Below are 121,377 nucleotides of genomic sequence, written 5' to 3'. Positions count from 1 at the left end.
AGGCCCAGCCGGGCTGCCGCTCAGGAATCCTCCAGCCGCCCTGCTCCAGCCACCAGCCCAGCCACCACCAGCCTCTCCTCCCGGCACATTCTGTCCCGAGCAGGCAGTACTGGGGGCGGGCGGGCAAGGGGGCATGTTCCTGCCCGGCTCCAGTTACAGGACAGCCCGTCCTGGTGGCCCTGCTCACCACCAGCGCTGCCCCCTAACGCCTCCCCTCCTTGCTCTGGGCTTAGATCTTCTTGAATGGGGTCCCCCTCCAGCTAGTCCCCGCCTCAGGAACTCTGCACCTGCCAAGGCTTCCATCTGGAGCTCCCTCTCCCCAGATGGCCCCAGGACCTTCTCCCTTGTAGACCTTCCAGTCCCTTGGCCAGAGCACCTCCTTAGTTGCCTTACCCCTGCTCTGATGCATTTGCTTTCCGATCTTTGCCCTTCCCAGAGTTATATATTTTTATGTTTAGGGTTTTTGTTTTTTGGCTTTGCCACATGGCATGTGGGATCTTAATTCCCTGATCAGGGATCAAACCCGCACCCTCTTCATTGAAAGCACGGACTCTTAACCACGGGACCACCAGGGAAGTCCCATATCTGTTGATTTACATGTCTGTTACCCCAGGACCCCACTATATCCACAGTGCCAGGCACATAAATTAGTGCTTGGTGACTATTTTAGAGTTGATGTCGTCAGCCTGAATTCTGGCTCATACACATGACTCCTCATCTCCTCAGCCTGCTTGACCCACCCCGGCCCCTGCCTCCTCCTGCCCCTGCTGTTTCCCACCCCACCCCTCACACACCAGGAATCTCCCAATTCTCCGGCTGTTGCCCAGGGAATTCCCGTACCGCCAGAGACAACTTTTTCCAACGAGGGGGTGGGTCTGTCTGTCCTTCAGGCCCACTGGGCTTTGCACACGGGGGCAGCCACGAGGCGCACACACACACACAAGCAGAGACACACAAACGGGCCCGCGAACTCGAGCACACGCAACTGGGAGGCCACTAACACGGACCCTCCAACACGCGCCCGCTAACACCTGTGCAAACAGGCCTGCCAGCAGTGACCACACTCACCCCAGCGCTGGGTACCCACGGTCCTGGTTGAGGGTGTGTGGGGTGTTCACGTGTGGAGTCCCTCAACCCTGAGAAGGCTATGGCTTCTTTGCAGGGGGGGACAGGATGTGGGATTTGAGTCCACGCCAGGGTACACTCCATCTTGTCCACACACACCTCTGCCCTTGCCTCCCTGGCCCAGGAGTCACCCCCCCCCCACCACCTTGTTTTGATGTTCGTGGAAGGCCAGGAAAGTCCCCAGAAAGCATCGGGCTGGGCAAGGGGCCCAGGAGGAAGTGGTGACTCAGCTAGTGGCCATCAGTGCCCGCCGCGCTGTGCTGCCCCATCTCAAGGGAATCAGAGAACAAGAAAGGATGGGGGCAGGGGGCGCATGGTAAACAGGGCCTCTAAACAGTGTGTGCGGTGGGAGGGCAGTGCCTGGATGGCCCCTCGGCGCTCCTGCATCTCAGCCGTGCTGAGTGCAATTCACAGGTAGAAAAACTGAGGAAAAGAGAGCAGGTGACTTGGCCCAAGGCTCCCCAGCCAGGATGCAGCAGGCATCCTGGGACTCAGGGGACCCCTGAGTCCTTGGCAAAATGGTCCTGAGGGCATCTACTCTCCCTGCACACATTTTGGTGGGCAGAAGGAGCCAGGTCCACTTCCTGCTTCCAGACGCAGACAGGTGACCAGGTCTGGCCAATTAGAGGTTTTTGTCACCACGGACTCAGGGATTGGTTCAGGGATGGGCGTGTGAATGTGGCTGGGCCAGTCACTGTGGGGCTTTGGAGTCTCCCCCTGGAGGTGACGACAGGGGCCCTCTTTACCAATCATGACAAGGACAGCAGAACAGTCTGGAGGACCACAAACTCCCTCCCACCCTGTGAAGTCAGAGTGGGGCCAGATGGGAAGGATAAGGGCTGGAGCGTCTTGGGAGGGCTAGAAGCAGGGGAGGACATTGGAGTTGGGGCTTTGATGGGTGAAGAGGAGTTTGCCAGGGCACTCGAGAAGAACATCCCAGGCAGAGGGCACAGCCTGTGAGCCCTAGCAGACAAGAGAGAGCCAAGCGTGTCCTTAGCCGTCCTGGTGGCTCGGGGACAGCTGTAGTTGTGTTTGTTTATTTGCTCCTGGGCTGGGTCTTTCCCCAACCCCCAGAAGGTGAGACCAGGTCTGCTTTATCAGCTGCTGAAGCCTCATTAATGTTTGTGACGGGGAGGGCACTCCTTGGGGATGGGATGGGGAGAGTGAGTGGTGAATGGGAGGATTGGATTCATGGGGCAGGAGAGCCTGGGGCTGTTGCCTGGGGGTGGCCCTAGAAGCCAGGAGGCTCCAGGCAGGAAAGGGCAATTCCCCGTCTGTGAATCCTGGACCTCCAGGGATGGCGCTCTAGTGGGCGGCAGGTTAGAGCTCCGGGTCTGGGCTGCAGGCACTCTTCCTTCCTGTGTGACCCTGGGCTGGTGACAGCACCTCTCTGAACCTGTTTCCTCACCTGGCGTCTGATCTCACTGGAGGTCAGGGTCAGTACTGGGGTACAGAGCGGGTGCAGAATCGGCAGGGCTGGATGGGGGAGGGTTGCTGAAGCAGTGGGGGAGGGGCCAGAACATTCCAGCAGCAGTTCCCAGCCACTTTGAAAACAGGAAGCCAGCTCTCAAGGGAGCCCCCAGCAGTGTCTCCTGAGCCTCCTAGTGACGCAGGCTGGGGGTGTGCACACGCACATGTGTGTACACAGGCGGCGGGGAGAGAGGTGGAGCCACCAGCGTGTGCACACGTGCGTGTGCTTGTGTGCCTGTCTCGTCTGTGGCATCGCTCGGAGGCGTGTCCCACACGTGTGCCAAGCTGTGTGTACTCGAATGCGATCTGCACCTCAGTCAATGTGGGAAGCAGATGTGGGCTGATGGGTGCATTTGTGAGTCTGGGTCCAGGTGTTAGGCGTGGGTGTCTATCAGCAGTGGGTACTGGTGTGCCCTGGCAAGCGCTAATTTGTACTGGAGGGTATTGGCTTGTGCAGGCTTGTGTCAATATAGGCAGGCAGATAGGAGCCTATTTAGTGACCTCCCTCCCAGGCCTCTGAGTCCCCAGGTAAGTCCTGATTCAGCTGTCAGTGGTCTCTCTGGACACCATCTCTTCCCTGCTCCAAACTCAAGGCCCTGCATAGCCCGTGTGATGCCTTCACCCTCCTTTCCTTCTATCTCCCACTCACACATCAGCTCCTGGCCTACCTGCCTCCTTGCTGTTCCTATAGGCTACCAAATATGTTGCTGCCTCAGGGCCTTTGCACGTGCTAATGCCAGCTACTTCCTTCCCCCGTCCCCTTCCTTCCAATCTCAGGACACTGGCCTTGGGCAAGACACCCCCTCTCCTGATTCTCAACTATCCCCCTCTCCTCCCCCAAGTCCCCACTTTGACCACTTCCCTCTGCATCCTAGGATGAGTGGCCTCCCTCTATAAACCTCAGTTTATTCTCCTGTAGCTTGGGGCCAGTCTTGGTGTGGCCTCACTCACTCATTGAGAAAGTGAAGAAGCCTGGACTCAAATTTGGACTGGCCAGATCCCAGAGGCTTTGTCCTTGCCCATATTAAGTGAGAAAAACAGCTGAGGGTTGGGGACAGTCTAGGTCACTCACTCACAGGGGCCAAGTGGGGCCAAACTGGGGCCTTCCGTGGGTCATGTTCCTGGGATATCTTTTTCTTGCTCACAAACTTCTACTCATCCTTTAAAGCCCCATCTCCAATATCCCTTGGCTCTGACCTGGTTTTGACCTCATGGACTAAGGGCATTTGTATCTGACCATGTCTATCCCCCCAGACAGGTCAGGGCTGAGGCCTCTCAGGAGCTGAGCATCACCCAGACAGGTATGCAGGACCATGCTTCTCACATGCTGACTTCCTGGAGCTGGCTCAGGTCCCCCAGCCATGCCTGATTCCCCTGCCTCCTGCTGGCTTATCACCCTCAGGACCTGCCAAACTCAATAGTTTAGAAGAGCGGGCAAAACTTTTCCATTCCACCAAGAGGTCTCTGTGTTCTGGAAATTCCCCTTCCAGAAGATGCCTGGAAGAGGCCTCCAGCCCCTCTGGCCTTGGTTCACATCCGCTCCATGCCAGGCTGATTCATCTGAGAAATGAACCCAAGACAGTCCAAGACACAGGCAATGTGGTGGGGGTTTCTCATTGGTGTCCCCAGGGCAGCCTTGGGAGCTAAGAAGCAAGGCTCAGATAGCATGCCCTATGCACCTTCCCCAAAGCCCCTGAGGTCCAGGGTGGCCCTGCCCCCACAGCCTCCATCACAGCAGACTTAGTTAGTCCCCACCTCAGGGCCTTTGCACTTGCTGTTCCTCCCGCCTGGATAGCCCTTCCCTCACTCCTCACAAGACCTTCCCTTTCTCCTTGAGGTCTAAGTTCAAACATCCCTTCTGCAGAAGCCCTGGCCTCCCCGATCAAACCTGCCCTGCCTCATTCTCTCTGTTAGCCCTTCTTTTGCACTCCTGACAATTCACAATTACAGCGTATTTGAGGGTTCATGGTTGTCCTCCACCTCCCTCTGTACTGGGACCTCTGAGAGGGCAGGGCTGTATTATGCGGCAAGTGTCCAGTGAACATGCGGCAACAAAGGAGAATGCAAGGACCCAGAGGATGTCTCCTTAAGGGAGAGTCCCCGGCCTCCCCCCTGGCCTCCACATCCCTGCTGCCTCGCTCTCCCAGAGCTTGCTTGGTGTTTGGGGGGGAGGGGAGGTGGGGAGAACAGACACACTGGCCTCTCATAAAACCCTCCCCATTATGATCCAGAGCCCCCTTTCCTTCCAGACTCCAGGCCCAGAAAGGTCCATATTTTGGCTTCCTCAGCTCATAGCATGAGTAGGAAATCCAAGGTCAGCAGAGGTCCTGCATCCAGGCTGAGAAGGCCCCTCCTCTCCTCACTCACACTCTAGCCATAGCTCCCCATCACCCTCCAGAGGAATCCAGCTCTTCAGCTCAGGGTTCAAGGTCCTGCCTGAGTGTGCCAAGATCCTTTGTTTTTCCTCTGCCTAATTCTCAGTCACCCTTTAGATCTCCTCTTGGTTGCATTTCCCAGTGTTTTCTTTTTAATTTTTCTTTATCTATTTTTGGCTGCACTGGGTCTTCATTGCTCTGCACAAGATTTCTCTAGCTGCAATGAGAGGAGGCTGCTCTCTAGTTGTGGCATGTGGGTTTCTCGTTGCAGTGACTTCTCTTGCTGCAGAGCACCGTCTCTAGAATGTGGGGGCTTCGGTAGTTGTGGTGCATGGACTTAGTTGCCAAGAGGCATGTGAAATCTTCCCAGATCAGGGATGGTTGGTAGGCAGATTCTTACACACTGGACCACCAGAGAAGTCCCACGTGTCAGTACTGACTGTTCACAGTCTCGGGATACACTGACTAATGTCAGAGACCAAATATTCACTGCACCCAGCATGTCAGCACATCAGGCTGAATGCTACTCATACTCACAATGGTATTTGAACATTACAGACCACTGCACTTGTTTTTTGCACAGTATATGAACATCAGAAACTGTTGAGCTCATTGTTGGCCCAGTATATGAACGTCATATACTGCTGACCACTAACAGGATAGTATAGGGAACAGCAACTGCTTGGGAGCTTAGATCAAAAGTTGACAAGCTTTTTCTATTAATGGCCAGATTATAAATTTTCTCAGTTCTGCCAGCCATACAGCATCTCTTGCAACTAGTCAATTCAGCTCTCTTGAAATCAGCCACAAACAACACTCAAATGAGTGAATGTGATTGTAAAACTTTATTTATGCAAATTAAAATTTGAATTCCATGTAGTTTTTTTGCTTGGTTGGTTTTTTATTTGGCTGCACTGAGTCTTAGCTGTGGCCCATGTGGGATGCAGTCGCCTGACCAGGGATTGAACCCAGGCCGCCTGCATTGGGAGCTCAGAGTCTTAGCCACTGGACAGCCAGAGAAGTCCCCTCATGTAGTTTTCATGGGTCACATGTCTTCTTTTGGTATGTTTTCAATCATGGAAAAGTGTTGAAGCCCTTTCTAGATCTGGCCAGTGCTGCAGTTTGCCAGCCCCTGGATGAGGCACAGGAGAGGTGTCCCTAGATGGGTAACGAAGTATCAAAATTCATTGTTTACAGAGTATCAGAGCTCTGTTTAAAGTGCTTCCAGGTCTCCAGCTAAGAAACATTAGGGCAGGCTGATGACTAACAGTGTCTGATCATTGAGGAGTAACAGGTATCAGGACTTCATGTTTACAAAGTATCAGTACAAAATGAGCAGGGATGGCTAATGAGGCGTCAGGATCTGCCTTTAAGTTGGACCCAGCCACCAGCCCTGGTACTGATGAGTGCTGGCCAGATGGAGCGCTGCTGCCCATTCTCAGAATACTGTTTACCAAATATCCAGTGACAGGGGCTGGCCGCAGGGTATCGAGTCACGGGGCAACCACACTGAGACCCAGGCACTGTGACAACAATGCTAGACACCAGCTGTTTACAGTGACATGAGACCGGCTGTTTACAGGAGACCAGCCGCCCTGCTTCCGGATGCAGGAATCCAGATGGTGGGAGAGGCTCCTCCTGTTTTCAGAGAGTCCTGGTCTAGGGACACTGCTCCTGTGCCAGGAGCCAGAGTGAGAAAAGTGCCTCCAACCCAGACAAGGTGGGGCTTTGGCTCATTCAAACACCCTCTCCCCACCTCCTCCCCCACTCCCGCCCCTGTCCTCAGGCTAGGCTCTTTGGAGGGAAGAATTGAGTGAGTGCTAAGGCACTGGTCTCATTGTCCCACTTGAATTCTCCTTCTGCCCATCCTTGGCTGTGACATCAATTAACCTCTCTGGACCTCCATTTACTTATCTGTAAAATGGGCACAATGATGGATCAGGGTTCCATCAAGGTACAAGATACCCAGTTAACTTTAAATTTCAGATAAATTTTTTTTTTTTTAATTTTAGTATTGTTGTTGTTCAGTCTCCAAGTCTTGTCTGAATCTTTGCAACGCCAGACTGCAACACGCTGGCCTCCCTGTCCCTCACCATATCCTGGAGTTTGCCCAAGTTCATGTCATTGAATCAGTGATACCATCCAACAATCTCACCCTCTGTCGTCCCCTTCTCCTCCTGCCTTCAATCTTTCCCAGCATCAGGGTATTTTCCAATGAGTCAGCTGTTTGCATCAGGTAGCCAAAGTATTGGAGCTTCAGCTTCATTATCAGTCCTTCCAATGAGTATTCAGGGTTGATTTTCTTTCAGATTGACTGATTTGATCTCCTTGGTGTCCAAGGGGCTCTCAAGAGTCTTCTCTAGCACCAGAGCTCAAAAACATCAATTTTTATATAAATATAGACAATGCAGTATTTGGGGTTATACTTTAAAAAAAAAGTGTCAGTTGTTTATCTGAAATTTGAAGTTAACTGAGTCCCTAGATGTTTATTTGCTAAACCTGACCCCTCATTCCCTTTTTCAGCCTTGCCATGTGACTGGTGGGATCTTAGTTCCCCAACCAGGGACTGAACCAGGGACCCATCGGTGAAAGTCCCAAGTCCTAACTGCTGGGCTCCCTGACCTCCCTTTGATGAAGCCTAAACCACTGGAGTTTGTGAACATCCTGAGGGGATCCCAGGCCAGAAACAGGGAAAGTGGTACCACTGATGGTTCACCATCCTTGTCTCCCCTAGGCGCTCGGGGAATGGATCTGTTTTGATGATTGACTCATAAATACATCATCTGTCTCTGAGGACCAGAGCCTGGGTGACAAGAATAGCTCCATTATTCAAGAGTTTCACTAGAATTATCTGCAAGAGGCTCTGGACCACGGGTGTCCACAGGAGGGTTGGGGGTCCAAGTTGTGTCCGAATCTTTGTGGCTGCATGAACCGCAGCATGCCAGACCTCCCTGTCCCTCACCATCCCCCAGAGTCCAAATTTCTTCATTCACCATGTCCCCTAGAAGCCAGAGTCTGGCCTGGTGCCCTGCCGGGCTCAGGAAAGAGTTACTGAATGAATGGAAGATGGGATTCAATAAGTAGTTATCAAATTCAATGATTGATCCCATCACTCTTTATTGAATACTTACTATTTGCCAAGTACCCCAATCCTTGCCTGCCCAGGACTCCTCATAAACAAAGGAGATGGATAAGTGCAAAATTACAACTTGGACAGGAGCTGCTAAGGGAATACACCCCCCACACACAAGTGCTAGGACCACCAGCACGGACTCCAGAAGGGCTTCCTGGAGGACCTGACAGAGACCTGGAAAGGGAGATATATAGGCATAAACAGAGGGAAAAGAGTTGGAGGCAGAGCGCACAGCATGTGCAAAGGTCCCGGAGTGGGCGGGAATGTGATGATTTCAAGGGCTCTTTTCATGCCACCAGCTATTCCTTTTGACAATTTGCAGACTCCCACAGACAGTCAGTAAGGCTAGGTTTAGGATCACCAAGGTTGAGAGGCAAGTTGGGCAGGACATTGTGTCCTGAATTGCCCACATGGAAAAGGGTGAAAGCCCCAGAACAAACTCAGCCCTGGCGAGGCCAAGACCAACAGCACCCTGCGTTGCCTCTGCCCTGGGATTTCCAGAGTCGTCTGCCTTCCGGGCATACCCTGCTCTCCCGTGATGTCCTGGCCACCTCAGAAGATGCAGGAGGAATGGGATGGGGACACAGGCTGCTAAGTGGGGTCAGGAGGGAGAGAGAAGAGCTTCAGGGTGTCCAGCTGGGAGGTCTCAGAGACAAGAACCAGGGCTGGGGGGCAACAATAGCAACCCCTATAATAGTAACAGTAGCTGTTGACACCTGTGAGTGCCAATAGCCACCCCCCAAACCATCAGGAATAGGAAAATAAATTGGTGTGGCCACTATAGAGAACAGCATGAAGCTTCCTTAAAAACAAACAAACAAAAAAACCCCCCAAATCACAGAGCTACCATATGGCCCGGGCTTCCCAGGTGGTGCTAGTGGTAAAGAACCCGCCTGCCAATGCAGGAGATGTAAGAGATGCGGATTTGATCCCTGGGTTGAGAAGATCTCCTGGAGGGGGCGTGGAAACCCACTCCAGTGTTCTTGCCTGGTGGGGTACAGTCCATAGAGTCTGAATCAGACATGACTGAAACGACTTAGCAAGCACGCTCACACACCATATGACCCAGTAACCCCACTCCTGAGTATGTATCTGGAAAAGATGAAAGCTAACTTGAAAACACACATGCACCCTAATGTTCTCAGCAGCGCTGTTAACAACAGCCAAGACATGGAAACATCCCAAGTGACTGTCCAGAGACGACTGGTGTAAGAAGACATATACACAGTGGACTATTACTCAACCATAAAAAAGAATGAAATATTGCCATTTGCAGCAACAAGGATGGGCCTGGACAATATTGTGCTCAGTGAAGTAAGTCAGACAAAGAAAGGCAAATATTATATGGTATCACTTATATGCAGAATATAAAAAATAATACAAATGAATCTATATACAAATCAGAAACATACTCACAGACATAGAAAACAAATTTATGGTTACCAAAAGGGAAAGGGAGGGTGGGAGTGATATATGAGAAGTATAGGGCTTTATGATATAAATAGATAAGCTATGATAGGTAAGCAATAAGGATTTACTGTATAGCATAAGAAACTATAGGGCTTCCCAGGTGGAGCTAGTAGAAAAAATCCACCTGCCAATGCAGGAGATGTGGGTTCTATCCCTGGGTTGGGAAGATCCCCTGGAGGAGGAAATGGCAAACTGATCCAGTATTCTTGCCAGGAAAATTCCATGGACAGAGGAGCCTTGTGGGCTACAGTCCATGGGGCCACAGAGTCTGCAAATAACTTGAGCATGCACACACAAGGAAGTATATTCAATGTCTTCTAATAACATATAGTGGAAAACAGTCTGAAATATACATATATAACTGCATCACTTTGTGGTACACCTGAAACTAACACAATATGGTGAATCAACTATACCTTTTAAAAAAGCCCCATCAGCTGGAAACAAGATCCAGAGGAAGAAACAGCTGGCTGAGGACTTGTAGTTGACCCCAGGATGCAGCAGATTTTAGTTTGGGTTGCTATGACAAAAATACCAAAGGTTGGGGAGCTTAAACAATAGACATTTATTTCTCAGTCTGGGAGGCTGGGGAATCCAAGATCGAGGTACCAGCAGATCTGGAGTCTGGTGAAAACCCACTGCCTTCTTGTTGCATCCTGACATGGCAGAAAGCCCAGACAAAACAGGCTCGCTCAAGCCTTAGAAGGGCACTAATCCCATCAATGGGGGTTGCACCCTCATGGTCTGATTACCTCCCAAAGGCTCATCTCCTTATAGCAACACTCTGGGGATCAGGATTTCAGTTTATGGATTTTGGGGGCATATACCCCTGGTGGCTCAGACAGTCAAGAATCTGCCTGCAATGTGGGAGACCTGCATTCAATCCCTGGGTTGGAAAGATCCCCTGGAGAAGAGAAAGACAACCCACTCCAATATTCTTGCCTGGAGAATTCCATGGACAGAGGAACTTGGTGGGCTCCAGTTCATGGGGTCGCAAAGAGTCAGACATGACTGAGTGACTAACACATGTGTAAGTGGGATATAAACATTCAGTGTATAGCAACACTGACTTTTCCTTTTTTAAAAATTCTTTTAAAATTTATTTTAATGAATTTATTTGGCTGCACCAGGTCTTAGTAGCAGCACTGGGGTCTTAGTCCCGTGACCCGGGATGGAACCCAGGCCCCCTGCATTGGGAGCCTGGAGTCTTAGCCACTGGGCCAGCAGAGAAGTCCCTCCACCTTTCCCTTTAATCATCTTTTTTTCCTTTTGGTCACATCACACAGCATGCAAGATCTTAGTTCCCTGTCCAGGGATCAAGCCTGTAACTCCTTCAATGGAAGCAAGGCGTCTTAACCCCTGGACCACGAAGGAAGTCTCTTAATTTTCACTTGTGAGAAGAGGAGATGAAAACCCAACATCCAGGGCCAGAACTGAGGCCACAGGACCCACTGAGGCATTTGTCTCTAGCCTCAGTAGTACTGGCTGTAAAATGGGACTTTGGCCAACTGCGGCTGTCTACGGGCAGACCCCTCACCTCAGGCCCTGGGCTCACTCTGGGCTCAGCCAAGGGGGATTGTGGCGTGAGAAGTCCCCATCTCCCTCCAGTTGAATCTTTATCTCTGACTCTCTGTATCCAGTGGGAAAAGATGAATGAGCTCACTCAGGACTCATCACTTATTGTATACCTGCAGTCAGGGAGGAGTTGGTTATAAAAGGGGCCCATTGGAACTTTTGGGGTTGTGGAAATATATCCAGATTGACAGTTCCAAGACTATGCATTTGTCAAAACTCATCTAACTGTACTCTCCAATATGTGAATTATAACCTAACGAAGCAGACCTTAAAAATAGGCATATGATGGGCTTCCCTGGTAGCTCAGTGGTAAAGAATCCGCCTGCCAAGGCAGGAGACACAGGTCTGATCCCTGATCTGAGAAGATCCCACATGCCGCAGAGCAGCTAAGCCCTGCACCATGACATCTAGCCTGTGCGCTAGAGCCGGGAGCCACAAGAGAGGCATTGCAACAAAGAAGAGCCCCTGCTTGCCACAGCTAGGAAAAAACCCCATGTGGCAACAAAGGCCCAACACGGCCAAGAATTAATAGAATTTTTAAAAATAGGTATATATTTTATTTTGAGACTTTGGGGATGGGGGACAGGGTCGGGGGGGATAAGGCAACATAAGAACAAAAATCTAAACGCATTATACAAAGTCTCCTGTTTTGGAAGTCTGTGTAAGGAAGAAAAGTGATATCTTACTATATCTCTTGTAACAGTATTTTTATTTTATTTTATTTTATTTATGGGCCACACCGAGTGGCTTGCAGGTCCCTAGTCACCTGCACCCTCAGCAGTGAAAGACTGGAGTCCCAAGTGCTGGATCACCAGGGAATTTCCTAACAATCTTTATTTTAAAGTCTCTTTTGTCTGATATGAGTGTTGCTACTTCAACTTTCTTTTGATTTCCATTTGCGTGGAATACCTTTCCCATTCTCTCACTTTCAGTCTGTATGTGTCTCTAGATCTGAAGAGGCTCTCTAGCAGACAGCATAGGTATGGGTCTCATTTTTGTATCTCTTCTCACAGTCTGTGTCTTTTGATTGGCACATTTAATCTGCTGTACATTTAAGGTAATCATTGATGTGTATGTTGTTATTGTTATTTTGTTAATCATTTTGGATTTGTTTTTGTAGGTCTTTTTTCTTCCTTTCCTCTTTTGTTCTTTTCTCTTGTGATTTGATGACTACCTTTCATGTTGTGCTTGGATTCCTCTTTCTTTTCTGTGTGTATATCTATTCTAGGTTTTTTCATTTGTGGTTACCACGAGGTTTTGATACAGCAGTCTCTATGTTTCCATGATTGTTTTAAACTTCTGGTCTCTTTATTTCAAATGTGTTTCCAGTATCCTGAATTTGTACTCCATTTCTTACTATAGTAAGAATCACATGCAAGCAAATATTCTCTTTCTCCCTTCAAAATAAAAGACATTTGGGACTTCCCTGGTGGCCCAGTGGCTACACGTTCCCAATGCAAGGGGTCTGAGTTTGATTCCTGACCAGGGAACTAGATCCCACATGCCACAACGAAAGATCCCACAGGCCACAACTAAGACCTAGTGTAGCCAAATAAATAAATGTTTTTTTAAAAAATCTGTATTTTAAACTATGTCAATAAAAATGTGCTGTATATGAAGCATTTGTGAAAGACAAGTGAGCACACCATAATATAAAGACAGAAAAAAGGTTAAAAAGCAACCCATTTGGAAATAGAGACGTTATAACTGTCACAGCTGCCCTGAGACGCTGCCTCAGTTTTCTCATCTGTACTATGAGGGTAATGACCCCCATCTGCTGTGTGGGGCTGTTGTGGGGATTAGGTGGGTTGGGGGTGATGCAGTAGGTGCCATCAGGATAGGATAAATAAAGCCTGGGTTGGACTGAGTATCTTTCTGATGCATTTATTTATTTTATACTAATGAAAGTCAACTTAAAGTCTAGCTCACGTATCTCAGCAATGCCCAACTGCTCAGACTGTTAGTCTACAGGCCCTGTGAGGTCAGGGCCACCCTGATGGGGGAGCAACACTGTCCCAGCCTCAGCCCAGCGCACAGCTGCCCCTTGACCAAGGTCTAGTCCTGGGGCTGCTGCTATTCTAGAACAATCCTGGGGGTGGTGAGGAGCCCCAGGCTGGTGTCCTGGGATCCTGGAGTCTCTGGATCACCAGGAGCTGGGCTCAGGGTGACCAGAGGGGGAGCTCCTGGCCTGGCAAGGGGACCTGGGGAGGCGGCTCTGGGGACTCAGCAATGTGGCCAGCAGGATGGGGGGGGGGAGGTTTCACAGGTCAGGGCAAGGTGGCCAGGCCCAGGTTAGTTAGGCCCAGTGTGTGTAATTCTGACCGCATCAGAAAGTCCAGCCTATCAACCATTCTCTGGAGGTTCAACAAGAGCTCACCCGTCTCTCCAGCTCAGACTGGAGGTCCCAGGGGAGAGGCAAGGGTTGCAGGGAGATCAGACAGCGGACTCAATAAACCTGCAGGACAGAGAGTGAAAGACAGAGGGAGACATAGAGACAAGAGAGAGACAGGGATACAGAAAAAGAGGGAGCGCCTTCCAATCAACACAGGGGTCACGGGTTCAATCCCTGGTGGGGGAATCAAGATTCCCAAATGCCATGGTGCTTACCACAGCTAGAGAGAAACCCTAGCACCACAGTGAAGAGCCTGCCTGCCTCAACTAAGGCCCAATGCAGTCAAATAAATTAATATTAAATAAAAAAAAAACAACTCTGTAATGACCTATGTGGGAAAAGAATCTAGAAAAAGAGTCGATATATGTATACGTATTGGAAGGACTGATGCTGAAACTGAAGCTCCAATACTTTGGCCACCTGATGCAAACAGCTGACTCATTGGAAAAGACCCTGATGCTGGGAGGGATTGAAGACAGAAGGAAAAGAGGGCGACAGAGGATGAAATAGTTGGATGGCCTCACTGATTCAATGGACATGAATTTGGACAAACTCCAGGAGATGATGAGGGACAGGGAGGCCCGGTGTGTTGCAGCCCATGGGGTCGCAAAGTCAGACACAACTTGGTGACTGAACAACAATAATAATAGCTGATTCACTAACATTTTAAATCAACTCTAAATCAATAAAAAAAATTTTTAAAAGAAAGAGAGATAGGGAGAGAGAGACACAGAAAGAGTGAGACAAAGCTAGTGAGAGACAGAGACACACACAGAGATAAGATGAGAGAGACAGGAAGAGAGATATGGATGAGACACAGGGAAAGAGAGAAATGGGAGACAGAGATAAGGAGAGACAGAGAAATGGAAATAGAGAAACAGAGAGAGTGAGAGAAAAAGATGGTGGAGAGACAGGAAAAACACAGACACAGGGAAGAAGAGAGATAGGGAAACAGTAGGAAAGACAGGGGGTGGGGAGAGAGATTTGGGGGCATTGATCCCACCCTCCCGCATCTGGCCTGTGGACTCCTCCCCACCCACAACCAGGCTGGTGTCCCTTTGACATAGAGATGGGGAAACCGAGGTCCCCAGCTCATGACATAGGCTGGAACCCTCAGGATAGAGAGGTGCAGGTAGGACCCCCAAGGCTGGGGGGCAAGGAATGAAAGGTACCCTAGTTTCAGGGAGTTTCAGGGGTCAGGCTTGTCCTGTAAGAAGAATTTCACATCTTGGATGAGGGGCATGACCTTGGGATAAACAGGAACCTTACAAGGTCACTGCAGGGGTGGGTAGTGTCATGGACGTGGGGAGAGTGTAGCCTGGGTCACTGTGGCTCTGGGGATGGCCCTCGGGTCACTGTACATTCTTAACTGCAGGGCATGTTTGAAAGTTTCCATGACACAGAGCATTTTTAAATGACCTCTGGGCTGCTGACGCTGATCCCAGGCCTGATGTCCAGGATCAAGGAAAATCTCAGCTCTTCCTGGAGACTGGCCCAGAGGCACCAGAGTGGGGGATGCCGAGAAAATTCTGAGAATGACCCAGGCCTGAGATGGAGGCGCCAGACAGCCTAGAGGGGGTGGCTGGGAATTCTGTGCCTGGCATCCCCCCACCCCCGCTGTGGCCATTGCAAAAACACATGATGCACACTCCCACACCCACCAGCAGAATGACCTGAGCAGCGCACTGCCCCTCCTCACCCCTGGGAAGGCACTTGCAACAGAGTGGCTCCCCCACCTCCCATCAGCTGCCTCCCTGGGAAATGCTGGAAGAGAAGCTGGAACTAGGGAAGGAGGGGAAGGCAGAAGTGATGGCCTAAGGTTTCAGGGGACTTGGGGACTCATCTCAATCTGAGACGTGTACTGGAGCTGGCCTTGTCATTGACTGTTAGGCGCTCAGTTGTGTCCGACTCTTTGGAACCCCACTGACTGTAGCCCATGGGATTCTCCAGCTAAGAATACTGGAGTGGGTTGCCATTTCCTTCTCCAGGTGGTCTTCCCGACCCAGGGATCAAACCCAGGTCACTCGCATTGCAGATTCTTTATCATCTAAGCCACCATTACCATTGATGTTCCTGAGAAAATGGGCTAGAATCAAAAAGATCAGATTTGGAGAAACCCATCATTTCACCAGGAAAAATTTCTGAACCATGGCTTCCAATGAGAGCAAGAACAGAAGGACAGATAGGCCAGAAGCTTAAAATGAGCTTGACATGCATCTCAAACTGGGCAGGAAAATAAGCCAGCCACGTGAAAGTGGGCCCATCTGAACAGAACAAAACAAAATTCAGAAAAGAGACAGACAGAAATAAAAAATACCATGTATGAAAACAACCCTCAGAGTGAAAATAAGTATGCAGTGGTAAAACAAAATCAGATGGAGGACCCCGCTGCATCAGGAAAGAGTAATAAATGAAGCAATTGGTGTTCTCAGCCCTTCAGGGAAACAGAGACAGCTGTACTGAGATTCTAAGGAAGTGACAGGGATGGTGGGTGTACCATATTCATGGACAATGAGGTTGAGGCTCAACATGCTGATTCTCCCCATCTGAAGTTTTAACAGTCCCAGTCAAAGTCACAACAGGACTGACTCTCCCCTGGAACTTGATGAGTCAAATTTTTATCTAGAAGAACAGAGAGTTGCAAGGATGCTTCTATAGAAGAACAGGGTGGTGTTACCTGCCCTACCAGATACTGAGAACCATTACAGAACCTATAATTGAGTAAGAGGGATATTGGCACAGGAAGAGACACATTGACCAATGCACTGGAATTAAATGCCTTCATATAGCCAATGCAGGTCAGAGATTTTGTTCCAACGTGGAGAAGGTCTGTCCTAGTAGTGGGGAGGGGAGCATATCTCATAAAAGAATCTGGGAAGTGAGAGTCCAGTGAAGTTGGATCCTTACATCACACAAAACTTAGCTTCATGTGGGTGAAGGGACAATACGGGAAAAAAGAGCTTGAATAAAGCTTGAGTGTCTTGGTAGGAAATATAGGTGAAGTTCAGTAAATAAAGATTTCCCCATAAAGAGCACCAAGGCACTCTGGGTGTATGTTAGTCACTCAGCTGTTTCCGAGTCTTTTGCGACCCCAAGGACTATAGCCCACCAAGCTCCTCTGTCCATGGGATTTCCCAGGCAAGAATACTTGAGTGGGTTGCCATTCCCTTTTCCAGGGGATCTTCCTGACCCAGGGATCAAACTCAGGTCCCCTGCATTGCAGGCAGATTCTTTACCATCTGAGCCCAGGGAAGTCCAAGACATTGTATACTATACAACAAAATATTGATCAGCTTGTACATATTAAGACTCTATGTTAATCAAAGGTACTTTGAAGAAAGTAAAGAGACAATTGTAAACAAGGGCAAGATATCTGCAATACATTCAACTGACAGAGGAATAGTATCAAACATACATAGAGAACTCTGATGACTAATCATAGAAATGGTTCCCAGGTGATGCTAGTAGTAAAGAAACTGCCTGCCAATGCAGGAGACACAGGAGACATGAGTTCAATCCTTGAGTTGAGAAGATCCCCTGGAGGAGGAAATGGCAACCCACTGCAGTATTCTTGCCTCAAGAATCCCTTGGACACAGGAGTCTGGTGGGTTACAGTTTATAGGGTTACAAAGAGTCGGACACAATTGAAGTGACTTAGCATGCATGCATGCCTGACTCATCAAAATAGTAGGAAGAAGCCAAGGAGGAAACCAATGTGGTGAAATGTTCAGAATCAATAGGAGATAAGGAAGATGCAAACTGAAACTCCAGTGAGATGCTATTTGATTGACAAAAGCTACAAAAGCAACAAAACCAGTGTTTCCCAAGTCACAGATTCACAAGAAACTCAGACTTTCCAACACTTTAGGAAACCATCTGGAGTTTCTACAACCCTGAAATGCACAAAAGACATTTGGGCATGCCTCCCTACTTCTGGCCAGAATTCCCCAGGGGTAGGCACCCCTGTCTCAGGGCTGGGAGACCTGTGGGAAGACAGAGAGCAAATTATTTGGATGAGGGGAAGTGTGGGAGCTTGCTGGGGAGAATCTGTCCAAGGCCTCTCTCCTGGCCTCTGACTGGCTGGCAGCAATGCTTAGCATCCCTTGGCTTATAGCAGCATCATTCCAGGCGCTGCCTCTGTCTTCATATGGATGTCTCTTCTGTCTCCCCTCCTTCCTCTCATTTTATTGGGATACTTGTCATTAGATTTAGGACCCATCCTAATCCAGGATGAGCTCATCTCAAGATCCTTACCTTAATTATATCTGTACTCAGTTGCTCAGTTGCCTCTGACACTTTGAGACCCTATGGACTGTAGCCCACCAGGCTCCTCTGTCCATGGGATTTTCCTAGCAAGAATACTGGAATGAGTTGTTATTTCCTACTCCAGGGGATCTTTCCCACCCAGGGATCGAACCCTTGTCTCCTGAATCTCCTGTGCTGGCAGGCAGATTCTCTACCACTGAGCCACCTGGGAAGCCCTGCAAAGGCCTTACTTTCAAATAAGGTCCCATTCATCAGTTCCAGGTAGACACGTCTTCCAGAGGATAACCATTCCGAGGCTCAGGGGAGACTCTCAATCCTAAGATCACACCCTAACATGAAACAACCATCAGCCTGAGGTTCAAAAGCTCTGCCCCTAATACTGTAATTCTTGTTCCCCTCTGTGTCCCAGGACTTGGCACAGAGCAGACAGGAGGTGATTTCAGAACAGTGAAGTGAATAGATCTAGGCTCCAACTGACTGGGGCTTAAGTCCTAGTCCTTCAAATCAGCGACCTGATATCTCTGTGCCTCAGTTCTTTGACATATAGAGTTGATAATATCTGCCTGGAGAGGGTTGAATCATGGTCCCCAAAAAATATATCTACCCAGAACCTCCGAATGTGACCTTATTGGGGACAAGGGTCTTTGCAGATGTAATTAATTGAGGATCTTGAGACAAGATCAACCTGGATTAAGGACTTCCCTGGTGGTCCAGTGGTTGGGAATCTGCCTGACAATGCAGGGGACAGGGGTTCAATCCCTGTTCTGGGGAGATCCTACATGCCGCAGAGCAGCGAAGCCTGTGCACCATGACTACTGAAGCCCGTTCACCTAGAGCCGGTGCTCTGCAGCAGGAGAAGCCACTGCGATGAGAAGCCCGGGTGCTGCAACTAGAGAGTAACCCCCGCTCCCTACAACTAGAGAGAAGTCCATGCAGAGTAATGAAGGTCTGCTGTAGCCAAAAATAAATAAGTACATAATTTTTCTAAAAAGATCAACCTGGGCTAGGGTGACCCTAAATTCAATGACAGGTGTCCTCGTAAGAGAGAGAAAAGGAGAAGACAAAGAGAGACAGAGGAGAAGATGGAGACAGAGGCTGGAAGGATGCGGCTGCAAGCCAAGGAATGCCAAGGGTTACTGGCGGCCACCAGCAGCCGGGAGAGAGGCAAGGGGTAGATTCTCCATCAGAACCCCCAGAAGAAAGCATCCCCCACTCCAGCCCACACCTTGGTTTCAGACTTCTGGCCTCCTGAACTGTCAGAGAATATATCGCTATTGTATTAAGAACCAGGTTTAGAGCCACCACAGGGAACTCAAACATCACCCCAGAGGATTGTGGGATGATGGTTAAATGAGTGAATGCCTGGTACACCGGCTGGTATGCATGTAATAGATGCTCACCAGGAAAATACAATATGCTAATGCAGCAAAGCATGAAGTACGCGATAGTTGTTGATTGAATGAGTGATCGAGGCTAAATGAGGATGAGGGGTCATTGCACCCCCAGGCTCCTGACCCCTGACCACCCCCAGGCCCCGGCAGCACCCTGCCTCTCTGAGCCAGTAGGTTAGTGTCCCCTTAGCTCAGACACTCTCCTGTAGGCAGCGGTCCAGCCAAGCTACCCGGCTGCAGCAGGCAGTTGGAGCCGGCTGATATTTGCAAACTGAAACCCAGGCAGGCCTGAGGCTCTGGCCACCCACTTGTGCAACCAGCTGCTGCTGCTTCCTCCGCATGAGAAAGATCCCTGGTGAGGCTCCTTGGTGGAAGGGCAGGGAGCCTGGAGGGGGCGGACTCTGTTCCCAGGGGACAGCACCTCCGTGCCTCAGTTTCCCCATCTGCAACTGGGCTGTGGGGGGGGGGGCGGTGTAGGGGGCAGGGGAGGGGATTGCAGGCTCCAGGCAAGGGAGATTGGACCTAGGGATGCTTCTCTTCACGTCTCTGAACCTCTATTTCTCCAGCTGGGAAGGAGTGAGAAATACCCTGCCACCAGAGTGAGCGCACACGGTCACATCTTTACCTTGGAGACAAAATCAAGTCCTCTGCTCTTGCCCCTTGAGACTCTCCCAGGGTGCCTGATTGCTTTTTTTTTTTTTTTTTTTTCCGCTGCACTGTGTGGCATGCACAACCTTAGTTCCCTGACCAGGGATTGAACCTGTGTCCACTGCATTGGTAGAATGGAGTCTTAACCACTGGAGCCAGAGGAGTCCCCACCGATCGTTTCTAAGGCAAAGACCATCACCCTGGGACTCCCTGGCAGTCCAGTGGTTAAGATTCTGAGCTTCCGAGGCAGGGGGCGCGGGTTTGATCCTCGGTGGAGGAACTAAGATCCCACATGCTGTGCGTGCGGTGTGGCCAAAACAAAGGGGGAAAAAAAAGACCAGCAACCTCCCCATGGCCCTCAAGGTCCCATGAGGTCCAGCCCTGCTGCCCTTCCCCCACCATCTGACTCCACAGCCTCCTTGCCAACAAGCTCATTCCCAGGTCAGAGTCTTTGCCTCTGCCTGGAACCTTCTCACCACATTTCCTGCTCTCTCCTTTTCCTCATTCAGACCTAGACCCCAATGTCACCTCTTCCAGGAGACCCTCCGTGACTGTTCATTCTGGAAAGACCCTCCCTCTGGTCCTGTGTCCCATTTTATCTGTAGTGTTCATCTCTCTCCCTTCCTCCAGACCCTGAGTCCCACAAGAGCATGGGTGTGTCCACTGTCCCCAGCTGTGTCCCCAGCTACCAGCCCAGGGCCTGACAGTAGGCATCTGAGTTGTGAGCTCATTGGCCTGACACTGCTGTGAAGAAAACCAAGACTCCTGAAGGTAGGAGAGGAAGAAAGGGCAGGTGGGCAGGAGTTGAGCCAAGACCTGAAGGAGGTTCAGAAGACACTTGGGAGACTCCAGGAAGATGGTCCCGGGTGGAGGCGCTGCATGTGCAAAGTCCCTGAGACTTATTGGAGGGGTTTTGAGGAGGCCGAATGTGACCAGACCTTCTCTGGTGGCTCAGTGATAAAGAATCTGCTTAGACCTGTATAGGTTCGATCCCTGGGTCGGGAAGATCCCCTGGAGGAGGGCATGACAACCCACTCCAGTATCCTTGCCTGGAGAATCACACGGACAGAAGAGCCTGGTAGGTTATAGTCCTTGGGATTGCAAAGAGTGGGACACGACTGAGCGACTACACAAAGTGACTCAATCAAGGTTAAGAGGAGAAAGGAGTGGGAGCAGCAAGACCAGCAGGGCCTTGTGGTCTCAAGGAAGACTTCGGCTTTTACCTTGAGGGAGGCGGCAGTCACGGAGGTTCTGAAGAAAGGAAGGATGCGTCTGACTCGGGTCACCACAGAGGCAAGAGACTACAGTGGAAGACGGCAGGAGCGGGGAGGACTGGGATGTCTGCGCTGGTCCTGTCGGTGATGGGGCTGGAGTAGGTGGGAAGGAGGGGGCGATTCTGGAGCAACTTCGCTGGTGCACGGGGGTGGGGGGTGAAGAGTCAAGGATGCCTGCTTGGTCCCATTTCACGGACGGGGAACTGAGGAGGCTCTTGATCTGAGTAAAGGAGAGGCTGAAAGGGTCAGCAGGAAGTCAAGAGGCAACGGAGTCTGGCAGGGAGCCTTACACCCCACCCTCCTCTCCCAACCAAGGGCACCAGCTTCCTTCTGACGCAACTACTCTCTTTTGGGCTCTGATTTTATCTCTATAATTTCAAACCTTGTCAGAGGAGGAGGCGTACCATTCACAGTTGAAGACAGGCCTGACCCAGCTTCATATAGATTCACTTACTTCCCCAACAACCCTGAAACAAGGGCACCGTTCCCATTTTACAGATGGGCAAACTGAGGTTCCGAGAAGCAAAAATGGTGATCCAAGTCAATGAGTGACAGAGGCTAGATGTGAAGCCTAACTTGGGCCTGGGATCACACTCTCCCTGAGTTGGAGTGGGGGTGGGCTGCAGACGGACTCGTGTGTGCTGCCGGCTTAGTCGTGTCCGACTCTTTGTGACCCCCTGGACTGTAGCCCACCAGGCTCCTCTGTCCATGGAATTTTCCAGGCAAGAATAGCAAAGTGCATTGCCATTTCCTCCTCCAGGGGATCTTCCCAACCCAGAGATGGAACCTGTGTCCCCTGCATCTCCCGCCTTGGCAGGCAGATTCTTTACCACTGCGCCACGTGGGAGGCCCGGGGGTGCAGACACACACCATCAAATGTCCTTCCCTCCCTGGAATGTATTATTCACTTCAGGCTTCAGATGCAGGCTACAGTGGGAGCCCCTGGGGGTGGGGGGGGACGCTAAGAATTCCAGCTTCAGTGTTCAGGCCCACGTTTCTATGGTTCCGGGATGCATGTAAATCACGTGTTTGTTCACTCATTTGCTCACCGGGCCACGGTCAGGTGCCTGCCTTATGTGGGTCAGTGTTCAAGGCCCCAGCTTGAGAGAGTCCCGGCTCATCACAGATACCCCCCACAGGGGTACCTATGGTTCCACAGGGTCAAGGCCAGCCCAGAGGGACATACTCAGAGCTGGGGGGTCCCCAGGGGTTTGGGAGGCAGTGGGAGATGCTTCCAGAAGAAGGGACCCTCAGTCTGAAAAGTGGCTCCCTCCCTGCCCCACCCCCGCACACAGCATGATGAAAGCCAGCAATAGTGGGAACACTGTGGGGCCCACCTCAGACCCCGCCCTCTGGTCCCCATTTCCTGCTGGCACTAGGCAGCTGCCAGTGCCACTGGGACACAGCCTGGGCCACCGGCCAGGTCTGCCACCGGGAAACCAGCCCTGGGAGGTGGGAGTGTCGCTGCCTGGCCTGTCTGGGTGGAACCGGGGCGATTACCATTTATGGGGCAGGCCAGGGTCAGGGGTGAAGAGGGGGAGGGGGAGGGGGGACTGGGGGGCTGCCTGAGAGCCACAGACCCTGGAGGCTGGACAAAGATGACCAGTGACGGTGCTGGAGCTGGCGGCTCTGGACGAGTCTTCATGATACAGGCCTATAGTCAGTCACTTAGTCGTGTCCGAGTCTATGCAACCCCACAGATTGTAGCCCACCAGGCTCCTCTGTTATGGGATTCTCCAGGCAAGAATACTGGAGTGGGTAGCCATTCCCTTCTCCAGGGGGATTTTCTCGACCCAGGGATCTAACCCAGGTCTCCATCATTTACCATCTGAGCCACCTGGGAAGCCCTATACAGGCCTCAGTTTCCCCATCTAAACGAATCACGTGGGAGGGGGAACTGGTGTGTCTCAAGACTGTGGGTTTTGATCTGTTGTGCTTTCGGGGGTTAGAGAGAGACTCTAACACTGTTTGGGTTTTCCAGGCAGCAAGTGAGGGAGGGCCCCAAACTGCCTGGATCCTCACCCTGAGGCCACTGTGGGGCCGGGTTCAGGGAGATTTGATTGGACCTTGTCTCACGGAAATGTGGGCTTAAGACACTGGTCAGGCCTGGGCTGAGCCAGCTGATGCAGGCCTAGTCTAGGGGATCTGGAGAAGGGTTTAGGGAAAGATAGAGACCGTGAGAGATACAGAGACAGTGAGAACCAGGGAAGTGAGGTTGAGAGAAATAGACAGGGAGAAATGAGACAGACGAGAAAGGGAGGAACTTCCCTTGTGGTCCAGTGGCTAAAACTCTGGGACCCTGATGTGGGGCAGGGGGACCGGGTTGGATCCCTGGTCAGGGAACTAGATCCCACGCGGCAACTAAGAATAAAGAAGGAGGAGGAGGAGGAGGAGGGCGAGAAACCGCAGAGCTGGGGAGACAGAGACAAAAAGAGAGAGGGAGGTGGGCAGTTAGGGAGACACAGGTGCCCCTACCTGGCCCTCTGGGTGGAGCTAATCTCCATGTGCTTTTGAACAAACCATGACTTTCATATTATTGAGGATGCAGTTAGGGACAGCTTCCTAAGGTGTGCGCTTCCAGAGCCAGGCACCCTCTTCACCTCTCACAACACCCAAGGAGGGGTGTGTGTGTGTGTGAGAGAGAGAGAGAGAGTCGCTCAGTTGTGTCCGACTCTTTGTAGCCCCATGGGCTGTAGCCCACCAGGCTCCTCTGTCCCTGGGATTTCCCAGGCAAGAATACTAGAGTAGGGTAGCCATTCCTTTCTCCAGGGGATTTTCTTGACCCAGGGATGGAACGAGAGTCTCTGGCATTGCGGGCAGAATCTTTACTGTCTGAACCAGTAACTACCCCCATCCCACCGATGGGGAAACGGAGGCTGGAGAGCCCCCACCTGCATAGCTAGCTGGCGGCAGAACAGAACTCGCTCAGGACCTGTAAGACGTTTTTCCGTCTGCTGTGAGACACTCCATCCCTCCCGCCTCCCACCTGAAATCACACCCAGGCTGGTAAAGAAACCCGCCCCGCCCCTCCTCCCTGGCCCGCCGGTGCCCCCCTCCCCACCCTCCCAGCCCAGCTCGACCGCCCAGAGAGTATTTTTCTTCTCTGCTCCTGGCTGTTAAGGTTTCATCCGGACCCGCCTTGCCCGCATGCGGTTCCCGCCCGCCAGGGTCAGCGCAGGGCAGGGACCGAAGCCAGAAGCAGCTTGGGGGTGCGACCTCCGCCATCACCCCAACCCGGGGACCACGCAGGTTCCCTCCTGCTCCCTCCGTATCGTGGTTTCCCCACCTGGAAAGTTGTGGGCCCCCACGCCTGGCCATGGGGGAGCGGCGCTCGATGTGGCCAAGGGGCGGATGCCTGCGGGCAGGGTTTCCCGCGTGGCTGCCAAGGTTCCGAGCGCTCCGTTATTAAGCACTGACGGAAGCTGCCCGGTGTCTGCCAGGAGGCCTCCCAGTGCGGGGACAGGGTTGGATGGCTGCTGCCCCAACCGGAATTGATGGGGGTGGTGGTGGGGAGGTCAGCGTTGGCCAGAGGGAGAGGCTGCGAAGCGGCGAGGATGGGGAGAGACACCTGCAAGTGTGTGTGTATGTGTGTGGATCAGTTGTGTCCAACACTCTGCAACCCCATGGACTGTAGACCCCCAGGCTCCTCTGCGTATGGGATTCCCCAGGCAAGAATTCTGGTGAGGGTTGCCATTTCCTTCTCCAGGGTATCCTCCTCACCTAGGGATCCAACCTGCTTCTCCAGCTTCTCCTTCATTGGCAGGTGGATTCTTTACCACTGAGCTACCTGGGAATCCCATGCCTGCAAGAGGGGGCGTCAAAGACAAGGAGAATTCTTAGATATGAACCTAAAGCATAAGGGACCAAAGGAAAACACATAAATTGGACTCTGTGAAATTTAAGAGTTTTCTTTGACAAAGGACACTTAATGAGAGGGAAAAGCCAACCCATGGAATAGGAGAAAAGATTTGCAAACCATACACCTGACAAGAGATTAACATGCAGAATGTATGAGGAACACTCATAACTCGATAGCAAAAAGAGAACCCAGTGAAAACTGGGCAAAAGACTTGAATGGACATTTCTCCAGAGAAGATGTACAAATGGCAATATGCACATGAAAAGATGCTCAGCGTCATTACTCCTCGGGGAAATGCAAATCAAGTCCCCTGAGATACCACTTCACACTCACTAGGATGACCAGACTCAAAAGAAGAAAAACAAAAAAAAAAACTTGGAAATAATAGGTATTGATGAGAATGTGGGGAAATAAGGAGCCCTCACACACTTCTGATGGGAATGAAAAATGTGCAGGCACTTTGGAAACCAATCTGGCAGTTTCTTAATCACTTAAACATAGAATTGCAATGTGATCAAATAATTCTAGGCATTTACCAAGAGAATTGAAAACAGGTATTCACGCCAACCCTTGTACACAGTGTTCATAGCAGCATTAGTCACAATCACCAAAAGGTGGAAATAACCCAAGTGTCCATCAGTAGATGAATGGATAAACAAAATGTAGCCCATCCATACAATGGAATATTACTCAACCATAAAAAAAAATGAAGTGGGGAATTCCCTGGCAGTTGGTTCGGATTCCAAGCTCTCACTGCTGGCCTGGATTCAATCCCAGGTCTGGGAATTAAGATCTCACAAAACTTGCAGTACAGGTAAAAAAAAAAAAAAAAAAAAAAACAGGACTGAAGTTCTGATATGCACTACAACATGGATGAACCTCAAGAACACCAAGCTGAGTTTCTTTAACAAAAGAACAGACACAAAGGTCACATATTATATAATCCCATTTATGTGAAATGTCCAGGCAAATCCATAGAGACAGAAAGCAGATCAGTGGTGGCCTGGGGCTGAGGGAGGGGGAATGAGGGTGACTGGTCATGAGGATAGGGTTTTCTTTTGGGGGTGATGGGAATGCTCTGGAAATAGATAGTAATAATGTTTCCATAACATTGTGTATGCCACTGAATTTTTTACTTTTAAAGCATAAGGGGACTTCCCTGGTGGTACAGTGGATAGGAATCTGCCTGCCAATGCAGGGGACGCAGGTTCGATCCCTGGTCTGGGAAGATTCCACATGCCTCAGAGCAGCTATGCCTGTGAGCCACAACTACCAAGCCCACAGTCTGGAGCCCTCAAGCCTGAAATGTCCACCTGGCGAAGCCTGTGAGTCTAGAGCCTGCGCTCCGCTGCAGAGAAGCCACTGCAGTGAGAAGCCCGTGTAGGGGAACAGAGAGTAGCTCCCACTTGCTGCAACTAGAGAAAGCCTTCACACAGCAACAAAGACCCAGAGCAGCTAAAAAAAAAAATCAATCAATAAAAGGGTGGGAGAATCCCCCCGGGGTCCAGTGGTTAGGGCTCTGTGCTTCCACTGCAGGGGGCATGGGTTCAATCCCTGGTTGGGCAATTAAGATCTCCCATACCTCGAGGCTGAAAAATAAATTAAAAAACAAATTTTAAGAAATGAAAGGAGGTTAGACTTCCCTGGTGCTACAGTGGATAAAGAACCCGCCTGCCGATGCAGGCAGACATGGGTTCGATCTTCCTGCTCCAGGAAGATTCCACATGCCGCAGGTAACAAAATCCTATGAGCTGCAGCTACTAAAGTCCGTGTATATAGAGCCTGTGCTCTGCAATGAGGGAAGCAATTGTGATGAGAACCTGGGCGCCACGGTGAAGAGCAGCCTCTGAGCACTGCAACTCGAGAAAGCCCTTAGTGAAAGGGTGAATAGTGTGGTATGTGGGTACAGCCTTTAAAAAAAAAAAAAGATGAATGGACAAAGATGCACAGTTAGGGGAAGGGCATTTCATTTCAGGCCAAGGGCCTGGCATCTGCAGGCTGAGGGCAGGGTCACATAACAGGCCAGGCCAGGGCTGGCTGTTCTCTGTCACCTCCCGCACTCCAGAGATCCCTGATATCCCAGCCCCATCCTGGCTCAAGGGAAGAGGCAGAGACAACATCTCTTTATGATCAAACTACCCAGAGGCTGCTGGAGTGACAGAAGATACAGATTATCTGGGGAGGTAAACTGAGGCAGCCTGTCTTCCTGATGGAAATGTGCATCTTGACTCATGGGGGGATGAGTCTCTTTGTCTCTTGAGACCCTCCACCTCTCCTGCTCCAGAACCTCCCCTCCAACCCCCTACAAACTTAAAAATAAAAACTCTTAGGTCCCAGGCCGCTGGAGGCTGTGACCTCTATCCCCACCCTCACCTATTCCCCACTGACCACATCTGCCACAGGGCCTTTGCTCCTGTTGTCTGGCCTCTCTTCACCATTTGGCCCCAGCACCACCTCTTCCAGGAAGCCCTCCCTCACTTCTGTTCCTCACACTTTCACTTGTCACTCACCCAGGTTTATTGTAACTCTCTTTGTGATGATTAGATTAGCTTCTGTCCTCCCTACCCAACCAGAAGCCCCTTGTGACTGGACCAAATCTGACCTGTGCAGAACAGGAACTGGTATACAGTAGGTGCTTGATACTGATTTCCTGAGTCAAGGAAGGAAGGAAACTGTGAAACAGGGTCTACCACAGTCTCGATTCCTGGAACTGCTGGGAGCAGCTGCTGGGAGCAGCTGAGGGAGAGCCTCAGCTCTGCTAAGTAGGATTGCCCAACCCATGGAGATAGGGCCCTCAAGCCAGTGCCCTGAACCCTCTCCTATTATACAGATGGGCAAGTAGAGGCCCAGAGAGGAACTTCTTATGGGTCATTTTCTAGCAGCAGAAACAGAGCTCAAAATGCCTTTAACAAGAAAAACCAGAATTTTGGGCTTCAGGCGTGGCTGGACCCAGGAACTAGGACGCCATCTCTCTGTGTTGCTGTCCTCTCTGCAAGCTTCTCTTCCAGGCATGTTCAGCCTTCCCCCAACAGAAGCAGGTGTTCATCTTCTCCATTCCTTTCAGCAAGAATTTCCCGTGGTGCTCCACAAATACAAAACTCCTAACTTCATGGACCCAGGAGGTGAGTTTGCCAACTCCAAGGGCCACCTAAGTGGGTGCTGTGCTATTGATGGGTCCAATACTGGGTCCCGTACATGCTGGGACAGCCAGTATGGGGGCATTTAGCTCCCTGAAGGTTCCACTGTGTACATGTGTATGTTGGGGGAGGGAGAGGGGGACTCTGGACTTGAGGTGGGTGGCTCAGAGCCTCTGGGGGTCGGGTCACTCTGGTCTTTCTCGTGAGGCTGCTGACCCAGCATCCCCTCTATCCTGTCCACTTGGTCCTGCCACTATCCAGGCCTCCCCCTCAGGCTGCAGCCCGGCCCTCAGGAATAAGGAGGGCTGATCTTTAGGGGAGGGTTTATCTAGAGGAGCGCGCAGGTTGAGTACTTGGACCAAGTCCTCATCTGGATGGGGAAACAGAAGACCCCAAAGAGGAAGGCCAGGACGTCTTGATTCTCGACCCTACCGGCTGCCAGACCTTCTTCAGCCAGAGGTCTCATCTTCTTTTGCCACAAAATTCAGTGGTTCTGAGTTTTAATCTCCACCCTGTCCCCGTTTGAAACCGGAAGAGTGTGTTTTGCAAACTCTCTGGGAGGTGGGAGGGGGCTGGGCGGACTGGGCGTGGGAGACACGGCCGCTGCCGCCACCTGGTGGCCGTAGAGGGAGTCAGCACCAACTCGTTGAAGAATGAGGGAAGGTCTGGCGGGGAAGGTTGAGGAGGCCCTGCTTTCAGGGTGTGTCTGGGGAGTAAAAGGTCTGCTGCGGGTGTTCTGGTGTTCGATGTTAGGATGAGCGAAGAATCCCAGGTCTCCGCCTGAGCCCTGGACAGAGGAATGGGGTTGGGGGCAACCAAACCTCCTCCTGTTACTCATTTATGAAGCCTTAGACACCCCCGCCCCAGCAGCTTGTGAGGTCTACATGATCATCACCATTGTTTTATTTATTTTTTAATTTTTGGAGTTTAGGTAAATTTTATTCTAAACGGGATAAGACAACTGGATAGTAACAAAAGCAGTTAACTATTAAACTTAATTACTGATTCAGTAAGCTTAAAATCTTATCTTTTTGTTTTATTTTTTAAAAATCCTATCTTTTTTAAAACCACTCAATGATTTTTAATATTTAATACAATCAAACCTAGTGAAAGCTCTTTTTATCTAAACCTTTAAAATGACTGGAAAACTAAAACTTAATTCCCATTCATGACTGCATTGCACTCTCTCTAATTCAATAATCTATATCTTCCTAAAGATGTTGTGGCTTGTAGCAAGGTAGTTTCTTCCTCTCCACCCTAAGTTTACTCAGTTTTCTCCTTTGTTTTCTCCTTCATTTCATTTTCTCCTACAATAACTTCATATTTCTCTTTCATTTTTTTCCAGTTCTAGGCAAAGCAGCTCTATTTCTGGATTTTCTGAGGTAGCAGCTCCCAAGTGATGCTTTAAAAGCAATCCAAAGCACTATGAGGTTTCTTTGGTTCTTTGTGTATGTCCAGCACTCCCAACTTTTCCAAGTACCTCTGGAACTGCTCAGCAGTTTTCTAATGAGATATAGTGAACAGCAGCAGTGACCTCCCCATTTTATTATTTTTTTATTTTATGTTTTCACCCCCACTTTACCGGCGAGGCAACTGCGGCAAAGGAGGGGCCATCACCTCCCTCAGAGTATTTAGCCTTCTTTTCCCCACATCTGGATCATCCAAGCCTGGAGACCCTGCAGTGCAACAGAGAATTCTGCACCCAGATCCCACATTCAGACAGGACTCCCAGCCCAGGATCTGGGATCAGCCTGAGCCTCTTTGGGCTCCACTTCAGTCTATCCCGCACACCGCCTCAACAGGCCAACTACAGCGCCCTAATCCATGGATGCCAGGCCCTGGCCCTGGGCAGCAACTTCCGTTTCAAGGTGGTTTTTAAGGTTCCCACCATAGGATTGTGGCAGCTGCTGCTGGGCAGAGTCAGCGTCTATGGAGGACAGTGGCTCCAAAGCCTGGGGAGTGAAGATGTAGTTTGAGTCACTTGGCCTAGATTAGAGTCTTGTGTGTGCTGTGTGGCCCCAGGCCAGCCACTAGCCCTCTCTGAACCTCACTGAGGCTCACTGAAATAAGTCAATAGGACAGCCATGTCACTCAGGGTGGCCACTGGGATTCAGGGCATCGCGTGAGTGTCTGGAAAGAACAGGCTGAGTATGCAGTAAACACTTAATAACCAGCCGTCATGGTGGCAATAGTCAATCTTCTCTGTAAGAGGAGGCAGATGTTCCTGTTTCTCCCTGGGAACCGAACCTGGGGGTCTGCCTTAGGTCCCCCAGGAGCAGCATTGGGAATCTAGCCGCCTGAGCAAAGCTGTCCTCCAGACTGTCCTGCCAGCCAGGCCCCAAAGCCCCAGTTTCAGGACATCCTTGCATCTGCTTCCTGTCCTTCAAGAGCAGCTCTGTGTCCAGGGCTGGCTTAGAGGCATGCAGAGGCAGCTCCATCTTCTCCTTGAGAGGCCCAAGTGTGCCCATGTCAGCTCCCTCGGCTTTCTCCCAGGATATATTCACCATCAGGGCCTCTTGTGGAGACACCTCCTCTGGGAAGTCTGCTGGGCTGGTCCACTGCCAAACCTGGAGAGGGAGGGTAGGGTCAAGGCTGTGGGAGGGGCCTTATTTCTTATCTGCACAAGGATGGAGTGGACCAGGTCCTTTCTGGCTAAATTCTTTAAAATCTTGAAGCCAATTCAAGGATCAATAGGAAGGGGTCCCCATTTCTCTTTGGAAAACTCTTTCTTCCTCTGATGAGTAATGTGGTTGGGCAGGGCAGTAGCCCCAGGCTGGTTGTTGCCATCAGCATGTGATCCTGGCCCAGTCAATCAGAGCATTCCAGCCCCCTGGTTCCAGTGATAGGCTCACGGATGGGCATGTGACCCAAGCTGGGCCAAGCAGTGATGGTGCAGAATTTTGCTGCAGTTAATGGGAAAAAGGGATACCCTGTTTCCACAAGAGGAAGGCTGAACCTGCCTGGAAAAGAAGCCTGCAGGGAAGCTAGCACCCCAAAGAGATGGAGTCCTAGTTCCTTGATCCAGCCATGCCTGAAGCCCACAACCTTAGAATTTTTCTCCATCAGGTTATGTTGTGAAGTCACTTGAGTTCTGTTTCTGCTACTAGGAAATGATCCACATGAGGGTCACTCTGGGTTTCTATTTGCTTGTCTATAAAATAGGGTAGGGTTTTTTTTGTTTTTGTTTTTGTTTTTTTGAGTCCTTGCACCAGTGGTTTGGAAAGAATAAAATGAGTTAATGCATGGCCATTACTCTTGAGAGCCCTAATCCAGATATGGACCCAATGAAGAAGACCTGGAGTTAGAAAGAGGGGCCCTTACCTGCTTCCCCTGGCTGCCAGAGAACTTGATGGCAGTGCTGGCACCAGGTGTGGGCAGGGGTGGGCACAGGTGCCTTGCAGCCCTGGGGAGAGAGAGGGACTGGTCAGTGCTTCTGTTTGTTCTCACGTTTTAATTGTTCTGACTTATTTTTTTCATCTCCATTAGGTTACAATAAGGGGAGTGAAGATGCAGCGAAGGGGTCAGAGGAGAGGGAAACTGACAGGCCCAGGTTGAAATTCCAGCACTGTTGGATGCCCTGGGCCTGACTATCTGGGCCTCAGTTTCCTCATCTTGAAAGTGGACATAAAAACCTATTTGGAGTTAACAATTATTATTATTCATAGTATCACTATTACAGATCATCTCAGGGGAGGGAGTGCAAGTTACCTGTTCAAGCCGTGGTACCCAAAGATTCCCAGGAGAAGGATGCTCACGAAACTCCCCAAAGATGCGAGGAAGATGGACCAGTCGGACAACTCAGAAACCTGGACTTCTAGGAGCAGAAGAGCTTGGGCTGAGGGAGACACCCCTTCTGCCTCTCACTGAGGAGGGAACTGGGAGGGGCAGGCCCTCCATCAACTCACTGCTGACCCTGACACAACATGAGCCCCTCTGAGCCTCAGTTTCCTCCTCTGGGAAGCGGGGCCCTGTGACTATGGGATAAAGCCCTGGCACACATTATTAAGTGCTTAGGGCACAGTAGCTCCAATCACCTGCGGCGGGGGGGGGGGGGGGTGGCTTGTGTGGTTGCTCCCCTGGACCCAGACCTGCCCACCACACACCTAATCTGACTCACTGCTTCTCTTACAACCAGATTTCACTGCGAGGACAACAGGTAGGGACTATGGCAAGAGCAGGGGTCATTCGGTCCCCAAATCTCCCACTTCCACATGCCCCAAGACAACAGAGCCCACCGACTTCCTTATGCTTGTGATCAGAGATGTTCATTCATATTCATTCATTCGCTCAGTAAATACCCACCCCTGCTCCCTCCCTCTCCCCAGTAGCTCCAAGGTTGGGGGAGGCAGAGCCCAGAAAGACACCCCCACCTGCTCCCAAGGTGTCAGGCCAGGTAGGCGGGGCAGTCACAGCTGGAGGGGAAGGGGATGCCCCAGAAGGAAGCCTGGAAGGCTTCCTGAAGGAGTGAGCTTTTGAGCTGAGTCATGAAGGGTGAATAGGAGTTTGGCAAGAAGATCAAACATTCTAGGTAGAGGCCTGCAAGGGCAAGAACATGGGAGTGTGAGGAAAGCTTTATGGGAGGAAGATACAGCAGAGGAAGCTGGGGAAGGAGGTGGGAGCTGACTGGCTCCTGAGGGAGATTCATGGGGAGCAATGGAAATTTGGAGGGTCAGGGCAGAAATGCTTGTTGATGTGGGATGTGGGGCAATGCATGCTGGGTAAATACAGGGTCCACCCCCCACCGTCCTCCACTCAGGCTTCCCTTGTGGCTCAGATGGTAAAGAATCTGCCTGCAATGCAGGACACCCATGTCTGATCCCTGGGTCAGGAAGATCCCCTGGAGGAGGAAGTGGCAACCCCCTCCAGTATTCTTGCCTGGAGAAGCCCATGGACAGAGGAGCCCAGTGGGCTACAGTCCACGGGGTCACAAAGAGTCAGACACGCATGAGCGTCTGTCACTCACTCACCGATGGTGAAACGCAGGGGCTGGCTCCAGGCGCCCCGCCACTTGGCCGTGTCTGCGCGGACCCGCACCTGGTAAGCCGTGCCAGCCTGCAGGTCTTGGAGGGTGACCTGGGTCTCTGTGGGCTTCACGTGCAGCTCTGTGGACGGGAGGCAGCCATGAGCCCCGGACCCCCTTTATTCTGGGCTCCACCCTGGGAGTGAGGATGGGGGTGGGGGCTCACGGTCATTTTGTGGGAAACTCTTCCTTAAATGCACCCATTCACCTCAAGTTTATTTGGAAAAAACATTCTTCATCAAGATATTCAGCAAATGATGCTGTTTTTCTCAAATTCTGACCAGTTCGCCCTTCCCTCACTCCTAGCCCACTCTCTGCCAGCCGCATGTGCCTTCTCCTCAGAGCTCCCTAAAGGCATCAGGCTCCATCCTCAACCTCAGGGCCTTTGCACTGGCTGATTCCCTGGCCTGCTTTACCCTTTCCCCAGATGACTGCATGGTTTCCTCCCCCACCTCTTTCCCATCTTTCAGGTCAGGGTCAGGGTTACCTTTGTCTGAGTTGCTTCCCCTCCCCAGGGTCCCCACCACCTCAGCACACAGTAGGACCTCAACAAGTGTTTGTGGAATGGGCTGACTTAAAAAATAAAGCACCTTATAAAAATCTTTAAAATGAGAAAACAATTGGTGGTGGTTGTCCAGAAGAAAAACTTTCCTAGAACCCTAAATCCATATTCTTCGTAAATACCCAAGAGGAATATTCTTCAAAAGAAATTTCAGGGAAGTCAGTACATTTGGCCAAATGGGCAATTGGTGCATGAATCTTCAGCAATTTGGCTTTTGGCAAATTGGTTTTCAGCAAACAGGGCTTTTTCTGGCTGCGCCGGAATATGTCACCAACTCCCATTAGGCTTCATTTATCCCCTCTAAGGGGCTTCCCAGGTAGGTAAAGAATCTACCTGTTGGAGATGCAAGAGATTCAGGTTCCATCCCTGGGTCAGGAAGATCCCCTGAAGGAGGAAATGGCAACCCACTCCAGTGTTCTTGCCTGGAGAATCCCAAGGACAGAGGAGCCTGGCGGGCTATGGTCCACGGGGTCGCAAAGAGTCGGACGTGACCGAGCTACTGACAGTGCATGCATGAATGCACACACTCCCTCTAAGCATCATAGGATGACCAAACTGGTGGCAGGATGTCCATGTCTGAATCGGGAGGGCCCCCATCACCCCCATCCCCCCCATCCCCCCTCCCCTCCCCCGGGCATCATGCCTTGCCCTGTGCTGAGCTTGAGCAGAGAAGGCAGGAAGTACACCCATGGTCTTGCTGGCCTGGCCTGTGGCTGCAGGAGATGGATGGCTGAGGCTGTATCTGCAAGACTGTGTTAACCAGTGGGAGGATGAGGCTCCCAGTGCAGGAAATGACAGGAAGATCCAGCCATGGTGAGACCTGCCCTGCACATCCTCAATTCTTTCCCTCTTATGCGGCAGGAAGGGGCACCTGAGTTCAAATCCAGGCTTGCTTAACCTTTGGGCAGGTGAATCCCTCTGCAGGCCTCAGTTTCCCCATCTGTGGAATGGGGACAGTCATTCCTGCTCCACGGGAGTTGCCGTCAGGGCCAATCAAACAATGAGTCCAACTCTATCATTTTATGGATGGGGAAACCAAGGCCCAGCGAGGGACAGTGAGGTGCCAGGGTCACACAGCAAGGCAGACTCAAGCCCAGACCCCTTCCTTCGCCGAGTCAGGCCCGTGCTGCCTCACCTACCAGATACTTGGTTGCTATCCTCCTCCTGGCAGTACACAACGTACTCCTTCAGGACGCCAGGGCAGGTGCTCAGCAGAGATGGCGTCCAGTCCACAGATACCGAATCCTGGCTGAGTTTCTTCACCGACACGTGCTGTGGGCTTCCGGCCTCTGAGGCTGCGATCACACCATTGCCATGGTCATTTCCAAGGGTGCTGCCTCAGCATGTTCTGCCTGCCCAGCTGGTACCGTCCAGAGGCCCAGGGAACCGTGACCACCAAGTCAAGTGGGCCTGGGTTCAAATTCTGGCTGCACTACTCTGGTACCATCTCCTCTCCTGAGCCTCAGTTTTCTTACCTATAAAATGGGGCAGTGCCTCTTGGGGTGCCTTAGAAGTCGACTGAGTTGACTTTTTTTTTGGCCTCTCCATGAGGCATGTGGGATCTTAGTTCCCTGACCAGGGATTGAACTCGCACCCCCTGCAGTAGAAGCAGAATCTTAACCACTGAACCACCAGGGATGTCCTGACTGAGCTGACTTCCAAGTGTCTGGCTTTTAGCCAGCACCTGATAGGCAATAGGTGCCTCTAAATGGTCTTCCCCATTCCTTATACCCAGGGACCACTGCTGAATCCCCAGAGGAGAGCACCCTGCAGGTTTGGGCCACTCACCATTGCCTCCAAAATGGAAGGTGGACAAGACTGTAGACCATGAGGTTGGCTTCTCTGGGTGTGCAGAGGCAAAGATGGAGATGCGGTAACATGCCTTCTGTTCCAATGCCCCAGATTCTTGGCTCCAGCTGTGAGTTGCTGGAAGGATTAGCAAGGGCCAGGCCAGTAAATAGATTGTGTCCCCACCTTTGCACCTGTGCAATCTGCCAGGAACTTTTAGAGCACTCCTCCTCATGCCTCAAAACCCTTGCACCAATGTCCCCTCCTCCAGGACTCCTCCAGGATTCCTTCCTTTTGCTCTCTCCCGAAGGCTCCCCACCTTCTCCAGCAAAGCTCTTACTCCATGGTGCCAGGGGTGTCTGTGTCCATCCTGTCTCCCCTGGCTGGAAGCTAGACTGAGGATTTTGGGGGACCCGGCCAAGACCAGGGCAGAGAGCAAGAGGCTGCCTGGGCCATTCAGCACCCCCTCTTTTCCTCCAGAGGCCTCATTAATTTGCCACTAGCATCTTGCTAGTTGCCACCTTTCCTGGCACCAGTGAGTGTTTAACAAACACCCTGGGACGTGAGACTCATTTCCTGCCAGGGTGCAACCTGCCCAGGGCTGAGCCCTGGCAAACCAGGACTGCAGCAGGAAACTCCAGACTTCCGCGCTCGTAGGAGGGTCTGACAGGTCTTGGCCTGTCCCCACTTCTGTGTGACCTTGAGCAAGTAGCAAGACCTCTCTGGGCCTCAGATACCCCACGTGGAGGATGCCTACAGGTTTGAGTTGGCTGGGAGCTCTGATGGAGGATGCAGGGTAACCAAAACTACGGTACCCATTCCAGCGGCGTCCGGGTCCTGGGGTGCCGTCACAATGCAGGTGGCAAGGTTCTCCTCCTGGCCCTGGAGCTGCCATTCAATGCAGTACCTCATCCCCTGGGCCCGGGCTGGCCAACGTATGGTGGTCCCGTTGGCTTCAGCCGTGATATTCAGAAGCCCTGGTTCTGGAAGAAAACAACGGAGGCCCATCAGACTAGCGATCTTATGCCCCGCCCCCACCCACCCACCCAAGGCTCTGAGAGCCCCATCCCAATCTCTTGACAAACTCTAACCCCCAGGGGCCGGCAGTGTTTGTATCTGACTGTCTCCCCACGCTGGGGGCTGCCGAGTTGGGGTCTCAGCACCAAGGGGACAGCAGCGGCCATTTGAATGAATCGAGTCCTCCCCCAGCCTGACCACGGGTTCTCTGCCAAGATGCCCACCATCAGAGCTCCCTATGCTACCACTTCTACCCTGCCAGGCTGGTAAGCGACGCTCCAGCAGATGCCTGGCCGCCCACCACCCGCCTCGCCCTGCGGCCGTGGGTGGCTGTGGTGGGGGAGGGGCGTCCTCGTCGGACCAGCGCTCCGAGGACACACCCACTCAGCCCTCTTGGGCTCATCTCTGCCACTCCCTACAGCAAGCGTATCTGCACCAACCTGAGAGGTGGGTACTGCTTCCAGTTCTAGAGAGAACAGCTATCATTTGAGTTCTGACTCTATGCACCAGGCCAGGGCTGTTTTATGGTCACCATGATCAATGATATAAATCATATCAATATCATGCCACATCATATCAAATTATATCAATGATATAAAAACTGAGGCTCAAAGACAGAGAGCCACCAGCTCAAGGTCACATAGCAAGGCCATGGCCCAAACCAGACCAGGAACTGACAGACTCCCTGACGTGCCACCCTGGCAAGTGGCTGCATCTGCCTGAGCCTCAGTCGTCCCATCTCTGAAATGGGCATCATCGTAACCACCCTGCTGGGTGCTCAGTAGGATCAGGACTAAGGTGAAGCAAGCAGGGCACTTATCTCTGGCATGAAATTTAAGGAGGTGTCAAAGAATTCAGTCATCAGTATCAATGCTCTTTTAATGCAATATTTTTTTTAAAATAGAAATGAATGGAAAAATATCTACTGAGTACTATTCAGGATTGCCAAACAATGGAAACAGCTTAAATGTTCATCAGAGGAAAAACTGACAGATGAAATGTGGCCCATCCACACAGAGAAATATTAGCCATAAAAAAGGATGAAGCATGACATGTGATACAATGTGGTTGAATCCTGGAGACATCAGGCTGAGTGAAAGAAACCAGACACAAAAGATCACAAAGCGCATGATCAGTTTCTATGAAAAAGTCCAGGAAAATCCACAGAGACAGAAAGGAGATTAATGATAATCAGAGGCTGGGGGAGGGGATGGGAAGTCACTGCTAGTGGGGACAGGGTCTCCTTTTGGGGGTGATGAAATGTCCTGGAACTAGATGAGGTGATGGTTGTATAACACTGTGAATGTAATTAGTGCACCAAATTGTGCTTGTTAAAATGGTTCATTTTGATATGTGAACCTTCCCTCAATAAAATATTTGTGTATATGCATACACATAGATCTTGATTTTTTAAATTTTAGATTTATTTTTTATTGGGGTAATGTTGGTTTATAATAGTATATGTTTCATGAGCACAACATTATATTTCAACTTCTGAATAGTCTACTGTGTGCTCACCATAGAAAATTTAGTTTCCATCTATCACCATAGAGTTGATCCTCTTTACCCCTCCCCTCCTCCACCTCTTCCCCTCTGGTAACCACAACTCTTTTCTCTCTACCTACGTGTTTGTTTTGGTCTGTCCATTTATTTACTTGGTTAGTCAGTTAGTTTGTTTGGTTTGTTGGTTGGTTTTTATATTCCACAGCTGAGAGAAATGATAGCGTATCTGTCCTTCTCCATCTGACTTATTTCACTAAGGATAATATCCTCAAGGTCCATACATGTTGTCACAAATGCCAGCATTTCATTCTTTTTTATGGCTGAGCAGTTTTCCATTGTATACATGAACCACATCTTTTTGCTCCATTGATGATCATTTAGGATGTTCCCATATCTTGGCTATTGTGAATAACGCTGCCATGAACATAGGGGTGCATATATTGTTTCCAATTATGTTTTTCTTTGCTCTGGATAAATACACAGAAACAGAATTGCTGAATCATATAGCGCAAAGATGGTAAAGAATCTGCCTGCAATGTAGGAGACCTGGGTTTGATCCCTGGGTTGGGAAGATCCCCTGGAGAAGGGAATAACTACCCACTCCAGTATTTTTGTCTGGAGAATTCCATGGACAGAGGAGCCTGGCAGGTCCATGGGGTCGCAAAGAGTCAGACACGACTGAGCAACTAACACTTTCACTTTTCATGGTAGTCCTAGTCTTAATCTTTTGAGGAATCTGCCTTCTGTTTTCCCTAGTGGCTGCACCAACTTACATTCCTGCCAATAGCGTGCAAGGATTCCTTTTCATCCACATCATCACCATTGATTTTTTCATTATGTGTAAATATATGTATATATTTAATATATGTATGTGCATGCGTGCATGCTAAGTCACTTCAGTTGTGTCCAGCTCTGTGACCCTATGGACCATAGCCTGCCAGGCTCCTCTGTCCATGGGATTATCCGGGCAAGGATACTGGAGTGGGTTGCCATGCGGTCCTCCGGGGTGATCTTCCCGACCCAGGGATGGAAACTGCTTTGGCAAGCAGGTTCTTTACCACTAGCGCCACCTGGAAAGCCCTTAATATACGTATGCCTGTGTATAAAGTGAGCAAATTGCCTAGATTTTAAATGAAGACAGGATCAACCCTGTTCTTGTACAACCCAGCCTCACTTGACACCCTGATCCTGCCCCTGGTCCCAATAAAACTTTATTTACAAAAACAAATGTTTGACCTGAGCTGTAGTTTGCCCGTGAGATTATTTTTTGAACTATTACATTATAACTCTATGCCTTTTTTAAAACACTATGCATTTTTGATTACTAACTTTCGATACACTCCTAAATTAGACACCCCCTTAAATTTTTGTGCTTTGCTTGCCTCACCTAGTCTAGCTGAGGTTCAGAGTATGTGCTCAGCTCCAAGGGGCCCTCCCACCACCCAGCCAAAGGCACCTGAGTGGGTGCAGGCAGGAATGTTCCATGTCTGATTGGGGCCAAGGCCAAAGCGATTCCGGGAAACGACGGCCAGATCATAGGCACCACCCGAGAGGACGAGCTTTTTCTTCAGGCGCAGAGTCCTCTTGGCCTTGGTCTTGCATGGGCAGGACAGCATGTGCAGGTGGACGTGGTAGGTCACCTCCACGCCAGAGTCAGGCCCAAGGCAGCCTTCCGGAAGCTCCAGCTGGGCCAGCTGTGAGTGTCAGAGATGGTTTTTTGGGGACCTGAACATGCTCCTTGTCCCCATGGGTTGACATCAGGAATCAGCCCGTGAACACAGACTCATCCACAGGCCCACATGATGACTTGAGCAAAAATTTACAAACTAGTAAACCCCAGGGCTGGCAGCACTGTTGGGAAACTGACACATTCACTGATCATTGGTTTGGGGGAAGAATAATTTGGAAAAACCCACTGAAGGCCAGGGGAAAAAAGTTTCCATCTTTGAACCCAGTTACCTCAAGTCTGAAAATTTTTTCTAAGAAAAAGAATTCAAATTATAGGAAACCTAGGAAGAGAAGGAGCTTCGCTATAACTTTACTGTGACAGGTCACTGGGGATCTGGCTGAATCAATTATGGTGAAATTAGGGCTTGAAACCTATGTTTTTGTCCCTGACTCAGGCAGGAAACTTTTCCTCTGTGCCTTAGTTTCCTTCTCTGTAAAATAGGTACATTTGACTATACTTAATGAGTTGTTTGGGGGACTTCAAAGAGATTATCTCCCATCCAGACCAACAGAGTCAGCTACTTCCTGGCCTCCCAGCGTCCACCCGAGCCCCCCACAATTTATTCTGCTGATGGCCACCAGAGGGAGCCTGTGAACATCTGAGTCCAGCCATATTCCTCAGCTCACACACCTCCCATGGCTCCCCATTACCTTCAGATTTCAACCTACAGTCTTTCCGGTCTCAATCACCTTCACAGTTCATCTCCCTGAGTTTTACACACTTCCACTGTAGCCTCTTGTTTCCTTCTCTCTCTTCCCAGGCTAACCCATAGCCCAATGACAACCCTGTTACCTGCTCACTCAAGGTCACCTGCCTCCTCCCATCTGAGCGAAGAGGCTCTATTGAGAAGTTCATCGCAGCCTGTGGAGGGGTTTCTGCAATGAGACAGCAAGACGGTGACACTGGGGGTGGTTCCCTTGCTGACAACCTCCCGCAGACCCTGGATGGAGACATGGGACCTTCCCCGCCCCCCCCACCCCCCATGAAACACAGGATTCCGTGGGTTACATAGTTTTCAGAATCTGCAAACATGGAGATCCACCTCATGAGGGTGGATATACTTGATGCAATTGGCTAAAAATGGTTCAAACGGTCAATTTTATATAATGTCCTTTTTTTTTTAATACTACAGTTTTTTAAAAAAATCTGGAAGCAACTACTGGAGTTGTTTCCAAGCAGATACACTGTTGGGAGGGCAGGAGGAAGCTCCAGTTAGTTCAAAGGGTGGGGGCCAAATATTGACAGTTACCCCATCTCCCGCTTCCACCCCCCACCTTGGGCTACATCTCCCCTCTGGAACTGCCCAGGCTCCAGCGTCCTGTGTTGTTTGGGAAAATCCATCTTCACAACACAGCCACTTGCACCCATCAACTCCTTGTTCAGCTTTCCGAGGACAAAACCCACTAAACTAATTGGAAGGAGAGAAGGACCGAGAAATGTCTTCTTTTTAGATTGTGGGTTGGCTGCATTCTATAAAGTGGAACTTGCTCACTGCCCTGTCACCTGGCACCAGTTTCCCCTAATTTCTCCCGCCACCTTATTTCTCACACCCATCACCTTATTTCTAATCCCACTACCATCTTTCGGATGCCTGTCTCCCTTCCTGGGGCCCAGGGTTTTCTCACCAGGGGGGATGCACACAGGGCTGCTCCAACTGCTCCACGGACCTCCGGGGACCCCTGGCCCCGGACGCCGCCGCAGCTGGAATTCCTGGGCCATGTCCATCTCCAAGGGGCAGAGGCATGACTCTGAGGAGAAGCAGAACAAACCTCAGGCCAAGGGGCTGTCCCACAGCTAGGAGTGCCCGGAGCTTGGGATGGTCACTTAGCCATCATGTACATATTAAGCGCCAACTGTATGTGCACTTATTGAGCATCAACTGCGTCCATGCAATTATTGAGAGTTAACTGCGTGCCAGACCCTGGGGACAAGGACTGTCAGAATAGGCCAAGTCCTGTGTTCTGGGGCCTCAAGGATCACCCACGTCTTACACTGTCTGGGGTTCGAGTCTTAGCAATACCATTCCTTGGGGTGTGACCTTGGCCAATGGCTTCTCAAGCCCAAGCCTGTGTTTCCTCCCCTGTGAAATGGGAATCATCCAATATTGAACTACAAAGAGGCACATACAAGTCTACAAAGAATTCAGCCCTGGGCCTAAGACACAGTTGGGGCTTCTCCAGTGGCTCTGCAGTAAAGAATCTGCCTGCAATGCAGGAATTTCAGGAGACACAGTTTTGATCCCTGCATTGGGAAGATCCCATGGAGGAGGGCTTGGCAATCCACCCAGTATTCTTGCCTGGAGAATCCCATGGACAGAGGAGCCTGGTGGGCTACAGTCCATAGGGTCGCAGAGTCAGACACGACTGAACTGACTTAGCATAGCACACAGTGGGTGCCTAATTAATGCTAACTTGCTGCTTCTGTCACTGTTCATTATTATTCTCACCAAAGCCAGCATCATCCTGACGTCCACAGTCACCCTAAAATGAGATCATATTTATACATGATTTTACATTTGGTGTTGAAAATATTAGTTAACTCTTTTGAAATCTTCAACAATTATTTTGCTAAATGCCACGTAGAACCCTGGATTGGATCTGGGAACAGCAAGAGGACATCCTCGGAAAAGCAAATGAAGGACTTCCACGGTGATCCAGTGCTTGGGAACCCGCCTTCTAACTCAGGGGATGCAGGTTCAATCCCTGGTTTGTGCGAGCAAGGGCAGTCATAATCAGATCTTCAAATCAGAGACAGACCCCAGAGGCTAAATATGGGGCAAGAGTAGAGGCCAGGTGGAAGGGGTGATAGATGCAGACTGCAAAGCTGATGGGGGAAATGTGAAGGTGCCCTGTGCCCTGAGCAAACCGCTGATCTCGGAATAAACTCACCAGCTTCCACGGGCCGCCAGGTGTGCGGTGCCGGAACTGCACCTCGGCACCATCCTGGCGGGCTGGGGTCTCCCACTCCATACGCAGCTTCCCTGCCGACTTGGACACCTTGATGTTTCCTGGGGGTGGGTCATATTTAACTGGAAGCAGAGGTGGGGGTTGAGGAAGGGAAGCAGGGGCGTGTGTGAGTTGTTGGTCCTGAAAATCCCAGAAAACCTGCACATGATCCTCCTGGTCCAGAGAAGCCCCCAAGGCCCACCCTAGCAAGTTCCATCTCCACCTGGGATTCTATGAGTCAAAGAGTCAAGATTTATACACAGGATCCTGTTAGTAAAAATATCTTTAAAATATTAATACTCATTGCTGGCAAAGCTATGGTGAGACATACTTCTGTAAATTGCTGATGAGGGGGTAATTAACTGGTTCTATGTTTCTGGAGGACTATTGGGGAACTCCTGCTAACTTTTTAAATTCATTTCAGGGAGTGAAGTGAGCCTGACTTAAGGAGAGACATGTCACCCTTCCTGTCTTTTGGTCATATGGTGTTTGATTCTACCTGAGGGCCTTGGCACTTGCTGCCTGGACCACACTTCCCTACCTTTATTCCTGCTGGACCTTTTTCATCCTTCAAAGGCTCAGCTTGAGCCAAGGGCCTTCCTGATCTGCCAGCAGTATCTCATCATGTGTAATGGTCATGCCTTGTCCATCACCCTACTTGAATCTGGGCTCCATGAAGCAGGGATAGGGTTGGGATTAGGGTAAGGAGAGTGAGGCAGGGTGGTACAAATACAGGATCAGATCCTCTCTTTATTTAAAATCTTGATATTTTTGTTCATCATGGCTTCTTTTTTTTTTTTTTTTTTTTGCATCAATATTGGTTTTTTTAAACATTGCATCATCATACTGTTTATCTTGACTACTGAGGTTTTTGCCACCACCCCCGCCTTAAATTTTGTGGCCAAGGAGGGTGTCTCACTCACCTCTCCCTCATCCCAGCCCTGGGCTCTGACCTCCTCTGGCCTTGTCTGTGTCCTTTATGACTGAGCATGGCACACAGTGGCAGCTCAATACATCTAAACCAAGGGTGTGTTGTTGACTAACAAAAACAGATTTTAAAGACCCAGCAGGATCTTGGGAGCATTACGGTATCAAGGAGAAACCAGAGCTACCTAAATGTCCAGCGGTAGGGGATCAGTAAGGGGGCCATGAAAGACTGTGCCAAGTCACAGGGCAGTGTTGGATGGGAAAACAGCTGGCACTATCCAGCCCCTTGCCAGGGGCCCAGAATCCCCCGCCCAGGTCTTGGCCTGGGGACCAGAAGCTTCTCTGGGTGAGGAGAGGGTAGTGGGGAGGAGAACAGGGTGCTGACCTGATCTGTAGAGGTTCAGGGTAATGTTGGGGGACTTCTCTGTCCGGTTGGCGGCCCGGGATTCCACCCAGAGAGTGACATTGTGGAGCACGGATATGCCATCCTGGTCGGAGAACTGCAGCTTGGTGGCCGAGCCTGTGGCAAAGTAGCAACAGCGGCCTGACTGGAGGCTGTGGGAAGGAAGGTGTGGTGCTGAGTCTCAGCGGCCGCAGTGGATGCCGTACATCACATCCCACTGTCCTTTCCTGCCCCTTTCAGCCCTCCTCCCCAGCCTGGGGGCTTCTCGGGGATCAGCCTGGGACTAAGGGTTTTGGAGGACCCCAGACTCTCCTAACAAGGCCTGTCATGAGGGAAGGAAGAAATGAATGGGTGGATGAGTGAATAGAAGTATGAATAAGTGAGAGGGTGAGGATGAAGGACAGAGGGGTCCTAACTGCCGCCCAAACTGGGTACCCACCCGTGCTGAGCGCCCACAACAGGGAGCCCCGGCCGAGGCCCAGGAAGGGGCCCAGACCCTGAGAGCAGAGGCGGGGATCGCGGAGCAGAGGGTAGCATCCTCACCAGCATCTGAGGAAGTGGCTGACTCCAGCTGCAGGGCCCTCGTACTCCCAGGAACATTCATAACCAGCGCTGCTGAATACCCTGTAGCAGCTCAGGTCCCGGGGGCCTGAAGCTGAGCCTGGAGGTTTGAGAACAGGCTACAGTGTCAGGGAGGGGGTGTCCCCACACTGACACAACTCAGGGAGGCACCTTGTGACACTTATGCAGCCCAGCATGACCTCAGCTTAAACGCGCTGTGGCTTCCAGCGCCTTCCACCGCCCTTCGCACCTGTCTCCTGCCGTCTCCCCTGCACGTCCTGCCCCAGCCACCTCGGCCTCCTCCCTGGTGTTCAATCATATCAGACTCACTCCTACCTCGGGGCCTTTGCAAGCGCTGTGCCCTCTGCCTGAAACGCCCTTGCCCCTGATCGTCACATTCCAATTTCTCCTTCAGAGCCACCGCCTCAACACTAGGTTATTTGAAGCAGCCCCTTCCCTCTCCACCTCCCATTCTGCTCTGTTTATTTCATTATACACAGGATATGCATTAGTGTGACCGTTGTCCATCACGGCACTAGGCTGGGACCCCAGGAGGACAGCGGGGTTCGCAGCTGACTCCTTCACATCCAGGACCGTGTCTGCACATAGTAACTGTTCAGTAAATATCTCTTGAACAAAAGAACAGACGGAACGCCTGCCCAGGGGCAGATTAGTGAATTTGTTATAAGCATCAGCGTTCCAGCAATGCTTGCTTCAGGGGGGGCAAAATGGTTAACAGCTGTGTGACCCCACATGCTGACCAGTCAGGACAGACACATACAGTCCTGTGACTCTGTTATGGAGCAAAGCTTACAGAGGTGGATGACTGCGCTGAGTTTGATGAGGACAGGATGTCAGGTCAGGGCTCCCAAGACCCCAGTCTTTGGCTGAGCAGGAAGGAGTTAAGGGAGGGGCTGCTAGGGATGGCTCAGTCAGAGCCCAGCACCAGCCCTCCCTCCCACGATGGGGAACTGCCCAGACCTGAGTCTGCATCTGGGTATGGTGGGTTCTGAAAACAGCATCCGATGGTACCGCAGGCTTCAGCTGCAAAGGCAATGAAGAGATAATGACAGTCTCAGCCTTTCACTGCAGAGGGAGAGGCGCTCACCCAGGGATCATCCACACACCTGTCCGCTTTCCCATCTATGCACCCCCCATCCATCCATCCACCTTTCTATCCATCCATCCATCCTCCCATCCACTTAGTTATCTATCCAGCCATCTATCTGTCTTTCCATCTATCCGCACATCCATTCACCCATCCATCCATCCACTCATCTATCCATTTACTCACCCATCCACTCATCTGCCCATCCAGCCATCCATCCCTTCACCCATCTGCTTCTCAGACTGCTCCTCTAAAGCAACTCAGGGTCCTCTGCCCCCTCCCTTTTGCTGGTCTCTAGGCCTGCCTGACCTCCAAAAGTCCCGAAACCTTGCTGATCTCCAGTTTACAGAGAGGGAAACTGAGGCACAAGAAACTTAGCCAACTTTAAGTTTATGCAACAGCAGAGTTGGGATGACAGTCCAAACTTGGCTCTTAGAAAGGGCTGAGTCCTTTCCCATTGGATTCCACAAGATGGAGAGACAGTATGTATGTTACACACACTAGATATGATACATATCTATTATACACATACTTGCTCTTTATCCCTTCCTTAGCTACGCCTCACTAAACTCTGGGAAGTGGGAAAGATTCAGAGATTTAGCCCACTCCACCCTGGTGGCTCAGCTGATAAAGAATCTGCCTGCAATTCAGGAGACCCTGGTTCGGTTTCTGGGTCAGGAAGATCCCCTGGAGGAGGGCATGGCAACCCCCTCCAGTATTCTTGCCCGGAGAATCCCCAATGGCAGAAGAGCCTGGTGGGCCACAGTCCCTGGGGTCACAAAGGGTTGGACACAACGGAGTGACTAAGCGCAAAGTACAGAAGACAAAATCAAGACCGGGGAGGAAATGCCCAAGTCTGACATCAGAAGCCATAATCACTGACGTCCCATTTGACAGAGGGGAAGACCGAGGCACACAGGACCAACCCTGGACCCCAGTCCACAGCCCCCCACGTACACACAGCCCCACCACCTGCAGTGAGAAGAGGTGAATTGTCAGGGTAGGGACTCACCGCCCTGTCTGCGGAGCAAGAGGAGAAGGAGGGCAGCCAGCTTGAACACCCACTGCCCCATCCGGTCCTGGAAGACCTCAGCAGTCGCAGAGGAACTTCTGTGCTGCCGGTGAGGCCCCAGCCACCAGGTCCTTCCTCATCTAGGAGCACGCTGAAGCTAACAAAGAAAGACTAAGGAGATTAAAAAAAAAAAAGGTTATGAGACCTGGCCCCTCCCAGGGCAAGTCAAAGTGAAAGAGAAACCCAGGAAGTCAGCTTGGGGGTGGTGGCCTCAACTAGGCCACAAACCCCCCTGAGCCCTAGACCCTGAGCTAGACCCCCTGAGGGTCTGGGGTCTTCTCTGCTGGCTCCAGGTGAGAGTCCCGTGGGTGGCCTGGGATTCTGTGTACTTGGCTAGGTCTCCAGCCCTCTCTTGCAGAAGGCAATGGTGCCCCACTCCAGTGTTCTTGCCTGGAGAATCCCAGGGATGGGGAACCCTGGTGGGCTGCCGTCTCTGGGGTCGCACAGAGTCGGACATGACTGAAGCGGCTTGGCAGCAGCAGCCAGCCCTCTCTGGCCCACTTCTGAGATCCAGGAGCTAAGTGAGAGGCCAGGGGCCTTTGGACGTCCGAGTTCACTCTCCTGACAAATTGTTATGAAGTGCTTTCTGTAGGCTGGACACCCCCAAAGGGTCCACCTCATCGCTTCCCAAACTCAAACCTCAGGGCACCCTGGGTCCCGTGTCCGAAGAATTTCCTTTAGATTCAACTTAGTCTTTTCTCTGTGTCTGTCTCTCGGCCAGAGATGGGGAGGTTGGGGACGGGGGTGAGGGGGGATGGAGTTGTCTCAGTTTCTGATCTTCTGTCTCCACTGTCAACAAAGGTCCAAAATGTCCATGCAAAAGAGCAGATCCATGCTACAAAAAGTGGATAGCACCCCCAAAGCAACACCCTGAGTGGAAAAAGTCAGACCCAGCAGCCCACACGTTGTACGATTCTGTGTATATAAAACGTCCAGAACAGGTAAATCCACAGAGACAGAAGGTAGAATAGTGATTGCCAGGGGCTGGGGGAGGGGATGAGGAGTGACTGTCCATGGGGATGGGGTTGCCTTTGGGGATGCTGGAAATGTTTTGGAACTAAATAGAGGTGATCATTGTACAATACAGTGAATATTCTAAGTGCCACTGAATTGTATATATGAGCACAGTTCATTATATGTTGTGTGATTTTCACCTAAAAAAAAAGCTGTTCTCAGAACCCAGGTGGACAAAAAACAGGATAAGGGTCTCTCCTGGGGAAAAGCATCTGGGGAAACTGAGGCCTGGAGAGGGTGGGAGGAAGCACTTTTTCTGAGAGCAGTTCCGAGAGGCAGCTGGGCCGGCCAGGGTCAGGCGCCCAGCAGGCCATGAAGTCAGAGCCACTGGAACAAAGAGGCAGTGTTCCAGGCCTGGCACAGTGGGGACAGGGACCCTGTGATCCTACACAGAACAGCCTTCATTGGCAGCAGGGCCCAGGCCAGGCCACGGGTGGAGTAGCTCTGAGGTCTGGGGAGGGGCAGAGACAGAGAGAGAAATGAGAGACACGAAGCTAGAGAAATGTACAGATGGAAGAGACCATTGGAGATGGGGTAAATCAATAGGCCCCCTCTCAATGATCCTGAGACTCTTACCCCAGGTGCCCCATTTCACAGATGGTAAAACTGAGTCTAGAGACACTCAGCCTCCTCAGGGCCCTGGCTAGAGGTAAAGACATAGATGCAAACCCTGAGGCAGAGCCCCCCACACAGTGGGGCTGAGCTTCCATGAGCAAGGCTCATGCCCTAGGACTACCTCCTAGCCCCAAGAAAGTCAGGCCTCCCAAGCTTCAGCTTCCTCACCTGCAAATGGGCTAGAGTGAGGATAAACGGGGCTTCCCCAGGGGCTCAGCGGTAAAGAATCCACCTGCAATACAGGAGACACAAGAGATGCGGGTTCCTTCCCTGGGTCAGGAAGATGCCCTGGAGAAGGAAGTGGCTACCCACTCCAATATTCTTGCCTGGAAAATCCCACAGACAGAGGACCCTGATGGGCTGCAGTCACAAAGAGTCAGACAGGACAGCGTGACTGAGCCCAAGGATAAACAAGGGTTGTTGCCCACCAGATAGCCAGTACGATTTGTCATTCTTCGGGGGCTCTCAGTGACCTCTGCTGTTATCACACCTCTTTCCCATCCCCCCAAAGTTAGAGCAGCCACTGAAAAAACATCACGGGGGTGGAGCAGAGCTGGACACAGATGCTCCCAGCTCCTTGGGGGTTAGGGGCTGGCTGCAGGGAGGCATAGAGGTTGGGGGGCTCTGAGCGGGACCAGAGAAGGCTGCCCAGAGAAGGGAAGTCTTAAACTGGCTTTGTAGAGTTAAAGCGCATTCCCAACAGAGGTCAAAGGAGAGGCGAAAGTCTGGGGGACACACTTTGGTGAATACCAAGATGAACTGGCAGGTCTGGGACTCCATGTGGGAGATGAAGATGGTAGAGTGGACCAGAGCCTCGACTGCTGGGCTGAAGGGCTGGGCTTTTTCCCAAGGAACTATGGCAGCAGTGTGAGCAGGATTCCAGCCACGTGTGAGGTGTTGTTTCTGCCCTTATTGAGGTCACAGCTGGAGGCTCACCCTGAGGTTCACCGCAGCCCACCTTCCCCGTGTCAAATCTTTGTACACCCACCCCTCTTGGCCTGCCTGCCACCTACTTCAGGAAGCCCTCCCAGCTGCCCCAGAAGCAAAACTGAGATAGGTCCCCAGGGCCGTCCCACTTTCAGATGCCCCACAAACTGAGGAGGGGCAGGAAGGACAGGGTCATAGTCCCCCACCCCTGCCCAGGAAATGGTAACGGGAGGAACCACAGAACTTCCCCACCCCCTCAGCTTCCGTCTTCTGTGGAGAGGGTGGGTAGTGACCTTTAGCCTGAGAAGAGCTGAGCTTCCCTCCAAGCATGCGGTCAAGAGATCTGATGCCCTTGAGGGGTATCTAAGGAGGATCTTGAGGGATGAGTAGGAGTTGGCAAGGAAATGATCCATTAGCTCATTTAACAAACACATTTATTAATAAGAACATTTTTTCACCAATAAGAGCGTTTTTCATTCACTCAGCCAGGACTTTCTGATGCCTCCAGAGGATCATTTGAAGATGTTTTAAAGGATACAAAGTGGTGACCATTTTTGTAAGGTATAGAAATATTGAACTAATATATATTATATTATATATATATATTATATACTGATATAATACTGTAGGTCAACATTTATTCGATTTTTAAACAACATTTGTTTAATTTATCTGGCTGTCCTGGGTCTTAGTGGGCTTCTCCCTGGCAGACCACAGTCTATGGTGTCACAAAGAGCTATTTAGCAGAGACAGGTGGCACTAGTGGTAAAGAACCTTCCTGCTGATGCAGGAGACGCAAGGGATGCGGGTTCCATCCCTGGGTCGGGAAGATCCCCTGGGGGAGGAAATGGCAACCCACTCCAGGGTTCTTGCCTGGAGAATCCCATGGACAGAGGAGCCTGGCGGGCTGCAGTCCCTGGGGTTGCAGAGTCGGACACGACTGAGTGACTAAGCGCAGCACGTGGTCGGTCTTAGCAGTGGCGTGTGTGCACGTGCTAAGTCGCGTCAGTCGTGTCTGGCTCTTTACGACTCTATGGACTGTAGCCCACCAGGCTCCTCTGTCCATGGGATTCTCCAGGCAAGAATCCTGGAGTGGGTTGCCATTTCCTCCTCCAGGGAATCTTCCCAACCCAGGGATGGAACCCGCATCCCTTGAGTCTCCTGCATTGGCGGGCAGGTTCTTCACCACTAGTGCCACCTGGCGAAGTAGCGGCATGTGGGGTCTTTTTTCAGTTGTAGCGTGTGAACTCTAAGCTGCACGTGAGATCTAGCTCCCTGACCAAGGATCAAATCTGGCCACCCTGCATTGGGAGCATGGAGTCTCAGCCACTGGAACCACCAGGGAAGCTCCTTATTCAATTTAAAAAAAAACATACAAAGTGTGTGTGTTGGTTGCTCAGTCGTGTCTGACTCTTTGCAACCCCATGGGCTGTAGACCCCAGGCTCCTCTGTCCATGGGATTCTCCAGGCAAGAATACTGGAGTGGGTAGCCATTCCCTTCTCCAGGGGATCTTCCTGACCCAGGGATCAAATCTGGGTCTCCTGCACTGCAGGCAGATTCGTCACCATCTGAACCACCAGGGATGCCCATTTACATACATATTATTCACTCCCTGATGTCCCTCACGGAGACATTTGAGGAGGGTTTTGATGAATGTGTATAAGATTGCAAGAAAAAAAAATTATGTCCATTCAATAAATGGTCTCTGATGTTTCTCAAAGAGAATTTGAAGTGGATTTTGAAAAATAGGTGTTCACTGTGGAAAAACTGCATTCAGTCAGTGCATCAGTCTGTCAGTCAACAAATGCTCCCTGGTGCCCATTGAAGTGGTCTTTGGGGAAGGAGTTTGGGAAGGAGTTCTTCAGAGGGATCAAGGACATTAAGACCTCTCTGGTGGCTTCCCCTCTACTAGCTCCTCATCTGTCCACCCAACCACCTCTGGTACGTGAAAGTAACAGGTAGGAAGGCCAGAGGTCCCCAAGCAGCAGGAGGAAATAAACTGCAAGTGGCAGACATTTTTTTCCTTCTCTACACAAAATTAAAAGAGGCTTCTTTTAATTATGTGTTGATAACACCTGGTTCTGCCTTGACCTAACCAATGCATTTTTCTTACAGAGATGTTTTTCTTAAGCTATGTTAATGAAACTATGTATTTGTTTTGGAATCTGCCTTTCTTTATCTGCCTAAGACGAGCTCTTTTAACTCTTCTCAAATCTTGGGCTGAAAATGGCTCAACAAGCCAGTATTCTTGTCAATTGTTTTATGGTGGGGGCGGAGGGTGGGGGGAGGATGACATGTCTCCTGCCATCCTATCTTGAAAATGCATATTGTGGGAGGGGGGCCTGGTGACACTCTCTCAGCCTTGGGGTGCCTCTCGTATCTGATCAATACTTTTCTAACAGACATAAAACACCTTGCTAAAAGCTATCAAGGGCGCACTCTTTCTGTCCACTTCTGATGTCTATGTCAGAAGTTTTCCCTATCTCTATTATACTTTAATAAAACTTGGCTACACAAAAAGCTTCAAGTAGTCAAGCCTCATCTCTGACCCCGGATGGAAATCCTCTCCTCCGGAGGGCACGAAACCTGGTATAACACACAGCTCGAAGCAACCCTTCATACGGGGAACCTCTCCTCCTCCGGATTCCGGCCAAAGTCCCAGGGAAGATACTGATTGGCTGAGTTTGAGTCATATCTCCATCTTGAACCAATCACTGTGGCAGGATGCAAGATTCTAGGTCACATGTCCACCCCAGCCTGGACTACAGTAGAACTTTTAGGCAGAACTAGCCAGAGACAGAAATTTGGCTATTTTAGGACATGAGTTTACGATTACCTGGGTGTATGCAAGCTGCAACTGAAGCCCATTTAGTGTAGGGTTGTCAGATAAAATACATGACCCCCAGTTAAACTGGAATCTCAGATAAATGAAAGTGAAAGTCACGTCCAACTCTTTGGGACCCCATGGACTATACAGTTCATGGAATTCTCTAAGCCAGAATACTGGAGGGGGTAGCCTTTCTCTTCTCTAGGGTATCTTCCCAACCCAGGGATCGAACCCAGGTCTCCCATGTTGCAGGTGGATTCTTTACCAGCTGAGCCACAAGAGAAGCCCAAGCATACTGGAGTGGGTAGCCTATCCCTTCGCCAGCGGATCTTCCTGACCCAGGAATCAAACTGGGGTCTCCTGCATTGCAGGCAGACTCTTTATCAACTGAGTTATCAGGGAATCAGATAATTAATAGAGAGATTTTTGCATACTTACATCCCAATTATTGTGGAGAGTAATATACTGAAAAAGTATTCATTGTTTATCTGAAATGAAATGTAATCAGGTGTCTGTATGAGTTTGGTAGAACTGCCATAACAAAGTATCACAGTCTGAGTGATTCCAACAACAGAAATTTTCTTCCTTATAGTTCTAGAGGATAGAAGTCTATGATCAAGGTGTTGGCACGTTTGATTTCTTCCAGGGTCTCTTTCCACAGCTTGAAAATGGCATCTTTTCCTCCTGTCTTCACATTGTCTTCCCTCATAGTATTTGTATACTAATCTCCTCTTCTGTCTGAGCCCCCAGGGAAGCCCCAACCTCCTCTTTTTATAAAAATATCAGCCATATTGGATTAGGATCCACCCATATGACCTCATTTTACTTTAATTACTTCTTCAAAGGCCTTGTCTCCAAATACATTCAGAGGTACTGGGGGATGAGGATTTCAACTTACGAATTTGGGGAGAACACAGATTAACCCCTAACAGTGACTGCTTCAGAAAACAGTTTGGTAGTTTTTTTTTAATATTTAAAAGCAGGGTTTCCAAGCATGCGTGCTGAGTCCCTTTAGTTGTGCCTGACTCTTTGCGACTCTATGGACCGTAGCCCACTAGTCTCCTCTGTCCATAGGATTCTCCAGGCAAGAATACTGGAGTGGGTTGCCATGCCCTCCTCCAGGGGATCTTCCTGACCTGGGGATCAAATCTGCGTCTCTTACATCTCCTGCATTGGCAGACAGGTTCTTTACCACTAGCACCACCTTGGAAGCACAAGTGACTATAGGACCCAGGAATTCCACTCCTAGGTATATGCCCAAGAGAACTGAAAGCATATCCATGTCCACACAAAAACTGGTAACACAGGTAATACATGAGTGTTCACAGCAGCACTCTTCAGAAGAAGCAAAAAGTAGAATAACTCAAATACCCATTAATGGATAAATGAATAAACAAAGCACTATCCATGCAATGGAATATTATTCATCCCTAAAAAGGAAAGAAGTGGCATTTGCTGCAATGTGAATGAATCTTGACAACAACGTGCTGAGTGAAAGAAGTCAGACACAAGAGACCACACATTGTATGACTCTATTTAGGTGAAATGTCCGGAAAGGCAAATTCACAGAGAAAGAAAGCAGATTGGTGTTTACCAGGGGCTGAGGGGAGGGAGAGTAGGAGGTGACAGCTCACTAGTATAGGGGTTCTTTTGGGGTTGATGAAAGTGTTGTGGAGTTAGATAGTGGTGCTGATTGCACAACTCTGTGAATATGTCTAAAACCCACAGAACTGTACACTTTAAAAAGATAAATTTTAGGGTAGGCAAATTACATGCCAATTTCAACACATGTATGAGAAAAACAAATTTTGTCTTGGAGTCCTGTATTTTTTTCTTTAACAGACTTCCCTAGTGGCTCAGCGGTAAAGAATCCACCTGGCAATGCAGGAGACTTGGGTTTGATCCCTGTGTCAGGAAGATCCGCTGGAGAAGGAAACGGGAACCCACTCCTGTATTCTTGTCCGGGAAATTCCATGGACAGAGGAGCCTGGCAGACTATAGTCCATAGGGTTGCAAATTGTCGGACACAGCTTAGCTACTAAACAACAGCCTATATTTTTATGCGCTCAGTCTGGCTACCATAACTTGGTGGGATCTTACAGTACCTCACAGGCGATTAGCCAGGTCGCCTCCAACCTGAGAATGTACGGTCATGTCAGGCGGAACATTAAGGTAAAAGAAGGAACCTGCAGCTGCAGAGACGGTGGGAGTTCCAGGGAAAGAGACAATGTAGATGCCACCTTGGGACTTTAGGCTTTTTCCAGCCTCCCTTTCCCTTCTGCAAAGTCAGGCTGAACAGTTACCATCACATACCTATGAGGGGAGGTCCTCATGAAGCATTTAGTTGGGTGTTCAGTTGACACTCAGCAAAGGCAGTCATCATCAAAAAAGAAACTGATAACTACAGTGGCTGCTTATTCTTCTAAATAAAGTTTTATTGGGACAAGGGCCAGAATTGGAGTGAGGCAAGCAGTCAGGGTCATGGAAGGGCAGAGTCTGATCCTGTATTTAAAATGTTGATGTCTAGTTCATCATGCATTTTTGTGTTAGCTTTGATTCTTTACACTATTGTTTTTAAAATGTTGTGTATCTTAAGGATTTTCTTGTATGTGTGAGCCCTTGTTAAATTTTGCACAGCAGTGAATACCGCACCCGCCTCACCCTTGTTGTGTGCCCCAGGAACACGGATCCTGAGCCTCAGTTTCCTCATTTGCAAAATGGGGATAATTCTCTCTTCTAGGAAGATGTGTTGAAAAGTGTTTACTTCTAGGCTCTAGGGGCGGGGCGGGGCCTGGAAGGGCGGGGCAGGCTCTCCCGAAAGGGGCGGGCCTTTCGTAACCGGCTCCTCGAGAGGGGCGGGGTCAGGCCTCGTCAGCTGACCTGTTTGGCCAATGGCGCGGGGTGGCGGGGCCGGGCTGGCCGAGGCGGGGCCGGGAGCCGGCCGGCAGTGCGGACTAGCCCGCGATGGACGAGCCGAGCCTCCTGCGGCGCCGTGGGCTCCAGGTGAGGCCCCGTGAGAGCGGGCAGAGGTCGCTGGTGGAGTGAACCTGCCTGGGTGCGGGATCGGGGCTTGGACGGACCGGGGGGAAGCCGAGGCAGAGGGAGGGGCGCGCTCCGGGGGCTCCCGCTTCTGCACTCACATCTCCAAGCGCTTTTCGCTAGGTGAGAGGAGGGTATGCCCATTTGCCATATGGAGAAACTGAGGCTCCTTGGGGGAAAGGGGCTGAGGGTTTCGCCTTCTCCACCAGGAGCTCTAATAATACGAGCAACGACAGCCTTTGAGCGCTCATCTATGTTCATGTCGTTGGTGTTAATCCTTTTACTAGTGATGTGTTGTATTAATCTTTTTACTAGGGATGGAGTAATATTAATCAATGTTATTAATTAATGTGTATTAATACGTGCTTCGTGCCTTCGCAGCGCCATCGCACCCCTGTCTCAGCTCACCCATAAGGCAAGATGGGGAGGCTGGGACTGTCAGGCAGCCCTTTCATCAGACAAGGAAACTGAGGCTCCAGTCTAAGAAACTCACAATCCCGAGGTCGCCCAGCGGCATGTAATTTACCCACCCTTAACCAGCTCTCTGGTGCACCAGCCACTGCCAACTGACTGTGTGGCCTGGGGAGTGGGGGCAGGGGCGGTGGGAGGCACTCTTGCGTTTCTGGACTTCAGTTTTCCCAATCACTATAAGGGCCCTCCTGTTCTGACCCCTGGGTTCGGATTTGTGCTGGGGAGGCAGCGCCACGAGGAGATAAGAAAAAAAGGCATCATAGCTAGCAAAGGGTGACCTCGGACGGCAACTCCTTTGATCTGTCTGGACCTCAGTTTACCCGTCTGTTCAATGGGAATTTAGACAATCTAGCCCTTTCCCTCGAGCTTAGACCACACATGTAGAAGCCAAGTGGGGAAACCGGGATTCATCATTGACCCAACAAACCTTTATTGAGTGCCCCCTGTAGTCTTCTGGCTCCAAGAGGCAGTGGTGGTGGTGAGGGGTGTTCACCCCTGGAACTGCCCTCCTGGATCTCCCAGCCTGTGGGGGGAGATGAATACCTGAGCAGCAGGGATCCCGCCGAGGGGTCAGGTGCCATGGGGCACCCTCAGGCACTCCTGGAGAAGGTACCTGAACTGATGGTTGCCAGTGGCTTTGGGACAGAGAAGGCAGCCCCTGGTGGAAGGGCAGGGGGTTGGTGTTTGGGGAATGAATGAGGCTGGGTTGGTGTTTGGGGAATGAATGAGGCTGAGAGAAGCCAGAAAGGACAGGGGTGGGGAAATGGGCACTGAAGCCGAGGAGAATGGGGAAAGGCAGGCCTTGAACCTGGCTGCCAGACCGTGAACTTGTCTGAAGGTGAAGGGGGGTGCGGTCACCTGGATTTGGGCTGGGGATCAGGGAGGGTGTGGGTTGAGCTGCAAGGCAGAGATCCTGATGGCATGGGGAAGGAGGGGCAGGAGAAGGGCAGGGGTCATGGCTGAGGCAAGAGCAGGGCGGGGTGGGGGGCCTGAGCATAGATGAAGGGGTGCATCTGGACTAGTGAGCAGCACTGGGGAACCAGGCCCCTCCCGCAGCCCCAGATAGATTTCAGCCCCGCCCGCAGCCTCTTAAAATAGAGAAACTGCCTTCGGGTAGGCGATTGGGGGTGCAACTGACGTCAGAAAGAGGGGGCCTGTTCCATGGGGAGGAGGTACCCATTCTCTGAGGACGAATCCCATGTTACAAACGGGGAAACTAAGGCTCACAGAATCATAGGCTCTGTCCAGCTGTCCCAGTGGGTAACAGAGTCAGGATCTGAACCCACACAGACCTGGCTGTCCATCCAGACCAACCCCGCATTGGCAGGACTCCATCCAAGGAGGAGGAGGGACAAGTAGGGATTGCCCAGATGAGTGAGGCCAACCTGAGTGGAGGGAACAGCATGCGGAAATGCTCAGAGGTGTGCAGACGTGTGTTTATGGGGCAGCCAGAGGCCGTTTCTTAGCACTGGACCTGGGCGTGTGAGATGGACTCATCTACTGCCAGGGCTTCTAGCGCTGATGTTGAAGAGGTTAGACTTTCTCCCCAGGGTGATTAGGAGCTGTGGAAGGTGCTGGAGCAGGGCAGGTCATGTCAGATCTGAGAGCTTTGAAAGATTCCTCTGGAGCAGGTGGGGGTCTAAAAAAGAGCCAGAAACGAGGAAAGCATCTACAGTAAAGGACAAAGTAGGAGATACAATGAAAATATTTTTTAAAAAATAACAGTAGAAGTGTAAATAACTGCTCACATTATGGGGCATCTACAAATGCTAAATGCTAAGAAGGCAATGGCAACCCACTCCAGTACTCTTGCCTGGCAAATCCCATGGATGGAGGAGCCTGGTAGGCTGCAGTCCATGGGGTCGCTAAGAGTCGGACATGACTGAGCGACTTCACTCTCACTTTCCGCTTTCATGCATTGGAGAGGGAAATGGCAACCCACTCCAGTGTTCTTGCCTGGAGAATCCCAGGGACGGTGGAGCCTGGTGGGCTGCCATCTATGGGGTTGCACAGGGTCGGACATGACTGAAGGGACTTAGCAGCAGCAGCAGCAAGCATGCATTTAAGTCTCCAACAGCCCAGGGGATTATTAGCTTTATTTATCAGAGGGGGAAACTGAGGCTCAGAGAGGGAAAGTAACAGCCAGAAAGCCAGAATCGAAATTCTAACTGGTCTGGCACTTGAGAGTGCAAAGATGTTGAGGGCTTCAATTTGGGGCATCAGTCACACACTCCTTTAACTGGAGCCCTGAGCGCCTTGTCCCCCCCACCCCACCCCAATCAGGGGGCAGCCTGCTGATCAGAGTCAATCATTTATCCTAAGGCTAATCTTTGCCACAGGTCAATTCATAAAAGTCTGAGAAAGTCATGAGCTGATTGGCCAGTCCAGACAATACATGGAGGTGTCCTGGCTAATCTGACTGTGGCAATGCAGGGTATGCTGTTGGCTGAGTGGTTTTGTTGTTGTTTAGTTGATAAGTGTGTCCAGCTCTTTGCAAGTCCATGGACTTGCAGCCTCCTCTGTCCATGAGATTTCCCAGACAAGAATACTGGAGTGGGTTGCTCTTTCCTTCTCCAGGGGATCTTCCCCACCCAGGGATCAAGCCTTTGTCTCCTGCATTGGAGGGCAGATTCTTCATCGCTAAGCCAGCAGGGAAGCCTGACTGAATACTAGGAGGTCATAAATAGGACCTGGGCTTGGCCCGCAGGCCACCAGTTTGCCTTGGCTGTGGGTAAAGGGAAGAGGAGACTGGCCCTTTCTGGTTTGGGTTAAGCTCAGCCTTCTGTGTAGCGATTGTCGGCGCCAGTTAACATAAGCTGTTATTACTAGGATTACTACCACTATTATTCTATCATTATTTTCATTTCCCATTTGGCCCTTTGCTTCACAAATGACAGAATTTTATAACACCAGATCCCCAAACAGAGCATGCGGGGACAGAGAAATTGGCCAGTCTGTGTCTGGACTTTGTCTCTGCTGCTGCTGGGGAAGCTCCCTGGAAGGACCATCTGGCATTCTCCTGGCCCAGTTCCAACTATTCTCCTCCTCCAGGAAGTCCTCTGGCTGATGCCATGTGGTCTCTTCTGATCGCTCTCTCTCTACTCCAGCTGCTATCTTCCCATGGGACTTGGTACCCACTAGGCTGAGTCCCACCTCCACCCTACTGTTTCCCACCAGCCTGCTGGTCCAACTTGAAGACCGCTCCAGGAAGTCTTTTGGCTCCCCACTCCCTCCAGCCCTTTCTCTTCCTCTGGGTCCTTGCTAGTGCCTCCAGTATGGGGGTGTCCATGCCTTCCCCTGTCTCCTTCAGACTGGGGATTCCTCCAGGTGGAGCTGAGGCTTCTGGTGAAGAGGCAGCATCACCCAGCCCAGAACAGGATACCATAAATATTATCTTTAAAGGGCGGTTCCAGGGGGTTGGACCTCCCCCCACCTCCACCCCCTTTCTAGGCGAGAACCACTCCCTGAGGAACAGCTGGCAAAGAGGAGGCTGAAGGCGGAAGCAGATGGTGCAGGGAGCAGAGGGTCCGGGGGTGGTTCCGGGAGAGTTCCATGTGGGCCCAGCGTTCCACTGAGCCTTTGCAGGGGGCTACTGACCTTCCCTCATCTCTCTTTGCCACTTTACATCTTTTTGTATTTTGGAAGTAAATTAAAATTTGTGGATAAATTGTGAGTTATCAACCTCACAAAATAATTGTCTTGGCTTCCTTTTATCAAAGCCTCCCCCAGCATCAGGCCCTGAGCCTGCTGCTTGACTCCTTCAGGGCCCCATGTAACTGGACCATTTCCAAACAAGGAAACTGAGGCTCAGAGGGATGAAGTTGTTTGTCAGAGATCATACAGCCCAGACTGGGGAGCCAGACTGGGAACCAAGGACTGTCAGGATTTTAGAAGGAAATGGCTGGGATGGGTGTGTGTGTGTGTGTGTGTGTGTGTGTGTGTGTGTGTGCACGCGTGCGTGTGTGTACCCGTGTGGGCACAGCAAAAGTCCCTGAGCTCGGATCCCAGCTCCTCTCTGTTTTTTGGGTTAGTAGGGGAAGGAGGAAGCTGGCATAAGAACTCACAACTGGAGGGGGCCAGTGGAGCCCCTAACGGTGGTGGGTCTGGGGCCGGCTGCCCTGCACGGTACTGAGCTCTCCATCCCCGGAGGTATTCAAGCAAACAAGGAGACCTCAGGTTGGCAGGTGAGCCTCCTCCCATCTTGAAGGGCTCTGACTTGATTTTCTGAGCTCAAGGTAGTTGGGGTCCAGCCTCTGGGCTTCGCCCCACCCCCGCAGATCCATCTCTTCCTCTGCCTGGAGACCCTGTCGATCCCTCCCGGCCCTGTCATCTCCGCGCCCAGCAGCTTCCGGCCCCCTCCAATTGGCTGCGGGGGCTGATGACGTCATTGTTGCCATGACGAACGCCCAACTCTAGATGTGGGCAGCCCTGAACCCACCAAGATAAAAATAGTTGTGCATCCTCGACGCTACCGCCCCAGCGTGTGTGTTTGTGTGTGGTGTCCAGAGACCTGGATTCCCGACCCTACCTCAGTCAAGAAATGTGGGCAGCTGCTGCCCTCCGCGCCTCAGTTACCCTGCCTGTAAAAAGGCCTCTGCTCCTGGTGCGTAGTAGCGACTCGGTGAATGTGAGTAAAATTTAGCTAGTATTGCGATAGTCTGCGAAGGCCCTCGCTGAGTTCAAAAATAACACAACAATAACATGCGACGGTAATAATTTCTGATCACTTTTACCCCAGACCTCGCTTTACGTCATCTCCACATTACACATGGGGAAACCAAAGCCCAGGGGGTACCAACCACTTGGCTCAGGGTCCCACGGACAGCAAAGAAGAGAGAACAGATCTGGACCCAGGTCTGAGTGTCCTCGGATTCTAAACTCGTGCTACACAGCCTTTTGAGAATTAAAAAGTCCTCCTGGGCAAACCACATTTGAGGGTGGACTCAGATCACAATGGACCCCAAGCATAGGGGTTTCTTGTATATGGTAAGGACACCCAGGATTGGTGCAGATCGGCTTGCTGAGCTCTGGCCCTTCAATAGGGTTTGTGCCCCCAGCCCCCATTGATGACCGGGACCCAAACCTGCCTGGATTTTGCAGAGGGTGAGCAGAAATGGCTTTCAGATCTGAGAGGGCACAGGGTAAGGATGATGCAGGAATCTCCCTTTCTTCAATTGTTGTTTAGTCGCTAAGTTGTGTCTGACTCTTTGTGACCCCGTGGGCTGCGGCACACCAGGCTTCCCTGTCCTTTGCTATCCCCTGGAGTTTGCTTAAATTTATGTCCATTGAGACAGTGATGCTATCTAATTATCTCATCATCCTCTGCCACTCTCGTCTCCTCTTGCCCTCAGTCTTTCCCAGCATCAGGGTCTTTTCCAGTGAGTCAGCTCTTCGCATCAGGTGGCCAGAGTACTGGAGCTTCAGCTTCCTCATCAGTCCTACCAATGAATATTCACAGGTTGATTTCCTTTAGGACTGACTGATTTGATCTCCTTGAAGTCCAAGAGACTCTCAAGAGTCTTTTCCAGCACCACAATTTGAAAGCATCAGTTCTTCGGCTCTCAGTCTGCTTTCCTCAATAGAATATTAGTATTAATATTTAGCCACTACTGATATAGTTCTTGGTAAAATCAACTAATTTATTTTAAATAATGAAGTTATTTTTAATGTAAGGAGTCTGAGAGGGCTTCCTGGAGGAAAGGGTGTTTGAGCTGAGACCTGAGGGATGAACTTCAATTAACTAGCACCAGAAGGGAGGGAAAGTGGTCCTAACAGAGAATACAGCTGGTGCAAAGGCCCTGAGGCAGGGCTGAGTTCAGTGTATGGGGTGAGCAGAAAAGAGGCATTGGTTGGAACAGGGTGAACGAGGGGCCAGCTGGGAGATGAGGTGAGTGGAAGGCTAGGGGAAGTGAGGGGTTTGTCTCCCTGGGAATGACTCCTGTTTTCTTTTCAGAAGGAGCTGAGCCTACCACGCCGGGGACGTGGGTGAGTTCACCTGGGGCCAGTTGGCTGGGTGGAGCCCTATGATCCTGGGCACAGATATTTCAGCGGCAGCATCTGAACTGTGAATTTATTTAATAATTACTACAAAGCTCTCACCTTGATCCTGCCCTGTCCCCTTTCCGCCCTGGTGTTTGCAAAGTACTTCACAGGCACCTCACCACAGGCTGGGAGGTGAAGTGCAAATCATGTCAGTTTGCAAACGGGAACCTGAAGTGCGTAAGGGTTGCATCACTGGCTCAAAAGCACCCAACTTGAAAGGGTGGTATCCAGGGTCCAGACTATAGAATTCCAACCTGGTGTCTTGGAATTGGCTTGCATGCCTCCCATGACAAAGCTCACTCTATTTCAGGGAACATCGGTGGAAAATCATACAATTCGGGGTCACATTAATGTTCCTGGTGGCTGGCATTGTGAGGTCCCTCAAACTCCAAGATTTGTTAAGTGTCTTCACTGGTTTGTTGATGTTTAGTCGCCAAGTCATGTTCCACTCTCTGTGACCACCTGGACAGTAGCCCACCAGGCTCCTCTGTCCATAGGGTTTCTCAGACAAGAATACTGGAGTGGGTGGCCATGCCCTTCTCCAGGGGATCTTCCTGACCCAGGGACTGAATCTGCATCTCTTGGGTCTCTTGCATTGGCAGGCAGATTCTTTATCACTGGGCCACCTGGGGAGCCCCCAGGTTTTACACAGGTTTATGGGGGCTTCTCTGGTAGCTCAGTTGGTAAAGAATTCGCATGCAATGCAGAAGACTGCCTGCAATAGAGGAGACGCAGGATTGATCCCTGGGTCAGGAAGATCCCCTGGAGAAGGGAATGGCTACCCACTCCAGTATTCTTGCCTGGGAAATCCCATGGTCAGAAAGCCTGGTGGGCTACAGTCCATGGGGTCACAAAGAGTTGGACACAAGTGAAGCCACTTAGGGCACTCAGCAGCACCGGTGGAAAAAGCAAAGCCCAGGAAGGGGAGGCGTTTGCCTTGAGCTGGTGGTCTGGGGAAGTGTGATGGCAAACACTCCCTCTTCGGAGGCTTGGAAGCTGTGTTTGCCTGAGCTGAGGGTGGGAATTCCCTTGCGCCTCAGTGAAATCACTCCCTCAGCAAACTTCTTTTGAGTATCTACTGTGTACTAGGTTCTGTTCCAGACACAGGCGACAGGGTGAGAAGTCAATGCTGGATCCTGTCATGCAGCTTGCACTCTCTTGGGCAAAATGATGAAGTGATGTTCTAAAGCGTGTGTGTGTGTGTGTGTGTGTGTGTGCGCGCGCGCGCTTGGTCATGTCTGATTCTTTGTGACCCCGTGGACTATAGCCTCCCAGCTTCCTCTGTCCATGGGATTTTTCAGGCAAGAATACTGGAGCGCGTTGCCATTTCCTCCTCCAGGGTATCTTCCTGACCCAGCGATTGAACCCCTTGTCTCTTGGTCTCTTGCATTGGCAGGCAGATACTTTACCACTGTGCCAGCTGGGAAGGGATGTTATACAGGGGGAGAGATCAGAGGCACACAGGAAGGGGCTGGAGGGCGGCTTTAGAGGAAGTGACATTTGAGACTAGACCTGGAAGAGAAAAGGGTAGGGGGAAGAGCATTCCAGGTAGAGAGAACTGCCTGGTCGAAGGTCCTGAGAAACAGCATGGAGATAGGAGTGGAGAGAGGAAAAGGGGTAGATCCTGGGGGCTGGATGAGAGTTTGAAGTCTGGTGGTGGGGCTGGTGTCAGAGTGGCCTCCAAGTCCAGACCCTCTCTGGTTGGACGGAGGGCAGTGCAGCGGGTGGGGAGGGACCTGCGGGCCCCGGTAGGGGCGGGGCTTGGACGCCGCCGGGAAGGCCGGCACTGTCCCCAGCCTTTGCCCAGGCTGGGGGCAGGGTGGTGGGCGGTGAATCAGTCCAAACTGCAGAGGGCAAAGTCCGGGACCACGGCGTAGGACCAGGACAAACACTCCGTGAAGGTTGTCTACTCGTAGCCACCTGCGGTGTGCCTGACTCGTTCTAACCAGGATTTCTAGGGGGCTGCGACCGGACACAGACAACCCCAGACTTTCGGGAGTCTGGGCTGGGCAGGAGGGAGGGTGGGGCTCGGAGCGCCGGGGGCCCACTTGTATTAGGGAGGCTGGTGGGGCTGAATTCGGATATGAATGAGGGCGATGACGGTCCTGGCAGAGGGAACCCAGGGAAGCAAAGGCCCGGAGGCGTGGTTGGGGCCTCCGGTGTGCCGGGAGATGCTGACACCGGCTGCGGGTGGCTAGGGACGTGGGGCTGAGCCCCCGCGCCGGTGGCCAGTGGGGGGATAGGGGCGAGACACGCTCAATCCCGGGTGGAGAGACATCCCCCGCCCCCCCCTCCCCCCGCCCTCCAACCCCCGAGCGCGGGGCTGGGCGAGCGCCGGGTCTCAGCCGGGAAGGGGCGTGGCCAGTTGATGGAGCAATGAACCCGCTTGAGAAGGCAGTGACCGCCCTTCCTTTACAACGTGCAGCTCAGTGACTCGAGGCCCGGCACCCTCGCCGGCCCTTCCTGGGAGAAGGTGGCACCGGTGCCTCCTGCCTCCCGCAATCCGATCTTTCCTGCCAGGCTGGGCCTGCGCGTAGGTGCAGGGCTCGGAGCCCCGCCCCTGGGCGGAGAGAGCCCGCCCTCCCCGCCCCCCGCAGCCCAGCCCCCACTCCGCGTCCGCCTCGCCTGCTAGGCGTGCTGTCCTGGCGTCCCGTCTGTCCGTCCGATTGCGACACGATCAGGGCGGCCACGAAGGGGGCGTCAGTACTCGGTCGCGGTCGCATAGACGCGGCCTCGGCATGAAGTCCCGCAGGGACAAGCTGCACATCCCGGCGTTGACCCTCGAGTGAGTGCTTGACCCTGGAAGGGGAAAGGGAGGGGAAGAGGGGCAGGCTGACAACCACCCTTCCTCCGCGTCTCTGTTCAAGTCGCCCCGAATCGCACCACCGCCTCCGGGGAGCCCTCCCGGGTCATCGGTCTGGCCCCGCCCTCGTGGCCTACGGTAGACCCAGTACCCCCAGCCTCAGGTCCCTTCTCCCTAAGGGAACCACACCCTGGTCCCGTCTCCAGCCACACGCAGGGGCCGTTGCCAGGTTCACCGTCCCCGGCCTCTTTCTTTGCAGTCTGTCTCCAAGCAGCCAGAGCCCGTCCTTGCTGAGTCCCAGCAGCCCCTGCAGCCCCTGCAGCCCCTCGCTGGGCCTGCACCCCTGGAGGTAAGTGACAGGGCCCGCGGGCGGGGCGCGGACATTGCCCTGGCACCCCAGAGACTTGGAGGCCGCCCAGATCCAGCTCCCTCCCCCAAGGTACTGTGGGCCGGTGACATGGACTCTCTGGGCCTCAGTTTACCCCTCCATAAAATGACACTGTGAGCCACACTAGGACCATGATGGGAAAATTCCATATTCAGTCAGAGCCAGCAGGTCCCCCTTCTGGCAGATGGCCAGGGCGAGGCCAGAACTTGAGCTGTTGCCCAAGGACTTCCTCAAGACAGGTGCTGGGTTCCCAGCCTATTCAGGGCCTTGATGAATTGGCCTGGCCTCCTGGGCTGTGACCCAGCAGAAGCTGGCCTGAAAACTCCTCCCTCTGAATGGACACACACACTCACTCACTCACTCACTCACTCACTCACTCACCCACCCCTAAGACTGAGAGTCCGCCACTGGAGCCCTGGCACTGAACGTAACCAGGCAGAGTGGCATAGGGAGAAAAGAACCGGCTTGACTGAGCACCGGCTCCCCACCAAACGCCTGCTTTCCCTCCACAACCTCGGGGGAGAAGTGCCCTTTCTGATCCAGAGGAGACTGAGGTTCAGAGAGCAGACATCAGTTCTCCTGGTTCATTATGTCTGGGGGCTAAGTGTCAGGATCAGCTTTGCCATCAGAGTCTCTTAAGACTCTGAACTACCCTCTGTAACTGGAGAAGTGGGCATCTCAGGGTCTTGCCCCTGTGCAGGAAAGAACATCAAGGTTACAGTGGGCTCCTCGCACGGCTTGGGCAAAATTTAGGGAGGTGACAGAGGTACAGGTCAGTGATGTCTAGAATTTGATGGCCTATCAACCATTTACACCTTAGTAGGAATGAGCTGCTCAGACTCTTTCCTGGGCCTTCAATGGAGAGAAGAGAGAACACTTTGGAGCCCACGCAAGGTGCTGGGCAACAGGCGGACACCTTCATTAAGTAGGCATCGACTGTGTGCCAGGTGCTAAGGGCATAGCTGTGAACAAGAGGAGCACAGTTTCTTCCTCGTGGGGCTCTCAGGCACTTCTCAGGCAGTAGGCAATGAACAAGGGGGTGGGCAAACAAGACACATTCAGAGGGAGACCTCTTAATGTGGTCTTTGAGCCAAGGCCTGAGCAGGGCTGGGGGAAGGAAGGCACCAAACAGAACTGCACATGCAGAGGTCCTGAGGCAGGACCAAGATTTTTTATTTTATTACTTATTTATTTATGGCCACGCTCCCCACACTATGTGGGATCTTAGTTCCCCAACCAGGGATCTAACCCACACTCCCTGCAGTAGAAGCACACAGTCTTAACAACTGGACCACTAGGGAAGTCTCAGGACCAAGATTTTTATAGCCTCTGTGGCCACCTTGGGGGAAGAAAGGTTGGCTGGGGACAGGAGATAGGAATGGAGGTGACGGAGGCAAGGAAGTGGCTAGGGCAACATCCAGGTAGGAGATGGTGTGGTCTGGACCAGGCTGGGGTGCCTCAACGGAAGGCAGAGATGGTGTCGCCCCCTGTTTAGCAGAGGAGGAGATTACAGCTTAGGACCTCCGGGTGTGTTGTCCAGGGGCACCTTGGGAGAGAGTATCAGGCCAGATCTGACTCTTGAGTCTTTGGCCTCAACCCCAGCTGAGGACCGGATGAGGGGAGGGACCTGTTGAAAGCAGATAAGCCAGTTTTACCAGGAGGAAATGGAGGCAGAGTTTGGGGCCCAAGCTGAGTCCGCTGTTCCCCTTTCTCGCCACTAGGGGGCAGCAGAGCCACATTGCCTTGGGCCAGGCAAAAAACTGGGTCCTGGTCTCCTCTGCTCTGAGCACTTTAGAAATAAGCCCACACTTGTCCCCTCAGCCTCCAAAGCCCTGTGGGTCCAGCCCACAGTGTGCCAGTAATTGTGTAAATAGGAAGATGTTAGGTGGACACAGTGATGCACCCCTCCACCCCCGCCCATCCCTTTCTCTCCAGAGCTCACCTCATGTGGCTTCTTGAACTGCCAGAGTATAAGCTGATCCAGCCTCAGGGCCTTTGCATTTGCTGCACCCCCCCCCCCCCCACCCCAGAGCTCCATTTTCTCTATTTACTCTTTTATTCATCTCAGATAGGAAGTCTTTCCTGACCAACCCTCCCCGCCCCTGCCCCACCATAAAGGCCCCAAGCCCCACTTACATTCATGTTGTGCATCCTGACCCCACCGGGAGTGCGATGTGGTGGGCCTTAGTTACAGCACTCAGGCTCCTGGTTGATGCATGCAGGATCTTTCGTTGCAGTGCACAGGTTTCTCTCTAGCTGTGGCACTTGGGCTCAGGATGTGAGCTCAGTAGTTGGGGTGGGGTCAGTTGCCCAGCGATATGTGGGATCCCAGTTCCCCAACCAGGGATCAAACCCGTGTCCCCTACATTAGATGGCAGATTCTCAACCACTGGACCACCAGGCAAGTCCCTCTATGTTTTCTTGTGTGATTATTGAGTTGTTTTTTTTCACCCAAAGGTTTGGGAGCCCCTTGAGGGCCTGACTTCATCTGTCCTGGTCATCCTATAGCCTCAGGCACAGCCTGGTAGACAGCAGGTGCTCAGTTAATGCTTGGGGCACAAATAGGAAGCAGCTGGGAGGGCCCCACCTGTTTTGGGGTGCAGGGAACAGATTGAAGGGAAGGTCTTGAGTTGGGTCCTTATGGCCAAGGGGACAACAAAAAGGCTGTTGCAAGCAGGAACAGCATTGTCAGAGGAGGGTTCCCTCTGGCCTTGGATACTAAGGACAGGAAGATTTTGGATTTTCTACTGAGGGTACTGGGAACCCCACAAGGTACAGGGCTTGGAGGGGTGTGGACAGCTCATGGGCAGGTGGAAGGGGCTGCGATGGTCCGACCAATGTGGGGTCAGGAATGGGGGTATGTATGTCCACCGAGGGCTTTCCTGTTTACACAGTTACTGGCACAGGCAGAGAGAGGCAAAGCCCTAGGCACAAAGCTAGGATCCGAGCTCTAGGAAAGGGATTAACCCAGGAGTGCAGATTTGCTGTAAAATGAGGAGCCGTGGAGGGTGTGTGAGCAGGGGAGGACCTTGCTCTGGTGGGCAGTGGGCTGGTGCTGGAGATTGCTGGTTCAGCTAGCCTTTCACAGGAGGTCTTTGCCATGGCCATGGGTCCCCATGGGCTACAGACCAGCTGTAGCCTGGTCTGCAGAGGAGGAAACTGAGGCCAGATGGGCGTGGGAGAAGCAGCTGCCGGGGATGCCAGCGTCGTGGGCGTAATGGGAGGCAGACAGGCGGTGCAGGCTGGGAATGATGGGTAGCTCCTTTCCTAACTGTGTGCAGAAGTGTCCCTGGCACATGTGGTGGGGGGAGGGGGAGGAGCTTGTGGATACAGTGTGCTAGTGTATGGTGCATGAGACCATGACTTCATCCCCACTTAAGTTCCTAGACCTATGGGACCCGAATTCCTCCCAGGTAGGAGGCTCTGTTCCCTGTACGTGGCTCTGGCTAAATACCTGAGGATCCTGGGTGACCTCTCTTATCCTCATCTCTTCATCTGACCCCTTAACAGCACCTCTTCTTCAGCCTCAGAATACATCCAGAATTTACCCACTTCACTCTATGGCCCCACCCTGGTCCAACCCTCAGTATCCCCCTCCCAGGCCCTGTTACAGCTCCTCACTAGCCTGCTGCCACTTTCCACTCCTGCCCCAGCAGCTCCTGTTCCCCATGGCAGACATGAGGGAGGATGTTTTACATCACACCCTTCCTCTGCTCACACATCCTCCATGGCTCCCTATTGCCCTGCAGTAAAACTGCCATCCTCCCTGCAGCCCACAAGGCCTGTATGGAGAGTCTTGCTGGTATCTTCCTCTCAGCCCTGCCCCAGGGCCTTTGCACAAGCTGTGCTCTCAGCCTGAGATGCTTCTTCTCCATGGCTGGCCCCGCTGCCTTCTCCGTGTGTGGCTGACTGCAGTGTCACCTCAGAGAGGCTAAAGTTGTCCTTTGCCAGTGCTACCCCTGTGTTTTGCCTTCCTTGACTCAGAAATTAACTTGTTCACGTAATTGTTTCCTGTATACTCTCTGCCTCCCCTACCAGACTGGGGACCCTGGCTGCAGGGATTATTTGTGTCCTGCATCCCCAGTGTTCAGTACAAAGGGTAGGTGTTCAGTGTTTTTTTGAGTGAACGAGTGGCTAGGTATGGGTTGTTTGAGCCTCAGTCTAGAGGGCCTGGGGAGACACTCAGCAATATTTGGGCCACCTGAAGGTGACCCTGGGCTTGGAGGGAGCAAGGTGGGGAGTCTGAGAGAGACTTGAGAAGCAAAATCAGTGGCATGATGGATGCGCAGGGTTAGGGCTAGGCATCAGGCATCAGCGCCCTCTGTATGCCTCGGTTTTCTCAGATGTGGAGTCAGGCTCCAGGTCAGTCCTGCCTGGGCTAGTTCCCAAAGTGTTGTATGGCCTGTGGAGGGTTCACCTTCAGAGTGACACTGTCCCTGATTTCCTTGGGGGGGAGCTCTCATGAAAGGAGGAAGCATTAACTCACAGTCTACTGTGTGACACATTACATAATGAAGATGATCTGTACCCCCAGCTCTGTACCAGGCACTTTCTGTGCCTCTGATTTCATTGTTATTCAGTCGCTAGGTCCTGTCTGACTCTTTGGGACCTCATGGACTGTAGTCCACCAGGCTCCTCTGTCCTCCACTGTCTCCCAGAGTTTGCTCAAATTCATGTCCAACTGAGTTGGTGATGGTATCTAACCATCTCATACTCTGCCGGCCCCTTCTCCTTTGGCCTTCAGTCTTTCCCAGTATCAGGGTCTTTTCCAATGAGTCAGCTCTTTTATTGCATTTTCACAAACGGACATGTGTAGATGGGGAAACAGAGGCCTGGAAGTTTACCTAATGCTAACATTTATCAAATGTTTACCAAGCACTCTTGGAGACACAGAGTAATCTTCGTGTCAGCCCCACATTCCTCCCATTTTACAGTTGAGAACACTGAGGCTTGAGAAGTTAAATTAGGTGTCTGATTCCCGATAGTAGCCAGGCTGATGGCCTTTCCTGTCATACAGACGGGAAGCGTCTATCAGGTGCTCTGACTCAGTTTGCTAAACACGCCCGCTACTGGAAGATGCTGGGACAAAGCCCCAGCCAGGGGAAGACAGCCGGACAGACACAAGAGAAGTCTTCCCGTTGGAGGGGGACCCTGGATTTTGCCAGACAGGAAAGGCATTCCAGAGGAAAGCCAGCGTGGGCGCGGTAGCATGAGCTGAGCCAGGCCACTGGATGGGTCTGAGTGCCACACTCTTGAAGGGCTTAACGCCTAAAGAGTGGATAGAGGGAGAAGCGGTCGTATTTACATTTTACTGGAAGAGAGCCAAGTTCCAAAGCCCTGCATCCAGGTACCGCCAACGCCCCGCCCCCGCCGCCTGCAACCCTGGCAACGACCCGCCCCTCCGCCCGCGGCCCTGGCAACGTCCCGCCCCTCCGCCCGCGGCCATGGCAACACCACGCCCACTCGCCAGCACGCGAGTCCGCCGGCCTTGCTTCCGCGTCGCTCACCCCTCCCAGCCAGGCCAGGCCCCGCCCCCGCGCGGTCCTGGGCGGGGTTCCCGGCCTCGCTCCTCGCGCGCGCTTCCTCCTCTCCCCATACCCCCAGCCCCGCGGGCGCGCCCCCCGCCCCTCACCGTGGGGCTCCGGGAGCAGTTTACACGGTGAAGGTTCGCGCCCCGCCGCCGCTGGTTGCGCCCCCGGGCCTCTCGGGCCTCTAGCGGCGGCGGCGGCACAAAGGGAAGAAGCATGTCCGACCCCAGCTACTGGACGGCGGTGGCGGCGCCCGGCCACCGGAGCCGCCTGGCCAAGGGCGCATTGCTGCAGCGCTCCAAGAGGTAGGGGCTTCGCGCGGACCTACCGAGTGGCGCGGCGGCCGACCGAGCAGACACGAGTTGCCGAAAGTGCGTCTCGGCAGCGTGGCGAGGGCCCCAGTGTGCGGCGGTAGGGGGAAGTGGGAGGATGCTTTGGGATCTAGGTATCCCCTGGGGTCCCAGGTACCCTCCTCTCACCGCTCCTTACCCAGACTGGAGTGTCTGTCCACCAGGATCAGCTCAGGTGGTGACAGAGGCTGTAGGGATTTGGGACTGAATCAGGATTCGAACCTGGGTCAGTCCTCTGGCCAGACCTGGGGAGGAGCTTCTTGGAAAAACTGAGGCTCTTTGGTCCTTGGGGCCCAGTCAGCGGAAACGTTGGTTCAGAAGTAAATATTTGCTGCAAGAGGCTGGTGTGCATGTCGGTTATCAGGGAGGAAAAAATCACTTTGTTCTATACAGAGCAAAGTGGAGTCTCCGTTTCTCCTTCTGAAAAGCAGAGAAGCTAAGTGAGGGCTGTGAGCCCTGCTGGACCTGCGTGGAAATTCCAGCTCAGCCAATGTCAGGGTATGTGGCCTCAGGCAGTTCCTTGACCTCTCTGCTTGTGTCTCACCATTGCTTGGTCTAGGCATTTCCAGAGGGAACACAGGCAAAGGCTGAGTAATGGGACCAGCTGCTGAAGGATCTTGAATGCCCAGTTCAGGGTTCAGGCTCTTCTTCCAGAACCCAGGGATGCAGAAGGCTCGTGGGCACCTGGTGCCGGAAACTGACCTCAGGCGCCTCTTTTCTGACCTATTTCTCACTCTACTGAACCACAAGGGTGATTATTGGAAAACTAGGCAGCTTCTTGGGGTCCTGCGCCTTCTCCAGGAAGGACTGAGCAAACAGTTGGTGTTCAACAGATGCTCAGGAATTGAACAGAGGATGCCCAGTTCCCTTTTGAGAGCTCAGATGTAGCTGTTTTTGAGAAGGCCCTGCCTGAGAGCAAGAGGGAGGAGGCCAAGTGTTTTTCCCAAATGCTGTTGGAAGTGAAAAATGATGCGTCGGGATGAAGAGTCCGGTGAGGCGTTGGAAGAGGATGTGGGCTGTGGAGTGTGTGTGTGTGTGTGTGTGTTGGGGTGGGGGGTTGACAGGAAGTTTTGCAGGAACCTGTGGGTTTCACTTTTGCTTCTGTACCTCAGACTAGAGGACAATCTCTGTGGCTGGTGACATCCGTGGCCTCAATTTTCTGGGCTGGGAAATGGATGTAGCCAGTCTCTCCCTCCTCTGGGCTTATTGGTATTGGTGAATGTTGGTGATTTCTCTGGCGAGTCATTGCCTTCTCTCCCACCATGCACCAAGCCCTGTGAGCAATGTCGGGAGAAAGATGACAGTGTACGTACCCGCCACAGTTTACCCTGTGCCCCGCCCAGAGCTGAATACTGTGTATGCACCTTGCAAGGTATACAGACGGGGATGCTGAGGCTCCGAGGGGCAGTGGCGTGTACAGCAGTGGGTAGGCTGAACCCCTCCTGCCTGTGCATTCAGTCTCCTGAGTGGGTTGCTGACCTCCCCTTCCGTGGCCTGCGTTGTGCCTTCTGCCTGGGACACCGTTCCTGGCCCCGTGAGGCCCCAGCGTTTCATCTCTCCCTCTCTACGCAGTTCCGCGAGGCCGGGCTGCGTTGGCAGCTCTGGCTGCGTGGGCTGATGCACTTGTCGGGCGAGCAGAGCCGTTGCCAGGCGACTGCCAGGGTTGTGGGGGGGAACCATGTTGCTCCCAACTTCCCTTTGCCAGGGTGGGGGCTGGGGCCAGGGCCCAGGTGGGAGAAACTGGGCAAGGGCAGGAGGGAGGGGCCTGAGCCAGGGATCTGGTGGCCAGGAAGGAGCTGGGATGAAAAGGGAGGAAAACATGTGGGCCAAAGCTTGGCAGAACCAGATGCAACTGTGCATGATGCCGGCTTTAGGGTTTCCAAGGGTCAAATTGGCGTTTTAGTGGGACCTCGGGGGAGGGGATTGGCCAGGAGATTGGAGCAGTGGTCCTGGGAAGAGATGCTGAATGTGGAGGAGGGGGTCTGCCTCCACCCCCTGTGGGTTCCAGGGTCCTGTCCACCCTCTGTCTTGTTTGCCAGTGTTCCTGGCAAAGCTCTGGGAGTGGGATTGTGAACACAGAAGCTGGAGAAGCAGGGCCACGGGCTCCCAGGCCGAACTCAGGGCCATGGGGGAGTCCACCTGGGGAGCAGAGAGGGCATGGTCATGCCCCCGAAGCTGCCGCCCATGGGCTCCCGGTTGGGCATGTGGTTCTCTGAGCCAGGAGGCCCGGGTCTGACCTTATCCCCACCTCCCCCAATAGCTGCCGCAGCGGGAACCGCAAGAGCCTGGTGGTAGGAACGCCCTCACCCACCCTTTCCCGGCCCCTGTCGCCACTGTCCATCCCAACAGGTGTGTGCGGGGGGCAAGCGGGGTGGGGTTGGAGGTGTCCTGTCTCCACTCCCGCTGACTCAGTTTCCCCACCTCCTCCTCAGCAGGCAGCAGCCCCTTAGATAGTCCTCGGAATTTCTCAGCTGCCTCTGCCATCAACTTCCCTTTTGCACGGAGGTGAGTGGTTGCCACTCTTGGGGGATGGTGGCTGATACCATGGGCAAGGGGCCAGGCAGGGGCCTGCACTTGGTGGCTGGACCTGCCTCCTCATCAGCCTTTTCCCCCCTCCCCTGGCCTCTGCCCTGCGGTGGTCCCCCCTGGCTCCCGCCCCTGGCAAACACATGCATGCATGACCTCCTACAGCCACATCGCACGCACAGACAGGTAATTTCTAGGAGCCCTTGGGGAGGGGGTGGGGGTGGGGGTGGCATGGCCCTGTCCAGGAATCTCTCACTCACTGAAAGTTACTAATTCACCTAACAAGAGCTGGCGGAGGAGCTGTTGTGTGCCAGGCATTTAAATGTCGCTTATTCATTCAACAATGTTTATTGCGTTCCTGCTGGGTGCCATGCCCTCCGCTGGGGGACTGAGGAATGGGCAGCTGGACTTTGGCCCTCAGGGCATCCTCAGGCTGGTGGGAGTAGCCAGCATGTACCCTACCCGCTGCAACTCAGAGAGCAGCTTTGATGGCAGCTGGCATCAGGGAGGACTTCCTGGAGGAGGTGTCTGGAGAACAAGGAGAAAAACACAGTGGACTTGCTCACCCTGTATTCCTGTTCTTGGCCTTTGCAGAAGGTTCTTGCTCCAGCGGGGCCTGGGCCTACCAGCCATAGTGCCTGCCCTTGGTCCCCACAAACCGCAGGGGCCATGCCTCCCTTCCAACGTCTCATTCTCCTCCCCAGGGCCGACGGCAGAAGATGGTCCCTCGCGTCACTCCCATCTTCTGGCTATGGAACCAACACGCCCAGCTCCACTGTCTCGGTACCCAAAGTCCTACCTTGGCAGGCAGACCAGGGAGTGCCAGGTTGGGGGTGGGGGAGACGCATCTTTGTTTTGTTTTGGTTATTTTAAGGTGTTGAATAGTTGTCTAGTCAACGAAACATCCTGGCTTCCCCACTCTGTGCTCCATTTTGAGCAATGTGGGGGTCCCTGAAAGGACCCAGCCTTGGCCCAAAGGGCTCCTGGTCGGGTATACATAGATATCTGTATCCTTGTGTGGTCAGGGAATGTCTGGTCAGAGGGGGTCTTGGAGTTGCCAAGGGAGCAGCGAGGGCTTCCTGGAAGAAGGGACATCAAAGCTGGAGTTTTGAAGGATGCACAGGAGAGAGGCAGGAAAGTTTCCATGATGACCAATAGACTGGGCCTTGAGAGTTAGGATAGTGCTGGGGTCCTGGCTGTGGTGCTGACCGTGAACCCATGGCCCTGATACCCCCTCCTGCCAGTCGAGCTCATCCTCTCGGGAGCGCCTCCACCAGCTTCCTTTCCAGCCAACACCGGATGAACTCTGCTTCCTGTCCAAGCATTTCCGCAGCTCAGACAGTGTGGCTGATGAGGAGGGCGGCCACCGCTCACCTCGCCTCCGCCCCCGCTCCCGCAGCCTCAGGTGGGCCTCCACCTCTAACCCCGGCCCCAGCCCTTCCCCCGGGCTGGCCCCTCCTCCACCTCCGGTCCTGACCCTGCCCCAGCCTGGCCTCTGGCCCTGGGCCCTCAGTCCTGGCTCAGCCACCCTTCCCTGGGCTGTTTTGGGTCCCATGTCTTAAGCCAGTTGTCACCTCCTTCAGCCCTGGACGCACCACAGGGACCTTCGACAATGAGATCGTAATGATGAATCATGTGTACCGGGAGAGATTCCCCAAGGTGGGCAGCACCGGTGGCCGGACCAGCCCCAGCTCCGCTCCTTGTTGCTGTCCCTCCATGGCACGCGCTGTCTTCGTGGTTGTGTCCCGCCCCCATCTGTGCGTTTCTGTTTCTCCCTGCACCCCCCCGCCCCCTCTCGCATCTGTACACATCGCTTCTTCCCCTCCGATCCTTGGACCCCATCGTCACATCTTCTCTCTCTCCCGCCCCCATCTGCACACGTTGCTCCCAGGCCCCGTCCAATGACCAAGTCACCCCATCTCCCCCCCCGCCCCCCACTTCTGCCCAGGCCACAGCACAGATGGAGGGCCGTCTGCAGGAGTTCCTGGCCGCCTTCTCGCCTGGCGCCCGGCTGGCACTGGCTGACGGCGTCCTGGGTTTCATCCACCACCAAATCATCGAGCTGGCCCGCGACTGCCTGGCCAAGTCTGGAGAGGCGCTTGTCACCTCCCGCTACTTCCTGGAGATGCAGGAGAAGCTGGAGCGGCTACTGCAGGATGTGCGTGGTGGGGGGGGTGGGGCGGGGCGGGGGGAGTGGGCACAGGGTGTTGGGGTCCCCAGGCAGGACAGGGCGGGACCAGGGGCTGCTGTGTGATGCTAGCACCCCTCTGCTCCCAGGCCCACGAGCGCTCAGACAGTGAGGAAGTTGGCTTCATTGTCCAGCTCGTCCGGAAGCTGCTGATCATCATTTCGCGGCCAGCAAGGCTCCTTGAGTGCCTGGTGAGTGTCTTGGCACATGGCCGGGTGCAAGGCTCAGACCAGGCCCTCAGCAGTGCTTCCGAGATGAAAAAGAGACAGTCCCCATCATGTAGGGCTTTGAGAGGAACACTGGGGGCCGCCAGACTCGGGGGGGCTTCCCAGAAGAGGGACCAGGAGCTAGGATCCCGGGGATGAGTTGGAGCTACTGATGAGAAGGCTTCAGACGGAGGGAGGGGGGTGTGCAAAGGCCTGAAGGTGGGACCAGGCCCCGACTGACCAATCCCCCTGCATCCGCAGGAGTTTGACCCCGAGGAGTTTTACCACCTGCTGGAGGCTGCCGAGGGCCAGGCCCGAGAGGGCCAGGGCATCAAGAGTGACCTGCCACAGTACATCATTGGGCAGCTGGGCCTGGCTAAGGATCCGCTCCAGGGTGAGCTGGAGTGGGGGTGGGGCCGAAAGAGGAAACTGGGGTGAAAATGGGGAGGAGCCAGGGTTCCAGCCTATGTCCATGTGACTCCAGAGTGCCACACTGTCCTTCCCCTCTGTTTGGCCCTGTCCTCAGCCCCTGCAGGGCACATTTTGGGTAAAGTGCTCAGGATTCCAGGGTAAGGTGGCCACAAGTTGGACCCCCTGACCTGCCAGCTGCCTTGAAGCCTTAGCATCCTCAAATGCTAAATCAAGTTGGGCCAGGGAGCCAGGGAACCACCCTGAGCAGTGGCATTCTCTTGTCGTGTGAATTCCAAAGCACTTTCCCAGTTTCTTCTGACTGTGGCCCGGAAAGTGGGGCATGGAGTCAGACAGGGCAATCCATGGGCACAGCTGAAATGGTCAGGAACCCCCCCCAAACAGTCAGGACAGGGGAAAAGACATGGTGCTGGGGGACACATTGAACTTGAACCTGGCCTGGTCTCGGGGTGATCAGGGGAGCTCTGGGGAAAGATTGTATTCAAACTGGGGCCTGGAGGATGCGGTGACCAGATGCAGATTTGGGGTAGAGAGCAAGTGCACCAGGCAGTGGGAACGGTGAAGGCAAAGGTCATGAGATGGGCGTGTGTCCGGCCGTTTGGAAGAGCAGCGAGGAAGGGGTGTGGCTGAGGAAGAAGGGGTGACGGGGTCAGCAGGACCCGGCCGCAGTGGCCGGCATCCACGGGGACCAGGCTGCCATTGTCCCATTTAAAGTTGGAGAGACTGAGGCTCTATGCCGTTGAGCTGGGTTCAGGTCCAGGTGTGCCCGAGGCCAGATCACGCTCAGACTAGCCGTCTGGCCGAGAATTCTCCCCAGGCGGTGCTGTGGCAGGGGCGGGGCCCCCGGTGTCAGAGGAAACGGGAAGTGGCCAGGCAGGCAGGTGGCAGCTGAGGCTGAGTGCAGATCACCTGCCCAGCGCTGCAGGGGGCCCTCTGAGAGCGGGAGGGGCTGCATCCAGACCCGGGCCTCGCTCACCTGAGGCTCTACTGCCCCGTCTCAGCCTTGCTCTGTGACCACAAGACACTGTCTTCATAGTCACCATCACCACTGATGTTCACCAGCCACTCACTGTCACTCAAGACTGCCCCTGCTAAACCCCAGCTGAGGCTGGAAACTAAGGGGGCTCCCCCGGGCCCTGCCCTGAGCTGAGGAGCATGTCAGCCACCACCTAGAGGGCCTGCGTCACAGCGGGTGTTCACGGCCCCGAGACTTGGAGCCAGGATTCAAGATAGCCGGAGCAATCAGAACCTGGGCTTCCCACTGGCCCTTCTAGAAGGTTCCTCAGTCATTGCTCAGTCCAGCCTCCTGGATTTGACCAAAACCTGGGCACAGTAGGGACTCAACAACAGGGTCATGGGAGCTGGTCAGGGGAGGCACTGTCTCCCCAGCCCAAGATGAGCCCTGGAGGCCTCAGGAAGTCTCTGACTGGTGAAGGGGCCGGGCCCAGAAACCCCGTTTGAGGCTCCTCCCACATTTTACAGAGATGGTGCCTCTGAGTCACCTTGATGACAGTGGAGGACAGCCACCAGCGCCCGAGGACGCCCCCGAGGTAGGACAGCACAGAGCTTGGCGCCCCCACCTGTCTTGTTCTTTTGATGGTAGACCCGGTGGCCCTGAGAGGGGCTAGGTTTGCCATTTGCCGAGGTTTTGTATATAGTAGGTGCTTAATGAATGCCTGTGACCTTGGGGGAAGGTGGGGGCAGGTGAGATTGCCCTGCTGGGGAGGTTGGGCAGGGCAGGGTTGGAGGGGGCCCTGGAAAGTGGGGCTTTGCTGGCTGTGTAGGAGTTTTCTGGTAGGAGGGCATGCATGGCTTCAGCTAAAATCTCAAACTTGAAGGGTGAGTTTGAGAAGTATGTACAGGAGAAGTGGCATTAGGTGCCAGTTAGGACTTGGGGGCAGGAAGAACACAGCCTGCTCTGAGCTGGGGCAGGACCCTGACCCCTGTTGCCCTCCCCCGACCCCAGAGTCGTGCCCTGGTCGGCCCTTCACGGAGGAAGCCATGTGAGAGCGACTTCGAGACTATCAAACTCATTAGCAATGGGGCCTATGGGTGAGTCCTCGGGCCCCCCGTAGACCCATTTCTCAGATGCCCTTGGGGATGACTGAAGCCCACACAGCCCTGAGTATGTAGACAGAGAAATAGGCAGAGGGAAGTAAAGGCACAGCCCAGCAGGGACATGGCTTGGCCGGGGTCATCCATGATCTTGGTCCTTACTCGCCCCGAGAGTAGGGTTCGGGAGTTTGGGGGCTGAGCAAGTGATGGCAGTCGTGTGCAGCGAGCATTATTTAAATGCCACTTTGAAAGATTTGCTTCGGTGGAGGTGGTAGGGAGGAATCCCTCATAGCACAAGACTGTCATGTGGGGGAGGCAGAGGGGGGAATTACAGAGGGGGCTTACGTGTCCAGGCTTAAGTGTCAGCACCGCGGTGGGGAGTCTCTGAGTCAGAGAGCTCCATCAGGTGGAAGCAGCTTGGGGTTTTCATAGCCCCAGCATTTACCTTATCTGAGGGTATGCAAAACCAACAGGCTCTAAATGGCTACAAATCTGCTTGAGTTATAATGAACACAATTTGAATTTGTGCCAGCGAGGCTTCTGAACTAACGGGTCTCAGTTAGCTGTGAAGAAAGAAACAACCTAGGAGCCATCTTTGACTCTTGATATGACACCAGGGAGTGTGGCTTAAACCCTCGGAGTGGCTGCCTGGGGGGAGGGCACAGTCCGAGGCACGGCATGTGGGGTTCTGGATGCAGGTCACGTCCCGGTGCCTGCCGGGGCTCCGACAACCCCCACCCCCGCTCCAACCCCACCCCAGGGCCGTCTACCTGGTGCGGCACCGGGAAACGAGGCAGCGTTTTGCCATCAAGAAGATCAACAAGCAGAACCTGATGCTGCGCAACCAGATCCAGCAGGTCTTTGTGGAGCGCGACATCCTCACCTTCGCCGAGAACCCGTTCGTGGTCAGCATGTTCTGCTCGTTCGAGACCCGGCGCCACCTGTGCATGGTCATGGAGTATGTGGAAGGTGTGGTCACGAGGGCTTGCATGCCTCCAGCAATGGGGAGCTCACCCGTTATCCAGGAGACAGTCTAGAGTCTGCTCTGTCCTCCATGGGGTCCCAGCCTGCCTTGGTGAGAGGAAGGGCTCAGTCTGCAGTGGGAGACCCAGCAGTGGGGTTGGAGATGGGGAAGCCCAAAGACGAGTGTGAAGGCAGAACCCTAGGGTATAGGGTAGGGGTAGGATGGACAGCCTAGGCAGAGGGGACTGGTGGGCAGAAGCTTGGAGGCTAGAATAAAAGCAAGTGTGGGTTGGAAGGACTGGGATGGTTGGAGGCCAGGCTGAGGAGCTGTAGGATCAGGTTTCCAGCTCAGGAAAGAATAGTGTCTTCAGGTAATGGCAGGAACAAGCATTTACCAAGGTAGCTGCCAGGCAAGGAGAAGGAGCGTGCACTTAGGAGGCACCAGCTCTGTCTGAGGGAAGGGACCGGACCGTGCACTTGGCAAAGCTGCTGCCCTGCCCAGGGCAGATCAGAAAGTCGGTTCTGCACACCCGCCCGCCCCTACCAGCTCCCCACCCCAACTCAGGACCGACTAGGGACACTGCAGGAGGCGGGGAGGGCAGGGAGCCACAAGTCTAGGCACAGCTGCAGAGCCAGGCATCTCTGCGAGCATGTCCACGCTTCTGCAGGTGGTGACTGCGCCACGCTCCTGAAGAACATGGGCCCGCTGCCTGTGGACATGGCCCGCATGTACTTCGCCGAGACGGTGCTGGCCCTGGAATACCTGCACAACTATGGCATCGTCCACCGTGACCTCAAGCCTGACAAGTGAGTGACGGGGGCCTCTGGGGGCGGGGCCTCAGAGTGGGTCTGGGGCTGCTCTGAAGCACCTTTATCTGCATCCCGCCAGCATCATGGGGCCCCAGCGGTGAGCAGATAATTAATAGACGCCTGCTGTGTGCACTTATGGAGGCGCTCTGGCAAAGAGGGTGCCCAGACCAGACAGAGGAAAGGACCGCGCTCAGAGCGCTGCTACAGTGTAACGGAAGTGAACTTGATTGTCTGAGGCACCAGCTGTTTACAAAGAGCAGGGCCATGCACTTTGCAAAACCTCATGTGTGAAGAAAGGGTCTGTGGGCGTCTTGAACACCTGCTGTGTGTTAGTGTAGGGAAGAGACTCTCAGGCTGTTTATTTTATTCTAGCACCTAGTAAGCATCTATTGAGTGCCAGGTCCTCTGTGAGTGACTGGAAAACACGAGTGTGAGTGTGAATAACCCCTCAGGCTTTGTAACCCCTCCATAATTTTCAAAGCACTCGCTTCCTGCATTAATTGAGCACCTTATGTGTGCAGAGGAGAGGGCTGCTCTTATATCAAGTAGCCTCTGGACATCAGGCAGGACATGTGAGCGCTCAGGTACTTGTGTGTGGAGATGTGAACATAAGCATCAAGAGTCTGCATGTTTTAGGACTTACTTTCCTGGTGGCCCAGTGGTTAAGACACGGCGCTTTCAGTGCAGGTTACACAGGTTCAATCCCTGGCCGGGGAGCTAAGATCCCACGTGCTATGCTGCTCGGTGTGGCCAATAATTAATTAATTAAGAGAGTCTGCATGTTTTCAGGCCATCTTTTATTTTAAGAGTGGCTTATAAAACAAAGCACATGTGTTTGGCACTTGCTGTCTACCTTGGGCCTGTGCTGTGATTTTAAGGAGCCCAGATGGCAGTATAACTGACTCCTCACACACTGATGACTTCTGAGTTTATAAAGCACATTTTTTGCTGGTGTGTATTTATTGGACACCAGCTGTGTAGAGGTGATCAGAGCGCCTCTGCTTAATGACTGTGTTATGAAGCAAGGACTGTGTGTCAGGCCCTGAACACTGCAACTGTCCTTTTATATGAAGTTTTTATGTTGAGGTCGGCATGGAGTGAACACCTGCTGTAGGACAGGGGTCCTTTTCTCCAATGAAGGTACTTGCCGCGTGGAGTTGTGAACCAGAGCCTTAAGAGCCCCGCATGTTTTCAGGGAATCTTGTAGTTTGCCAGAGGCTTAGAACAGCGGTCCCCAGCGTTTTTGGCACCAGGGAACCGTTTCATGGAAAATAATTTTCCCACGGACCAGGGTGGCACGGGATGCTTCTGGGATGATTGCATATATTGTACACTTTATTTCTATTACTATATCAGCTCCACGTCAGATCATCAGGCATTAGATTCCAGAGGTTGGGGACCCCTGGCTTAGGAAATAAGCAGACGTGTAGTTGGCACCTGTTGTATGCCTGGGCCTCTGTGCTGCATATGCTATCGCTGCTTGCTGTGTGCCCGTCAGGCCTCTTTGCACTCATCCTGGACTGGGGTCTTCCAAGCATTCCCGAGGCAGAACCGGCCCCTCCTGTGCTCACTACCCTTATCTGCAAAACGGGATGGGAAGGGGTCCAGCCCCAGAGGGTTCAGGGAGGGATAGGCCCCCACAATTGGTGCCAGAGAAAAATAATTTTTTCTTTGCAGTTCAGAAAATTTCAAGTACACCCCAAGTCAAGAGAAGGTCCATTCATTTGCTAGGGCTGCCCTAACTGAGGGCTTAAACAACAAGAAATTTATTCTTGGGATTTCCCTGGCTGTCCACCGGTTAAGACTCTGTGCTTCCACTACAGTGGGCGTGGGTTCGATCCCTCATTGGTGAACTAAGGTCCCACATGCTGCACAGCGTGGCCAAAAATAAATTAATTACTTTAAATTTTTAAAAAAAAATAAATTTATTCTCTCAGTTCTGGAGGCTAGAAGTTCAAGATCAAAGGGTCGGCTCCCTTCGAAGGTACCAGGGGAGGATGTATTCCAGGGGTCTCTCCTGGCTTCTGGTAGTGCCTAAGCTGTGGCGGCATAATTCTGACCTCCGCATGGTGTCCCCCACTGTGTGCACGTCGGTGTCCAAATCCCCGCTTTTTATAAGGACTCCAGTCCTGTTGGATTAGTGGCCACGTGGTGGCTCCGCAGGTAAAGAGGCTCCCTGCAGTGCAAGAGCCGTAGGAGACGCATGTTCGGTCCCTGGGTCAGGAAGATCCCCTGGAGGAGGGCATGGCAACCACTCCAGTCTTCTTGCCTGGAGGATCCCCGTGGACAGAGGAGCCTGGCGGGCTACAGCCCCTGGGGTCGGAAAGAGCTGGGCACAGCTGAGTGACTAAGCGTAGCACCCACAGCAGCTGCGTGCTCCTGAGTGACCTCATCTTAACCAGTGACGCTCGCAGTGACCCCGTCCCCAGACAAGGTCACACCACAGTTCTGGGGGTTAGCAGCTCCGTGTGTGAAAGTGGGGGATACACAGTTCAGTCCATCACGGAAGAGGGGTGCAGCACCCCTCCCCCACAGCTCCCACCGTTCATCCAGTCCCGCTTCCTCCCAGCCCCCCCAGTCCTCCCCACTGGGTGAGCTGGAGCAAACTCCAGGCATTGTCTCATTTTCTCTGTGACGAGGAAACAGATTCTTAAATACACATGTAGTCAACATTCAAGAGATGAACTTTAAAAAAGATTTATTTATTTATTATTTAATTTATTTATTTGGCCGCACTGGGTCTTAGTTGCAGCTTGTGGGATCTGGTTCCTTTAGCCAGGGATCAAACCCAGGCAGCTTGCATTGGGAGCGTGGAGTCTTACCCATCGGGCCACCAGGGAAGTCCCGGGAAATGAACGTTTTTGAGGCAGGGACGTGCCCATAGGAGCTCAGGAAACATTGGTTTGTCTTAGCAGAGGGCGGCCAAAGGTCTGCTACGAGGCCTTGGTTTTTGGAGGGAGTTGGCTTAGCTGGTAGTTACACCAAAGTGTTTCTTCCACAGCTGGTATACACAGTAGTTGCTTAAGAAGCATCATTTAAAAAAACAGAAACCGGCAGAGGCACGGAATGGGCACACAAAATTGTTTCTTTCTAGAGTTGAGGTACGCAACTCTCTCCTGAGACAACTTGGATACAGACAGTGAATTCTCCAGAAATTTATTAAATATTTTTTAAAATAATTTTATTTATTTATTTTTGGCTATGCTGGATCTCGGTTGCTGCGTGGGCTTTGCTCCGGTTGCAGCGAGCGGAGGCTGCTCTCTAGCTGCGGTGCTCAAGCTTGTCCTTGTGGCGGCTCCCCGTTGCGGAGCACAGGTGCTAGGGCTCACGGGCGGCAGCAGCTGCGGCTCCTGGGCTTAGCTGCTCCACGTCATGTGGGATCTTCCTGGACCAGGGATCAAACCTGTGTCTCCTGCACTGGCAGGCAGATTCTTTACCACTGAGCCACCAGGGAAGCCCCTGTTTATTTATTTGTCATTTTATTTATTTATTTTTGGTTGTACCATGTGGTATGCGCAATCTCAGCGCCCAGACTAGGGATTGAACCCATGCCCTTTGCCCTGCAAGCACAGAGTTTTAACCACTGGGGCCACTGGGGAAGTCCCGCAGATATTTATTTTTAAATGGGCAGGTGTACCCAGAAGGTGCATGAAAACGTGACTTTATAAAGCTGATGCATGTGATTTTTATCCCTTAAAATATTTATGTATTTAAACTTGCAAGAGAACATGAACAGCAGCGTACATGATAGGTATGTGATTTTTTTTTGTTTTATTAGTTGGAGGCTAATTACTTCACAACATTTCAGTGGGTTTTGTCATACATTGATATGAATCAGCCATAGATTTACACGTATTCCCCATCCCGATCCCCCCTCCCACCTCCCTCTCCACCCGATTCCTCTGGGTCTTCCCAGTGCACCAGGCCCGAGCACTTGTCTCATGCATCCCACCTGGGCTGGTGATCTGTTTCACCATAGATAGTATACATGCTGTTCTTTTGAAATATCCCACCCTCACCTTCTCCCACAGAGTTCAAAAGTCTGTTCTGTATTTCTGTGTCTCTTTTTCTGTTTTGCATATAGGGTTATCGTTACCATCTTTCTAAATTCCATATATATGTGTTAGTATGCTGTAATGTTCTTTATCTTTCTGGCTTACTTCACTCTGTATGAGGGGGTCCAGTTTCATCCATCTCATTAGGACTGATTCAAATGAATTCTTGGTATGTGATTTTTAAACAACTGGTGCACCCATGAGGGGCTCAAATATTTCTGTATATAGGAGGTGCTAAAGACATGTTCACTTCACAGTAGGTGCTTGCACAATATCTAGTTTGTTAAAAATAATGGCTGTAGGTACAAAAATATGCTGTAGCTGTCCTGCTAGGAGGTGTTCAGGAGACATTTCATTGCCCAGTGGGGAAATGCCATGATTCTTAGGAACTTAATTTTTGCACAGCAAAGTATACAGTAGGTGCTCAACAGTAATACCCGATGCACCGGGAAGGCGCACAGAGATGTTTGCCAAATTTGTAATGTTCCCCAAGAACCTCTGTTTCTTTCCACAATGTAATCAGGCATAGGACGTGCGTTCTGATCCATGGTGGGGTTGGGCCACCTTGGATGGGATGAAGTTCGTGATGGGGGGGCGGCAGGAGCAGCCAAGTACCCCCCAGCCCTGAGCGCCCCACCCACCTGCCCACAGCCTGCTCATCACCTCGCTTGGCCACATCAAGCTCACTGACTTCGGCCTGTCTAAGATTGGGCTCATGAGTATGGCCACCAACCTCTACGAAGGCCACATCGAGAAAGACACCCGGGAGTTCGTGGACAAGCAGGTGGGCAGCGCTGCCTCCCCCTGCCCAAAGCCCAACGCCGGGCCGTGGGGAGACTCTGCGGCATGAGGGAGTATATCAACCATGCCCGTAATTCTGCCCACCCCTCCTTCCCCGGCTGGGAGCCATCCTCAGTTTCCCTGTCCCACCCGGCCCAGGTTTGCGGGACGCCTGAGTACATCGCCCCTGAGGTGATCTTCCGCCAGGGCTACGGGAAGCCAGTGGACTGGTGGGCCATGGGCGTCGTCCTCTATGAATTCCTGGTGGGCTGCGTGCCCTTCTTCGGCGATACCCCCGAGGAACTCTTTGGCCAGGTGGTCAGTGGTGCGTTCCCCACCCCGTGGCCCAGGTTTAATCCCCACCCTGGTTCTGCTCACTGGGCCCTCTGCCTGTGTCGGGGAGGGGAGCAGCCCCATGTGTGGATAGATTGGGCACCTTTGGCATGCCAGGCCCTGGCTGAGCACTGGAGATACAGCCAAGGGCAAGATGGACAGTAAGGGAGATAAATAAGCCAACTATGGAGGGACTCGCCTTGTGGTCCAGTGGTTAAGACTCCACTTTCCTGTGCGGGGGTGGGGGTGGGGGGTTCGATGCCTCTCGGGGAACCAATATCCCGAATGCCCCCTGGTGTGGCCCCCCCAAAAAACTATAGAACAATCAGAGGCAAACATGCAGAGGAGGAAAAGAAGTAGGATGAAGGAAGGGAGCGGGGTGGCAGGTGTGGGTGGTTAGTCAGTCATGTCTGACTCTTTTGCGACCCTATGGATTGTAGGGTTCCTCTGTCCATGGGATTTTCCCAGGCAAGAATACTGGAGTAGGTTGCCGTTTCCTCCTCCAGGGGCTCTTCCCAAGCCAGGGATTGAACCTCGGTCTCCTGGGTCTCCTGCATTGCAGTGAGGGGAAGCCCCAGGTGTGGGGTAGAGGAGCTGTATTAAAAGAGTCACAGAGAACATTGGGGTGACATGTGAGCAAAGTTTTAAAGGAACAAGAGGGAGCCACAGAGATGGAGGAAAGGAAGGTGCTCAAGGCAGAGAGCATGGCCAGAGCAAAGGCTGTGAGGGACCAAAGCTGGAATGCTGAAGGAGGAGAGCAGGCTGACGGCTTGGAGCGCAGAAAGCAGAAGTGCTAGGAGATGCTAGGAAGCACTAGCCCTGCTTCCTCACTCCCTCCTCTCACTTCAGACGAGATCATGTGGCCAGAGGGAGAGGAGGCCCTCCCAGCCGATGCCCAGGACCTTATCACCAGGCTGCTCCGACAGAGCCCACTCGACCGCCTGGGCACTGGTATGTGGGTGTGGGTGGGCTGGAGGCTGGAGGAAGCATGAGCTCTATTTGAGAGGCTGCTTAGAGGACGGGGACTTGAAGCTGGGGTTTTGAAGGATGCGTACAAGCTCACTAGGAACTTGCATAAGACTTTGAAAGCAGCTGGGTCGAGTGCAGACTGGGGCACTGAGGCTGTGTGTGGGAGCCCGCCAGGTCACCATGGGCTGTGTCCTAAGTTCCCCAAGGACCAGCGCAGTGGATCCCACTGTCCAGGTTTCCCCAGCCACCAAAATGGGGATAAAGGGATTATTTAATACTGATGCAGCCACCCAGTATGTGGCCACTACGGATCACTTTCAGGATGAAACTTGGCCACTGGAGAGGACCACGAGGGCTGAGGTCGGGGAACAGGATACATTTGTGCAGTCAGCTCTGCTCCTTGGGGTAGAAACATGTGGAAAGGGGCCCCAGAAGGAATCTCTCCTGAGGTGCTGGCATTTCTCCGGGTGTCGGGATCTCAGGATCCAGCCGAGGGAAGATCAGGGTCTAGGTTCTAGCCTTAGCTTGGTTCCCCTCTGGGCTCTTAAATGACAGCTATTTTCCCCTCCCATCTTTGTGGCTCTGCCCTGGCCAAGTTTGGGTTCATAACCATCCCAGGGAGCCGTGGGGGTTGGGGACCAGCAGGGCTCAGCCGGCCATGTCTGCAGGAGGCACCCATGAGGTCAAGCAACACCCGTTCTTCTGGACGCTGGACTGGGCCGGGCTTCTGCGTCACAAGGCCGAGTTCGTGCCGCAGCTTGAAGCAGAGGACGATACCAGCTACTTCGACAGTAAGCGGGGACCCAGGCTCTGCTGTCCCACTCTCTCCGAGGGCAGTAAGGGGTCTCTGCCGGGGTCCCCATCCCAGCTCAACGCCTCACCCTGGGCCTGGAGCTGCTGACTTCCTGAGCTTTCCAGGACTCTGGGCATGTGTGTGCTGGCTGCCCACCCCCCCCCCCCCCCGCCAAGACACCCCTGCTAGGGTTTCCTTTGCACCTGAGCTCAGGTACTGCAGCACCCCCTCGGGTTGCGGGAGGGGACACCAAGCTACTTAGGGTGGCAGACCGTTTCCTGGGATCCCCCAGCCGGTTCGGCCTCCTGAGTCTCAGCCATGACCAGGCATGGAACCTTGCCTGTCACACAGGAGGGTGGGCTGCCTTGCTCAGCTTGGGTGGAGGGGGTCCCCTCAAGCACTTCAGGTGGGCTCAGACAAATCTCCCTCTCCCTACGTGGGGCTCTGGCCAATCCCAGAGTAAATGCCCTTGGCTTCCAGCGCCTCCTCCAGAACTGGATGTGTGACCTGGAGCATGTCAGAGGTCCTCTCTGAACATCTGTTTCCTTTTCTGTAAAATGAGGAACATCTTTTATGTTTGAGCTGTGCGGCGTTACCCAGCTCTAGGGGACCCATCTCAAGAGTGAGGAAACTGAGACAGGAATTCCCATCCACGGCCCCACCACTTTTAGGGACACACCTGGGATTTATTCCCAGACACTAAATCTGCCAGGGCTTCCCTGATGGCTCACAGGTAGAAAATCCGCCTGCCAATTCAGGAGATGTGGGTTTGATCCCTGGGTGGGGAAGATCCCCTGGAGGAGGGCACAACAACCCACTCCTGTATTCTTGCCTGGGAAATCCCATGAACAGAGGAGCCTGGCAGGCTACAGTCCAAGGGGTCGTAAAGAGTCGGACACGAATGAGCAACTAAATCTGCCACCCAAGCCTCCTCTGTCTTTAAATGTACCGGGCAGCGTCCCACCTCAGTGCCTGTGCCCTGACAGTGTCTCCCCTCCCGGGAGCCCCCCCCACATCACCCCACAGCCCTGCGTCCACACCAGGCCTCAGGTGGGCGATGCCTTCCCCCCCTGCAGCCCGCTCAGAACGTTACCGCCACCTGGGCTCTGAAGATGACGAGACTAACGATGAGGAGTCATCTGCAGAGATCCCCCAGTTCTCGTCCTGTTCCCACCGCTTCAGCAAGGTGAGCCTGGGATCCTGGGTCTAGCTGGCACTCAGGAAACAGGGCAAGATGTTTGTTTGGAGTTGTTTTGATTCTTTTGGCTGCGTCAGGTCTGAGTTGCGGCATGTGGAATATTCATTGCAACCTGTGGGCTTTATCTCTAGTTGAGGCGCAGCAGCTCACAGGCTTAGTTGCCCTGAGGCATGTGGAAGCTTAGTTCCCCGACTTGGGAATCAAACCCATGCCCCCTGCATTGCAAGTCGGATTCTTAACCACTGGACCATCAGGGGAGTCCCTGCCTGGGCTTTTTTTTTTTTTTTTAATTTTTGTTTTCATTGCAGTGAAATACATATAACATAAACTATTTTAACTGTTTTAAACTGTACAATCCAGTGACATTTAGTACATTCAGAGTGTTGTGCAACCATCACAACATTTATCTGGTTCCAGAACATTTCCATCACGCCCAAAGGGCAACTTTGTACCTGTCTGCAGTCACTCCTTATTTCCCCCTCCCTCACCCCCACAACCAGTAATCTGCTTTCTGTTTCTGCAGGTAACATTTGCATTTGTAACATCTGCATTTACCTGCTCTGCACATATCACATACATGATATGTGTATGTGACACACATCACATGTCGCCCAGTCCAGCATCCAGAAGAACGGGTGCTGCTTGACTTCATGGGTGCCTCCTGCAGACGCTGGCTGACCCCTGCTGGTCCCCACCTGCCATGACCCCGTGGGCCAGTTATGAACCCAAACTTGGCCAGCGCAGAACCACAAAGATGGGAGGGGAAAAGCAGCCATTGTTTAAGAGAAACCCCGGCACCTCAGGAGGGATTCCTTCCGCGGCCCCTTTCCACATGTTTCTACTCCATACATTCTGTGGGCTTTTGTGTCTGGCTGCTGCTTTTATTTTTAATATTTATTTATTTGGCTGTGTGGGCTCTTAGTTGCAGTGCGTGGGGTCTAGTTCCCTGACCAAGGACCAAATCTGCGCCCCCTGCGTTGGGAGCTCAGAGTCTTAGCCACTGGACCACCAGCCAAGTCCCTGGCTTTTTTTTTTTTTTTTTGCTTCCCTGCATGGCTGGTAGGATCTTAGATCTCCGACCAGGGATTGAACCCAGCAGCAATGAGAACTCGGAGTCCTAACCACTGAATCACTAGGGAATTGCCTGTTTCTGGCTTCTTAAGACTGATCTACGCGATAGCGTGTCCTTGCTATGGCTGAATAATATTCCACTTTGTGACTGGATCACAATTTTGTTTATCCACTCATCAGTTGACGAACCATCTTGTTTTTTTCCACTTTGGGGCAATTGTGAATAGACCTGCTATGCTGGGTGTTATTTTATAGCGTCATCAGCTTCACTTAAGTTCCTTCCTTTGTTTATAATTGGATCAAAAAACCTCCACAGTGACTTCCCTGGCGGTGCAGTGGTTAAGACTCCAAGCTTCCACTGCAGAGGGCATGGGTTCAGTCCCTGGTGGGGGAGCTAAGAGCCTGCATGCCGTGCAGCATGACCAAAAAAAAAACCCCAAAATCTGCACTGCTTATGGGCCTGGGCCCCACGGGCGGGAAACTTCAGCTGTGGCCCCTTGGTAACCAGGCCTGTCAAGCCTCAGTCTCTCCATCTGTAGAGTAGGCTAAAGACACTGTGTCTTTAAAGAAGTGGTGAGAAAGGATTTGAGGAAATGACTCAGAAGCATCGGGCATGTAGGAAGCACTCAACTAAGCCATCCCCCAGGGATGCGGTTGTTGTGACTGTTATTTTTAATTGCTTCCCAGGTCTATAGCAGCTCTGAGTTCCTGGCCGCCCAGCCCACCCCAACCTTCGCTGAACGGAGCTTCAGTGAGGACCGGGAGGAAGGGTGGGAACGCAACAACGAGGGGGACTATGGGCGCCGGCTGAGCACCACCGAGGTCCGGTAGGTGGGCTGGGGAGTGGAACCACCAAGCCTGACATTGGAACGAGCTCCCCAGTGGCCCAGTAGAAAAGGGTCAAACACATTGGCAGCCTGGCCTCTGTTATCACTCCCTGTGGATTTGCGTTCCTAACCGCACTGCAGGTCAAGGCAGCCACGCACCATCACGCTGGTCGGCTTTTGCTTGCTTCCTCTGCCCAGAATGCCCTTTGCTCCTGCTCACGAAGCCTCGTTCATCTGTCAGGGTCCAGACTCAACACGAATGATCAATGTCTGCTTGAGGAGGGGCATCGGAAGCTGGGTTTTAAAAGACGAATAGGAGTTTTCTGGGCAGTCACAGAGGATGGAGCAGGCACAGGGCACTCACTTTGTCTTTACAGATTACCTCTGACTCTAGGCTGAGGGTTAAGATGCAGCCACTAGGGGAGACTGGGTGCTCTGGGGTCAGGGCATCTGGCAAGTGTGACGCAGGCTTTTCCCTACTACAGGCTGAGATCCTGCACCTCTTCTGGTTCATCTTGCCACTCATCCTCCTCCCAGCCTGAGCGGGGCCCTAGCCCATCTCTCCTGAACACCATCAGCCTGGACACGATGCCCAAGTTTGCCTTCTCATCAGAGGATGAGGGAGCTGGCCCCGGTCCTGTGGGCCCCAAAAGGCCCGTCTTCATTCTGGGGGAGCCCGATGCTCCCCCAGAAGCCACCCCAGTGATACCCAAGCCCTCCAGCCTTTCTGGTAGGTAGAATCCAGGATGGGAGGGGTAGTCTTATGGCAAATTTCCCACAGGAGGGACTATTTAAGATGGGTTTTGAAGGATGAGTAGGAGTTCTCCAGAGAGAACATTCATTGGCTAACAAAGGCCTCAGTCTAGGGATGATACCCTCAGCTTCAGTGGATCAGGAGAGAGGAGTTGAACTGGGGAGCTCTGAGAGTGGGAGTAGGGATCTAACTGGAGTGAGGGCAAGGCTTTGTGAAGGAGGGGACCTGAAGAATGGAGCTTCCCAGGGAGAGCAGTGCAGGAAGGGTGTGCAAGAAAAGGGAACGGCCTGTGTAACAGCCAGGAGACTGGACTGTGTGCACGCCGACCAGGAAGGAAGGGGCTTTGCCTTCTGAGGGCAGAAGGGCCACATGGTAAGCTGGAGAGTGGGGCAGACTAACCCCCGACCCTGTTGTCCCTCACAGCTGACACCGCCGCCCTCAGCCATGCGCGCCTACGAAGCAACAGCACCGGTGCACGACACTCCACGCCACGGGCCCTGGATGCTGGCCGGGGCCGCCGCCTCGGGAGCCCGAGGGACTCTGCCCCGGAGAAATCCAAGACCTCCCCCAGCGGAGGCCGCGTGCCCAAGTCAGCCTCAGTGTCCGCCCTGTCGCTCATCATCACAGCAGGTAACACCCATGGCCCAGCCTTGTCTTGGCGTGCCTGCCCACGTCCATTTTTAACCACAGGGTGGAGGCAGTTTTGGCCAGAGGCGGCTGGCAGGGGTCCTTCCAGGTGATGTGGGGGCTGCTGTTGAGGGCTGAGCCCAGGAGAGGGGAAGCAGCAGGGGAGGGGCTGGCATTCGCGGCAGTGGGCACTGCATGTGCCAAGACTCGAAGGGGTGGGAGAAGGTGTCTGGGGGCATTGCAGCAGCAGCAAAGCTGCCGGAGTGATCAGGATGGGAATTTCCCTGATGGTCCGGTGATTAAGACTCTGTGCTCCCACTAGAGGGGGCATGGTTCCATCCTTGGTCAGGTCAGGGAACTAAGATCCTACAGGCCACGTGGTGTGGTCAAAAACCAAAAACATTAAACAGCGATCAGTGTGGAGGGGGAGGGGAAGGGGCCTTGTAAGGGGCCCCCCAAGGCAGTGACCCCCCTCCCTGAACCTTGTCCCTGCAGATGATGGCAGCGGTGGCCCCCTCATGAGCCCCCTGTCCCCACGCTCACTGTCCTCTAACCCATCGTCCCGCGACTCCTCTCCAAGCCGAGACCCTTCCCCCGTGTGTGGCAGCCTGCGGCCCCCCATCGTCATCCACAGCTCAGGCAAAAAGTACGGCTTCAACCTGCGGGCGATCCGCGTCTACATGGGCGACAGTGACGTCTACACTGTGCACCACGTGGTGTGGGTGAGTTGGCCCTGGGATGGGCGGGGACAGCCGGACCTGGTTGGAGTCCGGCGCTGCCCTGGTGCGGGGGCTTCCCTTGCGGAGCTGCGTTTGTTAGTCTGGGAAAGCGGGGAAGCCAGGCAGTGTGGAAGCATCAGCTTGCTGGGGGCCCAAGGCTGACTCAGCTGGGCTGGGGTCTCTGTGGGGCCCGGACCACTGACCCCCTTCCGCTACCCCCACCCCAGAGTGTGGAGGAAGGAAGCCCCGCCCAGGAGGCAGGCCTGCGAGCTGGGGACCTGATCACCCACATCAACGGGGAGTCCGTCCTGGGATTGGTGCACATGGATGTCGTGGAGCTGTTGCTGAAGGTGCAACCCTTTCCCCCCCACCACTCCCACCCCCCGCCCCCCGCCCCGGCCTCCCCATGGGGCTCCGAGCCCCCACCCCTGGTCCATCCTCAGAGCACCCTGATCTCCCTGCCCTGATCCTGTAACCCCCGTCCCCTCCCCTTTGTCTCAGCTGCAGATTCTGTGTGGTTCTCCCGCTCCAACCACAGCATTCCACTTGGGCCCTGCATTCCTCCTCCCTTCTGCTTCCTTCTCTTTTTCTTTCTTCTTTTTTATGTTTTTTTGGCCAAGTGGCATGCGGGATCTTAGTTCCCTGAACAGGGATCACACCCGCACCCCCTGCAGTGGAATTGCAAGTCCTAATCACTGGACAGCCAGGAGAGTCCCGGCTTCCTTCTTTAGCCCCCTTATATCACCCCTCATAGCCACTCCTCCAGGAAGCCCCCTGGGGGCCCCACTCCTGACCTTCCCTCTGGCCCACTTGACCCTGGGCGGGGGGGGGTGGTATCTGTGCCATATTTGCCTCTGGCCTCCTCAAGGGCTGAGGCCCAGAGTGAGCCACAAGCGAGGAGGCAGGCCACTGGTTGGATAGCTCCTGGGACCAGTGGGTGAGTCGATGGCTCACTGGATGGATCGACAGATGGCACACATCCATCTTTGGCCCAGTGAGTGGGGAGGCCATTAGTTGAAAAATGGGTGGTTAGGATCCAGGGCTTTTGATGGACGAGTAGGTGGGTGGAGGGCTCACTGGCTAGGAGGCACACTGGCGACCCTTCGCCATCCTTCCTGCAGAGCGGCAACAAGATCGCCCTTCGGACCACAGCGCTGGAGAACACGTCCATCAAGGTGGGCCCCGCCCGGAAGAACGTGACCAAGGGCCGCATGGCGCGCAGGAGCAAGCGGAGCCGCCGGCGGGAGACGCAGGACCGGTGAGCGGTGGGCCGGCCCCCGCGGGGGCTGATGCGGGACGCAGGACCGGTGAGCAGGGGCCGGCCCCCGCGGGGGGCTGACGTGGGATGCACCGCGTGCTTGGGCAGTCCTGGCCACAGGGGTGGGACTTGTGAAGAATCTGGGTTTCTAACCCCTAGGCGGAAATCGCTCTTCAAGAAGATCTCAAAACAGTCGTCCGTGCTGCACACCAGCCGCAGCTTCTCCTCCGGCCTCCACCAGTCCCTGTCGTCCAGCGAAAGCCTCCCAGGCTCTCCCACCCACAGCCTGTCCCCCAGCCCCACCACACCCTGCCGCAGCCCAGCTCCCGATGCCCCAGCAGGTGGGTGCACCCCCAGGACCACCCTGGGAAGAAGGCCACACAGGGCTGCAGTGGTTGGCCCAGGGAGGGGGGCGAACAGAGTTGGAAGGATGGAGTGACATGATGAATGACAGCCTCAAAGGCAGCCTGGGGTGGGCCGGGCAGGTGTGAGGGCAGGGAAGGGTGTGTCCGGCAGAAGGGAACGTCATAAGCAAAGGAGATCTAGACAAGAGGGATGTGAAAGCTAGAGGGAGGCTAGGGAGAGGGGATTGGGGGATGGATCAAGCCAAAGAGCTGGGCTTAAATTGGTGGGGGGTGGGGGTGTGGAATAGGGAGCCACAGAGAGTGAGCCAGAGAGGATATGGAAGGATAGTTCTAGAGCAGGAAAGGATGGTGACTTCGTCCAACCCTGAGGTTCCCCAGTCTGTGAGAGACAGCCGGAGATGGACACCCCTATTTCCACTGGGTTAACATCAGTCTAGAGGGAGAGAGAGACAGGCTGGGGCAATCCACAGAGAAGGAAGGCATCCTAGAGGAGAGCCACAGAGCTGCTCTCCCAGGAAGCCCGCCCTGCCTTCTGAGGAACCCACTGCTATCTCTCTAGCCTACCCTGACCTCAAGGGGCTGGGGGTATCTGGGCCATCTTTGCCCTCCTTAGACCAGACATCCTCTGAGGCTGAGGCCTAGGGGTGGAGAGTGGGTACAGGCAGAGGCAGGGCCCTTATTGGATAACTTCCTGAACCAGTGGGTGGATGGCTCATGGGATGGACGGATGGACAGTGGACAGGTACCTTTGGCCAAATGATTTGGTGGAACATTTAGATAAGAAGTAGGTGAAAAGGTGCTAGGGCTTTGATGAATGAATAGGAGTTTACCAGATCTAAGCCAAAGGCAGAACCTGTGCAAACAAAGGGAAGACCAGGCCTGATAGGTGACCACATGCCTGGAAGTGATATGGGCTTTGCAGTCAGTCCCAGGGCCCCACCTCAAGGCTGGGACATTGAGACTGGTGGCCTAACCCTCCCCTGTCACCCACAGACACAGCGTCTCCACCCAACATATCCCCAAGCTCCAGCAGCCCTGCATCTCCAGCTGCCGCTGGCCACACCCGCCCCAGCTCCCTGCACGGCCTGGCCGCCAAGCTCGGGCCACCTCGCCCCAAAGCCGGCCGCCGCAAGTCCACCAGCAGCATCCCGCCCTCCCCGCTGGCCTGCCCACCTGTGTCCGCGCCCCCACCCCGCTCACCCTCACCCCTGCCAGGGCACCCACCCGTGCCTGCCCGATCCCCAAGGCTGCGCCGAGGCCAGTCAGCTGACAAGCTGGGTACAGGTGAGCGACTGGACGGGGATCTGGGGCGCCGCAGCCGCGGGCCGGACTCTGAGCTGGTGATCATGCGACGGCTGCATCTGTCTGAGCGCCGAGACTCCTTCAAGAAGCAGGAGGCCGTGCAGGAGGTGAGCTTTGACGAGCCACTGGAAGAAGCCACTGGGCCACCCACCTTGGTGCCGCAAATTGCCGTGGAGGGCGCTGAGGCTGTGTCCGGAGCCCCTGGACCCTCTGGGAGAGACTAATCTACCTGGCCTCCCCCTGGCCTGGCAGTCAATGCATTTTCTGTGGAATGTGTTTTCCATAAACTGACACCCGGATGGAGAGTGAGCCACCAGCCTTTGACACCTGAAAGAAGAGAAGCCATCGCGGTTCTTGCCGGAAGGCCTAGACAGTGCCTCCTTCGTGTTTTGGAGCTGGTCAATCAGGGGCCCGTAGGGGCAGGAATGGGAGACTAGGGTAGCGTTGTAAATAGCGGCAAATCCCTGCAACTAATTTATTACTTTTTATAAGCGATAGTCAGACTGAGTCGCCAGCCTTAAGGCGGCTGCCCGGGTCTTGCCCCAGGCACCTGGGACCCATTTGTAAACCCTGCCCACCTGGGCTGAGAAGGAAGCACTTTGGACAAGTCAACACGTGTTCGTGTTTTATGGTTTTTCTGTTCTTTTAAAGTTTTGTGTGTGTGTGTTACTCGATCCCATCCCTGACTCAAGACCCATACATTTGAAGGGATGCAGCCTAGCTTATCAGTCCAGGCCAGGTTTGGATGACTTGGAGAGTCTGTAAACAATTCCCCTCCACCACAAAACAAAGTAGTTCTGATGATGGACTGGATTCTGCAGGCTACTTCCCACCATCATGGCCTCCATCTCTCGGCCAGCCTTGCTAGAGTCTGCCTCCAGTCCTATAGGCTTAGGGGTTGTGGGAACTGGGGCTTCGATGTATGAGTAGAAGTTCACCAAATATAGACAGAGGAGTCATCCACCTCACAGGCAGACACTGTGCCCCGGGAGGCAGAGGCCTCAAAGGGCAGTGCCAGTAGGGGAAGAATGTCCACCCTGGACACAAGGCTTTTTGTATCTGATGCCTGCCAGGGTGAGAACTTGACCATGATGTGTCTGAAACACCCCCTGGGAAGTGCCCTCGATATGTCAGAGCCTTGCTGGGATGAAATCTGAATAAGAAAATCCAACTGGGGGGCAGTGAGGCCCCAGTTGAAATCTTGGCTTCACTGGCTCTGGGAAAATGGCTTCCCCACTCTGTGCCTCAGTTTCCTTGTGTTTACAAAACTAATACTAATGACTATTTATTAAGCACCTACTGTATGCCAAGTGCTTTTACTTGTGGCTTCTCCCTCAGTCAGCCTTGAGAAGGCTGGAGGTAGTGTTGTCCTCCCCATAACTAAGGCCTGGCAAGGGGTGGAGACATGCCCCACGCTTTTTCTGGTAAGAGTCATGCAGCCAGCCCCTGTCCTGGGCATTGTCAAGGGAGCTGTGGAGAATCTGTTGTCAGATACAGCAGACTCCAACTCCAGCCCTCTCCCCTGAAATGCTGAGTGGTCCACCGGGCATCTCAGAGCCTCCATTTTCATTGGGAGATGGCTGACATGATGGCTGTGTCCCACATGATGAGGGCACTTTGCAGGCTCTGCAGCCCACTCTGCGTTCCTTCCGGAGACACCCACACAGCACTGTCTGGTGTTGGAGCTAGATCAAGGCTGTGCATGACTTTTGCTCCCGCCTTCCATCCTGGAGCTGACAGTGAATAAAAGCTCACATTTACAAAGAGGAGGTCCGATGTCTGGATTTCTGAGGGGCCGAGAAGAGGGTAAGGGAAGAGTGGGGTGGGGGTGGGATGAAAATAGACCCTTGGCTCAAAGTCGCCCGAAGTGGGTTTTGAAGGCAGCTGGGAGTTCACCATTGAGATCCTTCTTGATGCCTTCTCTGATCCAGAGCTCCTGCTACCCTCTCCCGATTGAGTACCTATCATGGGCTCTGTCCCTAAAAGCTTCATACAGACACCGTCTGGGCCTTGAAGCTGTGATAATAAACAAACCAACCATCTTTGTGACCTTTTTATACTGGTCTTCGCTTGGGCTGTGCCCTAAAACTCCCTGCACCGCGTCGGAACCCAGCCTGAGCGCGTTCGGGTTACTTCTAAAGTATTCGGAAGGGTCGGATAGCTTTGGCCACGCTCCTTGCTTCCGAGTGTCTTCGGCTATTTCCGGAAGCAGTCGTACGCCTGTGGGCCGGCATTCCGGTTGTTCTCCCCGCCCTTGAGTTAGTTCAGTGGTTTCTAGACGCTCTGGGCTACCATGGAAACCCCGGCTTTGAAGCCTGATCCCTTCTCGGCCCTCAGCTTGTTTCCTGAAAAGCTCAGCTTTCTGTGGCGAGCCCCTGCCCCCTAAATGCCACCTTCAGTTCCTTGAGCTCAGGGCCACCTCACTTGCTCTCGGGAGCCGTCCCTGCCTCGGCAGTTTTCGGAAGTTGGGTAGTCGCCTCTGGATCTAAGTTCTCAGGGCCTCATTTGGGGCCAAGCACACTTGGTTCTTTCCAGTAAGTTTCCGAAGTTTCGGGGCCCAGCCTGTTTTGCGGGTCCGGCTGGAGAGCGTTCGGCCTTTTCCGGAATCTCGGGCATCTCAGTACAGCCGAGCTTAGCCGAGTCCAGCCTCCGACTGACTCATCTGACCCGAATGTGCTCGGCTGTTTCCGGAAATGATCGGCTGTCTCGGGGCACGTTCCTCCAACGTTAACCTCCAGTCCCGCGGGAGTACGTTCGGCTCTTCCCGGAAGCACTCGGGCGTCCTCTAGCCCAACCTCGGCTCCAGTTCACCCGCCCGACCCGAATGCACTCGGCCGTTTCCGCCGGGGGGCGGGCCCGACCATTCGGAACCGCGGCGGCAGCGGCGGAGGCGGGGATCCCGCGGCTGCGGCGACGGCGGCCGCGGTGAAGCCACGGGTCTGGCTCGGTTCGGCGTGACGGTGGCCGCGGCGGCAGCGGTGGCGGCCACGACCAGGTAAGTGCGAGCTGTCCGCGTGGCAGGCCAGGTTGGGGGTGCGCTCAGATGCGGGGCGCCCAGGCAGAGTGTGGGGCCGCGGTGGAAGCCGGAACGCGAGCAGGGCTGCATCGGGCCCCGCGGGAACTGGGGGCCGCAGGGAGCGGGAGGCCTCGGGCTCGACCTGGCTCTGGTGCAGCCTGCCCTGGAAGATGAGGGTGGAACAGCGAACTGTAGGCAGAAATAAGGGGTTGGAGCCGCGGCCCTGAATTGAGGGAGGCCCTGCCGGGAGTGGGGCGTCGAGCAGTAAAGAGGGGGCGCCCAGGCATTGTGTGGGGCATAGTGGGGTGGTGGGGTGCAAGACGGTGGAGGGTAGACTGCGCTTCCAGCCCCCGAGCTGGGCTTCGGGGTCCACACAGGCCCGAGTGCGCGTCTGCACACGCGTGAGCGCGCAGGCCCTGCGTCCCCCGCCAAGCCCCCAGCCAGGCCTGGCCCCTCCACCCCGCCTCTTGGATTCGGGGAGCGCTGGTTCCCAGGCGCTCACACCGGGGCGTGTGCAAACGTGTGCACGGCGGGGCGCGGAGGCGGGCAGGCAGGCGGATTCAGGTGGTTTTCTGGACGTCTCTGTCGCTGGGCCTCAGTTTCCCCACCTGTAGAATGGGGGCCCAGGGGCCAGGGAGCGGACAAGTTGGGGCGTCCTGTAATGTGGAGCTTGTGCCCAGTACTTGGACACCTCTTGCGGTTCCCCGTGGTCAACGGATAAAGCCTGATCCTCTACCTGGCACCCAAGGCCCTGCATGGCCTGTGGCTTTCTTAAGGCCACCCTGAACTCTTGACAAGCATTTCTTGCTGTCAAGCCTTTGCCTGTATTAGTCCTTCTGACCAGTGTCCCTCCTGTCCTCTGTGAGGACCCGCCTTTTGGAAAAGCTCCGTCCCCCCACCCCACCCCACCCCAAGTCTCTCAGGAAGATCCAGCCTGCAGGGCCATGATTGAGAATGTGTCTGTGCTGGGCTGTGTCTCGCGAGATTGGTGATCCTTGGGGGTGATCATTGCCCCTGCATAGAGCAGCCACCCCCTTGGCAGCTGCCGTGCCCTCCTTCCTTCTACCCTTTCCCAGCTCCATGTCTATTCTGGGGCTAAGGTCCTCTTGGCCTCCCACCAACCCTCTTCTGTTTTAAGTACCTACTGTGGGCCTGAAGCTGAGACATGTCAGGGACGCCCCTGCCCCGTTCTCTCCTCCCCCTGCAGAGATCAGAGATCCATTTGCTTGGACTCACAGATTATGACATCTGCTTGGACTTCATTCCCTATCCCTTTTGGCCCCCTACTGCCTCTTACTGTGCTCAGCCATCCCAGCCCCTGCTCAGGGCTCCACAGCACACTGAGCATCATCACCCATTACACCCTGCACATTACGCCCTGAGCATTCAGGGTTTAACTGGCCATTTAGGATGGATGCATCCTTGGCCTTGTGAAACTGGGCAGCTCTGAGCTTTTCAGTCCTGGCTTCCTGGCCCATTGAATGGTCCAACAAAGACCTGCCTACTCTGAGCCTTAGTTTCCCCATCTCTAACAGCGGCGAAGAAGAGCTTGTTTACTGAACTTGCAGTATGCCCAGGGCAGATTCTTGGGAGCTCTGCCCCCAACAGCCCCAAGGGAGGGCTATTCACCCATTTTACAGCTGGGGAAACGGAGGCCCAGAGAGGTGCAGGGACTGACCCAAGGGTACCCAGTTAGTCAGGGGATTCCAACCTGGGATTTGGGTTCAGCTCTGAGTTGAGGGTGGCAGGAGTTCAAACCGACTCATGCTGCCCTGCCCCTCTCCCCCTAGGTCGGTGTCCCGAGCCGAGCATGGTGACAGCCTGTGCCCTCGGCCCCCTCGCCTGGCGCAGCTGGAAGAGCCGCCAGCCTCGGGAGCCGATGGCCCCCCACGTGAGGGAGTGAGCGACCTGGCCCCGCCCTACGGATTGAGGGGGGACGCAGCAGCTGAGTGACCTGAGATCAGGCTGCCGACCCCCTCCCACCAGTTGACGAATGGTGGAACAAGCAACGAGGGACCCTTGTTAGGGTCGTGAAATAATGGTGGGAAGCAAAGCGTGAGCATCCCCAGTGGTCACCTGTAACTCCTTGGCGGAAATCGAAGCCTGAGTCCCCAAGCCCACCCCGCGGACCCTCCCGGCCCCCCACCTCGGGCTGATGGGGCCACTGGGGCCCCAAGCAGCCACCTGACCATCCAGACCCCACCCTGCCAGCCATGGCTGGCCCTGAGGGCTTCCAATACCGTGCGTTGTACCCGTTCCGCCGGGAGCGGCCGGAGGACCTGGAGCTGCTTCCGGGTGATGTGCTGGTGGTGAGCAGGGCCGCCCTGCAGGCGCTGGGCGTGGCCGAGGGCAACGAGCGCTGCCCGCAGAGCGTCGGCTGGATGCCTGGCCTCAACGAGCGTACCCGGCAACGCGGCGACTTCCCTGGCACCTATGTGGAGTTCCTGGGGCCTGTGGCCCTGGCCCGGCCTGGCCCTCGCCCACGAGGCCCCCGCCCACTGCCCGCCAGACCCCGAGACGGGCCCCCTGAGCCAGGTGAGCAACAGATTGGGCCCCAGGCAGGGACGAGGGAAAGCGGGAGTGCCCTCAGACCCTCAGCTTCCTCTTCCTTCCCGTGAGGTGCATCTCCCCGGAGAGGAGGAATAAGGCTATCTGATTGGTTGGCAGGTATCAATCACACTGCAAGGGAGGGCTGGGTGCAGTTCGTGGCTGGGCACCCAGAGGCGGACACACTGGCCCCGCCCTGCTCTCACGGGGCTTCTGGTTCAAGAGGTGTGAAGAAGGTGATTAAGTGATGACAGATGCCGAGAGAAAGAAGCCTCTCGGAGAGTAGGGGGAGAAGGCAGCAGGCAGAGCAAAGACAAAGGCCCTGAGGGAATGTCACAGCAGGTTCAGGGAACCAGCCCTGACAAGTGGAGCAGAGTGAGGAAGGGGCCGGGTTGGATTTCATGGATTGATTTTTAAGACAATAGGGAGTGTCCAGTAAGATTCAGAGGCTCAATGTAACTTCATTTTGTGGTTTGCAGACGGAATCCCTTGAGAAACCCGCCCCCCCCCCTTTGTTGTAACCCTGGTTTTCTGATTTCCAGAATGATGGGAGCCAAACAGCCCAAAGGTGGGCTACTCAGTCGAGGCACAGTGGCATGTGAGGATGCGCCATCCCTTTCAGAGACCCTCGGCCACCCCTCACTCCAAAGAGCATGCTGGGAGTGGAGAACCAGGGCACTGAACACACGCTGTGACTGCACGCCGGGCTATATGCTGGGCAGGGAAACTGAGGCACAAGTTGTAGGAAGGAGGCTGACCAGTGCTAAGCACCCAGCATGGTCTGCTTTGACACTCGGTGGCCCAGCGTGGCCCCGTGTACACATGGGGAGAGCAAGGTGCCAGCGAGTCAGACCACTCGCTCAGGGAGTCGCCCAGTGAAGGCCAAAGCCTTGAGGGGCACCGCGGCCCCACCCGATGGCCCGCCCGGGTCTGTGCCCAAGGGACTCTGAGGCCCAAAGAGGGTCAGCCCAGAGCCCCCACAGCGTGGAGTGGGATGCCGGGGTGCCGGGGTGGCATGCTGCAGGCTTGGGCTTTGCAGCATCTGGTGTCTCCAGGGCCTGTGCCTGCGTCCCGCCTCAGCCTGGAGGAGCAGGAGGCGGCCCCATCCGGGCTCCCCGCCAGAGTCTGCCTCTCCCCCTGGTAACAGCCGCCTCCCTCCTCTGCTTGGCCTGGGTCCAGCCACCACACACATCCCCACTCCCAGGCGGCCACCCAGCTCCGCCCTCCCAATCTCCCAGGGCCACGTGACATGGGCTAGGGCCAGCCCTCTCCAGGCCTCGGTCTCCTCATCTGGAAATGGGGGGCATTGGTCCTTTTGTTCAAGCCCAGACCCTCCGAGGACCACTAGGCACCACGCTGTAGCTGCCTGCCTTCCCTCCATGCGGCTCCGCACGGGGAGCCGTGTGCTGAGCCTTAGTGTCACTGGGGCCCCCGCCGGCCTGTGCATCTAGGGGAGGTTGCTCTTTTCCTGAACCTCGGCTTCTCATCTGTAAAATGGGGGGTGATGCCTATTCTAATGGGACCTCCCTCCCTGCGTTGCAGACAGGCAAATTTCAGAGTGGCGTTTCGGAACTGTGGCCCCCTTACCAGCTGGATGTCACCCACCTCCCCTTGTTTGCTCTTTTTTTTTTTTTTTTTGCATTTTTGACACAGCTGGGCCTTTCTGCAGCTCAAGCACCACCTGGCCCATCACTCAGGGAGGCCCCACAGGCCCTGGCTTGCCCCTGCTGTGTGCCAGGGCGTCCCCGCCAAGGGCCAAAGCTGCATTAAATGGTGGCTGTGCCGGCAGAGAGCGCCTGAACACAAAAGGTTGGGTGGGGTGAGACGTGGGGCCAGGAGGGGGCTGGGATAGGGAAGGGGGTGAGCATTTCTAAAAGGGGGGACATTTTTTTTTTTTAAACAAAATGACTTAGAAAAAGGAGAAATTTTCTTGGGATGAGATGTCCTGACCCCCATGAGATATTTTCCTTTTATTCTTTTCAACTGCTTTGTTGTTCCCGCTAAGAAAGGAGGGATGATGCCATTGACCAGTTGCTCAGTTGCAGGATCTGAGGCACAGAGAGGGTAGGTCCTGTGCCGGAGGTTGCCCAGCAGGCAATGGCAGAGTCCTAACCCTGCCGCATGAGTTCCTGTGGCTGCTGGGATGAACTACTACACACCAGTGGTAGTTCAAACGACGGGAGCGTGTTCTCTCATGGTTCTAGAGACCAGAAGTCTAAGACCAAGGTGTGGGCAGGACTGCGCTCTCTCCAGAGACCTTAAGGGAGCAGCTTTCCTTGCTTCTTCCAGCTTTTAGGGGTTCCAGGCATACCTTGGTTTATTGCTACATCACCCCAATCTCTGCCTCTCTCTTCAGATGGCCTTCTCTTATAAAGACACCAGTCCTTGTGTTTAGGACCCTTAATCCAAGATGGTCTCATTGTGAAACCCTTATCTTAATTATACCTGAGAGATTAGGAAGTGGACATCCCATTTGGTTGACACTGGTCAACCCACTCCACCTCATGTCTGAAGTTGTGTGAACTGATATTTTAACCCAGAACATTGTTTCCCACCAACTCAGCCCTCCCAGCTCCACCAGCTGGGCCTTCTGTCTCCCCCAGGGTGGTGGTCCAGATGCCAGGCCCTTGGGCTGAGATGCAGCAGGCAAAGATGGGGCTGGGGTCCTTCTAGGGACCCTGCCAACACTGTGTCCCCTCCTGCCAGGCCTTACACTCCCTGACCTGCCCGAGCAGTTCTCCCCCCCTGATGTGGCTCCCCCTATCCTGGTGAAGCTGGTGGAGGCCATTGAACGGACAGGTGAGCCTTGACCTGGCTGCAGCCCCTGGATTCTGCTTGCTTACCTCTGGGGATGGGCAACTCCTCCTCTTCCCTGGGCTCAGGTTGCATGGAGAGGCTGAGTCTGGATGCTCTGGGTCTCCATGTTGAGTTGGGGAAGGAGTAACTCCCTAGGGGACGTGGACCCCTTCATAGCATGTGCCATGCCCCTGCTACCATTTCCCTCCCTTACCTCTGGGAGGTTGAGTAGCCACCCCAGACCCCACATGGGGTGGAGGCAGCATTTAAGAGCTGGCCTTGGCACCTAGGGTGGCCCTGACCTACCCCATCCCTTCCTCCCAGGGCTGGACAGCTACAGGCCTGAGCCACCCGCCGTGCGCACAGGTGAGGGCAAGCTTCAGTGGGTGAGAGTGGGAAAGGAGCCTGCCCTGGACGGATGTGTCCCCTCTCTGCGCCCGCCTTGGACCGAGGTATTCCCCTTGCACCTGCAGACTGGTCCCTGAGTGATGTGGAGCAGTGGGATGCAGCAGCCCTGTCAGATGCTGTGAAAGGCTTCCTGCTGGCGCTGCCGGCGCCCCTCGTGACACCCGAGGCCGCGGCCGAGGCACACCGAGCCCTGCGGGGTAAATCTGGCGGGAAGCCCGGGCTGGGGAAGGCATTGGGGCAGGCGGGCGCAGGCCCTGGCTCACCCTCCCCCTGGCCATCTGTCCGCAGAGGCTGCGGGGCCCGTGGGGCCGGCGCTGGAGCCCCCGACGCTGCCACTGCACCATGCGCTCACGCTGCGCTTCCTGCTCCAGCACCTGGGCCGGGTGGCCGGGCGCGCCCCAGCCCCGGGCCCCGCGGTCCGTGCCCTGGGCGCCACCTTCGGGCCGCTGCTGCTGCGCGCGCCGCCGCCGCCCTCTCCGCCGCCAGGGGGCGCGCCCGACGGGTGAGAGGCCGATGCTGGGGGGCGGGGCTGAGTCGGAGCAGAAAGGGGTGGGGCTCCAAAGGAAGGTGTGGCTGGAGACGTAGCCAGGGTGGGGTCTAGAAAGGAGAGGGGAGTGTGGATGAGGGCCCCATGGGGAAGAGGCCAGAGCTGTCGTGATGGGCGGGCTAGGAAAGATAACTGGGGGTGAGACTTGAGCTCCAAGAAGACTCCATCAGGGCTTGGGACAAGGCAAAGGGGCTTGGACCAGAGAGCAGTCAAGTGGATTGTGTCTGTACCTCTCTGCGTCCCCACCGCACGTGCTGGACTCCTGGTGTTTGTTGTATGAGCACTTACCCATCGCTTGCTGCATATACAGAAACAGTGGTGGGTCTCCCATGCCTGCCCGCAGCATTTACTCTTCTCCCACTCGCGTGCTTTTACACGTACCCCCTGCCAGGTGTGCAAGCACACACCAGGCCCTGTGCACACCAGCATTCACCACACTCCCCTCCCCCCAGGACCGAGCCCACCCCCGACTTTCCCGCGCTGCTGGTGGAGAAGCTGCTTCAGGAACATCTGGAGGAGCAGGAGGTGGCCCCCCCAGGTGACCCCACCCCCTTGGATTAGCTCTTATTGTTGGGGATGAGAATGCCGACTTGGGGCCCTGCCAGTATCAGCAGGCTCGGTTGACAGGGGAGCTCACCCTGGTATACAGTTGGTGCTCAATGCGTATTTGTTTTCCTGTCCCCCAGCACTGCCACCAAAACCCCCCAAGACAAAGCCAGCCCCCACAGGCCTGGCCAATGGGGGCAGCCCACCCTCCCTGCAGGATGCCGAGTGGTACTGGGGTGACATCTCCAGGTAGGACTGTTTGGCAGGGCCACAGAACCCCAGGGGCCGGGTCTCCCAGTGGGCCACCCCCATCCCGGCTGTCTCCACAGGGAGGAGGTAAACGAAAAACTGCGGGACACACCTGATGGCACCTTCCTGGTTCGAGATGCCTCCAGCAAGATCCAGGGAGAGTACACGCTGACCCTCAGGTGGGGGCCTGTCCCTTCAGGGAGACCAGGGGTGAGGGGTGGGAGGGAGGACACTCAGGTCAGAGGACTGGGGGTCGCACAGGCAGTGGGACACATATTGGATCTGCTGCTGGGCACTGACACCCTCTCTCACCCACCCCTAGGAAAGGCGGAAACAATAAGCTGATCAAGGTCTTCCACCGAGACGGGCACTATGGCTTCTCAGAGCCGCTCACCTTCTGCTCCGTCGTGGACCTCATCACCCACTACCGCCATGAGTCCCTGGCCCAGTACAACGCCAAGCTGGACACACGGCTTCTCTACCCAGTGTCCAAGTACCAACAGGTCGGGGGCTGGGGTGGGCGCTAGGGGTGGGGGTTGGTGGTGCCCGGCTGGCACTGGGCCTCAGTTTCCCAGGTAGCTTGCCTGACGGCCCCGGGTATTCCCAGGACCAGATCGTCAAGGAGGATAGCGTGGAGGCGGTGGGTGCCCAGCTCAAGGTCTACCACCAGCAGTACCAGGACAAGAGCCGCGAGTATGACCAACTCTATGAGGAGTATACGCGCACCTCCCAGGTACCACGGGCAAACACGCCCCAAGGAGGCCTAGGCACGGAGGGCAGTGCTAAGGTCACAGTGCCAGACGTCCACTTCTAGGTCACAGAGCAGGCTCTTAGCACCAGGCACTGCCATGAAAACATAGAAATCAACACGGTGGTGGTTTAGTTGCAAAGTCGTGTCCGACTCTTGTGATCCCATGGACTGTATAGCCTGCCAGGCTCCTCTGTCCATGGGATTCTTCAGGCAAGAATACTGGAATGGGTTGCCATTTCCTTCTCCAGAAGATCTTCCTGACCCAGGAATTGAATCTGTGACTCCTGCATTGCAGACAGATTCTTTACCAACTGAGCTATGAGGGAAGCCCAGAAATCAATATATGTGATTCTAAAAAAACAAACAAAAACACAGATGAGGAGGTACCACGCAGCCTCGCGAGTGGCTCAGCCACAGGAGAAGTCTTGGTTGAGTCTCTGGGTCAGTCTCCCCACCTGGAAACTGGAACCATGAGTTTCAGTTCCTTTCCTTCCCCATCCCCTTCAACCTGGATGTTATCAAAATGGTGGTTAACCACCTCACCAAGAGTTGCCTAAGACAGAGGGTCAGGAGGTCATGGAAAAGAGCAGTATCTTTTAAAGACCGGCAAGTGGGGAAAGGTTTTATCACTCCAGGACTATGTTAAACTTCTTTGGTAAGTTGAGATGCGACTTATTCAGACTGAAATCCCATCTCCATCAGGGAGTTTCTCTGTCTCCCCTGTAGTCTCTGAGCAATCTCTCTTGTCTCCTTTCTAGAGATGGGTCACCTGAGGTTCTGAGTGGACAGGACAACTGTCTGGGATCAGTTAGGAGCATCATGACCTTGGAAATGGCTTAGGCCTCCTGAGCCTCAGTTTCCCCATTAACAATTCTGACTTTACATAGGCTGTTGGGAGGTTTGATGAGAGGATGCATGAAAGGGGCTTGGCGCAGCATCTACCCTGAGAAGGAGCCACACAAATTGTAGCAACCAGATTTATCATTAATTCTCAGCAGTGCTCACGCACCCCATTGTTTTGTAAGATGCCCAAAGGAGAATCTAAAAGAAGAGTGGGTTGGGGTATGTGGGCTTTGAAGTCTGAATAGGAGTTCGTTTGGTGCAGCTGGAGCTGGAGGAACAGTGCACCTGGTGGAGGGACCAGCTTGAGCAATGCCTCCATATCAGAGTTGGGATCTGCCTTTACCTCTCATGAGGGACTTGCCGGGAGTCCCAGGAGGTGCTCAGACTTACCCCCTCTTCCAGGAACTGCAGATGAAGCGCACAGCCATCGAAGCCTTCAATGAGACCATCAAGATCTTTGAAGAGCAGGGCCAGACGCAGGAGAAGTGCAGCAAGGAATATCTGGAGCGCTTCCGACGTGAGGGCAATGAGAAAGAAATGCAGAGGTGAGTCCAGTTCCTCTTCTCTGCCCTACCGCACCCTGGTCCAACACAGCACAACTGGGGAAAGAAAGGAAACAGAGTGGGCAGCCTGGGTTCCAGGGGGCAGAGAGGGTCAGTTGAAATGGACTTTGAAGGATGAATAGGAGTTTGCCAGAAAGAGAACTAAGGGAAGCAGCCTGTCCAGAGGCCTAGAGACTGGGAGCCAGTCTGAGGCCTCTGAGCCACTCCCCCCACAGGATCCTGCTAAACTCAGAGCGGCTCAAGTCCCGCATTGCCGAGATCCATGAGAGCCGCACAAAGCTGGAGCAGGAGCTGCGGGCACAGGCCTCTGACAACCGGGAGATCGACAAGCGCATGAACAGCCTCAAGCCAGACCTCATGCAGCTGCGCAAGATCCGAGACCAGTACCTGGTGTGAGTGCCCGGCTCTGCGCGTGCCTGTGGGGCCCCCTGCCCTGTTAATTCGGGGGCCTCTGGAGCGGTGACCTTTGCATGTAATCCCATCTATCTCCCTACCCCCTCATCTGTCCACCAGCCCCCTTCCCTCTCGATCAGGCCCCTCCTGGCCCGCTCAGAAGGGCTCTTGGACTACCCTGGTGATCCAGTGGTTAAGACCCTGTGCTTCCATGGCAGGGGGCACGGGTTTGATCCCTGGTCGAGGAACTAAGCCTGGTGCTGCCAAAAAAAGGGCTCCCGAGCAGCAGCTTCATTCAGCCTCAGCTGTGGGACGGGAGCATTGCTGTTACACGGCTGAGTCACAGGGAGCCCCCGCCAGGATCCACTCCATGAATGCCAACTCCGTGACCCGGCATGTAGTGCCCAGCCTGAGCCCAAGGTCCCGCTTCTGCCTGCTGACCTACGGAGGCTTCCCCCTCCCACCTGGGCCTCTGACGCTTACGTGCACCTCGTGTGTGCTGAGCACCGTGCATTCATTAGCTCACTTGGTCCTCTGAAATACCGTCCTTTCCCTTTTGCAGGTGGGGGAAACTGAGGTTCAGAACAGACAGCTGCCGTGTGCAAAGGCACACTAGTGTGCAGCCCCCTGGACTGAGCCTGCGATGCTGATAACACCTTGTACCCTGGCAGTCTGGGGTCTCAAAAAGTGAACAGACATAAATGGGTGGGGTGGTCCCCTGGCAGAGCCTGGGGAGTCCACCTGGGTTGAAGCTGTCCTTGCCCTGGCCGAGGCTGACCCCTTGTGGCAGCCGGGGGTACTGCACCCAGAACCTACTCTGGTCAGCCGTTTCCTCCAGCCTGGCTGCCCAGGACCACGGAGGGCTTGCCTTTCCTACGCTGCAGCGTCTGTTCCCCTTCCAGCCAAGCAGCAGGAGCCCACCTTTTCCTCTTCCCTCCAGGTGGCTCACTCAGAAAGGTGCCCGGCAGAAGAAAATCAACGAATGGTTGGGGATCAAGAACGAGACTGAGGAGTGAGTGACCGCTTCGGGCCGGGGGTGGAGGGGTGTTCTTAGAGGAGGGGCCGTTTTGTGTGGGTTTTGCAGGGTGAGTAGGAGTTCACCAGGGAAGGAGCGTTGTCAGGTGACGGGGGCCTTGGAGGCTGGTGAGTAAGTGACCAGGGCTCCTCCCTGCCTCCCCCACAGCCAGTACTCACTGATGGAGGACGAGGATGACCTCCCCCACCACGAGGAACGCACATGGTATGTAGGCAAGATCAACCGCACCCAAGCTGAGGAAATGCTGAGTGGCAAGCGGGACGGTACCTTCCTCATCCGTGAGAGCAGCCAGCGGGGTTGCTACGCCTGTTCTGTGGTGTGAGTGCCTGGCCAGGGAACCGAGAACGGCTGAGTGTTGGGAGGGGGAATCTACCCATTCCTTCTGAGGGCTCTCATTGAGCACCACCTGTATGTTCGGCCTTGGGAGACAGCCAGGGAGAAGCCCTGGGTTCTCGGGGACAGGGGAGGAAGCTGGGGCCGGATCAAAGCAGGAGACGGTAAGGCCGGGGCCAGGACGGCAGCCAGCACCCAGGAGATGGGGAAGTAGGGGCTCCAGGCGGGGTCCCCTGAGAGGAGCCTGGGGCGAAGTTGGGAAAGCCTGCAAGGGCGGGAGCCCTTCTGACCCAGCCTGTGGCCCGGCCCCGCAGGGTGGACGGCGATACGAAGCACTGCGTCATCTACCGCACGGCCACGGGCTTCGGCTTCGCGGAGCCCTACAACCTGTACGGGTCCCTGAAGGAGCTGGTGCTGCACTACCAGCATGCCTCCCTGGTGCAGCACAACGACGCGCTCACCGTCACGCTCGCTCATCCCGTGCGCGCCCCCGGCCCTGGGCCGCCGCCCGCGGCGCGCTGAGTGCGGAGCAGGAGCGCCGGGGCCGGAGCGGAGCCGCGCCCCACGCCACCCGGCCGGAGGCTGGGCTGGCACCGTGTCCGAGTCTGTCTTTCTGATCCGTCTCTCTCCTTTGTGAATCTCTCCAGGTGTATCTGTTTCTCTCTTTCTGCAGTGCTGTCTCTGTCTTCCTCTGGGTCTGCCTCTCTCTCCATCTTTCTGTCTCCCCGTCACTGTCTCTTTCTGGCTCCATCTGTCCGTCCTCGCTCTCTCTCCCCCTCCCCGTCTCTGTGTATCCGTGCTGGGGGTCCCGCCTCCCCACCTCCACACCCCCTGCCCCCACAATCACTGCCCTCCAACGGCTCTGGCACCCACAGCCTTGTGCCCTGTCCCCCACCGGCCTCTGGGGGTCCCCAGAGCCCCAGCTGGCTGCACCTGCCGTGTTTACAGAGGCCCCTGGGCTGCGTGGCCCCCGCCAGGTGCCCCGATTTTTAAGCCATAGACCTGGGGTCAGGGCAGGAAGGAACTTCGCTTGGCCACTTCCAAAAACCTCAGCCGTGACGTCTGGGGCCAGGCGGGACCTGCCCCATAGACCCCAACTTCCCCTTCAGACCCTGAAGTGAAACCCGGCCCTGGGTTGTCCCCACCATGGGGCTGCTGCCAAGAAGTACCCCTGAAAAAGAAAGTAATTAAAAATAAACTCACAGGCTGACCCCAGGCCTCCCAGGAACTGAGGCCACCAGCACCTCTGGGGCAGCCAGCACATAACGCTGCCCACAGCACCCTAGTCAACACAGACTCAAGGCTTCTTCTCCATCATGTTGGGCTCTGATTTTATTTTTCCTTAAGTATACCTAAAGCCCTCTTTTCTCTCCTCTTTTGGGACAAGAGCCCTGATTTTCTATGCCACCCACGGACCCCACCCCCCCTTTTCCTGCCTGTCTGGCTAGGCTGGCAGGCGGGTTTTGTATGGTACGTTGATACTGATACGGATATAAAACATTGAACTCGATGGATGCTTCTGTTTTCAGTGACAGGCTTCTTTAGCTCTGGGCTGCCAAATAAAGGCTGCCAACCCCTGCCTCCTCCCCCAGCTCCCTCCCCATCGCAGTTTAGATTGCTCACATCCAGAGAAATTTAGAGACCTGCCTGAGGTTACCCAGCAGAGGCTCATACCCCAACCTCTGCTGCAGGGACGCCAGGTTTGACCATGGCGTTTGATTTTGACTTCTGACACTCAGCCACCATCCCTGGCCCCAGAAAATCGCCACCCCTCTAATGTGCAGCTTCCTCACAGCCAGGCAGAAAAGACTGTCATACCCCCTCCCATGCCACCCAGAGGGGTCTCCCGTGTCTTGGATCCCCCGTGTCAGCCCCTCTGCTGTTCTTCCACTGACCCCCTCTCTCCACGCCTGCCCGGTGAAGCCTGCCATGGCTCTAGAGACACAGAGCTGGGTCCTCATGGTGTCACTGACCAGGACTCACATTCACCATTCCCTGCCACCCTCCTCAGGGTCCCCGTATCTCAACCCTCCCCTCACACACCCCCAGGGCTGGAACCTTCTCTCCTCCCCAGCCCACCACACCTGTCAGGATTCAAGCGGCTAAGACAGCCCCCAGGGGATGAAGAAGCCGCTGTCTGGTCCATCTCTCCCCTGGGCCCTCAGAGGGACAGGAGTTGCTTCCTCGGCCTCAAAGCTGCCACCCTCCCCAAGCACTGTCCCCACCTGAGTGACTGACCAGTCAGGCAGCACCCTCTAAATAACTCCAGCCCAGACTCTGCCCCCACTGAGGTCTGCACCCACGGCGCGAGTGGAAGCAGGTTAAAGCTCACCTTCTCAGTCCCGTGAGCCCCGCCGGGTGGAGCCTGAGCACAGAAGAGAACGTCCCACATAGCCTCTAGCTGGTCTCCACACTCAACTGTGTCTCCTTGGGAACATCACCTCCCGTCTCCAATCCCATTTTCTCTTAGAAGTAGGGCCAACAGTCTCTACTGCTGCCGCCACTGGGCATCTCTGAGGATTTCATGGTCAAATGGGTGAGGTTACCTTTAGGAATTTCTCCAAGTAAGGCTGGTGCTTAACACCCACTGGAAAAATTGTAGCAATTATATTTATTGCTATTTTTTCAGCCCAGTACAGGATGGAGTACAGACTAAGTTCCCCAAAGCCGTGTGGCTTAGCCTTGCAGAGGTTTCACAAAGGAAAGGGGTTCTGTGAAGGGTTCAAAAGAATGAGGTGGGATCGTCCAGCTATGGGGACTTCAGGGGAATCCCAGCTCTGGAACCTGCTGCTATTTGAATGTGGCTATGTGGACTGGGGTTTCCCCAGAACTGGAGGGGCACATGGGCTGTAGAGCTGGGGGCTGGACTGATTTCCAGGCAAGAGTGGGGAGCGTTTCCTTCCGTGGGGCCCAAATCTTTGCCTTGCAAGGTCTGAATGTGTCGGTTACTTCCCCAACACTCCCACCCTCCAAGCCTTTATCTGGGTTATTCTCTCTGCCCATTCTAGCTGTCCTGCGAACACCTTCCACCCTGCCCCCAGCCTGGGGCAATGCTCCCTTCGTTCTGAGCCCTTCATGATAGCTTTAGTCCTTAAACCTCGCTTCTCCTACTTTATAGAAGAAGAAGTTGGGGCTTCATCACCTGAGGTGTCCAGCACAGGCCTGGAGCAAACCTGGGTCTGCCTGATTCCCCTGGATTTGGGGTCTACAGGGCTAGTCCCGCATCCCATGTATCAATATATTGTACAGGCTCCAGGTAATGACTGCTCCAACCCAGGCTTCTCTTCTACCAAAGGAGCTGGCAGAGGGCAGGGGTGCACCCCTCCGCAAGCCCGGGGGAGCAGCAAGAAGGGACACCAGCTTTCTCTTCCCACCCCCCAGCCAGGGATGGGGGTGCCCCTCCCTGCACTGGCTTCTGCTTTCTGGCCCTGCTGCGGTCAAGCCTGAGTCAGCTCCACGGGACGCCGTCAGGGTTGGGGAGCCTGACAGGGGGAGGGGGGAAGCTTGGGAATGAGAGGGGCCTGGCTGCCCACATGGGGCAAGGGGTCACCTCCCATGGGAACACAGGGTAGGGAGGTCGGAGAGTCGGGTCCAGGGGGTGGGGGCGGGGCGGGACTGCTCCAACGGCCCCCAGAGGGCTCCGTGGGCGCTTAGAGACCTCCTATCTCTCGATCTCTCTGTTTCTCTGTCTCTAAGCCCCGACCTCACCTCTGCTCAAAGTGCTCAGCCTCAGCTTCACAGGACTGGGCCGGGCTGGTTGCGGGGAAGGCCTGGGGGAGACGGAAGGGCAGCACGTTGTTCAGGTGACTGGGGGCCCAGCGCCTGGCGCGGGGGGGGGGGATGGGGGGGGGGCTGGGATGGGAAGAAAGGCCCGGAGAGAAAAGTAGAGATACCTAGAGGCGCCAGCCCGGGCCCCCGAGGGGCGTGGGCACCGGGAGGCGGGTCCCGCCTGGGGGCCGGGCCACCGCCGAGTTAAAGGCGGCTTCTTCCCGGGGCCACTGCTCCCCGCCGTCGCGCCTTCGCCGCCGCTGTGATGGCCTCGTCGCCGCTCCTGCTCCTGCCGCTCTTGCTGCTGCTGTTGCCGCCGGAGGTCCCCGCCGCAACGCGGTGGTCCTCGCTGGAAGCACTCCCCGAGGGGGCGGCCCCCTGCCAGGTAGCGTCGGCGGCGCAGCGGGCGGGCCAGCTGGGACCCGCGCCCCGGGCGGGGGCCGGCCGCTCCTCTCCTCCCACCGCCCTCCACCTCGACGGAGACCACCGGGGTCCGGAGAGGATCTTACCCGGGGGGAGGGGGTGGCGACCCCCTCCCCAACCCCACCCTTCAATCCGGCACTTTGGCCATATTTTCTTTTCCCTTTCGCTTTCCTATCTGGAGTCCGAGTCCCTCAGCTGTCCCCCACCCCATCCTCCCGCAACCCCCTCCTCCCCTCTCGGTGCATTGAGCACCAGCTGTGTACATCTGGAGCGAGAATCAGAGTCTCCTCTTTTAGGCCAGGGGAAGGAAGCCCAGACCAGCTGAGCTGCCGGCCCCTGGCCACGGGCACTCATCGAGGGTGCGTTTCGTTCCGGGAAGAGCGCGCGTTTTTCTGGTCCGGAGTAAGCAGATGCCCCGGAGGCTAAACCACTTGCTCACAGACACGAGCGCCCGCCACCCCTCAGCTGGAGACGGAAGTCAGCACCTATTAGGCGCCGCCTCCGCAGTAGCCTTGGGAGGAGTTGAGTGGACTGGTGGATAGGAAGAGTAAATAAGGAGTCAGTGCGGTGTGCGGCCTTGCTCAGCCCGGGGCCACAGCTCCAGGGGATGAAGGGGCCACAGAGGAGCACGCAGGGGTGATGCGCACCGCCGGAAGGCAGGGCTGGCCGCGGAGACCCAGACTGGTGAAGGCCAGGAATTCTTCCACCCTGTCGCCCCCTGGGTGAGAAGTTTCACTTCTCCTGGAGGAAAGCAAACTTTGTGCCTCCATTAACTGCCTACTGTTTGCAAATCTGTGTCACGTCAATCTTGCAACCTGATATTTAGGAAGATTTAGGCTTTGGGTGAAGCCTCAGCATCAGACTCCCACCTGACAAGGAGGGGAAAGAGTGTGAGATGGGGCACCTGCTATCTGCAGCTTCCTTCCTGCGAGAGAGTTTAACTTGACTCACACCCCTTCCTCCCGTGCAGGTCGGTGAGCTGTGCCTGCAGGCATCACCCCAGAAACCTGAAGTTCCCCTGGTCAACGTGAGCCTCTACTATGAGGCGCTGTGCCCTGGCTGCCAGATGTTCCTGATCCGAGAGCTCTTCCCGACGTGGCTGATGGTGTGGGAAATCCTCAACGTCACCTTGGTGCCCTATGGGAACGCTCAGGTGCCTGGGGACCGGGGAAACGGAGTCACGTGGCCACGGGAAGGAGGTCTGGGGGAGGGGGCAGCCAACACTTACCTCGTTGCTTTTCAGGAAAGAAACGTCAGTGGCAAGTGGGAGTTCTCGTGCCAGCATGGTGAGCGGGAGTGCAAGCTTAACAAAGTGGAGGTGAGCAGCTCCCCTCTCCCCCAGTTCCCAAGGGAGGGGCACAGAGGCTGGGGCCACTGCCCTGATAGATCATGACTCAGAAGGGATTGCAAACAGCTCTGCCCCTTGCCTGTGAGCCTCCTTTTAATCATGTTTTTGTTCTCCACTTGATTGGTGGACACCTCGTGGTTATTCCTGGGGTGGTCCTTGGGGTGGAGGGTCCTCTGAGCCACTCACATCCTTGCCTGCCTGCCCCCACCCCCAGGCCTGCCTGCTGGACCAGCTGGAGCCGAAAACAGCCTTCCTGACCATTGTCTGCCTAGAGGAAATGACTGACATGGAGCAAAATCTGAAGCCAGTGAGTAACACCCCTCATTCAGCCTGGGTTGGGGGGCCTTGGCCTCCCTGCATCCAGACAGACCCAGGCTCAAGTCCTGGCCCCGCTGCCACTCTCTGTGCAGTCCCAGGAATACAGTGTCCTTTCTCAAAGATTCAGTCTCTGAATGGAGAGAACCAAGATCTTCTGCGGGCCTGCCTGGTAAATCAGGGAGGGCTTCCTGGACGAGGTGCCTCTGGGTTGGGCTTGGATCAGGGAGGGCTTCCTGGACGAGGTGCCTCTGGGTTGGGCTTGGTTGAACAGGAATATACAGGGACACAGACAGTGATCCTTCTCTGGGGTATGGAAATGACACACCTGGCCCACCTCCCTCCCTGGAGGATTATGAAAAAGAACTCCCAAAAGGGTGACTCATCTACCCTGATTGTTTATTTATTCATCAAGCATCTGAGCCACCCAAGAGACCTGAAGCCTCCCTGAGACACCTCCAAGCCCTGCAGAGTCATAGTGTGGCTGGGGGTGTGCAAAGGAGGAGGGAACACTCAGGAGACTCAGAGGAAGGAGGAGGAAAAGTGTTCCCGGCAGAGGGAACAGCAAGTACGGATGCTCTGGGGAAAATAAGACCCTGCAGAGCTGGAGCTGCAGGTCTGGTCTTATGGGAGACAGCCTGAGCAGAAGCAGCCTGAGTCCCTGCCCTGGGGGCCTCCACGCAGACATGTATTAAGCACTTGCTGCATCCCTGGAAACCAGACTGTCTCCTGCTGTCAGTGAGGAAGCAGAAACTGGGCTTGGGGGAGTGGGGGTTGCTAGAAGGATGACTGTTGGGGAGATAACAGGGAGGAAGCTGAGGCAATGCCCCTGCTGACCAGCTCCCATCTGCCGTCAGTGCCTGCAGATCTATGCGCCAAAGGTGTCCCCGGATTCCATCATGGAGTGTGCTCTGGGGGACCGTGGCATGCAGCTCTTGCACATCAATGCTCAGCTCACGGATGCTCTGCGGCCACCCCACACATACGTGCCCTGGGTCGTTGTCAATGGGGTAAGAACTCTTGGGGCCCCCAGGCAGGAACCAGGCTGATGGGCGTGTACATTGATCTGGGAGGCAGGAAGCAAGGGCCAGACTGGGAGCCAGTGGAACTTTTAACCCCCTGTCTTGCTTGTTCAGGAACATATGAAAGAAGAGGAACATCTCCTACACCTTGTCTGCCGGTTATACCAGGTAAGCCAGGCAGGGAATGGAGGGATCTGGCTGGTGGGGGTAGGGTAGGGTCTCCTTTCAGCACCCTAACTCACGGCCACCTTCTCCAGGGCCAGAAGCCAGATGTCTGCCAAACCACAGCTGACCTGTCCAAGCAAGTCCACTTCAAGTGACTGACAGTCAGTGTCCTGGGAGGGAGCTGGTGCAAGAAGAACGAAATCACACCTGTCCTTGTTTTTTGATCCCTGACTCATTAAAGCCACTACTTCTACCTATTCTATGAAGCCCAGACTCAAAATTCTGCCCCAGGATCAAGAATCTTGCCTCAAAAAAAAAAAAAAAAAAGAATCTTGCCTCACTGTGAATGGTGCTACATCAAAACTCACTTAATAAACACTTCTGGATTTTGTGATTCAGCAAATCTCCTTTTTTCAGATCTGCACAATGCTGGGACCCCTGAGAACCTCCCTGTCCCGGGGATGAAGAGCCAGACAGATATCCCTAGTCCCATGGGGGCAGGGATGGGCCAGAGAGGGAGGCACCAGTACTAGAGGAGCCCACAGGAGAAGTGAAGGTTCTTCATAGGAAGGAGGGACATTAGGGCTGGGGTTTTGAAGGGTGACTAGGAGTTCATTAGGCAGAAACTATATCTGTTACATCAACACACATCCCTAGCTACTCTTTTTCGCTGCCCCACACTAGGTGTTATGGGTTAAGCCAAAAGGTGGTAATTGGAGTCATGCAAGGCCAGAGGTGGGGCAGTGACCTTGCCTGGGGAGTTTGAAAGAATATGTTCACTGGGGAGAAGTCATGGAGTTCCAGGGAAGGGGAACAAGTGTGAAAAGACCCAGACAGCAACAAGATCTGGAGTTAGAGTGCCAGGCTGAGGCATCTAAGAACAACAGGGCATGTTATAGGAAAAGTTTCAAAGAAGGGGAAAAAGTCATAACTCTCATGGTGGTGTAAAATGAATACATGTTAACGATTTTATTTATTTCATGATTTATAAGGGGCAACTGGTCAGATATTCAAAGAACAACAGGTTTATAGATCAGGAATATTGAAATGATTGGGCAAACCTGACTCACAGGGGCAGAGAAATGATCAGCTTTCCCTTTTTTTGCACCCAGTTTTATGATGTTTTTATAATTTTAATACAGTTGACCCTTGAACAACACAGGATGGAACTGCGTGGGTCCACTTCTACACAGATTTTGTCAAATAATTTTATTTACTTTTGGCTGAGCTGGATCTTCATTGCTGCATGCAGGCTTTCTCTAGTTGCGGCGAGCTGGGGTCTACTCTTCACTGCAGTACATGGGCCTCTCATTGCAGTGGCTTCTCCTGTTGCCACGCACAGGCTTGAAGGGGTTTGGGCTTCATTACGGCTCACAGACTCTAGAGCACAGGCTTGTCGCTGTGGCACACGGGCTTAGCTGCTGCTCAGCATGTGGGATCTTATAGGCCAGAGATGGAATCGGTGTCCATACATTGCAAGGCGGACTCTTAACCACTGGACCACCAGGGAAACACCCTACACAGATTTCACCCCCCCAATAAATATAGTCCTACATGATCTGCTTCCTCTTCCAACAATACAAGAGAAGACTCTACACGTAGACATCACCAGATGGTCAACATTGAAATCAGATTGATTATATTCTTTGCAGCCAAAGATGAAGAAGCTCTATACAGTCAGGAAAAACAAGACCGGGAGCTGACTGTGGCTCAGATCATGAACTCCTTGTTGGCAAATTCAGACAAACTGAAGGAAGTAAGGAAAACCGCTAGACCATTCAAGTATGACCTAAATCAAATCCTTTATGATTATACAGTGGAAGTGAGAAATAGATTTAAGGGACAAGGTCTGATAGAGAGAGTGCCTGAAGAACTATGGATGGAGGTTTGTGACATTTTACAGGAGACAGGGATCAAGACCATCCCCATAGAAAAGAAATGCAAAAGGCAAAATGGTTGTCTGAGGAGGCCTTACAAATAGCTGTGAAAAGAAGACAAGCAAAAAGCAAAGGAGAAAAGGAAAGATATTCCCATTTGAATGCCGAGTTCCAAAGAATAGCAAGGAGAGATAAGAAAGCCTTCCTCAGCGATCAATGCCAAGAAATAGAGGGAAACAACAGAATGGGAAAGACTAGAGATCTCTACAAGAAAATTAGAGATACCAAGGGAACATATCATGCAAAGATGGGTTCTATAAAGGACAGAAATGGTATGGACCTAACAGAAGCAGAAGATATTAAGAAGAAGTGGGTGGTAAGAATACACAGAAGAACGATACAACAAAGATCTTCATGACCCAGATAATCACGATGTTGTGATCACTCACCTAGAGCCAGGCATCCTGGAATGTGAAGTCAGGTGGGCTTTAGGAAGCACCACTACAAACAAAGCTAGTGGAGGTGATGGAATTCCAGTTGAGCTATTTCAAATCCTGAAAGCTGATGCTGTGAAAGTGCTGCACTCAATATGCCAGCAAATTTGGAAAACTCAGCAGTGGCCACAGGACTGGAAAAGGTCAGTTTTCATTCCAATCCCAAAGAAAGGCAATGCCAAAGAATGCTCAAACTACTGCACAATTGCACTCATCTCACACACTAGTAAAGTAATGCTCAAAATTCTCCAAGCCAGGCTTCAGCAATATGTGAACCGTGAACTTCTAGATGTTCAAGCTGGTTTTAGAAAAGGCAGAGGAACCAGAGATCAAATTGTCAACATCCATTGGACCATCGAAAAAGCAAGAGAGTTCCAGAAAAACATCTATTTCTGCTTTATTGACTATGCCAAAGCCTTTGACTGTGTGGATCACAATAAACTGCAGAAAATTCTTAAAGAGATGGGAATACCAGACCATCTGACCTGCCTCTTGAGAAACCTGTATGCAGGTCAGGAAGCAACAGTTAGAACTGGACATGGAACAACAGACTGGTTCCAAATAGGAAAAGGAGTACATCAAGGCTGTATATTGTCACCCTGCTTATTTAACTTCAGTGTGCATGATGCAGAGTACATCATGAGAAATGCTGGGCTGGACGAAGCACAAGCTGGAATAAAGATTGCCGGGAGAAATATCAATAACCTCGGATATGCAGATGACACCACCCTTATGGCAGAAAGTGAAGAGGAACTAAAGAGCCTCTTGATGAAAGTGAAAGAGGAGAGTGAAAAAGTTGGCTTAAAGTTCAACATTCAGAAAACTAAGATCATGGCATCTGGTCCCATCACCTCATGGGAGAACAGTGGAAACAGTGGATGACTTTATTTTTTGGGGGTCCAAAATCACTGCAGATGGTGATTGCAGCCATGACATTAAAAGACGCTTGCTCCTTGGAAGGAAAGTTATGACCAATCTAGACAGCATATTAAAAAGCCGAGACATTACTTTGCCAACAAAAGTCCGTCTAGTCAAGGCTATGGTTTTTCCAGTAGTCATGTATGAATGTGAGAGTTGTACAGTGAAGAAAGCTGAGTGCCGAAGAATTGATGCTTTTGAACTGTGGTGTTGGAGAAGACTCTTGAGAGTCCCTTGGACTGCAAGGAGATCAACCAGTCCATCCCAAAGGAGATGAGTCCTGAGTATTCATTGGAAGGAGTGATGCTGAAGCTGAAACTCCAATACTTTGGCCACCTCATGCAAAGAGTTGACTCATTGGAGAAGACCCTAATGCTGGGAAGGATTGGGGCAGGAGGAGAAAGGGTCGACAGAGGATCAGATGGCTGGGTGGCATCACCGACTCGATGGACATGGGTTTGAGTAAACTCCAGGAATTGGTCATGGACAGGGAGGCCTGGCGTGCTGTGATTCATGGGGTCACAAAAAGTCGGACACAACTGAGCGACTGAACCGAACTGACTGAACTGGCATGATCTGCAGTTGGTGTGTGTGATTAGAATGGTTAAAATTTACCTGCTTAGCAACTTTCACACGTAACAATACAGCATTCTTAACTATAGTCACCTTGCTGTACCTTAGATCCTCAGGACTTTTGGTAAAAGTTTGTACCATTTGACCAACATCGCCCCATTCCTCACCCCATCCCCTATCTCCTGAAAACTGACGTTCTTCTGTTTCTGTGAATTTGGCTCTTTTAACTTTCACACATAAGTGAAATCATGCAGATTTTAACCATTCTCTGTCTGGCTAATTTCTCTTAGTGTAACACCTACCAGCTTCATCCACGGAGCCACAAATAGCAGGATTTCCTTCTGTTTTTTTATGACTACATAATATTTGAGCTGTCCCTTTTGTTAAGAATAATCTCAAAGAAAGACCTTCCTTGCCAGGTCTCATTGAATTTGCCCTGATTATTTTACAGAGGTACAACAAGAGTTCAGCTTGCTTTACTGGAAGTTTCCGTGAGGAATCTCAAAGTGGACTTCCAAAAGCCTCTATCCTTTGCTAACTGAAGATAAGAGCCCGAGCTTCACCAGCTGTATCTATGCCTTTTGGTGAATTTGGCTCTCCTTTGACGTCCCCGAAACATGCCAAGGATCTTGGTTGGCCTGGCTGGATCTGTAAGGCTTACCCTGCAAGCTAGGGACTTTCCTGAGAGGGTTTTGTAGCGCTCGCTCCCCAAAGTCCGACTTGGTCTCTTGACACTGGTCGGTGAAAACCTATCTGGGGATGGTCTCTTTTCCGGAAAGTGGAGCTTAATTCCACCCTGAGAGTGGGCTGGATCTGGGGATTCAATTCCAAGGAAAGGAAGGTGAGAAATGGTGACTCAACAGTGAAGCGGAAGCAGCTAGCAGGCAGCCCCTGAGCCGCTGGTCCAGGTGAGGGCCACGTGCTTCAGGAGTAAGCCGTGCGGCATCAGGCGCTTTCACAAGGACACCACCTTTGTGAACCCCAATCTAACCACGAGAAAACAACAGCTGAACCCAGATGGAGGGACATTCTATCAAGTGCCCCACCGGTGTCATGGTCATAAAAAACAAGAAAAAACCCTGAAAGACAAGGAAAAAAACCAGAAAGATCGCAGACCAGAGGAGCCTAAGGAGAGGGATAGCTAAACGCAATGTGGTGAGATCATGGCCAAGTTTACATTTGAACAAATAACTGGAATTTGGACTGAAGTCTGTGCTGTGGTTCCCTAATATCAGTAAATGCCCCTTCAGGAATCTGCCACATAGAAATGTTTCACAGAGTTAAAAACTACAATCTGCTACTGAATATAACAAAAAAGAGGCAGACTCCCAGATATAGAGAACAAAATAGTGACTACCAGTGGAGAGGGGTGGAGGGGCAATATAGAGGTAAGGAATTAAGAGGTACAGACTCTCAGGTATAAAATGTGCTACAAAGGGGCTTCCCTGGTGGCTCAGTGGGTA

General features: G+C 53.6%; 4 protein-coding genes across 20 annotated transcripts; 3 read left to right on the top strand and 1 right to left on the bottom strand.

Moving 5' to 3' along the window:
• Positions 1–29,672: 29,672 nt before the first annotated feature.
• On the bottom strand, positions 29,673–46,861 carry IL12RB1 (interleukin 12 receptor subunit beta 1). Of its 2 annotated transcripts, XM_043910966.1 has the most exons (16): positions 46,691–46,861; positions 45,552–45,614; positions 44,553–44,670; positions 43,992–44,161; positions 42,623–42,762; positions 42,181–42,214; positions 41,360–41,482; positions 40,527–40,609; positions 39,462–39,699; positions 36,301–36,468; positions 35,486–35,623; positions 34,837–34,992; positions 33,083–33,217; positions 31,824–31,929; positions 31,437–31,518; positions 29,673–30,682 (listed from the first exon to the last, which is right to left on the bottom strand). In XM_043910966.1, the coding sequence occupies exons 1-16, from the start codon at positions 46,749–46,751 to the stop codon at positions 30,308–30,310; spliced, it is 2,190 nt and encodes a 729-aa protein (XP_043766901.1). In that variant the 5' UTR covers positions 46,752–46,861; the 3' UTR covers positions 29,673–30,307. The 2 variants fall into 2 exon arrangements, with proteins under 2 accessions (XP_043766901.1, XP_043766902.1); XM_043910967.1 differs by lacking the exons at positions 29,673–30,682; positions 31,437–31,518; positions 31,824–31,929 and adding an exon at positions 31,940–32,651.
• Positions 46,862–55,042: 8,181 nt separating this feature from the next.
• Positions 55,043–96,749, top strand: MAST3 (microtubule associated serine/threonine kinase 3). 15 transcript variants are annotated; one of them, XM_043910909.1, is made up of 29 exons: positions 55,084–55,137; positions 61,598–61,629; positions 64,749–64,838; positions 73,016–73,104; positions 73,191–73,260; positions 73,447–73,467; positions 73,986–74,064; positions 74,526–74,686; positions 74,865–74,940; positions 75,230–75,439; positions 75,559–75,660; positions 75,937–76,069; positions 77,587–77,654; positions 78,071–78,156; positions 78,920–79,128; positions 79,791–79,929; positions 84,639–84,771; positions 84,927–85,092; positions 85,950–86,051; positions 86,738–86,860; positions 87,939–88,048; positions 89,819–89,958; positions 90,444–90,688; positions 91,136–91,342; positions 91,835–92,061; positions 92,286–92,408; positions 93,180–93,316; positions 93,476–93,657; positions 94,675–96,749. In XM_043910909.1, the coding sequence occupies exons 1-29, from the start codon at positions 55,099–55,101 to the stop codon at positions 95,205–95,207; spliced, it is 4,032 nt and encodes a 1,343-aa protein (XP_043766844.1). In that variant the 5' UTR covers positions 55,084–55,098; the 3' UTR covers positions 95,208–96,749. The 15 variants fall into 15 exon arrangements, with proteins under 15 accessions (XP_043766855.1, XP_043766853.1, XP_043766844.1 ...); XM_043910908.1 differs by having other exon boundaries at positions 73,188–73,260; XM_043910920.1 differs by lacking the exon at positions 64,749–64,838 and having other exon boundaries at positions 55,043–55,137.
• Positions 96,750–97,841: 1,092 nt separating this feature from the next.
• PIK3R2 (phosphoinositide-3-kinase regulatory subunit 2) lies at positions 97,842–110,521 on the top strand. 2 transcript variants are annotated; one of them, XM_043910931.1, is made up of 16 exons: positions 97,842–97,978; positions 99,790–100,534; positions 103,253–103,345; positions 103,667–103,708; positions 103,816–103,947; positions 104,039–104,252; positions 104,750–104,835; positions 104,984–105,092; positions 105,173–105,271; positions 105,415–105,595; positions 105,700–105,825; positions 107,089–107,231; positions 107,465–107,641; positions 108,583–108,654; positions 108,826–108,882; positions 109,326–110,521. In XM_043910931.1, exons 2-16 carry the CDS (start codon positions 100,213–100,215, stop codon positions 109,531–109,533), a joined length of 2,061 nt encoding a protein of 686 aa, XP_043766866.1. In that variant the 5' UTR covers positions 97,842–97,978; positions 99,790–100,212; the 3' UTR covers positions 109,534–110,521. The 2 variants fall into 2 exon arrangements, with proteins under 2 accessions (XP_043766866.1, XP_043766865.1); XM_043910930.1 differs by having other exon boundaries at positions 108,826–108,996.
• A 2,376-nt stretch (positions 110,522–112,897) lies between these two features.
• IFI30 (IFI30 lysosomal thiol reductase) lies at positions 112,898–116,450 on the top strand. Its single transcript, XM_043910955.1, has 7 exons — positions 112,898–113,164; positions 114,173–114,355; positions 114,446–114,520; positions 114,765–114,857; positions 115,723–115,875; positions 116,002–116,055; positions 116,145–116,450. Exons 1-7 carry the CDS (start codon positions 113,045–113,047, stop codon positions 116,205–116,207), a joined length of 741 nt encoding a protein of 246 aa, XP_043766890.1. The 5' UTR covers positions 112,898–113,044; the 3' UTR covers positions 116,208–116,450.
• Positions 116,451–121,377: the final 4,927 nt, after the last annotated feature.

The sequence above is a fragment of the Cervus elaphus genome, chromosome 9, assembly GCF_910594005.1.
Source record: "Cervus elaphus chromosome 9, mCerEla1.1, whole genome shotgun sequence".
NCBI lineage: Eukaryota > Metazoa > Chordata > Mammalia > Artiodactyla > Cervidae > Cervus > Cervus elaphus.
This window is presented reverse-complemented; position numbering and strand designations above follow the sequence as displayed.

Bases quoted from the DNA above. Each gene is read 5' to 3' on its own strand.
- IL12RB1 (XM_043910966.1), bottom strand. From the start codon at position 46,751: ATGGGGCAGTGGGTGTTCAAGCTGGCTGCCCTCCTTCTCCTCTTGCTC. The intron at 39,700-40,526 runs GTAACAGGGTTG...TGACACTCACAG, and splicing joins AGGTGACCTTGAGTGAGCAG to CTGGCCCAGCTGGAGCTTCC. The intron at 36,469-39,461 runs GTGCCTTTGGCT...GTTTTCTTCCAG, and splicing joins TCCTGCCTGCACCCACTCAG to AACCAGGGCTTCTGAATATC.
- MAST3 (XM_043910908.1), top strand. From the start codon at position 55,099: ATGGACGAGCCGAGCCTCCTGCGGCGCCGTGGGCTCCAG. The intron at 91,343-91,834 runs GTAACACCCATG...TTGTCCCTGCAG, and splicing joins GTCGCTCATCATCACAGCAG to ATGATGGCAGCGGTGGCCCC. The intron at 92,062-92,285 runs GTGAGTTGGCCC...CCCCCACCCCAG, and splicing joins CTGTGCACCACGTGGTGTGG to AGTGTGGAGGAAGGAAGCCC.
- PIK3R2 (XM_043910930.1), top strand. From the start codon at position 100,213: ATGGCTGGCCCTGAGGGCTTCCAATACCGTGCGTTGTACCCGTTCCGC. The intron at 104,836-104,983 runs GTGACCCCACCC...CCTGTCCCCCAG, and splicing joins GCAGGAGGTGGCCCCCCCAG to CACTGCCACCAAAACCCCCC. The intron at 108,997-109,325 runs GTGAGTGCCTGG...CCGGCCCCGCAG, and splicing joins TGCTACGCCTGTTCTGTGGT to GGTGGACGGCGATACGAAGC.
- IFI30 (XM_043910955.1), top strand. From the start codon at position 113,045: ATGGCCTCGTCGCCGCTCCTGCTCCTGCCGCTCTTGCTGCTGCTGTTG. The intron at 114,356-114,445 runs GTGCCTGGGGAC...GTTGCTTTTCAG, and splicing joins TGCCCTATGGGAACGCTCAG to GAAAGAAACGTCAGTGGCAA. The intron at 114,521-114,764 runs GTGAGCAGCTCC...CCCCACCCCCAG, and splicing joins GCAAGCTTAACAAAGTGGAG to GCCTGCCTGCTGGACCAGCT.